Here is a 114,370-nt window from a genome sequence, read left to right on the forward strand (position 1 = left end):
ACAAGTAAGTCATGAAATTATCAAAAAGTACCAATAAATTACTTAACTGGTACATTGTGTGTACTGGGAAGGATTTTCATGCAGGTATGGTTAATTCTATTCTTCAGGATCAGTATGCATATGTTTTATTAAAGGATTAGTTCACTTAAAATGAAAATTAGCCCAAGCTTTACTCGTTCTCAAGCCATGCTAGGTGTATACAACTTTCTTCTTTCTGATGAACATAATCTGAGAAATATAAATAAATATCCTGACGCATCCGAGCTTTATAATGGCAGTGATAGGGATCAATGAGTATGAGCTGAAGAAAGTGCATCCTTCCACATCCATCCATCATGAAGCTTGGGCTAATTTTCATTTCAAAGTGAACTAATCCTTTAACTAATCCTTTAGTTCATGCATTCATGACCTCTAGACTAGATTACTGTAATGCATTACTAGCTGGTTGTCCTACATCTTCAATAAACAAACTACAATTAGTCCAAAATGCAGCTGCTAGAGTTCTTACCAGGTCAAGAAAATATGATCATATAACACCAATTTTATCATCTCTACACTGGTTGCCTTTTAAGTTCCGTATCAATTATAAAGTATTGCTACTGACCTATAAGGCCCTAAATGGTTTAGCTCCTGTGTATTTAACTAATCTTCTATCGCCCTACAATCCTTCACGCTCAGCTCAGGACTTCTGGTTGTATCTAGGATAACTAAGTCCACTAAAGGAGGGAGAGCATTTTCACATTTGGCTCTTAAACTCTGGAGTAGCCTTCCTGATAATGTTCGGGGCTCAGACTCAATCTCCTAGTTTAAATCTAGATTAAAGATGCATCTCTTTAGCCAAGCATTCACATAATGCATCTCATATCAAATCAACTGCACATGACTATTTTTGCTTAATGTTATGAACAACAGCTACGCTAATTATTCTCCATTTATTTTTCTGTTTTATCTTGGGACGCCCGTCCCGAGGTGCTTAGAGAGTACATCAGCTTCAGTTTGGATCCAGCTTCTTATGAAGACTTAAGATGATCACCACCTGTGAAGAGAAGACCCTAACCTCTGCGAGGACTTCAGATGACACAAACTTTGGATCAACATGCACCATTCCAAATTTTTCTATATATCCTAATCATTGTTAACATGTATTAATTACCTTATGAGCTTATTGTCTCTACCTTAAATTAATACATTGCTTAAATCAATACATTGTTTAAATTAATACATTGTCAGCTAACTGAGTGATTTGCATATGTACATTTCTGAAATTACATAATTTGGACACAGTCCCCCTTGATAACATATTACTCTAAATTGTTATGTTGATATGCATTTCCTGTAAAGCTGCTTTGAAACGATGTGTATCGTGAAAAGCGCTATACAAATAAATGTGAATTGAATAACAGTTCATGAACTGTGTATTTACCATGGTAACTATAGTTTCCATAACCTTAACCCGAAATACAATTTATTTTTATTTTGTGTTATTTTATTTTTGATTACTGTGGTTACTCATACCAACTACTAACACCAACTTACTAACTTTATTGTATTAACAAAAACTAGTTTCGGGCTGCTATTGAATAGCCTTACCTTATACTGTTTATTCATCAGTATTGGTGATATTCTTACAATTTATGTGTATGTTAAGTGGGGCGGTGCTTGTGTGTGTATGTGTCAACAATTGTTTAGAAATAAATCTGCTTCGGGTCATGGCTTAATGAACATGGAAAAATGTGGGTCCCATGGCCAAACCAGTTGAGAACCACTGACCTATGACACTCATGCATACATTGCAATAGCGATCGAGGTATGCATTTCATTAAGATTAAAGGGTTAGTTCTCCCAAAAATAAAATTATGTCATTAAGTACTCACCCTCATGTCGTTCCACACCCATAAGACCTTCGTTCATCTTCGGAACACAAAATAAGATATTTTTTGATAAAATCTGATGGCTCAGTGAGGCTTCCTTTGCCAGCAAGATAATTAACACTTTCAGATGCCCAGAAATCTACTAAAGACATATTTAAAACAGTTCATGTGACTACAGTGGTTCAACCTTAATGTTATGAAGCGGCGAGAATACTTTTTGTGCACCAAAAAAACAAAATAACAATTTTATTCAACACTATCTAGTGATGGGTGATTTCATAACACTGCTTCATGAAGACCTCTATAAATATGATTAAAAGATTAATATGAGGCAGAAGTACAGAATGTCATGTTTTATTATTGACTGTTTCAACACAAAATGTTTTACCAACTAAGAAGTACTACACTTTTAGAGTTTCATCCCTCTGCCTGATGCGAGTGTAAGTATTGGGATGGTTTAACTTTAAGTAAATGTAAAAGTGTAAAAGCTAATATTTAATTGTAAATCCCTTGCAAGCAATCATAGGAACGAGTCTGTGACCCATAGTCATCTTGGTTTCACACTTTGAAATGCTATTCCAAGCCTTTAATGCAGCCATTTTCAACGGTTGCTTGTTTGGGGAGTTTCTGCCTTTAGTCTCGTCTTCAGCTGGTGAAATGCATGTTAAATAGGATTTAAATCTGGAGATTGACTTGGAATGTCCAGTTTGGAATGTCCTGAAAAAGATAGATACCTCTGGCAAGCTTCAGCAACCGACAACAACCAGGTCAGCTGAGAAAATCAACAGCAGTTGATGAGTGTTTTAAAGGTGCCATAGAATTGAAAATTGAATTTACCTTGGCATAGCTAAATAATAAGAGTTCTGTACATGGAAATGACATACATTGAGTCTCAAACACCATTGTTTCCTCCTTCTTATGTAAATCTTGTTCGTGAAAAAAGACCACTGAAAAACAGGCGAATCTCAACATAACACCGACTGTGACGCAACAGTCGGGATCATTAATATGTACGCCCCCAACATTTGCATATGCCAGCCCATGTTCAAGGCAAGGCAGCATTAACGTCGTGGAGCTGCACAGCCGAATCATCAGACATTCTGCAGGTAGGCTATTGTGAAGCAAGCAAGGGCAATAGCGAAAATGGCAGATGGATCCATAATAACTGTTCATGATTCATGATATCATGACATATTTAGCGATATTTGTAAATTGTCTTTCTAAATGTTCCATTAGCATGTTGCTAATGTACTGTTAAATGTGGTTAAAGTTACCATTGTTTCTTACTGTATTCACGGAGACCAGAGCCATGTCATTATTTTCATTTTTAACCCAAAAACGCGTGTAGTCTGTATAATTCATAAATGCATCTTCATTCAATTTCTCTAACAGTGTGTAGCTTTAGCCACGTTAGCCGTGCAGCACTATCAAACTCATTCAGAATCAAATGTTAGCAAACATCCACAAAAAACATGCCATACTTACGTGATCTGATATGCTGCATCATGAACAGTTTGTAATGGTCCATTTTGAGAGTTATATTTGCTGTGTGAACTTATTGTATTGTTTATGCAATGTATTATGGAGTCGCGAGCTTGGGGGCGGGGAGCACGAGCATTTAAAGGTCTACACACACAAATCAGAGTATTTTTAATCCCACCCCAAAATAGGCAGTTAAAACATGGTATAATAAAAAATCTATGGGGTATTTTGAGCTGAAACTTCACAGACACATTCTGGGGACACCTTAGACTTGTATTACATCTTGTGAAATGGAGATTCTAGGGCACCTTTAAAAAAAAATGATACCAAACATGAAAGTGAAAAAAATACAGATTCAAAAGATACATCATACATAGTACATATGCATTCTTAGAGAACTTTCAGTGACTTGAGTCAGCGGGAAAGGAAGGGAGTGTGTGTGTGTGTGTGTGTGTGTGTGTGTGTGTGTGTCTATACTCCCTCCAGGAAGTGTGTGTGTGTGTCTATACTCCCTCCAGCCATGATAAGTCCAATCCAGTGGTCCATCAACGATCAAATCATCCAAGCCACACGCTCTGAACCCGCCAGGAGGTCCTGAGGGGCGTCTCTACGTACCATATACTCTTCGCCTGCCCCTCATGGACTCAGCTCATACGTCTCCGGGCTCTGGACACCCAGGTAGTCAATGTACCCTCTCGCTCCTCCGTCATCACTACGGCCCAGGACATTAAGGGATGGCCCAGGACATTAAGGGATGCTCAGTTTGCGCCCTCACCAACAAACCACGCAAGAAAAGTTATGACTGCGTATTTACACTTCACTGAACATTGGTCTGATTTAACTCAGCACAGCTAAATAAAACAGGCTGGGTGCAGATTAATATTTAACATTTCTGATATTATATATATATATATATATATATATATATAAAATGTTATATATATTTCTGTGTAATGGGTTAAGCTGCACAGAAGAAAGCCCAATCTAGGATCTGCCCTGTACAGTTTAAATAGCGGTAGCCTACTACTATAGCAGCAGAGCCAAAGGACTATTATTTTGTTGAGCAGACCCTATTATTTTGTTGAGTACTCCCCTTATTTTGAGGGTTGTTCTTTAGAGTACTTAGCTCCCTAAACCTGGTTAGTTGGATTGCCACCAGGGAGGCCAACCTGGCCAACAACCTATCTGTTTTACAGAGTCTCAAACAATGTTCTCCAGAGGAGATACTCAGTAAGATGGACTGCATCCTGGAGAACAGGACTCAGTCTAGCACTTTTTAACCCTTGCAATCGAGGGGAGTTACTCTGCTCCATCCTAGGATCTACTCAGTGCTTGTTTATCTATGCACTGAGGAGGCTGTGCACCCTAATTGGGACCTTGTGAGGGGAGTACACCGGTCTGACAAGGAGGCCTCAGAGAGGCCTTCAACCAACTAACCAGGTTTAGGGAGCTAAGTACTCTAAAGAACAACCCTCAAAATAAGGGGAGTACTAGGCTCAACCTAATAGGCAGACCGGACTATAAGCTAAAAACATGGAGGCTTACTTGTAGGGCCTGCAACATGAATTTAAACTGTTTAAACCACACAGCATGACACATAATAATGTGGAATCACTATCAAGGAGGCCTGCTAAGGCCAGCCACATGATAGCCAGCACTTATACTTACATCTGCATCTATTTTACTCACATATTATTGTAGCAGAGTTTGTGCTGAATACAGCAAAATTACATGTTGGCCAATAGTATTATATAAGTAGCTGAAATAAGCACAAATGTCAAGGCATGTCAAAACATCTCAGGGGCCTCAGAATCACTCAGACCCCTGGGGCTTAAATGTTTCCCTTATCCACCATTCCTGATTCAAATCAGGTTATTATTAATCAGCTTATTATTAGTCTATCAGACAAGAAAACAAAGGAATGACAAGCAAATGTATAGATTCAGTTGCTTAATCATTGTTCAATAACTGGTGTTTGAGATAAACAAAGAAAGTACAACAACAGTACTGAAGTAACCAAAACCATAAGTAACCATAACTTATTTTTCACATTACAAGACTAGAATTAAACTTGTATATTATAATGTAAACTTAAAAAAAAATGTGCAACTTTAAATTTAAACTATTTACAAATATCTTTTTAAGTGTTTAAAGTCTTCTCTCTCTCTCTCTCTCTCTCTCTTTTTTATTATGTAAACTTAAAAAAAATTTGCAACTTTAAATTTAAACTATTTACATATATCTTTTTAAGTGTTTAAAAACTTTTCTCTCTCTCTCTCTCTTTTTTTTTTTTTTTTTTTTTTTTTTTTTGGCAACAGATCTGGAGTTTTGGAAGCTGTTAAGACAGTAATCTTGTTGTATGTTGCATCCCTGATTACAAATAATCATGATCCAACAACTGTGGAGCCAGAGTGTCAGCAGCATCTGTCCCTCATGTGAGCTCCATTCCTTTCTTGCAGGCCCTCTCTGTCCTCTGGTAGAGTTGGTTCATCATCATCAGCATCAGTGGGATCGTCTTCTGGCTCCAGAATATCTCTGCTGGTGACACAGATGTTGTGCAGAAATGCACAAGCAAGCACAACATCTGTGCAGAAAGAGATCTTGACCTCCAGAGCTTTGAACGGGGTTGATATCCACCATGTTTTCATGATACCAAAAACACGCACAATGATTGAATGTGCCTTTAAATGATGACGGTTGAATCTTCTCTGAACTCTGCTATGTGGCATCCTGTATGGTGTGACTACTGTTATGGTGTTTCCAGACAGGGGTAGCCTCCATCATCTAAAAGAAAATACCCCTTAGGTGGGTATTCAGCATTTAAGTAGATTGGGCTGTTTTTAAAAATCCTTGTGTCATGCACAGATCCAGGATAACCAATGAAAACATTTATGAAACGTCCTGTATCATCACATATTGCCTGCATTTGGATTGAATGAAACTGTTTGTAATTAAAATAATCTTCCTTGTGTGTATTTGGTGGTTTTATACAAATGTGGCACCCATCAATGGCACCAACTGCTTTACTGAAGGCATCATGCTGTGCCAAATGGGCAAAGCCTTGACCAATGTTGTCAAGCTGATCTCTCTGTGGGTACCCTATGTTATGTTCATTGACGTCCGAGAAAGACGAAAATGTGAATGCATATCAGCATGTTCATCTAGATAGAGCTGAATAACAGGCATGGCAGTATTTATCACTGCATATCTTGGTGGTGTTGCCTAAATTCACAAAACACAAGACGCATTTATTAATTATTAACTGAAATTGTGATTTGCTGTTTACAAATTATACAGTTTTTGTCCATCTAAGAATAAAACAATTGTATCTATATAAATTAAATATTAATATAAATTTAAATATACATGTAATAAACATTTAAATTTTCCAACAGAGTGACGATTATTATTCTTAGACGAAAAAAAACTTAATAAACCTTCCTTGAAAATATATTTCACATACCTGAAATTCAGAAATAAAAAGTTAGCTCAGCTGTGTCATTATTATTGTGTCGATGTGTTCTGTGGTAAGTTCTTAAAAGAAAGAAAAAAAAAACAAAACAACGAGAACCGCTGCTGCTACCTGGACTAACATTTTTACACTCGCTAAGTCTGTCCCATCGGGTAAGAAATTCTACATGCACACTTGAGATCTTCATGCCCACTTGAACACTTGGGCCAAATACAGGAAATATGTCATGTAAGTAGACAAGTGCTCAAGTGCAAAGACCACAAGTGTGGGTATTTGGACAGGGCTTTCGAATTGGAACATGACCTTTGAGCTTTCAGATGGAACCTCATGAGAAACCATCATGCTACTTTGTTAAATACAGCCACATGTGCTCATGAGTACTTTGGAAAACGTCTCAGGTTACGTATGTAACCATGGTTCCCTGAGAACCAGGGAACGAGACTCTGCGTTTGAAACACTATGGGGGGAACGTCACACGTGACCCGATGTCTGAAAGCAAACTATCCAACAACTCCAATCCCTATTGGCCGGCAACAGCCTATGACGTAACATGGCGCGACCCGGAAGTATAAAAGGAGCGCCTGGAGAAATAGTCAGTATCTATCGTCTTGAGGGACTGTTCTGCAGGCCGGCAGCCCGAAGCATGGCAAGGAAACGCAGAGTCTCGTTCCCTGGTTCTCAGGGAACCATGGTTACATACGTAACCTGAGACGTTCCCTTTCAAAAGGGAACTCGCTCTGCGTTTGAAACACTATGGGGAATGATATACCCACGCCGCCATGCTTAAGGAGAGTGCATGCCAAATAATATGGCTGACAAATGTCGAGCAGTTTCGAAGGAAACGCTTAGCAACTCACCCTTGGGTCACACCAGGCTGTCAGTGACAGCATTTCCTACGGCCAACAGCCCAGGCTGAGCCTAAAAGAGGCCTTTTGTAGAAAGCCTACTAAGGCCGCTCAAGGCATCTGGGACCAATGTTTCCGAGAAAAAGAGGTCCCTTAAAGGGAATGTGGCCAGGGAACCAAAAGGAGCCCCGGCCAGTCACTAGAGGGGAACAAAGTCACCCCCCAATGTCACCAGGGAGGCCAACCTGGTCTGATGTAGGACAAACTTAGTCTTGGCCAACCCTGTCTGAATACAGAATCTCCAAAACGCATTCTTAGAAGAGAGCAGGTAAGAGCGACTGCAAGAAGGGCAGTAAGCAACTCAAACCCACGCGTAGAGACGGGCATCCTGGAGAGCAGAACTCAGCTGAGTGCTATGAACCCTCGTATTGAGGGGAGTATAATCCGCTCATCCTAGGATCTACTCAGCGCTTGATAATTTGCACTGAGGAGGCTGTGCGCTAGCAAACCCTGATAGAGGGGAGCACAATCCAGCCTGGGGCTGATCCTCAATGGGAGGCCTCATGGAAGCCTTCACCTAATGATCAGCTTAGGGAGCTAAGCACTATTACACAGACAACCCTAGCAGGGAAGTACAAAGCTCGACCTAACAGGTAGACGATACTGTGGGCTCATAACCATGGAGGCCAGAAAGGGCCTACATCATGATAGTGATTCTAGGTGGAGTAAGACTCACATAAGTACTTTGTCACAACAGTAGGACATTCAATGGCGGCCTGCGAAGTCCACCTTGAACACCTATCTTGCTGTAAGCAAGAAACATGACTTCAGTATACAGCAATGAGACTGAAGTGCCCACATAACAGTCCACCTAACACAATCCAACAAGCAGTGCACTTGGTAAAAGGAACCCTTTTTACTCTTTAAAGCAAGAGGAGTACAACATACGCCATCACGCACTAAGGAAGGCCCCAAAAGTAGGGCCTATGACCTCAGCAGACACGTGGCGTCAGCTCGTGGCAGTGTTTTAAGCACCAGGAAGGACAAATAACCGAACCATAAGGAGGTTAAATTATCACCTGGGGCCCTGGCCAACCAGAAATGTACTCAATAAAACACTTGTAACTCTCTCAGCGAGAGGAGTACACCATTACATACACCAGTATGTTCAAAGGTGGCCCAGAGGGCCTAATACCTGTAAAACATACAGCGTTAGTCTAGTGGCCACATAGAGATGGGCATCCTGGAGAGCAGAACTCAGCTGAGTGCTATAAACCCTCGCATTGAGGGGAGTATAATCCGCTCATCCTAGGACCTACTCAGCGCTTGATTATTTGTACTGAGGAGGCTGTGCGCTAGAAACCCTGATACAGGGGAGCACAATCCAGCCTAGGGCTGAACCTAAGGAGGAGGCCTCATGGAGGCCTACAACCCATGATCAGCTTAGGGAGCTAAGCACTATTACACGGACAACCCTAGCAGGGAAGTACAAAGCTCGACCTAACAGGTAGACCATACTGTGGGCATATATCCATGGAGGCCAGAAAGGGCCTACTCAAGATAGTAGTACTATGTGGAGTAGGACTCACATAAGCTAGAGTACTTCGTCATGACAGTAGGACATTCAATGGTGGGCTGCGAAAGCCACCTTAAACACCCATCTTGCTGGAAGCAAGAAACATGACTTCAGTATACAGCAAAATGAGACTGTGAAGTGCCCACATAACAGTCCACCTAACACAATCCAACAAGCAGTGCACTCGGTAAAAGGAACCCATTTTACTCTTTAAAGCAAGAGGAGTACGACATACGCCATCATGCACTAAGGAAGGCCCCAAAGACGGGCCTATGACCTCAGCAGACACGTGGCGTCAGCTCGTGGTAGTGTTTAATGCACCAGGAAGGACAACTAACCGTTAGGAGGTTAAATTATCACCTGGGGCCCTGGCCAACCAGAAATGTACTCAGTAAAATACTTGTAACTCTCACAGCGAGAGGAGTACACTATTACATACACCAGTATGTTCAAAAGGTGGCCCAGAGGGCCTAATACCTGTAAAACATACGGCATTAGTCTAGTGGCCACGTAGAGACTAGCATCCTGGAGAGCAGAACTCAGTATAACTCAGTGCTATAAATCCTCGTATTGAGGATACAAATGTAGGGCAAAAGGCTAGAACTCAAAGCAAAACACAATGCTTTGAAATACGTGCTATCCTATTTTTTTAGGATACACGTTTTCTCCAAACAGATTTGCAAATCTGTACTGAGCCCTAGAGGACGGAGGCTAAAAAGCTAGCGCTGTCAACTCAAACTTGAATGGAAAATCAAGTGGCTCAGAGGAAAAACATTTTTCATAGCATGAAAGGTTCTAGAAAGTGGGGCCTAGCATACACTGATAACTTATCTACGCAAAGGGCCTACCACCTGAGAAAAACAGCACCAGGGAGTCTAAAAACAGTCTACAACCTTAGCTGTTAACTCACCAATTGCACTTACATAAACAAGGGGACAATGGGTATACGGCCTAACAACTCCCTCAGGAGGAGGCCAGAACTAGGAACTATACCACCTGACAGGGGATAGTATAACATAACATTCACCTAACCTAGCTCTAGCCTAGCCGCTAAGCTATGGGCCTTCTTACAGGGCCACAAGCCTAGTGAAGCCTGGTCTTCACTTCCAAATCTCATGGATAAGAGAAAGAAAGCGAAGCTCACAAGCAAACAATGTCAGGTGGCCGATTAAGGCCAACCTAAACATACTAACTGAAGTGACGAGTGCTAACTCAAACTACTCTAGAAAACAGCAGATGAGAAGCTACTCTAAACAACAGGTGGCTAAGAGGCAGCCATTTTATGGCCTGCACAATATATCATTCTAGCCAGCTTATCAACTTCAGTCTGCCCAAAAACCCCTTACTTTGACTATATGCTCAGAAAAACTATACAGGAAAAACAAGGTCTTATTTTAAACATATAAAATATAGACCCTCCTGCGGCTCAAAGACCGAAGACTCCTTAATTTCACATGAAAGGATGGAATCTAGGGTTCTTTTAAGCCTAAAAGATCCTCTCATTATCAAACCGAAAAAGCGGGCCAACAGAAATAATCACTATGGGCCCAGCCATCAGTCTGACAATAAGAAGCATCTGAGCATGATATATGTCTATAAAATATATACATGCATATGTAAATATATATATATATGCACATATATACATATTTACACACACACATATATATAGGAGGTGAAAGATGACGAGGAGAGGGCAGATATAAAGTCGCCCTATATAGGTGGGGAATCGATTACAAACGCAACGGTGTTTACAAACGATCACCCATCTCACTCTCGCTAATTTGGATTTGTCTGTGCATGTTTTTTTTTATTAGATTTTGTTACCATTGACATGTATTATACGACTGACAGACTGCAATGGTTGGAGTTAAAAATCATCATTTGTGTTCTACTGAAGAAACAAAGTCACCTACATCTTGATGAAGCCGGATTAGCTGGCTAGCCAGTTAAGTTTCAGATTAGTTTGTGCCAATCCTGGGTTTTAGGTACCATGAAAGTGACTTGGCTTTTAGTGGTGTTCATCACCATAGTAACTTACGCTCCACAGCTAACCTGCTCCGGGGCAGGTTATGTTCTGGGTAAGAGATCTCAAACCGAAATTGGACCAATCAGATGTGAGCAAAGTGACACTGACACATCCAACGCAATAAAGTCCCTCCCCCAGTTTCTCTTCCTCCAAATTAAAGGTCACTATATAGTAAAAACAAATATTTAATGATGAAATTGTCTTGCTTTAATGATTTATATAATTATTTTATGATTTATATATGATTTATATAATTATTATATGATCTATATTATTATTAATCCATTTCACACAAGCAATTTTAGTTTAACAATTATTAAGCATTTTTTTAAAATAAATATTAATATATACAGATCATATGTGTTACAGTACAGACAGGTCGGAGACAGGAATACAGGAACCTGACGTGTCTGTGACAATATGTAAGCTGTAGAATCAACAGATAACTCTTTAAAAATGACTACATAACCTTACATGTTTGAGTCTCTATTGCTATATATAATCAACTATATAAACACTTGACAATTTTCACTTGCTCTGATAGAGCAAGATAATTTCTTTTATTTGTCCTTCATGGACAAGTTTCTTCTTGTGTAAATGCATTTAAATTCTTCAATTTCTTCAGCAAAAGAGTTTTGAATCACGCTGGCTCTCTCGCGAGAAGTAAATCACAGTTTCTTTCTGTTGCAAGGCATGTGATTGGCTGTTTGCCACTGAAGTCACGCATTCATGTGCACACGCTCCACAAACTCAGGATCAAAGCCTGAGTTGACAGAGAAAGTTGATGATCAGCATCATGGTACCAACAAAGCCGGATTGGAGTGGTTTGGTTTTGTCAACTTGAAACTAATCCTATAACCCTGAGTTTGTTCAACTACCATCATGGTACAGGCCCCTGGCTTTTATAGATAGAGATAATGAGAAAACAAAACACAGCTGAATGCAATCAGTGATAATGGAACCAGGCAGAGGATGATGGGAGATGAAGTCCTTGAGGGAGTAACAACAGTCTGTGATGGAGTGCCCTCTGGTGTTAATCACGGGCACTCTAGCTGGTGACTGTGACAAATTGACACTAGGCTTGAAGACCTGGGGCCTCATTTATAACTGTTGCGTATGCACAAAATGGGCATAACAATATGCGTACAGAATTTTCCATGCACATATCGGGATTTATAAAAAATGAACTTGCCGTAAATATGTGCGCACCGTACGGAAACTCTAGACCATGCATACAAACTCTTTTACTAGAGTAAGAAAAGTAATGAAGTAAACTGAACAATTTTAAACTCTGTTTTAATTTTGATATACACATTTACATTAATATTCCACTTTAATTAATGGCGATAAGCACTGAAATTACATAAAGTCATTATGCAGAAATTAAACAAAAAATATATGAATTTAGATAGTGGATGTGCTACTTTTGATCACTTTTCCCATGACACGCTGTTTTAATAACAGTGAGGAGTGCTAGGCGCACAATTAGTCCTCTTTATATTAAACTGCAGATCTCATGTTGGCAAAATATTTTTTAGCAAGAACGATGATCAGTGATGCACACTTACTTTGATATTATCGCAGACACTGCTGGATTTGGTGGTTGTCCAGTTTGAATAGGTCCAATGATAATAGCTTACTGTACAACTGCAGCTGCACCGCGGTGTTGATGTTATGTGAAGGCATCTTCAAACAATTATGAAAAATACCACTGTATTTGAAGGATACAACTTGAAGAAAACGGTAAGATTTGCATGTTTTTTTGTCAGTGACAAAGACAGACAATTGACAATTGTATTTACACTGCAATAAATAAGTAGGCCTATCTGTTTCCACTAAAGAAAAGCTTATAAACTTCCTAAACGATATGTTAACCTTATCAGTAAAACTGCATAAATTTGATTTGATTTGTTTAAATAAATTAATATATTATTTTAATTACAGTGGAAATGAATCAACTCTGTTCTAAAAACTTTATCTGAGAGGTATTGAATTCAATTTTTGTTTTTATGGATATTTTAATATTTATTCTAAAACATAACAAGGATATTGGATGATGTTTAGCAATATAATGTGTATGGCACAAATGGCATTATAGTCCGTATCTAATACTTTCCAATGTGTGTTAACCATGGTGTCACATGGATGGGAATATGCATGGAAATATGCAGATGAGGTGCATAATAAAACTAGGTGTTGTAAACTCCATATATGGTGATTTTGGGGAGGAGACAGTTTGGAAATGCACGTACGCACAATCTTCCGCTGACTTGGAATTATAGGATTTATAGGATTTAAGGGATTTTTGCACAGGTTCTGGTGTACGCATGGTTTTATAAATTTGAAAACTTTTGTGTGTATGCAGAATCTAGCCTCTTTTTTTCTTTTTTTTTTCTTTCTTTTTTTTAGCTTTTATGCATACATACATGTTTAGGATGAAATCTATGGAAAGTTTTATAAATAAGGCCTCTGAGCTGGTATGAGTCAGCCAGTAGTTCTATATAGCTTCTGTGTCTTCTTATGGACGGTATGTTACACAGAATATCATGTAGATGGCAGTCATCCATTGGGCACCATTTTGTACTTGTGGTTATCATAAGACCTTTGCGTACTCCCTATTCCCATCAGCTTCTTTCATCAGTGCTAATTAACAAAGAGCTGAAACACATACATATTTGTATTGACAAACAGCACCTTTGCTAACAATGCACAGTAGAATAAATAAAATAATATATGTATTATGTATTAATATTAATGTATTAATATGCATTATTAAATAACATATTAATAAGAAATAAGTGTCACCCTTGTTAATAGTTATTAGTTACATTCATATCATATTTGCGAATAACGTAATTTTAATTCAGATTGACAGAGAAAACCCAAACAAAATCATCTAATATTCAAACACGGCCAAAATAACTCAATAAATCTGTAAGGCATATGTTTGACACACCAAAAGGTAGAATTTGATATAAATTCCTAAATGTTAAATAAGTCTGAACAAGCAGGAGAGTGAGACATAGTACAGGATATTACAGTATGTAAAACTATTTCTTTTGGGTTGATCTTCCCATGATGGCTTTTTTAGTGTTTCTTTCTGGGTGTAAAATAATTATGTAGCACTTAGGGGCAAATATGGCCACCAGTAATCCAAAACTGGAAGCCAAGATGGCAAATATCTCCACAGCCACTGCATATTTCCCTGGTGAGCTCACATATGCTGGAACAAATGCAATCCACACAGCACAGAAGATCAACATGCTAAAAGTGATGAACTTTGCTTCATTAAAATTACCTGGAAGTTTCCTTGCCATGAAGGCCAACAGGAAGCTTACTGCTGCCAACAGTCCAATGTATCCCAGCAGCATAGAAAAACCAGCCACTGAGCCAATAGCACATTCATATACTATTTTAGAGCGGATATAAAGACTGTTTTTATGGGGTGTTGGGGATGCAGTGGATAACCAGACTGTACATATTGCTACTTGTGTAGAAATTAGGGCCAAAACGGTTCCTCTTTGCTGTGCTGAACCAAACCATTTCATCGCTCCTTTGCCCTCTGGTCGAGATGACTTGAACACAGCTATTACCACCATAGTCTTAACAAGGATACTTGAGATGCACAGGACAAAGCTTATTCCAAACACAGCATGTCTTAATTGACATGTCCACAACTGCGGCCGGCCAATGAACAGTAGTACACACAGGAAACACAGTTTTAGTGACAACAGCAGCAGGAAGCTGAGTTCTGAATTATTGGCGCGTACTATGGGAGTGTTACGGTGATGAGCAAAGATGACCATCACAACAGCACAGAAACTAGTGCCTAAAAGGGAAGCAGTGGTCAGAGAAATTCCCAGAGGATCTTCATAAGATAGAAATTCCACTTCTTTGGGAATACAATTGTCATTTTCAGGACTCGACCAAAACTCATCTGGACACGTGAAACATTCGGGTGAATCTGTGAAAGACGAAAGAAATACAGAGAACAAGAGGGAAAATTATATAATAATTACATTTACATACTCATTACTTATTTCATTTGACATGAATCTCCTCACCTGTTGCATTAGAAATCTCTCCATCTCCGCATGGCAGACAGTCAAAACAGCAGACGGGAAGTCCCTTCCTCCTGACCCGTCTGGTTCCTGGGGGGCAGCTCTCACTGCAAACAGACCGTGGGGGCTGCAGGGGTATTATCAGTATTTAAATCTATGGGTATTTGCATGTACTTAAGAAGTATATGTATGAATAGTGTATAGAGTTGACCCAGTAATCCAGCTAATGAAAACCATTAATTTACTAATTTATTGTTACTTATCATCCAATGAAATGTTACTGATTTTTGTTAATCGTTCAGACATCTTCATCAAGAATTAAAGTAACATGCTTTATGCTAATTGCCTTTTTTGTCTCAAAGTTCCAATATAATGCATCGTCATCCAGTCTGAGCACCTTCCCTGTTGTCGCCCCTTCATCTACCACACCAACCGTGCGGACAATGATCGACCCATCAGACCTCGGGTGCCAGTTCATCACATCATAGATGGCCAGAGCATCTCCATTCTCATCAAATGACACATGATCCCCAAAGCTTGTAGTGAAGTTCACTTTCTGTAGAAAGTGAACTAGCTATAGAGTTTGTATACAGGACAAGTGTTATATGAAATATATATATATATATATATATATATATATATATTAAACACACACACACACACACACACATACTCACAGTATGCACTATATATTTGAGTCTTACCTGCCAAGGTTTCAGGTTGGATATGTCAGCACAGCTGTTCTCACTGAATGGTCCTCTCCCTTCCTCACACTGCATCAGGTCATGAAGCGCATGTGCTAAAGCATAAACAGCCTTATACACATTATATGAGGCCCTCAGCTCTGATACATCAGTGAATGCTGTATCTGTGCTGCTCAAATCTTCTTGCCCTGAACATTTGTTTTCCCCTTGTTCTCGCTCTTCAGATATATTTTTGCCTCCTACCTCAAACTTGCACCCAAACATGTTCTCCCAGAAGATTTTTATTGTACTGTTTTTTGGATTATTGTCAGGGCGTAGATCTTTCAGAAAGTCATGAAGTCCCTGAATCTGTCCACGACGGATGGCGATGCCCAGCGTTCCCCCTAGTAGGGGCAAATATTGTGGAGTTTGTAGGACAGGTGTTGTTGTCCAAGCCTCACTTGCAATCCACTGCTTGCCTGTCACATTTTGCAACAACAACTCATTCATCAGGGATGACAGATCAGTTGAGAACGCTACAACTACCCTGGCTGTAGAGGTCTGAATAACCCCTACTATACGTTGAATATCCCTATGGTTGTTATCATAAGGCAGAATCTCAGAGAAGGCCACACAACCCCCAAACAGTTGCATTTCCTGATGGAAGGACTGAGCAGCATGGATGCCATAGTCATCATCACTGTAGAGGAGACCAACCCAGGTCCATCCAAAATGCCTCAAGATCTGAACCATAGCCTGCACTTGGAAGGCATCACTGGGGATTGTTCTGAAGAAAGAGGGGTACTTTTTCCTGTCACTCAAACAGGAGCAGGTGGCAAAGTAGCTAATCTAATACAAAGCAGGAGAAACAAAGACAAAAATCCGGCTTCTGAGGTAATTTTACACTGTGAATGAAATTCAGAAGAAGTAAGAAGCAAGGAAATGAGAACAATTTTTTAACACATAATTGTTTTTTACAAAAGTTATTTAGAAGCAAATATATTTTATTAAAAAAAACAAACATATATCTTACCATAGGAACTCGAAACAGTCCCAGGACACTGGAAATTGCTATAGATTGAGTTGAACCTGGATCCCCTACAATCCCAATCACCGGAGGAGGGCCAGTGCAGTTGAGGTTTGAGAAGGACTCCTCTGTACCACTAACCAGGGAAATGGCAGCCCGGAATGCCACTCCAAGCCTTAAGCAGTTGTCATAGATCTGATACCCAAGCGTGATGTTAGGCAGCAGGTTGTTATTATTATTAATCTCATTTATGGCAAAAACCATTGTCAGTGCCTGCTGGAAACTCGCCATATAGAATCTGGAAAAAGCAACACAAATTGTATGACTATGTAGCAATGTATGTAGTCTACTGTATATTTAAAACAAGAGATCAATAATATTATAAAAATTATATCATAAAATTACCAATACATTTCCATTTTTTTCCTTGTGCCTTTCTACTCACTATGTTAGATTGATATATAGTTATTGGTTTCGACATGTAACCGTAATGATGCAGTTTCTACCCTTTAACACTATATTAGTTAAGTGGAATAACTATTCAGAAGTCACAAGGAACAAATAATTTAAAAAAAACATTTTGTGAGCAGAAGTTACAGTAGCTGTGATCATTCTATTGTCATCCTTTTCTCTAAATCTCATTTTACTTTTCTTTTAAACTCTTTGTTCAGCATAGCTGTTCTCATGCTACCCAGTCCAAACTCACTCCTCACACTGGGGCAGTTCTGGCTGAGTTCTGAAAGTAAGTTCTGGGAAGACTTTGAGGTTCTGAACCTCAAACAGGCCTCCAATGATAAAGTCTCCATTCTGGTACATCCCATTCAATTGGAAGCGTTGCTGGAGCTGACAGGAATCTGAGATTAAAGCAGCAGAAATGTAAAAGGACAGGTACAGGCAGATGTTTAGAGTGATCCACATCTCTTCTTCTTTATGGCCAACTCAGCTACTGAATTCACTGCATGACCCAGTGTGGTATTCTTTTATAGAGAAGGATGTGTCACTTGAGAAATGAGGACATCCTTCTGGGTAACTCTACTGCATCATTTTTAAATAATTAATGGAGAGGGACAAGAGAGGGTGTGTTGTATAATACATACTGTATACACCATTTCACTGTTTGTATCACTCCGCTTGTGGTGACTGTCAAGGCAGTCGAGCAAATCCACCGTGTTTTATAAATACTACTGTAGCTATGTCAAAAAAGAGTTTTTTAGGCAAGAATGTAGTTATTTAGATCTTAAATATGTGACTCATATATAAACATAGCGCCTATTTTCATTTTGTTTTGACGCTTCCGCAGATGTGAGCTCCAAACTGTCAGCAGCCGTTCAGCGCTCATGTACCTGCAGAGAACAGCTCCATCTCAGCCAGTCCTTTGGGAATTTGCCACTGGCTCTTATGTAGATAGTGGTTAAACGAGATATAATTCCAGAGCTAAACGATTTGTGTTAAGGGGAAAAGTAAGTTTCATAATTTTATATTTAGACTATATTTAACTCATATGGTTAGTCCACCCAAAAATGAAAATTCTGTAATTAATTACTCACCCTCATGTCGTCCCACACCTGTAAGACCTTCGTTCATCTTCGGACCACAAATTAAGATATTTTTGATAAAAAACGATGGCTCAGTGAGGCCTCCATTGCCAGCAAGATAATTAACACTTTTAGATGCCCAGAAAGCTACTAAAGACATATTTAAAAGAGTTCATGTGACTACAGTGGTTCAACCTTGATGTTATGAAGCATGTGATGATGTTTTTGTGCGCAATTCTAGTGATGGGCGATTTCAAAACACTGCTTCATTAAGCTTCAAAGTTTTACAAATCTTTTGTTTCAAATCAGTGGTTTGGAGCTTGAACTAGGCTTTGTTACATCATAAATGTTTCGAAATTTCAATGGTTCACCACTAGGGGGCCTGACTTTGGCACTGAGCCATCGGTTTTTATCAATAATATCTTAATTTGTGTTCCGAAGATGAACGGAAGGTCTTATGGGTGTGGAACGACATGAGGGTGAGTAATTAATGACAGAATTTTTATTTGGGGGTGAACTAACCCTTTAAATACTGTACTAGATCACTACTTTTGTACGTTTGACTAAATTGTTTGTATTTATTATTTATTTGATTGTTTATTGTTTACTTGTGTTCATATCTTTTATATAATGGCTATTGTTGTCAATTTAAATATTGTTGTTCAATGAATATTATTTTATATAAATAATGTGCCATATTTAGTATTGAGAAAGTTACATTATTACGCCATTAGATGACGGAAAGACTCTCTTTATGAGTGAGTCATCACAAAGAAGTTGTTTTGGCACTGTGGGAAATCCCCTTAACCTTTAAAAGGACAAAGACAAAGATATCGCTAAACTCAGTGGACATTCAAACTGATTTTTTATAATGGATATAATATAATGGACATCGACCTGAAGAATGAATGCTATATCAGATGCAGGTAATACACTCTTTTAGTAGATCTCTTTCTCATAATACCATAATAATCTACAAAATACAATAAGCTTCAATGAAGCGACTCAACATTCCTTCGTTACTAGTTCTAAAGTAATATATTAGAATTTAGATTATATCAGCACGCTGTGATGTGATTACCTATGGTATATACACTATATTGCAAAAGTATTGGGACACCCCTCCAAATCATTGAATTCAGGTGTTCCAATCACTTCCATGGCCACAGGTGTATAAAATCATATTCTGCATATTCTGCATAATGCATATTCTGAGAGCGCTCCACCAGGCGTGATTATACCATCTGAATGCTCAAAATTGAATGGGAGAATGCACGTTTATATATACAGCATTTTGTACAGGTAAGTTAATCGCCGTTCTAAACTAATGCGTGCACTGTAACGCACACACATACAGTATAGCTCATAGACTCGTACATCACGCGCAGTTTGCGCGCACAGAATCATTCAGTAGCTCGGAAATGTATTGTCAACACTAACAGTATGTGATTTCGCAATAAATTAGCTAAAAACTGAAAAGTTCTAGCATATATTTCTTAGTGACTAAAACACACAGCTTAACTATTAGTAGAGAGATGCTGCAAGGTAGAATTAATTCACACACCAAATCGCTCTCTCACTAATACATTGATAAAAATGTAATCCTTACTGTGCTACTTTATCTGTATTTGATTTAGAACAAGCAAAAATCTGTGCAAAGTATAATGACCCAAAGATAAGAACTGATAAAAAAAAAAGAGCTGTTATGTAGGAGCAACAGTCATGTGAGCATTGCTGTGTCATATGCTATAGCTGTGCACAGGGCAACGCGTTAGAGTCAAGGTTTAGGCTTATTTGTTCATTTGTAGTGACGTCATCAGTGACTAGTCGACGTTGACTCGACTTTTATTACATGAAGTTCTTCAAATATGTCCTACGAACTAAGTAGTCTAAAGAAGAAGGTTTTAGGACAACTTTGTTGAAAGGTTTTGATCCACTTCAAATGTTGACTATATATATATATATATATATATATATATATGTATTTTTTTTTTTTTTTTTCCCTGATCTCCTGAATCTTCCTTTCCACCTGTTTATTTGACAGAATGGTATCCAGAGGAAAGGCTCACAGTCACACCTAGGAGGGTGAAGAATGCCTTCCAGACCCGAATTGTGAATTGTAGCCAGGGATCTGAAATTATGTCCTCCAGGAGGCCAAAATTACGGAATACGTGATTGAACATAAGTTCAGCAGGCTCCAAGGCAATGGGAAGTTTCTTGAGGGAAACCAGAAGGCAGGCTTTAGAAAATCTATCCACAATGGCGAGGATGAAGGTATAACCATCTGAGGAGGGCAGATCAGTAATGAAGTCCACTAGGTGTGAACAGAGACGGTGAGGAATGGACAATGGGAGGAATTTTTAGAGATGGCACATCCGATGACACAATGAACTTTCTCACGTCCTGAGCCATACCTGGCCACCATAAGCGATCTTGGAGCAGTGAGAGGGTTTAACTTTTTTTTTTCTTACCAGTGCGAAAGAGACGAGTTAAAATACTCAGTCAATTTTGGACATACAAATAAGAGTTATACATTATAAAAAACTGTGGTATGTCTTCTTTTATTTGTGTACCCTTGCAGTAAAAACAAAATGGTATGCTTTTTGCAAAATAAAAAAAATAAAAAATAAAAAAAACTAACATGATGCACGATCTGCAGTCTCTTTCTCAATGAAGTCCATTCTGATACTCGTTAGAAAATGAAGCAGGGCTCTACGCTAACATTTTTCTTTAGGAGCACTTGTGCTCCTAATAAAAAAATTTAGGAGCACAGTCAAAAATTTAGGAGCACTTTCTGATCAAGAACAGACATTAACTTTCCCATTACAGGGCAATATTTGCTCCTTAAAATGAATTTCCACAAGCATTTTTACCATTATAAGAGCATTTTTATTTTATATATCTTATTAAATGTATGCATCATATTTCGTCAATTTCTTAAATTAAAATAGAAAATTTGTTTTTAAATGTTAAACAATAATTTCAGTTAGAACAATACGACACAAGACTGTTACCTATCAAAATAAATCATTCAAAAAATGTTCATACAACATTATTTTAACATTGAGCTGCATTTTATATATATATATATATTAGAAATATGTAAAAAATTAAACTTCAAAAATTTGATATTTTAAGTAAAAACAGTCTATGTAAATAGTAAATATGAAAATAAATGTATTTACATTTGAAGTAAATCTTAATGTGCGAGTCATCATTCGTTCAGTCGTTCAAAACGCAGATTAATTCAGGAATCACTGTTGCTTGGAGATGTGCAATAGTTCTGGTGTGGCTTTGTTTTAAACTGTTTTCACGAAATAGAGCAAAAACAGACATTATTGTGTCTAATGTTAAATCACTTAAAATCAACTTGTTTATTGGACTTCAATAAGATCAGTAAGTATCACATTTGCAATCATGCCATTACTCGGAGAAACAGGAGTATACTCATGTTATATTACTTAACTAACATAGTTAACTTGCTGAGATCGACAGTGTTACCAGTGTTCAGCCACAACACCGGTTCCATCACTTCAACACTTCACTTGCCCAGGATGAAAAGTAAAGTGTTACCGAAAAATCACTTTAATTCAAATCAATTAGAGTATGGGTCAGATGGAATGATAAATAGCTAGACATTTTCTGAAAGCCACCTGAGCTTATTTGACTACAAACAGTTGCTAATTGTTCTTAAATTGCATCAAAGCTGTTTATTCAAGTTTCAATAAGCAGTACATATCATGTCATAGACTGGAGACTTTTAAAATTAGTTCTTTCAGGTTGCTCTTCCCATGAGGGCCTTTTTAGTGTTTCTTTCTGGGTGTAATATAATAATGTAGCACTTTGGAGCAAATATGGAGATCAGTAATCCAAAACTTGAAGCCAGGATGGCAAATATCTCCACAGCTACTGCATATTTCCCTGGAGAGCTCACATATGCTGGAACAAATGCTATCCACACAGCACAGAAGATTAGCATACTAAAAGTGATGAACTTTGCTTCATTAAAATTGTCTGGAAGGTTTCTTGCCAGGAAGGCTAACAGAAAACTTACTGCTGCTAAAAGGCCAATATAGCTGAGTAGCATGGAAAAACCAACCACTGAGCCAATAGTACATTCATATACTATTTTGGAATTGACATACTGGCTGTTTTTATGGGGTTTTGGAGATGCATTTGATAGCCAGACTGCACATATGACAACCTGGAGGGCTGTTAGGACCAGAACTGTGCATCTTTGTTGAGCTGCTCCAAACCATTTCATAGCACTTTTACCCTCTGGTCGAGATGACTTAAACACAGCTATTACCACCATAGTCTTGACCAGGATGCTGGAGATGCACAGGACAAAGCTTATGCCAAACACAGCATGTCTCAACTGACACGTCCACAACTGCGGCCGGCCAATGAAAAGCAGCACACACAAAAAACACAGTTTGAGTGACACCAGCAGCAAGAAGCTGAGCTCTGAATTGTTAGCTCGCACAACTGGAGTGTGGCGGTAATGTGCAAAGATGACAACCACTGCAGAACAGATGCAGGTGCCAAGCAAGGAGGCAGTGCTCAGGGAAATGCCAAGAGGTTCCTCATAGGATAGAAACTCCACTTCTTTGGGGACACACTGATTTTTATCTGTATTAGACCAGAACTCATCTGGACAAACTATGCACTCAATGGAATCTATGTGTATGAAAAAAGAGAGAGAAAATAAAGATAGTGGTATAATGTTAATAAAAGCTATGATTGAATAATAATACAGTTTCAGATGTTCTTATGATTACATGACTCTTTCCACCTGATATATTAGAAATCTCTCCATCTGCACATGGCAGGCAGTCAAAACAGCAGGCAGGAAGGCCCTTCCTTCTGGCTCGCCTGGTGCCCGGGGGGCAACTCTCACTGCACACAGACCGTGGGGACTGATGGATACACATAAAAACACATAAAAATAGTGTATGTCTGTATAATACTACAAAAAGTGTATTCTTTCAGTGACTATTACTCACGTAATAATACATATGATAGTTCTGTTTCAGTAGTTTAAAAGACTTAATAAAATGCAATATTAATTACTTTATTTGTCTCTAAGTTCCAGTATAATGCATCCTCATCCAGTGTGAGCACCTTCCCTGTTGCTGCCCCTTCATCTACCACACCAACTGTATGGACAACTATTGACCCATCAGGACTCGGCTGCCAATTCATCACATCATAGATGGCCAGAGCATCTCCATTCTTATCAAATGACACATGATCCCCAAAGCCTGTGGTGAAGTTCACTATCTGTAGATAGTGAACTAGCTGTACAGAACAGATATATCCTTATGTTTTGTTATATCCTTATGTTCATTTAACTATTCAATTCTATATTCTAATAAGCTGTGCTTCTGTCCACAGGAGTCTTACCTGCCAGGGTTTCAGGTTGGATATGTCGGCACAGCTGTTCCCACTGAATGGTCCTCTCCCTTCCTGACACTTTATAAGGCCATTAAGTGCATGTGCTATAGCATAAACTGCCTTATACACATTATATGAGGCCCTCAGCTCTGATACATCAGTGTATGCTGTGTTTGTGCTTCTCAGATCCTCCTGTCCTGTACATATTCTTTCTCCCTCTTTGCCTCCAGTGTCAAAACTGCATTCAAACATGTTTTCCCAGAAGATTCTCACCATATTATTTCTCATATTACTGTCAGGATGGAGGCGAAGCAGAAAGTCATGAAGTCCCTGGATTTCCCCCCGCCTGATGGCGATACCCAGTGTGCCCCCCAGGAAGGGCAAAAGACGCTGAGTGTGAAACACAGATGAAGTGGCCCAAGCTTCACTTGCAATCCACTGTCTGCCTGTTACATTCTGCAATACCACCTCGTCCATCAAAGGCAGCAGATAGGCTTCTGTGGAGAACACCACCACCACTCTTGCTGTAGAGGCCTGAATCACTTGTACAATGCGATGGATGTCTATGTGGTTGTTATCAAGAGGAAGGATTTCAGAAAAAGAAACACAACCTCCAAACAACTGCACTTCCTTTTGGAAGGAATAAGCAGCGTTGATACCATAGTCATCATCACTGTAGAGGAGACCAACCCAGGTCCATCCAAAATGTCTCAAGATCTGAACCATAGCTCGCACCTGGAAAGCATCACTGGGGATAGTTCTGAAGAAAGTGGGGTACTTTTTCCTGTCACTTAAACAGGAGCAGGTGGCATAGTAGCTAACCTTATAGGAGAGATCCCAATGACAAGAAAAACATCAATTACTCTTTTACATGAGCATACAAATTTAAGGTTACAGAAGTTTATATTCATCTCATCCTACCATAGGTATTCGAAATAGTCCCAACACACTGGAGATTGCAATACAGTGAGTAGATCCAGGATCCCCCACAATCCCAATTACCGGTGGTGGGCCAGTGCAGTTGAAATTGGAAAAGGTCTCCTCTGTCCCGCTAAGTAGGGCTGTTGCAGACCTGAAAGCCACTCCAAGCTTCACACAGTTGTCATACAGATGATAACCGAGGGTGACGTTAGGCAACAGGTTAGGATTGTTATTGATCTCATTAATGGCATATACCATAGTCTGTGCCTGCTGGAAACTTGCCATATAGAATCTAGAAAAGGCAGCATAAATGTTTATATTCAGTCACCCTAAAAAATAACACCATAAACATAAAAAAAGAAAAGTTAAATTCCATGATAAGATTATCACTTTTATGGATTTTAAGAGCATTTATGTCAGTACATTTAAACATTTCATTAGACAAACCACTCTAAATGAATAAGAAGACTATCAAATATAAGTCAGTAGAACAGAATTTGTTCTTCATGTTCTTCCTTCTATTGTCTTATTCTTCCATCTGTTTAGCCCAGGCTCACCGCTCACAATGCGACTGTTCCGGTTCTCTTTTAAAGTTCAGTTCTGGGAACACTGTAATGAGATGAAATGCAAACAGGCCTCCAATGATAAGATCTCCTTCTTGAAACATCCCATTTAACCTGAAGTGTCCCTGGAGTTGACAGGAGCCTGACCTAGTGATTGAAGCTGCAGAGATACAGGTAAAGGATAGATAAATACATAAATATAGAGAGCTCCACATCATTATTACTCTCTCTCTCACCCACTTGACTTGTTAATGTATGATAAAGATTATGTGCAGCACTGTTTTATAGAGCAGGTGGTGCCACATGGGCTTCTCAGAAACGACGTCAGTCCTGGTCTCACTGTTCCTTTATTTCAAGATTTGCACAGAATAAATGCAATTGTTACAATTTAAAACTATTATGTGGGATATTTGTTATTTTCTAGCAATAAACAATACAATTTGTTAGAAAACCTCAAGAAAAAAAAAATGTTTAAAATTGAAATTGGTACCATATTGTGCTAGCCACTTTTTATGCAAAGCTAATTTTAATAGTTTATTTAACAAATCTAAGGGGTTGTGCCTCGAAAGAAAGAAAGAAAGAATAGCACAAAGTGTTTCCATACCTGTGAAAAGTGCCAGATCACTCTCAGTGTTCTTTGTCATATCCAGTAGATGGCAGTCAGGTAATGACAAGCTGTATGCCGGTCATTTTACTTGTTTTTAAATTTATTATTATTCTAGAACAAGTAGGCTCAAAAGTGTTTAATTGGTCAAATATGGTCAGCAATTAGTGATGAATATTATTAATTACAATGCATTATTAATGAATCTTTATTATCATCACTCTAATTATTGCAAGGTACACAGTTTGCTTGCTGATCATCCTTTCCTGATCATTTTATATATTTGCTTCCTCCTGACTTCCTGCAGCTATCATTAAAGGGATAGTTCACCCAAAAATGTATGAATTTCTTTCTTCTGCTGAACACCAAAGATATATTGAAAAATGGTGCTATAACTAAACAGTTTTTCAAAAAAACAAAACAAAACAAAACAAAACAAAAAAAACAACAACAAAACAAGAATTCAACACGATTTTTTTGTTTTTCATTCAGGGATGAAAAAATGAAAAAACAGCTGGAATATTCTATCTCTACACGTGGGTGGGAATGAAACGCCCCTTTCCTCTGATTGGTCAGCCGACCTTGGTCACCGAGTAAGTTTTAAAAAATATTAAATTAAGACAAACACTAATACAAAAAGGAAAGAATTATGCATCGACTTGGGTATATAGGCCTTAACACAAGAATTCTGACTGTCTGTCATCCGGAGCACAACAGAGGTATTAAAACATAATACTATTCTGAGGTTTATAATGTAGGTATTGTGTTTTATTAAAATTAATTGATATCTCAAAAGGATGCGCTGCCTTATGCTTGGAGCGAATATGCTTACTCAATATACTTCCACAATGCTTGGAATAGCCTATACAGCACGAGTTGCATAGAATTATTTAATGACAGATTTGCATCCATTTGAAAAAAGTGAAAGTCAACATCACTGCCATTAAATGGGAATGCAAGCAGGACATTTTGTGTGTGTGTGTGTGTGTGTGTGTGTGTGTGTTTCTAAAAAAGAATGTAATAAGCCGTTAGAACAATATGAAGTTGAGTAGTTATCCTAGTTCACACAGTTCAAACAAATTGTGATGGGTTAATCTCTAAGCAGATAAACTCACCTATAGAGTGAAGTGCAGACCAGTAAGTGTAAATACGCAGCAGTTAGCCTATTTCTGAAATAAACTCCTATATACCTAATTCTCTGACATGAGTAGAGTCAGCCAGAGGTGAATTTATGTCTACACAGAAGAAAGCCCTGTCTAGGCTCTGCCCCGGTATGGTTTGTGTCAAGTTATTCATTAGTCTGGTTGTTTGGTGAGAAAAATATTAAATGTAGTTGCAACAAGCGTGTTAAGAGTCCGTACAACCGCAGCTGAGGAGGACTATCATTCCTGTTTGGTTACTGACATTCTCCAAAATATCTTCTTTGTGTTCAGCAGAACACAGAAATTAAATTTCAAAATTTTCATTTAAAAAATTTCAAAATCTTCATTTTTGGGTGAACTATCCTTTTAAGCCTTATGACAATTTTTAAAGGGATAGTTCACTCAAAAATGAAAATTCTGTCATCATTTACTCACTCTCAGTTTGTTCCAAACCTGTATAAATTTCCTTGTACTGCTGAACGCAAAGGAAGATATTTTGAAGAAAGTTTGTAACCAAGCTGCTTTGGGCCACCATTGACTTCCATAGTAGGAAAAAAAATACCATGGAAGTCAATGGTGGCCCAAATTTATACAGCTTTGGAACAACTTCAGTCAGTAAATGATGTTCACCCAAATTTTTGGGTGAACTATCCCTTTAATATAATCCACATAAAATAAGAATTCAAATGTAATGAGGAGTATTATTTCTTTTAAGCTTTCTGATTAAATTAAATATTCACAAAAAAAAAAAAGAAAAAAAAAAAGGTTGTTTATAACATCTGCAGAAAAATGTAAGCTGTTTTGTCTTTTTTCTGTACAAATTGTATTCACAATAAGATGTTGTTCAAGTTTTAGAAGGATCCCTAATACATTTCAAGGCACTTTGATCAGAAATACTGTTAAATCACATGACCTGGGTGACAACTCCACCCACAATGTATATCATTGGCCTGTCTCACCTGATGTTTCGTCATTGTGGCATCATTGTGATATATTTTATATAGCTGGGAATTCTAGACTTCCATACACTCTGGATGGGGTCCTCACTAGCTGTTTCCATGGTCGGATTTGAAAGATTCAGCAATGGCCAATAAGATGCCAGTGAGTGAACTGGCACCACTGGGTCTTTTGCTTCTGTTGTACTTATCAGTAATTCTCTGCACCTCAATGGACACGAGGTGCTGGACACTGGGTGATTTTAATTCACCAGTACTGGAACAGGATGGTGATATTGTAATTGGAGGGCTCTTTCCCCTGCACTATGTAGCTCCGCAAATGGACCATAATTACTCTCAACGACCACAGCATCAAGAGTGTAGCGGGTGTGTGAAAAGACATGCAGAGAATGGAGAACAGCAATGAAAAGATAAAATACCAGTTGGTTTAAAAGAATGAATATTTACCTTAAATGTAACATGAATGAGATCCATACTTTATTACTCATAACATATGCTGTATTATTATGCTAAAAAAAAAAAAAAAAGATGTTCGTCACTTTTGTGAACTGTTTTTTTTATCAGAATAAGCCTGTTTGTTACCTTTTCACTACTACTATAACCAGCTCTCTCCTTGTTATCTTTGTTCTCTGTCAATCTTCCCAACAGTTTTGATTTCCGTGCATTTCGCTGGGTCCAAACAATGGTGTTTGCCATTAAAGAAATCAACAATAATTCCAGTTTATTACCAGGAGTGACACTAGGTTATCGGATCTTGGATAGCTGTGATCATGTGCACACCAGCCTGCGGAGTCTGCTTTTCCTGGTGAATGGCACCTTTAGTCAAACACAGGCTGATGCTGCTGGCAGTGCCAAATGCATTTCCACTGCCCCGGTGCCAGCTGTCATCGGCCTGGCATCATCTTCACCTACACGGGCCGTGGCACAAACTTTGGGTCCATTTAGAATTCCACTGGTAAGAGTCTGAGTAAGAGGTGATACAGTGTGTAACTGTGAGCAAAATAATGTGTTGAGCATAACATATATATATATATATATATATATATATGTGTGTGTGTGTGTGAAGTGGGGATCAGCATCTATAACCTGATCAGTGCAACAAAATATATTTCTGTACACTGTTCTACTGTTGTTAATACAAGTTTATTTTATTTCCAAAATGTAAATTTTGCAATTACATATATCTAAGTCTGCCAAAAACAATAATTCAAGATCTTGGTTTCACCTTTAATATCTGCCCTTTTTCTGTTTTTCTTTCTTGCTCTTTCTCCACTGACCCCCCTTCAAGATAAGCTACTTTGCAACCTGCGCCTGCCTCACAGATAAGAAGGAATACCCTTCTTTCCTTCGTACTGTTCCCAGTGATGTATTTCAGGTGCAGGGACTGGTCCAGTTGGTTTCCCACTTCGGCTGGCGCTGGGTGGGCACGGTGGGTACAGATGATGACTACAGTCACTATGGTATCCAGGCCTTTACTGAACAGCTTGAAAGAACTGGTGGCTGCATAGCCTTTCACCACACTATACCAAAAGCACCTTCTCAGGCACAAATACATGCTATTGTTAATAGCCTGGAGGGTTCCACTGCACGAGTGATTATAGCATTTGCCACTGAAGGACAACTGCTGGAGCTCCTGGTTGAAGTGGCTCGTAGGAATCTGACAAGGTGGCAGTGGGTGGCCAGTGAAGCCTGGGTGACAGCCAAACTTCTCACTATCCCTGAGCTTCACCCTGTCCTGTCTGGAACAGTGGGCTTTTCCTTCAGGGGCACTACTATTCCAGGCTTGGCTGAGTTTCTTCTCGGGGTAAGGCCTTCACCTAGACCTGAATCTTTTTTTACTAACATGTTTTGGGAGGAACTGTTTAGATGCAGACTAGGTTATGCGGACAGCAGTGATTCTGAGTTGCCACTCTGCACTGGCTCAGAGGATCTGATGGAGACTGAGAATAGCTATACTGATGTATCAAGGGTGAGGATTTCATACAATGTCTACAAAGCAGTGTATGCTATTGCTCATGCTCTACACCAGCTGTTGGAATGTGGCTCTGAGGAACAAAGCTCAAACCACGTCTGTAAAACTGAATCAAAGTTTTTTCCATGGCAGGTAATATTCATGTGTTTGTCAGAACCTTCTTGTATATTAGCAATTTTAAAATGTGTAAAAAAAAAAATATATTATTATTTTGCTAAACAATTATATTCAAATGTATATTCCATAATGTAATTATATTTATATACATTTTATATTGCTTGCTTTAACTAATTAAAATAGCTTCTTCACTACCTGAAAAAAGTGAATTTTACAAACCAGTTCAAAGAGAAGGTGTATTTTGACAACAATGGAGAGCCTGTGCCCCTCTATGACATCATAAACTGGCAGAAAAATGGCAGAGGTAACATCCGGTTTCAAATGGTGGGCACTTATGATGGCTCTGCCCCACATGGACAGCAGCTTAAGATAGATGAGGGGTTAATTCAGTGGGCAGGGAGACACACTGAGGTGAGCCTGTGGCAAACAGTTGTAGAGCTCTAAGTTTGGAGAGAGTCTTGATTTTATAATGTTTTGTATGCAGGTTCCTGTTTCTTTATGTACCCCTCCTTGTCCCCCTGGAACACGCCAGGCCACTCGACCAGGACAGCCTGTCTGCTGCTTTGACTGTTTGCCCTGTGCTGAAGGGGAAATCAGCAATATCTCAGGTAAATATATAATAGCATAGATGATCTATCTATCTATCTATCTATCTATCTATCTAAGGGATAATGTACAGTCAGCAGCTAGACATTATCACCAAATAAACTCTGACAGGAGGGGTTTATTTTGCAATAATGACCTGCTGACAGTATATTATCCATAATTACATGGTTACTCACCAAATAAATAAATATATGGACTTAAAATAATGATTTGAGTATAAACGATTTTACAATTTTAACTGTTTATTAGCTCAAAGTCCCATGACCCTACATAGGACAAGCGATTTTGAGAATTTAGGAATGGAATTAACTTAAAGCTTCCACTAAGAAAATAGTCCATTGCAATGTAAAACAAAACAATAGCATTGAGACAAACACTGCAACAATATTACAGTAAATCCAATAATAAAGTTGGTCATTTTCACTGCATCAGTACTGATAATTGAGACACACGATGGTGCCATGATGGTTGCGTTTGTATGAAACAAGAGTGCAAGTCTGCAATGTGATACGAATGTAACAGCAGTTTCAGTTATACACATGATGAGTGTATAGGGAACATCTGACTGCTGAATGACCAAACAAAGTATTCTAGAGAGTTTTGTAATAATGTATGCTATATAGAAAATCTGGTTGACCCACAGTGTCTGTTTATGTCTACTAGGTGCTACTGAGTGTACCAAGTGTCCCCAGTACTACTGGCCAAACAAAGAAAGGGTTTTCTGTGTTGCTGGCATAGAGGAGTTCCTTTCATACCATGAAATCATGGGCATCATTCTCATTTCTTTGTCTCTCTTTGGAGTCGCTGTGGCAACTGTTATCACAGTGATTTTCTTCCTTTTTCGAAGCACACCCATTGTTAAAGCCAACAACTCTGAGATGAGTTTTCTATTGCTGTTGTCTCTCAAACTTTGCTTCCTTTGCACACTGGTGTTTGTGGGCCGGCCCTCGCCATGGACATGCCGTGCCCGACAAGCTGCGTTTGGGATCAGCTTTGTTCTATGTATCTCATGCATACTGGTGAAGACCATTGTGGTGCTTTTGGCGTTTCGTTCCACTATCCCTGGGTCCATTTCTCTAAAGTTATTTGGCATTCCACAGCAAAGGGTTTTCATTTTCTTCTGCACGACAGGCCAAATTATCCTGTGTGCTTGCTGGCTGGCACTAGCACCTCCTTACCCCTACAAAAACACATCCTATCAGGGTGGTAAGATTGTACTAGAATGTAAAGATGAGTGGCCACTAGGATTTTACCTGGTGTTGGGCTATATTGGGCTGCTCTCTTGTATGTGCTTTGCCCTCGCCTTCCTTGGAAGGAAACTTCCAGATACATTTAATGAAGCTAAGCTCATCACTTTTAGTATGCTCATATTTTTTGCTGTGTGGATCTCTTTTATACCAGCATACAACAGCTCACCAGGGAAATACACAGTGGCTGTTGAGATATTTGCCATTCTAGCTTCCACTTTCGGCCTTCTGTTTTGTATTTTTATACCTAAATGCTACGTAATTCTGTTAAGGCCTGACTTAAACACTAAGAAAGGAATGACTGGAAAAATGTCTAAATGAAATGTCATCAACATGACACTGACACCCTGTCCATCTGGTCAGCATTTCATTCCTGTTTATCATATTGTTTGGTTATGATTGCTGTATTTGTTGTAAATATATGAACCACGACTTCTGTCTGTAACTTTAAATGGAACAAATAACTCATTTTAGTTCATTTTCTGTATTTTATTGTCAGATGTGTAACTATAATTACTTGATGATGACATAAATAAAGCCATTTTACAGGTTTTTTTTTAAATGCTTTGGTGTAATTTTCACAAGCAATTGGTAAATTTTCAAAACTCTGAGAAAAGATAATCAAAAGTGCACTTTTTTTTCAAACAGTTCAGCATATTTTCACTTGTGTTAGTACAATACACAAACAAGTATCCTTTTCACTACACAAAATAAGTGTTTCATCTATATAAATGTTTCACATATGGCATCAAATACAGCATTTTATATTACAGTATGCCATGTGACACGGTAAACAGATTACTATGGTAGAGACTGCCACATCACTGTAACTCTAAAGGCCAACTACAGTGTAGATTCAGTCAAATGGTACAGTGAGAACATTTACTGTATTGGCAGCAAACTCTGTTCTGGCACAAAACCTCATGGCCATGTCATACCTTCATCAGATCTTTTACAGTTTTTTTTTCAATTGCTAACATACTTTTGTCCAATCTGTAGTCACGTTTTAAAAACTCTAAACACAATTAGCACAACATCCATGTTGTGGCCATACCATTAACACAATTCATGTTGTTTTCACACAAAATGCAGTCAATTAACACATTTCCAAAATAGGACTCTCTGAATCGGATTTGTTCAGTGTGAATGCAGAACAACACAGAGAGAAAGCAGAGGAGCAGAGAAAAAAAATGTCTGGGTGAGGGAGAGGAACAGATGAAGGAGCAGAGGAGTAGTTGGATCAGGACAAGGGAGAAGAAGAGGTATATGGGAGAGTAAGAATGTGTGCTGGAGTAATTTTTATCTCACTATTCTGACTTTTTTTCTCTCAATTCCTATAGTTTATATTTCACAATAAATCAGAATTGTGAAATGTAAACTCACAATTGCAATACATAAATAAATAAATAGAATAGTGAGATAAAAAGTCACAATTACCTTTTATGCTTTTTTTATTCTGTGGTGGAAAAAGAGCTTTCATAATAACCAAATGCCATGTATGTTGGATTTGTTGATCAATGTCAGCAATTTCATGTTTTCATTTCAGTAAAAGCTTCATACAACAACGATTTTACTACAATGATTCCACTACCACTGTTCCATATATGCAAAATATGTGGTCTGCACAGGGCACTAGCTACCAAGGGGACACCATCCCCCTCTATGGGGGCACCAACTGAATTATAAAAACTATGGATTTCATATTTTCTGCAGGTAGAACTGAAACATGACAAGTAATGCAGTTTTCATAATGCCATCAACTGTTAGTATTTTAACAGTCATTGCACTATGATTGACTATATGTTCATGTTGGATAGATACAGTAACTAGTGCTAGTGTTTTGACAGAGCGACTCGATTTTGAACCAGGTTTGCTGTGGTTTGATAGAGTTAGTATATGTTGAAAAAGGTTTTTAGCATTTTGAAATGTAGAGTTTGTGTTTATTTAACAAAATATGGTTTTGGGCAGAAAATTAACTATTTGGCCACTTGTGTGATTTATGTGTGTTGCTGTGTTAAGAGTTTAGAAAAAGTATTTTAAGTATTGATAAACGCTTGTTAGCAATTGTAAAAAAAAAAACAAAAAAAAAAAAAACTAATAAAATACTGAATAGATCCTATTACAAACATTATGGATTTTATGCCAATTATGTAATTTAGGTAATACAGTTTTTTTTTTTTTTTTTTTTTTTCGCTTTGGTACTATTTTCACATCTAAGGTGTACATTTTCAAAACTCTTAATACAAAACTCCAAACTTATCACACTTGTAACACAGCTAGTCATTCTTTCAAAACCTGATCTCATGCTTTCATTCTAGTTGTACATATTTTCATTCTGCATAATCACTGTTTCAAAACACAAGATCATTGTGATATGTAATGAGAACATTTGGTTTAATCACTGAAACACAACAGTATGTTCTTCTTTCAGTTTAGTACTTTTAACAATCAGTTAATTCAATAGCAAACAATACAAGATACATGTTTCAAATCACCCTTGTTGCTGAAATAATTACACAGGCTACAGATGGCACAATTAAAAAAAACACTGGCTAAATTACATAATTGACATAAAATCCATAATGTTTGTAATAGCATCTATTCAGTGTTATCAAAAGGTGTGAAGTATGACGTCATGATGTTCTGTGCTAGAACAGAGTTTGTTGTCAATACAGTAAATGTTCTCACTGTACCATATGACTGAATCTATACTGTAGTTGATCTGTACAGATGAAGGGTGAGTTACAGTAATGTGGCAGTCTCTATCATAGTAATCTGTTTACAGTATCACATGGCATACTATAATGTAAAACAATGCCATCTGTCTCCCTTCTTCTGATGCATTTCTGATCAATCTGAAGTTATACAGTCAATGACTGTTTCTTTTCCCTTACTCTGTCCTGCTCTGTGTTCACAAATTTCAAATCCCTCTGTATCTCTCTCTCTCTCTCTCTCTCTCTCTCTCTCACACACACACACACACACACGTTGGTTGTTTTAGATTTTCAAAAAAGATCATTCTGTATGATTTATAAGCTGTTTTCCTCATGGGGACCAAAATGTGCCAAAAATGTCCAAACAAGGTCTAAAATTACCATCCTTGTTGGGACATTTGGTTCACAACGCAGTGTTTACCAGGACCACACAGGCACACACACTGGGCCTCATTTATCAAACGAACGTACGACAGAAAATTGGGCGTACGCTCGTTTCCACGCAAAATTTGGCATTTATCAATCTCACGTCAGGTCTCGCAAGGTGTACGCAAGGTTTTGAGTCAGCGAGAACTTGCGTGCAGCATAGTAAATCTGGTGGAGAACTGTTATGAGAAAATTTAGATTATTTTCCTGACCGACAATCACTCACTAACCGATCAACCATTAACCGACACTATTAAAATGTCAAATTAAAATTAAATTAGCATAGATGAGTGTCTTAAAATAGCCTAGCCTACCACAAATGTTTTTTGTTTTTTTTGGTTTTTCTCAAGGAATTTCGCTTTGGATGCGCAAATGGCAACATCAACAGAACTAGGATTCACACATCATGCACCTGCAGCGCAGAGAAAAACAGAATAGGCTAATATTGGAATAAAATAATAGGACTACACGAAATATACTTCACTGAAATAATTAACAGATTAACAAAACAAAAGAGAAAAACTGTGCATTAAGTAGGGCTGGTACACGCACATTTGACGCGTTGTATTCGTTTTCTTTATTTTATTAAAATATTTATCTTTATTTTATTAAATCCAATTAATCGCGCGGGCGCCTCACTCACACACGCAGACCCAACATAGTATATTCTAGCGTTGCTAACTTTACATTTTTCAGCCATTTATCAGCAAACTAAAATGCAGACAACGTTACAGTTTAAATGGTCCGCTATCTATCTGTACCAGTCGGCGCGCGCAACGCCCAACCAAACACATTTTTGCGCATGTGAAGGAAGTTTTACGTGGACGTTACATCTCGAATATGGAAACGTTTGGATTGCTATGTGAGCCCAATTCAGTTTTGCTTTAAACAAATTCATTTCTGCTTTATAATGAATGCCACTATAGCCTAATTTGTGTTTCAATTAATATATAGCTAGGCCTACTTATTTTTCGTTATTGTTCTGTTCTGAATAAAATAAATTTAAAGGATTTAAAGAAATGAGGTAGCCTACTAAAATAAGTTTATATATAGCCTGTTTGTAAGTATTTAGTTTTATTTAGGCCTACCAGTATTTTTATTTAAATTAATTGTATTGTTTGCAATTGCGAGGTTGAGGGGTGTTTTTAGAGTAAGATAAATTTCTTTTATCATGCGATTACTTCCTCTTCATGCCCGGGTTACGTTTCTCTGTGTCGTAAACTATAGGGCAAGGCTTCTAAAATTTGGGGCGTGACATTTAAATGACGACAGTTTTCAGCCACCACATTTATCAACATCAAGCGGCAACCTCCCCCAGTTTCTCGTGAAGCCAATACGGAAGTGACTTAAACTGCAATTCATCGACTGGCCGCTAGGGACAAGCTCCAAAAGAGAGCAGAATCTCATTGACCCACATGTTAAAACGGCCAACTTTACAGCAGAAAAAAAAAACATGTTTACAGCTTGGTACAAATTGTGGTTTTGGTCCTATACTGCTAATTTTGCCCTTCATGACAACTCTGAGGGGGGTGAATTTTTTTATAACTCATCCGTTTAAAATATATTAAGCCTGCATAATGGCCTGCATAAAGTTCTGCATAATGGGCGTGGTCACTTGAGTGACAGGTAGATTGCCGCTGCTGTCTGTGAGCCATCATGTCACCTCAGCTAATTCCAGCCGCCTTATTTGTGCTTTTTTTTCTGAAATTATTTTATACAATTATAAAATAATATGGCTTGCTGCGTTAATGGTCGAGACTCGAGACAGATGTGTGTCTGTGTAGATGTGCATGCATGCGGAAGATAAACAGAACACACGTTGAATCGTGGCATTGGCTAAAAGTTTTGTTTGTGAGATTTACTACAATGACAATGGCGGGAGGATATACAATTCTGACAGCACTGCTTGGATATTATAACTAAAACTGCTGCATTTTGAAAAATTATACTTTGGACGCGGGCTCATTTGTTTGTGAGATACGATCATATACAGTTTTATAACATAACTCAGGTTGCATAATTTCTTGAAGAACGACGATGCGATGGAGAGCAGATCATTCAGAAGAAATGTGATACAAACAATGGATAATACATCAATATTTTATGGATTTAACGCTTTTGTGGACAAAAAGTCCTTTTTTTTTTTTGTTGCAATGGACACTCATGGACTTTTTTCCAAATTAAGTGCCACGGATTGTATTCATCTCACGATCACTATTTCATTATAAAGTATGGAGTCCCGTTTGATTTTGCATGTTGCACAAATTAATTACTGGTGTTGGAGCATCTATGTCTATAAAAGACACCGTAGATTGACAATACACCTTTTAGAAATTTCTAATGATATAACTTGTTATCTTTATTAATATTTTAGATGGATAGATAGCTCCTTTAACTGCTAACATGATCACATCGAGCCAGGCGGGCGTCGTTTCAGCAACCAGTCACCTTGGTTCCAACCACGTCCCGCCTCTTTGCCCCTTTTCAGTTATCCGGGAGTGACGTGCGGTGACGCGCTGCTAAGATGGCAGCGGCCTCATTTTCGCTTCAAAAATGCTCTTCAGAAATCAACGGGTGACGTCATGGACACTACGTCCATATTTTTTTTTACAGTCTATGATCAACATCCGTTCATTTTTGTGACGGAATTGGCCGCATACAAAAGTTTAATGAATCACACGTGAGTGTTGTCGTAAGCTGATTTTTTCGCTCAGATGTATGCTGGTGTGGCGAGGGGGGCGTGGTTCAGCGGAGTCTGCAGCGGGAGAGAGAGTCAGGAGACGAACGGTGAGTGAGTGGGTTAAGTGCAAATGACGAACACCTGTCTCTTGTTTCAGTAATTGGTGTGGAGAGAGTATATAACGCCAGGAGAAACAGGAGTGGGCGAGAGAGAGAAGGACTACTGACTGCTGCCCACGCTGGATGTGTCTTTTGTTGTGGAGAGAATTTGTGAATGATTTATGACCGCTTTGTGCCTGTCTGCACACCTTTTCTTTTTGTATGCTGAATTGGTAAAATAAAGCAGTCAGTAGTCAAGCCGACCCTGTCCTCTTCCTTCCTAAACCTTGAACCTTGCTACACTGGTGCCGAAATCCGGGAAGGAAGACGGAAGCCGCCGCCATGCAATCGTCCTCCGGATCGCCATTTGCGGAGATTATCACCTCCCTCGCGGTCATGCAACAGGAACAACACCAGGCCCTGCTGGACTTGAGACAGGATCAAGAGAGATGTTTTCAAGTCGTTGTCCAAGCCCAGCAGGAGGACCACGAGAGGTTCCGGAGCTGGATTGACCGGGAGGTTCGACTGGAAGCCCTGGAACCCCAAGCTGTGCCCGCCCACCTACCACTCAACAAAATGGGATCTGAGGACGACCCGGAGGTATTCATCGACCTGTTCCAAAAGACGGCCGAGCTGTCGGGCTGGCCGCGGGACCAGTGGCCGATGCGCCTGGTCCCGTTGCTCTCCGGGGAGTCCCAGATAGCGGCACAGCAGCTTCCGGTGCAGAATCTCCTGGTCTTCGACGACCTGAAAAGGGCCATCCTCCAGTGGGTCGACCGTTCGTGATGGCCCAACAGCTCCGGGACTCCTGCCGCAAATGGCTGTTGGCTGAGGGAAGCGACGTGGAGAAGATTGTCGATCGAGTGGTACTGGAGCAGTTCATTACTCGGCTCCCACGGAAGACAGCCGAGTGGGTCCAGTGCCACCGCCCCATGTCGCTGGACTCGGCCATCCACCTCGCGGAGGACCATATGGTGGCGTGCCCAGGGGTCGGCAAACCCCTCCCATCTGCTTCTCTCTCTCCTTCTTCCCCTTCTGTTCCTCTCTCTCGTCCTGTCCCTCTCCCCAGGTCCCGTCCACCTGGCCATCCTCGAGTCCCGCCCCGGGGGCCGGGCGGGTTTGACCAGAGCCAGTTTGGGGGTCCCAGAGCCCCGCCCAGGAGGGCGGGACTGACTTCCGCTGGACAGGACCCCGCTCCTGTTTCTCCGCTTTCTCCACGCCAATCATTTACCCCACTCCCTGCCACTGGGGCGGCGGGGAGGTCTGGGCCAGCCTGTTGGCGTTGCGGGGACCCGGAGCATTTCGTGGACAGGTTGATGGAGGTCGGGACAATGGTCCGGGTCCCGGACGCCCCGCAGGCTGCCCCCGGTCAAGCTGGCTGGTATCAAATACCTGTGAGTATCAAGGGGGGTACCTATCAGGCCTTGGTGGATTCAGGCTGTAACCAAACCTCGATCCATCAAAGCCTGATTTCATCCGGGGCATTAGATACAAGCCGCGTGGTTAAGGTGCGGTGTGTGCACGGGGATGTGGTGGTATATTCGGTAGTGCCGGTCATTATCCAATTCAGGGGCCAAAAGCATAGTGTTGAGGTGGCAGTTAATCCGCACCTCCGGCATCCGTTAATTTTGGGGACAAATTGGCCAGCATTTTCTGAATTATTGGGTTATTTATGCACGGATGCCTCTTGGGGAAAAAATGCGATGGTTGGGGATGCGCAAGTGCAGGCGGGAGAGACTGAACGGGGACCACTGAGTGCTGCTTCAGGGGAACAGAGTGAAATTGAGAGAATAATTCTCTCGGATCGCGATGACTTTCCCCTGGAGCAGTCTCAGGATGAGACACTAAAACGTGCATTTGAGCAGGTCCAAACCATCGACGGTCAGCCTCTCCAGCCTGGACGGGCGCTTACCTATCCATATTTTGCAGTTATAAAAAATCGGTTGTATCGGGTGACCCAAGACACCCAGACAAAAGAAGATACAACCCAGTTATTAGTTCCAAGGAGCCGCAGGGAAATGCTTTTCCAAGCGGCTCATTCTAATCCAATGGCTGGACACTTAGGGCAGGCAACGACCCATGACCCAATTCTTTTGGCCGGGCATTCACGAGAATGTGTGCAGGTGGTGTGCGTCTTGTCATGAATGTCAGTTGGTAAATCCACCGGCCACCCCAAAAGCGCCTTTGCGCCCCCTCCCATTAATGCAGGTCCCCTTCGAGAGAATTGGTATGGACCTCATCGGGCCATTAGAGCGATCAGCCAGGGGACATCGCTTTGCATTAGTCATTGTGGATTACGCAACACGATATCCTGAAGCAGTGGCCCTCCGCAGCATTTCCACGAAGAGTGTTGCGGACGCACTGTTTAGTTTAATCTCCCGGGTGGGGATTCCAAAAGAAATCCTCACCGATCAAGGCACGGCGTTTATGTCACGTACTTTACGCGAACTTTACGAATTATTGGGCATTAAAACGGTCCGTACCAGCGTCTTTCACCCACAAACTGACGGGCTGGTCGAACGTTTTAATCGCACGCTTAAAACCATGATTCGTAAATTCGTGCAAGAAGACGCCAAAAATTGGGATAAATGGTTGGAACCCCTGTTGTTCGCTGTGCGAGAAGTCCCGCAAGCCTCCACGGGGTTTTTCCCCTTCGAGCTTCTCTACGGATGCCAGCCCTGCGGGGTACTGGATGTCCTAAGAGAAACTTGGGAGGACGGACCATCTCAGAGTAAAAACGAAATTCAGTATGTAATGGACTTGAGAACAAAACTCCACACTTTGGGGCGGCTATCAACGGAGAATTTGTTACAAGCCCAGGACAGACAGAGCCGGCTGTACAACAGGGGAACTAACTTACGTAAATTCGCACCGGGAGAGAAAGTGCTTGTATTGCTTCCAACGTCAAGCTCTAAATTATTAGCAAAGTGGCAAGGACCATTTGAGGTCACACGGCAGATTGGAGATCTCGATTATGAGGTTATACGGTCTGATAGGAGAGGGGCACAAAAGATATATCACCTCAATCTCCTTAAAAAAATGAGGCAGAGGCAGTGATGTTGGCGATGGTAATTGGTGGAGAGGATGATCTCGGGCCAGAGGCGAATACCAAACCCCAATCTCTCGCACTGGCCCCCGGAGGAGATCACGCTGTTCGTGGCTCCGGCTACCTTTCAGCGTCTCATGGACAGGATTTTACGGCCCCATGCTGCTGCCTATTTAGATGACATAATTATATTTAGTCATGACTGGCAGCGGCATATGCAGCATTTGAGGGCTGTCTTGAGGTCGCTGAGAGGGGCTGGGCTCACGGCCAACCCGAAGAAGTGTGCAATTGGGCGGGTGGAAGTAAGATATCTGGGCTTCCACTTGGGACATGGGCAGGTGCGTCCCCAAATTGATAAGACGGCAGCAGTTGCGACCTGTCTGCGTCCTAAGACCAAAAAGGAGGTGAAACAGTTCCTAGGGCTGGCGGGATATTATAGAAGGTTTGTACCTAATTATTCGGACCTCACCAGCCCTTTGACTGATCTCACTAAAAAGGAGGCACCAGATACGGTCCAGTGGACGGAGCCGTGCCAGCAGGCCCAAGTGAAGGCTGCTTTATGTGGCGGGCCGTTGTTACACTCTCCTGACAGGGGGCTGGGTGCCGTCCTGTCCCAGGAGATAGAGGGGGAGGAATGGCCGGTGCTGTACATTAGTCGGAAGCTCTCGAAGAGAGAGACTAAGTACAGCACAATAGAAAAGGAGTGTCTTGCCATCAGGTGGGCCGTCCTCACCCTCCGCTATTATCTCCTGGGACGGGAATTCACCCTCTGTTCGGACCATGCCCCCCTGCAGTGGCTCCACCGCAAGAAGGATACCAACGCGCGGATCACTCGTTGGTATCTAGCTTTACAGCCTTTTAAGTTCAAAGTGGTCCACAGGCCGGGTGCTCAGATGGCTGTGGCCGACTTCCTCTCCAGAAATGGGGTGGGGGGTATGTGGCGGCCTGAGTCGGGCGGTGGGGGTATGTGGCGAGGGGGGCGTGGTTCAGCGGAGTCTGCAGCGGGAGAGAGAGTCAGGAGACGAACGGTGAGTGAGTGGGTTAAGTGCAAATGACGAACACCTGTCTCTTGTTTCAGTAATTGGTGTGGAGAGAGTATATAACGCCAGGAGAAACAGGAGTGGGCGAGAGAGAGAAGGACTACTGACTGCTGCCCACGCTGGATGTGTCTTTTGTTGTGGAGAGAATTTGTGAATGATTTATGACCGCTTTGTGCCTGTCTGCACACCTTTTCTTTTTGTATGCTGAATTGGTAAAATAAAGCAGTCAGTAGTCAAGCCGACCCTGTCCTCTTCCTTCCTAAACCTTGAACCTTGCTACAGATGGATTCTACGTTCGTTTGATAAATGAGGGCCTTTGAAAATTGTGGTCATCATCTCAGATAAATTGCTTATAATTCATTACATTTTGGTTATCCATATCAGAAATTGCAAATAAGTTCTATAGAAACTATGCCTATAGAATCAATATCTATAGAAATCTATAGGTGTACTGAATGATTCATTGATTAACCATTAAAGGAACACTCCACTTTTTTTGAAAATAGGCTCATTTTCCATCTCTCCTAGAGTTAAACAGTTGAGTTTTACCGTTTTCGAATCCATTCAGCCGATCTCCGGGTCTGGCGGTACCACTTTTAGCATAGCCTAGCATAGTTCATTGAATCTGATTAGACCGTTAGCATCTCCTTAAAAAATGACCAAAGAGTTTCAATATTTTTCCTATTTAAAACTTGACTCTTCTGTAGTTACATTCCTTGATTATTACGCCGGAATGAGAGTATAGTTCCTAGTCATATTGGCCTAGAAAATCACAACTTTTCATTTTCTGTCGGTCTTAGTACACGATGTAACTACAGAAGAGTCAAGTTTTAAATAGGAAAAATATCGAAACTCTTTGGTCATTTTTGAGCGAGATGCTAACGGTCTAATCAGATTCAATGATCTATGCTAAGCTATGCTAAAAGTGGTACCGCCAGACCCAGAGATCGGCTGAACGGATTCGAAAACGGTAAAACTCAACTGTTTAACTCTAGGGGAGTTGGAAAATGAGCCTATTTTCAAAAAAAGTGGAGTGTTCCTTTAAGATCAGTTAGATTAAATAATAAACAAATGTATTAAACTGAACGAAAAGAGATGCAAATCAAAAGTTTGATAGTAAGAGCATTATGAAATGCTGTTACTGTGAATGAAACTTTTATATAGATGAAACACTTATTTTGCGTAGTGAAAAGGATACTTTGTGATTTTGTGTATTGTACTAACACAATTGAAAATGTGCCGAAATGTTCGAAAAAAGTGCACTTTTGATGATCTGTTGTGACATTAGTACTAAGAGTTTTGAAAATTTACCAATTGCTTGTGAAAACTGCACCAAAGCAATTAAAAAAAATTGTGAGTGTATTTTCTAATGTGGCATCTAGCCTGTGTAACTGTAATTATTTCAGCAACAAGGGTGATTTGAAACGTCTATCTTGTATTGTTTGCTGCTAAATGAACTGATTGTTAAAAGTACTAAATTGAAAAAAGAACATACTGTTGTGTTTCAGTGATTGAACCAAATGTTGTCATTACATATCACAATGATCTTGTGTTTTGAAATAGTGATTATGTAGAATGAAAATATGTACAACTAGAATGAAAGCATGAGATCAGGTTTCGAAAGAATGACTAGCTGTGTTACAAGTGTGATCAGTTTGGAGTTTTGTACTAAGAGTTTTGAAAATGTACACCTTGTGAAAATAGTACCAACGCTAATTAAAAACAAACTGTAAATTAAAAAAAAAAAAAAAAAAAACTTTTGTCTTTTATTTTTATTGTCTTTTATTTTATCAAAAGTATGCAAGCTGACATGTGCAAACATAATTGTAAAGAGAATTTACAAAAAATTAAATTGACATACTTATCATTTCATTATATATGTTTCCATCTTCATATTTGCACATATTTGCAAAGAAGTATAACAGCTTATGCATTAAAAATCACAGAATATATCATTTGCAATATTAATTAGTATTTGTATGCACTGCGGTGATTGCACTGTGTGACTCAGAGAGCTTTTGATGGTACTTTACCCATTAGGTGTTTTTTGGTATTCTGCTCTGGTCTAAATACAATAATGAAGCACTTAGGAGCAAAAATACAGAGAATCAGACCAAAGCTTGAAGCTAAAATGGCAAATATCTCCACAGCTACAGTAAATTTCCCTGGAGAGCTGACATAAGCTGGAACAAATGTGATCCATACAGCACAGAATATAAGCATACTGAATGTGATGAATTTAGCCTCATTGAAATTATCAGGCAGTTTTCGGGCAAGAAAAGCTAAAACAAAGCAAAGGAAAGCTAGGAGGCCAATATAACCTAGTACAGCCCAGAAACCAATAGCTGATCCTAAACTGCATTCAAGAATGATCTTTTCTTTGTAGTGTTGCATATTATTGTAAGGAAATGGTGGGGATATTGTTAACCAAAGCACACATATAAGAACCTGTACAAGAGTGAAACCAAAAACACTGAGTCTCTGTTGATGAGGCCCAAACCATTTCATAACATTACTTCCTGGAAGTGTAGCCCTGAAAGCCATTAACACCACTATTGTTTTCAACAAAACACATGAGATACAGAGGACAAAAGTGATTCCAAATGATGTGTGACGCAACATACAGGACCACTCAGTAGGCCGACCAATGAAAGTAAGTGAACAGAGGAAACATAGAGTCAGTGAAAAGAGCAGCAGAAAGCTCAGCTCTGAGTTGTTGGCTCTTACTATTGGAGAGGCCCTGTTTTTGTAGAACACTAAAGCCATGCTCAAAGCCACTAAAGAGCCTGCGATAGAAAAAGCAGCCAGGATAATCCCAAGGATTTCATCCCAGGAGAGAAACTCCACTGGTTTAGGAAGACACTTGTCCTTCTTATTATTGGGCCAGTACTCAGGTAGGCATTTGTGACAATCTAAAGAATCTGGAAGATGGAAGAAATCAGTGCTTAACAGTCATTTATGAACCATAGGAAGAAAAGGGAGACAAACAGGTTATCAGACCTTTTAGAATGACCAACTCAGTAGAAAAAGCAGGGTCCATGATATGGTGTTCATTTTTGTCCTATAAAATACTGTCAAAACATACATTTTATCATAACAACATAACAAAATGACTGAGGGTACATTTACAGGACAAAGATATGCTTAAAATGGATAAGTTTTTCCTTTGAGTTTTCCGCGTACAGACGACACCATTGTCAAAACGATCCCCATTCATACGAATCTGTGAAAATGACTAAAAACACTGTATTCTGCTGGCAGACCATTAGATGGCGATGAAACCCTATAGACTGAACATGCAATGTGCATGATTCATGTTTTAAATGTTTACACAGAGACCGTCTACAAAAACGTGCATTCTGAAACATGTTTTCAAAAGTTTGCATTTTCAGGCCACCAAAATGCCGTTGTCGTGTAAATGAATGCCCAAAACACATAAAAAGTTTTGTTTTTAGTTGAAAACGGTGTCATGTAAATGGCCCCTGAATTTACACAAATTAACCTGTTTAACAGTTTAATACCTGGATGATCGATGACTGTTTTTATGCCTTGATTATTGATACTCTGTGTTACTACCTGGATGATCAATGACTGATTTTATGTTTTGTGATAGTTGTTCATGAGCGCCTTTTTTGTCTTCTTTTGTATAGAGAAATCCTCCAGGTCCTGCTCTCTTCAGCATCTTTTGCATATTTAATCTTGAGATTCATCCTTTCACACTCAGGACAATTGAAGAAACTATTACAAAAGGTGCAAAAATGTACTAATCCTCAAAAAGGCAAAAAAATATGGCAGCGGCTATTTGCACTAAGTGCAAATAGTGATAGATGCTATTTACACTAAGTGAAAATAGCATATTTTCTGAGCAATAGATGCTATTTACACTAAGTGAAAATAGCAATACATTCTATTTACACTGAGTGAAAATAGCAATATATTCTATTTACACTAGGTGAAAATAGCGATAGATTCTATTTATAGTATGTAAAAGTAGACTATCAGTTCTTTACTGTAATTTTTTCACTGTAATTTTTACTTCACTAGTTCAAAAACACCCATCTGTCCACAAATTCCCCTTTACCAAACAGAAACAAAAAAACTCTGATGTTCAACAATGATACAATGTCAATATTTTGACATTCACTATAATCATGTTAAAAAATCTGATAAATTAACCTCAAACCTATTTCGACAATCTCACAAATGTTGATATATGGGCCCTTCTACAGAATTGGTGCAAACTGCTGTCCAACAACCAAAAACAAATTTTAAAAAATTATTCAAATTTTAGATGTTTACTAAGATCCTTCTGTTATCTATTGAATCCAACAATAATATTTAAAATATCAGTAAGCTTAATATAAAATCATCATTTATTTGGTACTTTCAGTTGGGAGGTGGCTGTCCCAAACCCTAACCTCTAAATTTCAACTTGTGAAAATGTTTTTGAAATAATTTTAGATTTTTTTTCCATTGTGGAAGTTTAAAAACAATATTTATTTTATATTTTATTTTTAAATCATGAAATTTTATGTAAAAAAAAAAAAAAAAAAAACGTGTCCCGCATTTTCATGTCACTACCAAAACAGTATATGTTAAACAGTTAAATGTGTTCAAAAGTCTGAAAATCTGTGTGTAACTTTAGGGAACGTCACTACCAAACAACTTTTTTTGCAATTAAGCAAACTTTTTTGGGTGTTATTCCATAAAATTTAGTTTTAATGTGTGTACTGTTCAGAACTGTGCTAGGTAACCATGTACTGATTAGCATCTTTGAGCTAGGCTCAAAAGTATCTAAAATTGTCACTACCGAAACAGTCACAACTGAAACGTGAAGTTTCGGTTGTGACATCATTGTTTTTGGGGGATATTCGATAAGATTTAGTTTTTGTGTATGTACTGTGCAACTGTTCAGAACTGTGCTAGCTAACCATGTGGTGATTAGCATCTTTGAGCTAGGCTCAAAAGTATCTAAAATTGTCACAACCGAAACTTCACCACATGTTTCAGTTGTGACTGTTTTAGTGACATCATTGTTTTGGTAGTGACAAAAGGGAGCACATTATCATTTATTTGGGGTGAAATAAATTTTAGTACAGTTATGCAAATCATTAGTGTTTTAGCATGTGAGTTAAAATTCTGTAAAGTGATGTGGTCGCTAATAACACATTAATGCCACTAAATGCCACGAAAATGTACAGTCATGACCGAAACATGTGATGTTTTGTCAAAAATAATGTATATTGAATTATCAACTAAGATGTTATTATAGTGTTTAGTTCGATGCATATTCAAACTAATGAATCTAATAAATTTCAAATCAGTATGATAAACTTTATGCCTTTTATAAAGAAAGGTTTGATTCAAAATACAACAAATCTCATAAATTACACTTCAAATATTGTTAAAATTGTAATTGTTATTGATAAGGTACTGTAGATGTAAACAAAATCTTAATAGGTCAATGTAACCCTTCTTATTAAATTATTTATCATTGTGTTTCTGTAGCGACAAATTTGGGGAGAGGAAAAATATTCCAAAACTTTCTGAAAATACAATATGAGAATTAACTGCACAATTACTGGAAATGTGTACCTTGGATATTATACAATTTTCATACATACAACAAATCATGAAAAAAAGAAACTTTTTTTTTTTCAAGACATTTCCAACTCTGACTTTAAACCAATTCTGTAAAATGCCGCATATATAAAAAGTGGCAAAATTAAAAATAGGGTAGGCCATTCATTAGATGAGACGTTGTGTCATTTATGATCAGCAGAAAAAAAAGAAATCTTACCCCATCTTACCCTAGATTTGTAAGAACTTTGCACATGTTTTAAACTGTATTTAAACTATTTTTTTCTTTGCTTTATCATTAACTGTCTTACAGTATTTGTCATTGGCCCAGAACCACCTGTGATTTATCCAGCAGAATGTCCAAACAAATTACCTGTCTCATTGCTGATTTCTCCTTTTGCACAGTTAATGCAGTCATAACAGCAGACAGGTCTTCCTTTTTGCACAGCCTTCCTAGTACCTGGAGGACAGCTCTCACTGCACACAGACACAGGCACCTGCAGGTGACACAGAGCATCAGAGTTACAAATGAACTTTTTTCTTTCTTTTTTAATTAATAATACACTTAAATAAAATTAATTCATTCATTCATTATCCAAGGCTATCTAGTTATGTTTAGTAGTGTCATATTTATCTGTAAGGATGGCAAGTGGTATCTCACAACTCTCGTAAGTAGCCACAATCACATAGAATAGATCACAAGCTATACCTTTTCACTGCCATCATGCCAAATGATATCTCTGTTCAGACTGAATTCTTGGCCTTTACGCTGGGATGCATCATAATGACCCACTGTCACAAAATCAACTGAACTGTCCTCTTGAAGCTGCCAATTCACAAGTTCATATGTGGCCACAGGGTCTCCATTGGTATCAAATGAAACAGAATAATTATTTTTTGTAAAGTTCACTTGTTTGAGCTGATCAAAAACCTGCATGATGGACATGAAAAATTAAAACTGTGTTGTGATTAAAATTATTTGCTGATAATCAGTAGCTGAAATAGTGGGTGTTGTTGTATAAATATTTTATAATTCTACACAAAAAAGTAAAGGAATAATACTGTAGTATATAGAGAATTTTAAATTCACTTTTGTAAACATATTAAACAAACAAACAAAACAAACAAACAAACAAAAAAACAATAAGAAAACGTACCTGTCGGGGCTCAACTTTCATGTTTTTGTCACAATACTTTTCATTACAGACAATGCCATTGAGGGACATGAGCTATAGCATATGTGGCTTTGTACACCATGTTAGTGATCCGTAACTGGGACGTGTCTGTGTACGGGTTCTGTAATATGCGTAAGGCCTCTGTGCCATCACATGTTGGCATACCAGTAGAAGAACCTGTCTGCTGTTTTAGACTACAGCTAAATGAGCTTTCCCAGAATTCTGTCAGCAGGGGAAATTTCAGCACCTGCTCTGGAGACAGGTCAAATAGAAAGTTACGAAAACCTGGGATAACAGACCGCGGGATTGCAAAGCCCACAGTGCCGATACACAAATTAAACCGCAGTATTTCTGGGTCTGTAACCCACGCCTCACTGCCAATCCACTGCACTGGAGGAGGAGGCTGCTGACTCAGCTCTTCTAAGAGGATTCTCATGTCACCTGAGGCCATGAAGGCAACTATTACACGAGCTGTTGATCTGCGAATGACATCTGCGACTCTTTTCAGTTTACTGCGCGGCTGGGTCCTGTAATAGGCCTCAGAATACTCCACACAGATTCCCTCGTCCTCCGCAGCTTTCAGGAATGATGCCATGCCATTGTTCCCATAGTCTGAATCACTGCGCACAGCCCCGATCCACGTCCATCCAAAGTGCTTGACCATCCGTGCCAGTGCGGCTGCTTGATGGTGATCGCTGGGAATGGTCCTGAAGAAAGTAGGATGCTGCCGCTTGTCACTGAGACACGCGCATGTTGCATAATGACTCACCTATAATGCACCAAGAGGGAAAAAACATTTAAAATAAAATGTTTCCGAATGTATAAGGACTTTAAGTAAACCTTTTGGATCTTATTACAATAACATTCATTCTATGTCTTGTGACAAATGTTGACAGATGTTTCTTTTAACAAATATTTTCAAAGTTTTTCAATCTGTATTATGACAAAAATACAATGATTTTTTTTTTACAACAATAATTAAACAGAGTTTCTGGCACAGCGCCAACATTTTTATTTATTTTGGAAATCTTTTAGAGGACTAAAATATAGTTTTACTGAGCAAACACCTGTGGAATTCCAAAAGGACTGAAAAGTCTTGACATGCTTATAGATGGTGTGGAACCAGATTCTCCAACTAGTGCAAGAACTGCAGCAGATTTTGTACAGGAATCAGTGTCGTTAAATATGAGATCTAGTCCATTGGCAAGCTGAAATGATACTTTGATTGCCATTGGCACAGAGCCACAAGAGTCATATATATGATACCCTAATGTGATGCCCGGTAAGAGATCGGAGCTGTTGTTGATCTCTTGGATGGCGAACTGCAAGGCACGAGCAAAGCGCAGCTCTCTGAAGTCCATGCTGTTGAAGTACACACAAAAAACTAATTAGGTAAAATAAACCATTATAAAAATAAGCACATGAACAGTTTGATTATATGATTCTCATTGAATGAATATCGGAATATAATATGAATATAAATTTAGCACAATAGCAACCTACTCAAGACTGCTCTGTAAAAAAAAAAAAAAAAAACGGAATAAAATTTTACATCAAACTCTAACCTGCCACTGCACTCTAGCGTTTGTGGCCGTCTAGTAAAGGTGTGCTTCTCTGTCCTTAGATAGTAATGAATGCTGAAAACCCCTCCGATAACAAAGTCTCCATCCTTGAAAAGAGCAGGGGGCTGAGGGTTACCTTGGAGGATGCAATTGCCTAAATTAACCCCACACACAGCAGGACAAAGTCTGGTAATACACAGTATTGTCACTGTCAATAAAATATTAACATGCATTTCTCCTACTTGGCAAGCAATCACTCCAAATGTGAGGTGGGATTTAAGCCTTGTTTTATATACCCACCAGCCACTACTGTTGTACATCTCTGTAGTGAAAAATGTAAGAGGGTGTGGTTAATATTTCATACTAGTAAATCATAATGAGACAATGTGTCTCAAGTGAATAAAAGTTTCAAAACACCCAAACCAGGACCTTCTTTAAGGTAATCCCCACCCCCTGCCAACCGAAATTAGGTTAATGGAAAACATGTATATTTGCATTTAATCGCCTTTACTACTTATTTTGCAAACAATTTGTCAACTTCTTATGTTTCAGTGACACAACTGTAAAGCATTCTGCAATAAATGCAGTCATAATTACTATAGCCATAACTATTTAAAAAAAAATGAAAATAACCAAACCAAATCAAAAGTTAACTTACAGATGACTATAATATTTAACCTGTCTAATTATTACATTTGTAGACAGCACCATCACATGTCCTGGTAGAAATGTTGCTGCGAACCTGTAGTGGACAAGTGGCTTGGAGAATGGATGGATTATTGCATTTTTTTCTGTCATGAAAATGTAACAAAAGCATACTCATAACTAAGTTAAACCAAAGTTAAACAAAAGCAGATCGAGTAGTTGTCAAAATTAACTGTTTTAATTCGAAAGATTTGCACCCCAGGACCACGATGTGTCCATGATGTAATGCAGTGTTTGTCCAGATAACATATTCAGAAACTTAAAGGGAACCGCTGGTATTAAGACTTGTATGGCTTAATATAACATAAATGTTGTCTCTTACTGAAATGTGTAGTAGAAACCCCATGAAAAATTTACGTTATTTAAAAAATCCATGACATATTTGGACAACGGGCGGCGCCATTTTGTTTAGGTGCACAGTGCGTTCTATGTCGATGACGTCAAATGGTTGCACTCGGTGAGCTACTGACACTGCCCAGTTGTTATTTTTACCGCAACACAACTTGGAATATAATATACGATGCCACATTGTGCAGCTTTTGGTTGTAATTTCCAGTTGAAGGGCAACAAGAGAAGCAATGCAAGTCTTGGTTGACTACCTACTGTAGTTCTGGGTTTTTTAGCTTGTTTGATGTACACCTTGTCACATAGCAGTGTTTAGACATTGTTCTGTTCAGCCTCACGCAATATAAAGTCAATGGAGACGGTTGGATACTGAAGAAAGTAGGATACTGCCGCTTGTCACTGAGACACGCACACTGGAGTGGGTGTGGCCTAATTGCGCTCTGTCTCTATGATTGACTGATATAAAATAGTAATCCAGTATGGAGTTACAACAGTATATATTAATAGTTATATTACCGATTGCGTCGCAGTAGCGCAACAAAGGCTGTCCCAATTCAAAGGCTGCACCCTTAGAAGTCCGCTTTCGAAGGGTGATTGTGTCACCGTTAGGGCTGCACGATATATCGTTTTAGCATCAAAATCACGATGTGCGCATCCGCGATAGTCACATTGCAGGATATGTGATGTCGAGCATAGGGATTGTTAATCCATATGGACCAGACACCACCACGGTTCAAAAAGCAGGTGATTCTATGATTAATTGCAAAGTTTGACCATCATACAATGAAAGTTTATCATTTGAACATGTTTTAGGTCCTGACAGTTTAAACATTTAAGAGATTTTAAACCATTTGAGTGCACAAAGATGCGAAAGGGAACTAAATTCTGAAAGTGCGGCTGTTTTATGTGAGAACACACACAGAAGCATGTGAACACCGAATACTGTTCTCTTCCGCATCTATTTGTGCCTGAATGGACACATACATGCTAAAAAAAGGACAAAATGCACGTAAAAGATCAACTATTCTTGTAAACACAATTTATTATGGCTTAGGTGAACGAAGCAATTGAGAAAGAAAACCAGATGTGTAACAGTATTTTGGATCCATGCCGCGCATCCGGTCTTAAAGTGACAGCAGCCCCTGCTGCTTTCTGTGTCATGAATGTTAAGCAAACAACAAAAGACAAAGAGAAAAGTTATTTTTGTATTTTTTAACACAAATTAATCGTTTAATTTTTTACATTATTTTACATTTGATTATTGAATTTCTGTACCTGAATATGTTAGACTATATAAAGCACTATTTATTTCATTTGTATCTTTGTTCTATTATATTTATCTATGCATTCAATTTGTTCATTATTTTCTATGCATATTCACTTACCTACAAAATCACCCCAATCATCCTAGAATGATTAATTCTTTTCAAAAAGAACTATTCAAGTCATCTGGTGTTTTTTTTTTTTTTTTTTTTCACATCACAATATATATCACAGAAAAATAAAATATAGCAATGTCAGTTTTTTCCAAAATCGTGCAGCCCTAGTCACCATGGCACAACGAAGGCTATGCGCCCTCCAAATGCAATATTTGTTTCTTGGGCAATGAAGGATACAACAGATGTCCTCTTCCAGGCAGTTTTGTAACATCTTTAGTTCTATTTCACTGTTACAGACTGCCAGAGACGGTCGAACATAGTGGAAGGAGTCACATCTCGCGAGCCATATCGAGAATCCCGCATTAATTTGTCACCTGTGAGCTTGACCAGTGACGTGTTGGAAGCTATATCCATTCCGTTCACGTCACGGTCAGTCTGTTTGTCATTCTCGCGAAGAGATCTCGCTCGAGCGTGCACAGCTTTTTGGTGAGCAACTGCTCCCTGTTGCAGCTGTGTCTCGGGAGTTCATATTGAATTATACTGGATTATCGTATGTGCATTGGACTTATTCATCGGACCAGATACCCACTGGTTATCCAGGGTTTGACTGGAATCGATTACTACTTGCAGTGCTGAGGTGAGTGTTTCACGTGAACTCGGTGGTTAACCAAGGTTCTGTCAGACTGCGTGTAGTATTGTTTATCTTTAAATGACTACTTTATACGAATGCTCATTGGTGAACCAGAGCGATACTCATTTGACGAGGGTTACCGTAGCAATTGTAACACCTTATTCTTCAAATTTGCTGTTTTTCTCTGCCTCTAATTTTTGTTATAACCCCATTGGTTGACCAGGGGTTTTTAATTTACTGGTGTGGGAAGTTATGGCAGCTTCATGCTCTCTCTGCTTAAGTCCAATGGATCTTATGGATGCTCATATACAATGTCCCACTTGCTTAGGCATTGATCACCTCAGAGAGGCTTTAATATATCCTTGTCCTGAGTGTAGTTTAATGTCCTTGGAGACAGCATCGATTGGCTGGATTGGATCCTGAATTTAAAAATTGCATGTGGGTAGCAAGCATACGGCCAGTGGAATGTGATCCACACAGCGAATGCCTGTTCGTCACACAAATCCACTCCAACACAGGCAGGGACAGTCTTACAGGCCTGCACAGCAGGCTGCTTGACCTGGTCCTGACTCAAGAAGGGAGGCATCTCGTGCTCGCTTTAGACCACCTGCTCGTCCCGTGGCAACTCATCGTCACCCCCCCCCAGGGGTAACGAAACTGCTCCCTGTTGTCGCTGATGGTCCAGGGTCTGTGAAAGGACACTTTTCAGCCTCTCAACCACAGCTTTTGAGAGGGATTACTGACAAAAAATGGCTCCTCGACACTTTTGAGAAGAGCTACTGTCTTCGGTTCCATCACAGACCCCCATTATGCTCACATACTCGGCCCACAGTGGTTCGGGACCCTTGTCAAGCTCTCGAGATCCTGAAGCTACTGGAAAAGGGTGCGATAGAGTTAGTAAACCCCCAAATCCACCCGAGGGGATTTCATTAAAAATACTTACTCGCTCGAAAGAAAGATGGAAGTTTCAGGCCCATCTTGGATCTCAGGTGCCTGAACAGGAGTCTCAAACACCTTCCTTTCTGCATGCTGCATGTCATAGATGTCCTACAAGCAATCGAACCCGGCATGTGGTTTACCTCTGTGGATCTGAAGGATGCATATTTCCACATCCCCATTGCACCTCATCACAGAAGGTTTCTTCAATTCACGTTTCAGTGCAGGACATACCAATATTCAGTCCTACCGTTTGGCCTCTCCCTCTCACCGTGTATTCACACGATGTGTCCAAGTGGCGTTAGAACCTCTACAACGGGAGGGCATGTTGATTCTCCCATACCTGGACGACTGGTTGCTTTGTGCCAGATCACCGCAGCAAGCAGCCAACAATACACAGCGCCTACTAGAGCATGTCACTGCCTTAGGACTGAGGGTAAACCTACAGAAAAGCTGCCTCACTCCGTGTCAGTCATTATGCTTCCTGGGGTTACATCTAGACTCCAGAGTGATGAGGGCCACCCTCACAGTGTGCAGGAGGCAGGCTATAAGGGGAGCTATAGCGAAGTTCCAGGTTCGACGCAAGCTACCTTATCACAGCTTCCTACGGCTAGTGGGCCTTCTCACGGCAGCTTCATCAGCCATTCAATTAGGGCTTTTACACCTTCGCCTATTTCAGCGCTGGTTGATAGCCAGACGGTTGTCAGCAGTCCACAACCGACATACCCTGGTTTTGGTGACAACCAGTTGTTCTATCTCCCTGAGGCTTTGGACACAGGAACGATTTCTGCAAAGGGGCGTACCAATGGGACCGCCCCCGGCACGCAGGGAAGTGGTTACAACAGATGCATCCCTCACCGGATGGAGAGGACTGTGGCAACATCAGGGTGTATGAGGCAGCTGGACCCTGCAGCAGAGGTGGTGCTTTTAATCAACCACCAGGGGGGCACAAGTTCTCTATCTTGCCTTCGACTTTCACGAGTGCTGCTGTTGTGGGCGAACGAGCACTTTCTGTCGATCAGAGCGGCACACATTCCTCGGTCACTGCAACAGCGTGGTAGATTCACTCTCTCTCCGAGGCCAGGGGAGTGGTGCCTGCACAAAGCGGTCGTTCAGTCAATTTGAGGAATTTTTGGGACCGCAGCAGTGGACCTCTTTGCCAGCAGAGAGACAACACATTGCCCGCTGTGGTTCACAGTGCAGGAGGAGCAGGGATCACTAGGCCAGGATGCCCTGGCCCTCGACTGGCTGGATCTCTTTCTCTATGCCTTCCCTCCAATTCCACTTCTCTGGCCTGTCCTGAGGCGTGTGCAGGAGAGACCCCACAGGCTTATTCTAGTGTTGCCCTGCTGGCCAGCAAGACCGTGGTTCAGTCTGCTGTTGGCCCTTACGACTAGTCCCCCGCAACCATTGCCAGTTCGGAAGGACCTGTTATCGCAAATGAACGGGGCCCTTTGGCACCCCTCACTGAGCAAGTTGAGGTTGTGTGTATGGCCCCTGGGGTTGAGCAAATCAAATGTGGTCACCCTAGGGCACTATACTGTGTTAATCCGGGCTTGACTGGACAGTCCCCAGCGACTCTAAGAGTGTTCGTGGCAGGTTTATCAGCACGTCGGAACCCAGTGGGGGGATATCAATTGGTGCGGATAAATTGGTGGAGGCTTTTCTTAAGGGAGCAGTACATCTTAATCCACCGGCATGTGTAGTGCATACACAGTGGGATCTGCAGATGGTCCTTAACAGCCTACGTTCAGCACCTTATGAGCCACTTGAACAAACTGATATTAAAAGTCTTTCTATGAAGACTGCTTTTCTCTTGGCTATAACATCAACCAGGAGGGTAGGTGAGCTGCATGCCCTCTCGGTCAGCCCACAATATCTCAGATGGGGACCTCAGAACAATCAGGTTACACTCTGGCCAAATCCAGTGTTCCAGCCTAAAGTGTTGTCTGATAGGTTTGTGAACCAACCTATTAAGCTTGCTGCGTTTAATCCTGAAGAGACTTCCCATACTGCCTGTGTCTAGTGAGAGCATTGCGACAGTATGTGTTAAGGACTGCTTCGTGGCACACCACTGATCAGTTGTTTGTTCATTTTGGTGCCTGTCGGAAAGGTGCTCCCTTGTCAAAACAGAGGTTGGCTCATTGGGTGGTGGATACCATTGTACATGCATATGGTTCGGCTCAGGCGGTGGCTACTTCTTGGGCAGCACTACGTGGTGTGCCCCTCTCTGAGATATGTGCAGCAGCTACATGGGCATCACATTTTATAGAATCAATGTGGCCCCTATTCCTTTAGTCAGTTCTGCTGTATTGTCAGACAGTGTTTAGATGGGTGTAGTCCTCGTGACTTGGTTGTATTCATCTTCCACTATGTTCTACCGTCTCTGTAACAGTGAAATAGAACGCCGGTTACTGGTGTAACCTTGGTTCTATAAATAGTGGTAGACCGCCAGAGTCTCTGGTCACTTGGACTGAGAGAATGACTTCAGACGTGAATGGAATGGATATAGCTTCCGACACATCACTGGTTAAGGTCACAGGTGACAAATTAATGCGGGAGTCTTGATATGGCTCGCGAGACGTGACTCCTTCCACTATGTTCGACCGTCTCTGGTGGTCTTCTACTATTCATAGAACCAAAGTTACACCAGTAACCTCTGTTTTCAATGCTATATCTTTTTTCTTATAGCCATTTTGTATTTTGTGAAGCTCAAAAATCTTTTGCTGCACATCAGAACTATATTCTTTGGTTTTTCTCATTGTGATGAATGATTAAGGGATTTTGGCCTTTGTGTTTACTCATATTTGTACAGGAAGTCATGGCTGAACAATTTCATGCTCCTAGTAACCCTGGTGTGCTAAAACATGTAAATATGAATAGGAATATACTTCAGAGATATTTTACTCTTAAGAATTTGTAGGTGTGCCAATAATTGTGGCCAACATGTATTGGAGAAAAACATTTTTTCATAATGTGAGTTTGCCCCCCACTTTCAATTGTTTTACTTCGATGAAAGGTTACAATTTTGTGAATTTTTTTTAATGAAAGTTCAAAAGGATCAATGCACAATGCAGATTTATTTTCACAGCCACCTTTGCTCATATTTACTAAGGGTGCCAATATTTGTGGAGGGCACTGTATAATAAACTTCATAAAACATCAGTAAAGTTTTGGCCATCATTCGGACGGGGTCCACAATAACAGGCTTGTACTAATAAACTAAACTATACCTGTTCTGTCTTCATGCAGCATATATCCCCCAGCTCCTTGAGTTCAAGTTCAATAAATTCTTCACCTTTGAGCAATGTTCATTTCAGGTTTCCTATCTTCTATTAAAGTATGCTATAACTAAAGTAATGCTAATTTAATTAATTGCAACTAATAGTAAAACTAGTAATAAATAAAGTATGTAATTCACCTCTATTCAAAAGAAGAAGAAGAAGAAGAAAAAAAAAATCACTCCGAGATGTTAGTACATCAAAATAAAATGTATTAATAATCAAATAAACAAACAAAATAAATAAAATAATTACAAAAAAAAAAAAAGTTTCAGTTCACAAAATCACTGTAGAAATAAACTACAGTTCCACAGATTTGGGTATTAAATTTTTTAAATAATAGCATAGCATGTGTGATATCTAACAATGATTGATATCTAAAAGAGTTGTGTGTCTTAGTGGACTTTTGTTGATGCTTTACCCATTAAGTGTTGTTTGGTATTCTGATCTGGCCTAAATACAATAATGAAACACTTAGGAGCAAAAATACAGAGAATCAGACCAAAGCTTGAAGCTAAAATGGCAAATATCTCCACAGCTACAGTAAATTTCCCTGGAGAGCTGACATAAGCTGGAACAAATGTGATCCAAACAGCACAGAATATGAGCATACTGAATGTGATGAATTTAGCCTCATTAAAGTTATCAGGCAGTTTCCGGGCCAGAAAAGCTAAGATAAAGCAAAGGAAAGCTAGAAGGCCAATATAACCTAGTACAGCCCAGAAACCAATAGCTGATCCTAAACTGCATTCTAGAATGATCTTTTCTTTGTAGTGTTGCATATTATTGTAGGGAAAGGGTGGGGATATTGTTAACCACAGCACACATATAAGAACCTGTACAAGAGTGAAACTAAAAACACAGAGTCTCTGTTGATGAGGCCCAAACCATTTCATAACATTACTTCCTGGAAGTGTAGCTTTGAAGGCCATTAACACCACTATTGTTTTCCCCAGAACACAGGAGATACAGAGGACAAAAGTTATCCCGAACGCTGTGTGACGCAACATACAGGACCACTCAGTGGGCCGACCGATGAAAGTAAGTGAACAGAGGAAACACAGAGTCAATGAGAAGAGCAGCAGGAAGCTCAGCTCTGAGTTGTTGGCTCTTACTATTGGAGAAGCCCTGTTTTTGTATAACACCAAAGTAATACTCAAAGCCACTAAAGAGCCTGAAATAGAGGAAGCAGCCAGTATAATCCCAAGGATTTCATTCCAGGATAGAAACTCCACCGGTTTAGGAAGACACTTGTTCTTCTTATTATTAGGCCAGTACTCAGGTAGGCATTTGTGACAATCTAAAGAATCTGTAAAATAAAAAGAAATAAATAAATAAAAACAACAGTGCCCAACAGTCATTCATGAACCACAGAAATAAGAGATTCTAAAACAGTTTTGTCTGATAATCTGTATAGGCTGGCTATCAGACTACACTGTTTTGGAATAAACAACCCATAAGGTCATTTTGTCCTATAAATTATTTATAAAATACATTCAAATGTGATTCAAACATACAATGACTTGAATAAAACCCCCCTTTATGATGTGCATGTTCTTAAAATGATTACAAATTTTTAAAGGAGTCATGAATTGAAAAAAAAAATAAAATAAAAAAAATCCTCGATCTTTTGATATCCAGGAGGTCATTGTACTATATAAAAAAACATAAGTTTCAGATCTCACAACTTCATTGTTAGTCCAAAAACAACTTTTATTGAAATCAAGCTAACATTACCTTTCAAAGGATCCTAATGTAAGGAAAAGGGCTGTTTATTTTCAAATATGTGAATGTGGTTCCAAAAGGGGGTTTTCGCAGCAATAGCATAGAAGAACCATTTTCATTCCCCAAAGAACCTTTCAGTGAACAGTTCTTAAAAGAACCAATTTTTAGTGTGTAGAACATTTTGATAATAAATCCACCTTATTCCTGATGAGCCTACTGTGTTTATGAATTATGGGTGGAACTTCCAGTTTGGGGAACTTCCATTCAAAAAGACTGAAACGAATCATTTCAAATGATAAGGTTGCCCTACAAATAAAGCTTATCCATCAGTTTGACTAATTGAGCTGCCAATTTTTCTTTCATGTTTTATTTTCAGACATCATGAGAATAACGTAACGCTTGGTATTTTAACGTGGCACATTATAACGAATACTTTTCAGTTGCTGCTTTCTATCCTTGTGATTATTTTCTTTATTATTTTATTTTTCTGACGGAAATCACTTTGAAATAGTATAATGCAATGCTGAAGTTCATTAACATTTTTTATTAAGGCAACGTATATTACATAATACAGATATATTTCATTACAGTTATATTTAACCTGTCCGTTATTGCTGTGGAAAGAATCACGGTTTTTCATGGTCTATTGAAAGTACCTTGTTGATGCTTTTACACTTTTAAATGTCCTTTTAATTTTCGTTGGTTGAAGGGTGAGTAGAATATTGTCATCTCATTGTACCCAGATAAAAAATAAAAAAAACGCATTATTGCATTCATAGAGTGAGCCTTTCACTGACTGTTTACAGCTTAACGGAAGTTACACCCATAATTCACCCATAAGCGTCATGGGCCGTTGGAATAAGGTGGATAACATTTTTCCAATGCAGCAATGGAGCGGTTGCAAATGCAAATAAAGAACCTTTATTTTTAAGAGTGTATAGGATTATTTGTTTTGTATATTTCACTGTGGATTATTTGGTGTGATTGGCTACAATGCTCATTCCTGCAACCTTTTACGCAGTGAGAGTAGATCTAAATGTGATCCTGTATCAGCACTTTCACAATCAGTTAATCTGGATCTTTTGCACCTTTTGAGGTCCAGAAAGGTATTGAAGACATTGTTAGAATAGTCAACGTGACTACAGTGGTCAAACCTTAATGTTTGACCACTGTAGTCACGTTGACCATTTTAATGATGTCTTCAATACCTTTCTGGACCTCAAAAGGTGCAATGACGTTGCTGCCTATGTGTGCTTCAGAAACCCTTTCTCATCGCCACAAGTTAAATGCATAAACAACCTGCGTGACCATAGTAACCTGCAATTATCAGAAATGGATAGTACTATAATAACATTTATTTTTAATTAAGAAAAAGCGCAGAATTAAGAAATTATTATATTAACGTATTCCCTATTTTTTTATCAATATTAAAAGAATATGCAGTGTACATTTTTATCTATCCCAACCAACAGTCTTTTAAATCCATTCACTAATCGTTTATTTTTTATTTAATATTTTAATGTTTTTATATTATTATTATTATTATTATTATCATCATCATCATCATCATCTTACATTTTTATTTATTATGTATTCGCTTTATTTCATGTAGGCCTATCTTTTTACCTTTCTGTATAGGCTATTATGTAACTTAAAGTATATATTTTGTAAATAGGCTCCTGTAAACGCCCGATCATGTCAATAAAGTTTTGACTTTATCACTGTATTTCTGTAGACTACACCAGTAGCCTATGTGACGATAAATGAGTGTTTTCATTTGTAGGCCCTCATGCGAGCATTCGAATGAAGTTCGAATAATTTGTTATTATTAATAGGCTATATGTCAAAAGAAGGTGCACAGGAATGTTACGGGAGGTTCACTTTAGTGGAATTTAACATATTTCATTTTATTTAGGTTTAATAGGCATAATAATAATAACAATAATAATTCTAATAATGACTCGATCAGTGAATGGATTTAAACGGCTGTGAGATGGGATGGATAAAAATGTTTTCTTGTAGGCCTAAATTATTTTAGGTTACATATTATTTTATAATTTACTGATAATAAAAAAATTCATTTGAATACTGTCTATAGGCAACATTGTGTACAATACAATAGGATATAATATATTAAAATAATAATTTCTTAATTCTGCTCTTATTTTGTCATTCTTACTTAAAAATACATGTTTTATAGGCCTATCCATTTCTGATAATTCCAGGTTGCTATGGTCACGCAGGTTGTTTACACATTTAACTCGTGACTATAACAGATATTGTTCCCTTAACATGAAGTCATGACCACAAGAAAAATCGTAGAAAAAATATTATTAAATGCTACTAACATTATAAATAAATAAAAATGTATCAATAAAAATAAGTCTTAATGATGTTTATAAATTATTAATTCATTATATTAAAAAAAAAATGTTAAAAACACTACCTTGAGAAATATATTTTACGTTTGTGAAAATAAAGATTATTTACAACACATGTATTAAATCACATGTATGTAAGGTGTAAAGGAAATATAATTACTTTTTGATTGTTGTTTCATTATTTTTTCTCCATTTAAAATAAATAAAAATATTAAAATAAAAATGTTATGGTATAAAATTATTTGACAACACTATTTTTCAGTGTCTTTGTTATGCATGTTCTACTTACTGTAGAAATAATGGTAAAGTATGAATAATTATGAGCATATAATCCTAAACCAAATACTAACCTTTACTATAGTATGTATGTTGTTAATTAATATCACTTAGCTTATGATTGTATAAATACACTGTAACTAGGGCACAAATAATAAAGTGTAAGCAAATATTTCTAAGAACTTCGCACGTCTTTTAAGCTAGATCTTTAAAACATTTTTACAAGATCCTTTTCTTTATCTTAGACTCTCATATAGCATTTACCAAGTAGTATGTATGATTAATTCAAGAATGTCCAGTAAAAAGAACCTGTCTCATTGCTGATCTCTCCATCTGCACAGTTAATGCAGTCATAGCAGCAGACAGGTCTTCCCTTATTCACAGCCTTCCTAGTACCTGGAGGACAGCTCTCACTGCACACAGACACAGGCACCTACAGGTGACAGGAACACAGAGCATCAAGGTCAAAAATTAACCAAGGTTGGCTACTGCATATTATTTATAATTATTTATAAATATTTATAACGTAATTCAGGGATGGTAAACTTCAGTTAGATGGTCACTGTACTGCAGAGTTTAGCTGCAACACCAATAAAATCTCACCTGCCTATAGCTTTCTAGTAATCCTGAAGACATTAATTAGCTTCAGGTGTGTTTGATTAGGGTCGTATCTAAACTCTGCAGGACAGTGGCCCTTCAGGACCAAAGCTGCCCATCCCTGATGTAATTATAGACATCACATTGTAGCTATACCTTTTCACTGCCATCATACCAAATGATAGTTCTGCTTAGACTGAATTCTTGGCCTTTAGGCTGGGATGCATCATATTGACCCACTGTCACAAAATGAACTGAACCATCTCCCTGAAGCTGCCAATTCACAAGTTCATAGGTGGCCACGGGGTCTCCATTTGAATCAAATGAAACAGAATAATTATTTTTGGTGAAGTTCACTTGTTTGAGCTGATCAAAAACCTGCATGATGGGCATAAAAAACTCAGATTGTTGTAATTTGCTGAATAATCAGTAGGCCTACTAAAATATTGGGTGTGGTTATATAGATATTTTATAGCAGGCCTACATGTATTGTAATATTTAGTTCAGTTGTTCCAAGATGAGAAAACTTACCTTACGGGGCTCAATTTTGATGTTTTTGCTACATCGTTTTTCGTTACAGACAATGCCATTGAGGGCATGAGCTATAGCATATGTGGCTTTGTACACCATGTTAGTGATCCGCAACTGGGACGTGTCTGTGTACGGGTTGTGTAATACGCGCAGATCCTCTGTGCCATTACACGCAGGCATAGCAGTAGAAGAACCTGTCTGCTGTTTTAGACTACAGCTAAATGAGCTTTCCCAGAATTCTGTCAGCAATGGAGATTTCAGCACCTTCGCTGGAGAGAGGTCAAGTAGAAAGTTACGAAAACCTGGTATAACAGACCGCGGGATTGCAAAGCCCACTGCACCGATACACAAATTAAACCGCAGCATTTGTGGGTCTGTAACCCACGCCTCGCTGCCAAGCCACTGCATCGGAGGGGGAGGCTGCTGACTCAGCTCTTCTAGGAGAAATCTCATATCACCAACGGACATGAAGGAAACTATTACACGAGCTGTTGACCTACGAATGACATCAGCGACTCTTTTCAGTTTACTGCGCGGCTGGGTCCTGTAATAGGCCTCAGAATACTCTACACAGATTCCTTCCTCCTCCGCAGCCTTCAGGAATGATGCCATGCCATTGTTCCCGTAGTCTGAATCACTGCGCACAGCCCCAATCCACGTCCATCCGAAGCGCTTGACCATCCGTGCAAGTGCGGCTGCTTGATGGTGATCGCTGGGAATGGTCCTGAAGAAAGTAGGATGCTGCCGCTTGTCACTGAGACACGCACACGTTGCATAATGACTCACCTAGAGAGCACCGTTAAGAGGGAAAAAAAAAAAAGCTATTTTTTTCTTTAACATGAAAGGACATTTAAAATAATTTCATTACTCGAATCCCATACTTTACAATCACATTTACATGTGTACTATCTGCAGTGACACAAATGTCATATGTGTCCGATGTTACAAGTATTTTCACATTGTCACAGTGCCAACATTTCAAGAACAAGATCAAGAAATAGCAATATAGAGCACGCACCTGTGGAATTCCAAAAGAACCGAAAAGTCTTGAAGTGCTTATAGCCGCAGTGGAACCAGATTCTCCAACTAGTGCAAGAACTGCAGCAGATTTTGCACAGGAATCCGTGTCGTTAAATACCAGATCTAGCCCGTTGGCAAGTTGAAATGCTACTTTCATTACCATTGGCACAGAGGCACAAGAGTCATATATATGGTACCCTAATGTGATGCCCGGTAAGAGATCAGAGCTGTTGTTAATCTCTTGGATGGCGAACTGTAAGACACGAGCAAAGCGCAGCTCCCTGAAGTCCATGCTGTTGAAAAGCACAAATGAAAAACTCTATTATAATAAATTGTAATTAAATATAAGCACCTTAGTGAAAGTTCTGCTTGTATGATTCTCATTAACACAGTTTACATAAAGAAAAAAAGACAAATATGAACATGATTTCAGCACAATTAATTGAGCCCATTCAACCCTGTTGTTTTAAGGATTGTATTTAGTTTTGTCAAACTCTAACCTCCCAATGCACTCTAGTGGTTGTGGCCGTCTAGTATAGGTGTGCTTCTCTGTCCTCAGATAGTAATGAATGGTGAAAGCCCCTCCAATAATAAAGTCTCCATCCTTGAAGAGAGCAGGGGGTTGAGGGTCATCTTGGAGGATACAGGTGCCTAAATAAACCCCCCACACAGCAGAACAGAGCCTGGTAATACACACCACTGTCAATACAAGATTAACATGCATTTCTTCTGCTAGGCAAGCAGCCACTCCAAATGTGAGGTCAGCATTAAGCCATATTTTATATATCGACCAACCACTGCTGTACTCCATACAGGAAAGGGGGTGTGGTTACTATTTTATATCAGTTAATCATGGTGAGAGAATGTGTCTCATAAGTGTATCATTACATTTCAAAACACCAAAACCATGATGTTCCTTCTTTAAGGCCATCTGTCAACCCAAAACGAAATGTAATGAGGAAAATAAGTTTGTTTTAAATTTCATCTGACTTGCCATTTCCTTTGCTTTTAAGAGGTTTGTCTTGTCTATTTCAGACTCCATGTTTTAGTGACACAAAAATATGACTCTAAAGCTTTCTGTAAATGCAGCCATAAATCATATTGAGTAAATGTTGCAAAAAGTTGTTTAAACTCAAGCTTTTATTCTATAAATATTTTAAATAATACTAATACTAATAATACTACTACTAATAATAACAATATGTTCCTTGCTTATCACCCAAGTTGGTATGGGAAGATTTTCTTGTGATTAACACTTTTGAAAAGGCACTTATTTCCAGTATTTACTGTGAGCTTATTGATTAGGATTGCACTATTGCTAACATTAAAAGTGCCTGAGAACATGAGTTGGGTGAAGAGTTTGTGGACGACTGGTGGGTAAATTCTCTTAATAGAATTCACACAAGGTCAGTATGTGCATTGCTCTCTGCAATTTATAAGTAGCTTATACCAGAACAAGTTACTTCAGAGATTTAATTTAACTTTAGTGCCAGAGTTACTTTACTGACAATACCACGAACACATTATTGTGACCAAGGTTATTATAGTTTTGCATTTTTCATTAGTTTTTATTTTTATTTCGTTTTGACTTTTTGTTTTCAAATTCTGTTTAGTTTTAATTAGTTTTTAAAGTGGGTTTGCTAGTTTAGTTTAGTTTTTATTAGTTTTAGTGTTAGTTTTAGTCTTTTTTTGTAATTTGGGTTATTTGTCAGGGGCAAGATTCAAAAAGGTCAGAAAAAGTATTGTGTAATAATAACTCAACAAAAACATCATACAATTTTAGAAAATATTAATTCAAAAATAAAACCAGTACATAAAATGTACATATGGGCACAAATATGTAAACAGTCTCAACACTCCGCAGTAAGTGCAAAATGTGTAAGTGACCTGTGCCAGTAGACAGTTCTGTCAGATTGTCTAAATTTACCCTATACAACAACCTACTCATCTGGATTGAAGCAGCAAACATTCAGTGTAAGAGTAAACAAATGACATAACATTATTTAATATTTGAATCACAGCTTATAGTGTTTTGACATCGACAACTTAAGTGCATTTTACCTCAAACTTGCGAATAGTTAACTTTCTAAAGTAGCAATCGCTTCTCGGGTCGACATTAACACACTGACAAAATTATATTCAGAATTAAAAATATTTTATACCACTTTTTAATGTGTGATTGTGTAAAGGTGTTCACGAGATACCAACCTTTCGCGAACTTGCTTTCAACGTCGAACACTCGTTCCAATGGAGACGCGGTGTGCACGGAGGAGGGGCTCTGTGTGTGTGTGTGTGTGTGTGTGTGTGTGCGTGCGCGCGCGTATGTGAGAGACGCGTGAGTGAGAGACGCAGGGAAAGGAAATGCAGCTGAACGTTATTTGCTCTATGAAAGACATTGACAAAGACGAAAACTAAGGACATTTAATGTATAATTTTATTTTATTTTAGTTAGTTTTGCCAAACACACATTACAGTTTTGGTTAGTTATCGTTTTTTTGTAATGCCTCGTTTTTATTTTTATTTCAGTCAACGACAATGTTTTTTCCCACCTAGTTTTCGTTTTTTCGTTCGTTTTCGTTAACGATTATAACCTTGATTGTGACGCGAGAGATATCTCGCTCAGATATTTCGTGTGCATGCTCAAACTGTGTCCTGTGCGCTCGCGAATCTCTCCGTGCTCTTGCGGAAATTAATTTGCTTCTGGATTAAACGCTGTCAAAAGTTATCAACCAATCAGAAGAGACGACTGATCCATGAAAATGCTACGTGGAATCTTATTGGCTGAGAGTGAACTGCACATGGAATTCTGCACATGGGGGGGTATAATGCTATTTCATGTATTCTGACTTATTTACACTGTTAAAGAGTTGGATTCTCATGCTAAACATGGCCAAAGTTTCAAAACACGAGTTGGACGTATGACCGTCATTTCTGTGCCAAAAATACTCTTCCAAATCCTCATAAACTTCCTGGTCTTTTTTTCGAGTATGTGCCTGTGTGACATCAGAAAGGTCGGAATTCCTTGTACGGGCACTTCTTCCCGGAAGAGTGCGCGTGCACATGTCGACCAGAGCGAGAGAGCAAGAGCACGCCCATCAATGCGCGTTCGGGTTTACGGAAGTCGTCAGCAGCGCCGCACAGGTCACAGGACTTCATGAAATCAACAATGTCACCAAAGAAGTGTGTTTTTGGTTGTGAGGGAAAGATAACCTTGCTTCCCAAAGAACCCAGCGTTAAGTGGAGCTGAGAGTTTTGTGCTCACACATTACATCGATGCGCTCTCGATATTTGTTTTTAAAATAACCATAGAAACTGATAGTTGCAATCACTTTTTTATTGGTTAAAATGAATGGAGAATATCTTTTTTCCATAGCTGCTCGAGCCCTCAGGATCGGTGGTTATGGTTTTATAAACAAGGCCCAGTTCTACACTGGATTTACAGATCGTTTGAAACTGAAAGATGGAGTGGTCACAGCGATAATGATCCCGGTCATGAGTCGGAACTGCAGGTGGTGAGTAAAACTGCTTCAAATGTTTTGTTGGCAATAGGCACCTAAGTGCATATAATGTAAACAACATGAATGTAGTGAATTCATAAATTCATTATTCATTATTCATCATTCACTATACGCTATATTCATTATAGTGATTCAGAAGTTATCCAGGGATAATGTGATGGTGTATTGTGTGTGTTTAAATACAGTTGTTTAGCTGACCATTGATAGCTTGCAGACGATCGCTACGCAAAAGCTGCGCGTGCTCGTCACTCTTTAGCTCCGCTCACATGGCACGCCTCCAGGCGCTCGGCTGTTTTTGGAAAGACTCGGTACAGCATATCTATCTTTTATAAATATGATAAAACTTTTCGGAGATATGAAGGATGCACTACTTCTCTATAGGTACTCAAGATTAACATAATGGCAGAAACTGTGTTTGATACCCCCCTTTAAAATACACTTAAAGCTACTTTGTTCTCAAATTGATAATGTTAACAACATCAGCATTGCGTGACTGTGTGTATTTAGCATGTATTAGATTTACCTGTAGATTTAAATTTCTGTAGCCACTCTGCAGTCCAATGTCTTTTGCTTTTGACTATGTGTGAATCTCCACTTGTCACTGATGATTGTCATTTGGACCTTGCTGGATTACAATTCGCCATCAAAATGATAAGTATAATTATAGCAGCTGCTGTGAAAAAAGGCTATAAATGATCCGCTGTCTGTATCATCCTCCACATGCCATGTAGCTTACTAGCTGGTACTCCAATGACTGCGCCATTGACCTAAAGTCAATGGCGCAGTCTATTTCACTTGCCTCAAAATAGTAATGTGCCAACAATGGGCCTGAACACACCTCTTGTGTATTATTTGTTTTGTTATTTAAAGAGCATGTTAGTAATATGTGCCTACATGCGGGTGCACAACGTGCATACACTGTGCTCATTACACACACAGGAAATATAATTAAAGATATTAAAGATACAAGGATTGCAATGTAAAATATTATTATTGTGTACATAAAGATAAAAATGCTTGGTGGAATCCGGCTTTTCCCGTAGATTGTCTGCTCTCACGCTTTAACCTTGTGCATGAGCAGATCCATTTCTTCACTAGAGAAGCGTTCAGTTTTTCCGCTTGCAAATTCTGCCATGTAAATAGTGAATCTACCATGGAGCGAGAGCAACTGGCTTTTAAAGGGAATGGGAGATGAGACTCTGATTGGTTTATTGCACGTTACACCCAAAACACACCCATTACTCATTAAGAGAATAGGGAAAACCCTATTACGCCATGCACCTTGCGCGCCGAACATTTTCCCGTCCTTAAACTAGCAAAAGTGGATTCGGACATGCCCTAAGTGCACCTGTGCTGTGCGCTTTAGACTATGTGCTGACTATGCGCTTAGATCATTAAAATAGGGCCCCAGATGTGTGTTGTTTGTTTGGGAGCGCAGCACACTCAAGGAGCTCTCGAGGGGGCTGCTTGCGAGCATTGTGAGCATCTCCAGTTGAAAATGCTGCGCTCCCACTGAGCACTCTTTGAGGAGAATGCTTCGGCTCGCGTCCCTCGTGGCTCAGGTCCCACTGCTGCCAAGGCAGAGCGGCACCTGCTGTCGTGGGGTTCGCAAATGGATCTGACAGAGGGTTTAGAGATGGGCTCTGCCTTTTCTCTGCCTTCACCTGGCAGATCCAGTGTATCAATTCAGGGTCTGGAAGCATGCGCTGCAGTTTCTTCTGCCCCGATTGGGACAGCTTCACTACATTTATCCAGTTCTGAGGAATTGAATGTTGTTAGTGTTGCTACAGGAGAAACTGAAGATTCATCACTTGAGGAGATAGTGGAGGTTTTAACTTGTGCTGTGGCCAAATTAAACATCGATTGGCCGGCCGAGAAACGAGAGCTGCATAAGACAAGCAAATTAGACAAATGTTTTCTGCCATCTAGATCAGCTCAACCTCCACGTCGGGGCTTGCCGTTTTTTCCCGACCTCGACACCAAGGTGTCGAGTTTGTGGAAGAAGCCAGTTCCTTATCGTATTTTCACACCAGAACAACATCTGCTTTGGTGGGCAAAGCGTACTCGGCAGCAGGCCAGGTGGCATACTGTGTCTATTTTGCAGGCATACCAAGCATACCAAGCCTGCTAAAAGACCTGGGTGATAGCGAGGAAGTGTTGGCTGACGTCATTCATGAGTTGTGTCGGTCAGCTGATTTAGCTCTCTGCGCCACTAAGGAGATGGCCAAATCAGTAGGCCCGTCTATGGCAGCCCTGGTGGCCACGGAGAGACATCTTTGGCTCAACCCCACAGAAATAAAGGACCATGATAAGAGTTTTTTGCTGGATGCTCCGCTTCATCCTACTGGCCTTTTCGGTGATGCTATAACAACTGTCACTGAGAGGTTTCAGGAATCTAAAAGACTAGCGGCAGCACTCCAGCAATTTCTCCCTTGCCGAACCTAGGACTCTGCAGCTGCTGGGCGGGAGCAACCCAAACTGAGTACAGGTTCCTCATATAGGGCGCAGCAGAAGCAGAGCGTTGCTACCCATGCTCCCCCTCAGAGAAGCTGGGAGGCGAGTCAATGATCGCAGGCGAAGTCCACGAAGGGCAGGGCGGATCTGAGGACCGTCATTGTCACTAAGAGGGCTTCGTCAAAGAAATCCTGATGCCAAGAAAAGCAATTAAAAGCAAAGCAATGCCGGGGCGCAGAGGGAGGAGAGTTTCACTCCTCTCTGAGGAGAGTTTCACTGCAGTCAGGGCAGTTGTTCCCTGCCAGTGCGCCGCTTCAGGGCACTGTGCTGACTGCCCAAAGTATACCAGAGGCCAGTCTCAAGAGACTGGTACCCTTAGTAAATTTTATGGCAGAATGGAAATGTCCACCGAATACATCTCAGTGGGTCCTGCAGATAATAGAAAAAGGGGTATGCCATTCAATTCAGGACTTGTCCGCCCCGATTCAGCGGGGTCCTGGCCACAGTGGTGAGCCCCGAGCAGGCTCTGGTTATGGCACAAGAAGTAGAGACTCTTCTACGAAATGAGGCTATAGAAAGGGTTTCTTCTCTATCGCTGGAGCACAAGGAGGTATCAAAGTAGATCAGCTGGAGCACAGGGAAGCATCAAAGTAGATTGTTGGAGCACAGGGAAGCATCACAGGAGATCACTGGAGCACAGGGAAGCATCACAGGAGATTGTTGGAGCACAGGGAAGCATCACAGTTGGAGCACAGGGAAGCATTACAGGAGATCGCTGGAGCACAGGGAAGCATCACAGGAGATTCTGGAGAATGTAATTGTACTTTAGTTGTATTCTGTATTGCAGTATTACCGCAGCTGTATTGCATTATTATTTTAGTACTACTTCAGCTCACGTTCCCTATTAGTGGGTGAACAATCCAACTACTTCAGTGGTATTGCAGTAATACTGCAGTTGTATTGCAGCTTTAGTTTAGTAATACTTCAGCTGTACTGCAGTTGTACTCCAGTAAAACTTCAGACATACTGCAATATTGCAGTATTTTTGTGTCCAAAAACGTCTCAGGTTACGCATGTAACCATAGTTCCCTGAGAACAGGGAACGAGACTCTGCGTTGACCGCATATGGGGAACGTCACATGTGAACCGATGTCTGAAAGCCAAGGAATCAAACCACTCCAATCCTATTGGCCGGTGACAGCCTATGACATCATCATAGCGCGACCCAGAAGTATAAAAGGAGCGCCTAGAGAATCAGTCAGTATCTTATCGTCTTGAGGGACTGTTCAGCAGGCAGCCCCGAAGCATGGCAAAGCAACGCAGAGTCTCGTTCCCTGTTCTCAGGGAAGGGAACTCTACTCTGCGTTGACCGCATATGGGGAACGATATACTCACGCCACCATGCTTGAGGAGAGTGCATGCCAAAATGGCTAGACAAACGTCCAGCAGTTTCAAGAGAAACACCAGATAGCAACTCACCCTCGGATCACACAAAGGCTGTCAGTGACAGCATTCCCTACGGCCAACAGCCCAAGCTGAACCTCAAGAGGCCTTTCGTAGAAAGCCTACCATGGCTGCTTGGAGGCTCCTGGGACCAAATCTTCCGCAGAAAGCAGGTCCCTTTAAGGGAATGTGGCCAAGGAACCGAAGGGAACCCCGGCCAGTCACTAGAATGGGGACATAGTCACCCCAATGCCACCAGGGAGGCCGACCTAATCTGACATAGGACAAACTCAGTCTTGGCCAGCCCTGTCTGAATACAGAGTCTCAAAAACGCATTCTTCAGAGAAGACAGCAAGTAAGTAAAAGGCAGTAAGCAACTCAAACTAGGGATGCACCGATCCAATATTCAGATCGGGTATCGGCTCCGATACTGCCATTTTTGCCGGATCGGGTATCTGCCGGACGGGATTGATCCAAATCCGATACTGTGCGTATCAGTATATGGCTGTAATACATAGTCTGTGTTATTATTAGGCTCCACAAAAGGCACAAAAACATTAAAAAGCACCAGAAAGTTTCTGTGCACTATATTCCAAGTGTTCTGAAGCCATTCCATAGTTTAATTTGAGGTACAGATAAATATTTAAGTCGTTAAATTAAAGTTCATGTAAATGCCTCCCTCCGCTACGGCTGTCAGTCATTCTCAATTCAGCATTCAAACTGCGTGTCGCGTTCGGTTACAACAGTCAACACAATGAAACTCTCTCCAAGATGAAATAATGTTTCTATTATTATACTTCATCTGTAGATAACGATACCGGTAATACAATACGCATCAATATATCTTCACTTTGTGCTTTGAACTTTTCAATGCGAAGCACTGCCGCTGCGCGCTGTGACTCCATGATGCTTCAAGCGCATCATTCTGCACACGGGATGCGCATAGCACTTTGTGCCGCTCTATATGGGAGCCGTTCATATTATAATACTTTTGCACAATGAAAGATTGTTAATAGCATTTTTTTTGTTCTGTCCTATCTATCATATGTTGCTGCCTCATTAAAAAAAAACTCCGCTATAAATTTAAAAGAAATGTCTTTTAATTTTATAGTATAGCCTATGTTTATATATAAATAAATTTAGTTTATGTTACATGACTCAAACATTCATGAAAAACAAGCCATGAGTCATGGATGAAAGAATCAGCTGGACTCCTGTTTATTTTGAATGTCTACCGAGCTAGTGAAGCTATTGGTTTATTTACAGTTGTTACACTAGACTTTCGATATATTCGTCATAATTATTACCATGCATCATTTTCATTTTTATATTTTAATGATAAGACATTTAATAGCTTCTGATTTCGTCCACATTTTCATATTTATTCACAAACTTATAGGATAAACAAATTGGCTATGCATTTATTTATATTACGAAAAGAAAGTATTATGGAAAGAAAGGTAAAGACTGCGTCACTTTTCAGTTTTCATCTTGAACACTTTTTGAGGATCGTGAGTGAACGCGATCATCTCTTCCTCTTTACTACTTTACAGAAGGAATTAAACATGAATGAAAATCAAAAAATATGTTGAAAGTTGCAGTAGCTTACCGAAATCTGTATCACGTCAGTTCAATCAGTGTTGCAAACAATGTCACTTATATACCTCAGAAATTCGTTGACCATAAACTTAGTTAGCAAATAGTCAGCAGCAAGAAAAATAAAACGAACTATTTAAAACAAAACGAAATGGATTAGAAACTTAATTATGTAAGTATAAGTATTATAATATATTATAAAATGGACAAACTGGGTGCGTGTAATCAAACGCATTGTTTTCATTTTATTCTGGAGACTGAACTCGCGCTCTGCTGCCACACTGGAGCACACTCACCACCAACTGGACAGGGGTGGGAATTACAGTTAGCCTCAGTAATCTGTCAAAATGACGGACAGGCTGCAGTTTTTCTGTCACTGCTAAAAAAAAATTCCATCAATGACAGAAAATTTTCGGTTAACGCGACCTTTGAGATTATATATATATATATATATATATATATATATATATATATATAAACGTCACACTACCGCTGGTGACACTCCACGACCGCAGTGGTGCAGTTGTCATGCCGACTGTCACAGCCCTAAGTGAGGCATACAATTTATTAGGCAATTTAGCACTTTTTTTTATTATTACTTGAATATCAGATCGGTATCGGCCGATACTGAATTCCAGGTATCGGATCGGTATCGGAAGCAAAAAAAGCCGGATCGGTGCATCCCTAACTCAAACCCACGCATAGAGACGGGCATCCTGGAGAGCAGAACTCAGCTGAATGCTATGAACCCTCATATTGAGGGGAGTACAATCTGCTCAATCCTAGGATCTACTCAGCGCCTAATATTGCACTGAGGAGGCTGTGCGCTAAGAGACCCTGACAAAGGGGAGCACAAACCAGCCTGGGGGCTGATCCTCAACGGGAGGCCTCATGGAAGCCTTCACCAATGATCAGCTTAGGGAGCTAAGCACTATTACAAAACAATCCTAACAGAGGAGTACAAAGCTCAACCTAACAGATAGACCATACTGTAGGCACATAATCATGGAGGCCAAAGAGGGGCCTACAACATGACAAAGTTCCACATGAAGTAGAAACTACATAATTAGCAGATAAGACTGTAAAGTGCCCACATAACAGTCCACCTAACACAATCCAACAAGCAGTGTACTTGGTAAAAGAACCTTTTTACTCTTTAAAGCAAGAGGAGTACAACATACGCCATCATGAACTAAAGGAGGCCCAAAAACCGGGCCTACAACTTCAGTCAGACATGTGGCGTCAGCTCGTGGCAGTGTTTCAAGCTCCAGGAAGGACAAACAACCGAACTACAGGGAGGTTAATAAGTCACCTGGGGCCCTGGCCAACCAGCAGTGTACTCAGCAAAACACCTCTAACTCTCTCAGCGAGAGGAGTACACTATTACATACACCAGCATATTCTAAAAAGGAGGCCCTGAGGGCCTACTACTTGAAAACACGCGGCGTAAGTCTAGTGGCCACTTAAAGTTCTAGGAGCAAAATAGAACCAACGTATTTACGAGGTAGCTACTTAGCTCAACTAGAGATAAAGGATAAACATAAACCATGCTCAAGGAAGTAAATGTAGAAAACCGAACCACAGCAAGGTTAATTACAAAAACACACCCTCAGAGGTCAGCCACTCAGAAACGTACTCAGTAAAAACACTTTTTACTCTCAGAGTAAGAGGAGTACACAACCGAACTCCAACATGCTACACAGGAGGCCTAGAAGGCCTACAACTTGTAAACATGTGGCATCAGCCAGTGGCAGTCATGACCACATCAATGGTGATGGGTCATCCAAAACCCAAACAGAACTGTGCCAACATGTAATCTGAAAGAAGGCCTAAACAGGGCCTACAACTCCAGCCACACGTGGTGCCAGCTAGTGGTTAAAAAGGGGACCAAGCTCAAAAGGGGACCAGTTCTAACCCAGCAGACAGTTGTGGGTAACTAGCTTAACACAACCTAAGCTAAGTCTACACATTCCAACAGGCAATGTACCATAATAGGGGTACAATGAAATGCTATCACGGTCTAAGGGAGGCCTACAAGGTCTACTACCTCAAACAGACACAAGCATAAACCTGTGGCAGTGCTAAACTACGTGAGCAAAACTCATGACCATATACCAACAACACTTGTAAACACAAGCTGCAAACTAGAAGGAGGCTAAATACATTAGAGCCTACAACTCCACAGTTATATGCAATATAGTGGCAATGATCACCTAGCGGGAGCTAACAGAAACCAAACTGAAAATGAGGCTCTCTACACTCAACCTGAGTGTGCAATCCAACAGGTGATGCACTCAGTGAAGCACCAAACCCTAACCGGGGAGTGCAAAAGTCACCACGCTCTTAAATAGAGGCTAACACAAGCCTACTATTCTGAGAACAGGTGCTACCTGTGGCAGCACTAGAGTAAAGCTCACATACATGTAGGGCAAAACTAGAACTCAAAGCAGACAAATGCTTTGTAAATGCATGCCATTCTAAAGAGGATAAATGCTCTCACCAAACAGAACTACAGATCTGTACTGAACCCTAGAGGACGGAGGCTAAAAAGCTAGCACCGTAACTCAAACTTGAATGTTAATTCAAGGGGCTCAGGGGAAAGACAAATCATAGCATGAATGAAGTTCTAGAAAGTGGGGCCTAGCATACACTGCAAAAACTTATAGATAAAGATAAGAGCCTACCACCTGAGAAACAGCACCAGGGAGGCTAGTAACAGCCTGCTAACAGCCTGCTACCTTAGCTGTTAACCTCAGTTATTGCACTTATATAAAGTAAGGGGAAATGGGCATACGGCCTAACAACTCCCTAAGGAGGAGGCCAGAACTAGGAACTATACAACCTAACAAGGGATAGTAATTACAGAGGGTGATTTATAACAATAAACACCTAACCTAGCTCTAGCCTGGGCCGCTAAGCTGTGGGCCTACAGAGCCACACGCCTAGCAAAGCCTGGGCTTCACTCTAATCTTCATAGATAAGAGGAAAATAAAGCGAAGCTCAACAAGCCAAAAATGCCAGGCGGCCAATTAGGGCCGTCCTGGACATAAATAACTGAAGTGACGAGTGCTAACTCAAACCATTCTAGCAGACACTAGCTGAGAAGCTACTCTATACACAGGTGGCTAAACGGCGGCCATTTTGTGGCCTGCACAGAAATCGTTCTAGCCAGCCTAACAACTTCAGTCCCATAAATTTTTACGGCTACATGCTCACCCAGGTGAAAAAATTGCACTTCTATAATGTACTTAAAGTGCTCTATTTTCGTGCACTAATTTTGTACTTAATATACTAAAAATCATTCTTGAGTACTTCTTAAGATCATCTTAAGAACATCTAAGTGTACTCAACTGTGCTATTTTGAGACAGTATGAAATATTAACTAAAATGTGTTTTTAATATACTATCTCTGTATTAAAAAAATATATTTAGATACCACTTATAGTACATTTTAACCTATAGTGTACTACAAGTGGTAGCTAAATATATTTTTTAAATACAGAGATAGTATATTAAAAGCACATTTTAGTTCATATTTCATACTGTCTCAAAATAGTACAGTTGAGTACACTTAGATGTTCTTAAGATGATCTTAAGAAGTACTAAAGAATGATTTTTAGTATATTAAGTACAAAATTAGTGCACGAAAATAGAGCACTTTAAGTACATTATAGAAGTGCACTTTTTTTTCACCTGGGCAGGAAAAAACTATACAGGAAAAACAAGGTCAATATATTTAGAACATAAATATAGACCCAGCTTACCTTCCTGCGGCTTGAAGACCGAAGACTCCTCCTCCTCATTCTTTCCATAAAGAAGGATGGAATCTAAGGTTCTTTAAAGCCTAAAAGAACTTCTTCACTATCAAGCCAGAAGGTGGGCATTCAGAAAAATTCATCATGGGCCCAACCATCAGCCTAACTGTTAGAAGCGCCTGAGCATGTTAACAGTATCCAAAACAAAATCCCCGGGACTCGGAGGAAGAAGGGGCGAGGGCAGGTGTACAGTCGCCCACGCTAGAGAGGGGATCAATCACCGGCGCTGCTGGCACCTGTGTTCGATCACCTCCCTCAGATCCTGCTTCTTCCTCCTCGCGTCCCGCCGCTTCTGCGACTTGCTCCTAGGAGGCGTTCAAGCGGCGACACTGGACCTCTGACTCTGCCTCTGAGCCTCGACTCGAGACGGGCCAGGACCTCCCACGTGTCTGGGCCCAGATTCAGATCTGAGCGGGATGCAGGTTTTAAACGCTGCTGAGCGTGCCTTCGCCTCCCTGAACTTTCCAACCACCGCCTCGACGGAGGTACCGAAAAGTTCAGCGGGCGAAACCGGGGCATCGAGGAGAAAGCCCTTCTCTTTCTCCCTGATGTCCACCAGGTTTAGCCACAGATGTCTCTCTGTGGCCACCATTGCCCCCATCGATCTACCGATCGAAGCGGCAGTTTGTTTAGTGGCCTGGAAAGCGAGATCTGTGATGCGGCAGGACTGGAGCTTTTAGTGTCGGTGCGCTCCCCGTGACGAGATAGTTTGCGAACGTCTCGTCAATAGGGGGCATCGACACATATCCATGCTGGCTCAACCCTTCAACATCAGCGAAGTTCGCCCGATGATGAAGATGAATGCGAGCCGAGTATGGGTTCTTCCATGCCTTCTCGATCTCAACGTGTAGATCAGGAAGGAATGGAAGGCTCACTGGAGTTATCAGGTTATGGCCGGAAAGGAACCGCTCGTCAATTCATCCGCGTGCGGTTTTCCTAACACACTCCCAAGGCAGCTGCAGCCTGCCAGAAGCGTGTTCCATAACCTCCAGTAACTCAGCATACGCTGGGCAGGGTGGCCCTGTCTGTGCGTGCTCCTCGCCCAGACGCATAGGTTGTGTGTATCTTCCGGTGTCAGAAACCTCGGACATGGGTCAGCACACTTCCTAAAACGTTAGTCAGACATATTAGAAAAAATTCCTTACCGGATTTGAAAACAATGGCAAAGACACAACAGTTCCGAAAGACGAAAAGATACTGCCTGATTCTCTAGGAGCTCCTTTTATACTTCCGGGTCGCGCTATGAAGATGTTGTAGGCTGTCGCCGGCCAATAAGATTGGAGTGGTTTGATTCCTTGGCTTTCAGACATCGGTTCACATGTGACGTTCCCCATATGCGGTCAACGCAGAGTAGAGTTCCCTTCGAAAGGGAACTGCATTTTTCTATATGTAACAAAAACTGTAGTATTACTTCTAAAAAACTGCAGTAAACTTTTGTAAGAGGTCGCTCTGCTCAGGGTCTGTGGCAGGACCATCATCTCACTTGGCACATAAATTGCTTAGAGATGCTGTCAGTGTGCTGTCAGGCCATCAGATTCTCCTGTGAGCCCAAGGGAGACTGCATTCCATCAGGGCAGTTTACATCCCAGGGTGCCTGATTCAGGGAGCAGACATCCTGTTGAGACAGGGGCAGAGGCCCAGGGAATGAAGACTTCACCCTGAGGTGGTGGAGCTCCTATGGGAAAACTTCGGTCGAGCCGAAGCAGACCTGTTCACATCTCGAGAGATGACTCAGTGTCCACTATGGTTCTCAATGTCAAACCCAGCACCTCTTAGGCTGAAGGCCATTGTGCAGGCATGGCTGAGGCTACGTCTGTATGCATTTTCCCTGATTGCTCTGCTTCCGGGAGTTCTGGAGAGAGTTCGCCAGAATGGGGTCTGCCTGTTGCTAGTAGCGCCATTCTGGCTGGCCCAAGTATGGATTTCGGACCCAATGTCCCTTCTAGACGTCTTTCCTCTAGAAATTCTGATCAGAAGGGACCTTCTCTCTCAGGCGAACGGGTTGATCCTTCACCCCTGTCCAGAGTTGTGGAAACTGTGGGGCTGGCCTCTGATGGGGCCCAGCTCAAAAGCTCAGGTCTCTTAACTGAGGTTGTTGAGACCATTCTCCATGCCAGAGCTCCTCCCACAAGGCAACTTTATGCACTGAAGTGGAGATTATTCACTTCATGGTGCAGAAATCTCCAGTGGGACCCAGTTAACTGCCCGGCGAGTGCAGTGCTAAACTTTCTGCAGGAAAGGCTTTCTGCAGGGTTATTTATCCCCCTCCACAATAAAGATGTACATGGCGGCCTTAGCTGCTTACCATACTCCTTTGGGTGGTGTATCTTTGGGGAGACACCCTCTTACTACTTGTTTCCTACGTAGCACTTTGAGACTTAGACCTGCAGTCTGCATGGGGGTGCTGGCCCGGGATTCGGCCGTTGTTTTGCAAGGCCTCTCTGTGGCTCCTTTTGAAGAAGTTTCTGCGTCGCCATGCCATACTCCTGGCGTGACCGTGAGTGACTTTCTTCAGGTATATCAGAAGCTGAATGTGTATGTTCGGGTAGGCTTTGTAGTTTCCTGGTCAGTGACGTCACCCACCTATGACGTTCCATCATACCATTGGACTGATTTCATACATGCTTCGTGACGCAATCACGCAGAGGCGGTCCCACGGCATTTTGAAACAGCGTCTCGTTCCCTATTCAGAGAACTAAGGTTACATACATAACCGAGACGTTTTGTGCATTTTAGCAGGGCAGGTAAAATTCTGAATCAGCCTGACTGGGCCAAAAGAAAAAAAAAAACAGCATTGAGCCCTGATATATTAAAGGCACAGCTAAAAGTGAGATTTATTACAATGGGTTTATTTTAAGATTGTTTTAAGTTCACTTAAATTAAAGTAGTCTAGTTATATTTTTTAAAGCCCATTCAATGTTATAATTGATAGTTTTACTGAAAATTTGCTTGTGAACACTGAAAAAAATAATGCATGTCCTCATTTGACTCATAATTTAATTTTTAAAAAGTTTGTATTTACATTGTTTGTAAAAACTTCTTGTAAGTTAAGTATATTACACAACTAGAGGCCCGTTTACATTTCTGTAATAATTTATTGGCTAATATTTCAAATTAATACATGTTTAGGTTAATTAATATAACATTAATACAGTAATAATAATTTATTGTGATGATAACATTACAAATACTAGAATATTATAAAGCAATGTTTTATAAAACTTTTTATTTGTATATCAGTTGCCTATATTGTGACAGAAACACACTGAATGAAGTACATAAGATGTAATTATAAAACTATATCAATGCACATTTATCTTGAATTCCATTTTGATAAGTTTTCTGTTCAAAACTGTTTTTGAAACAATCGTACAGTATAGCACAAAAATGTAAAACAGTTATTTCAGTTGATGAGAAAGCTGACACATTAAAATCACATAACGTATCATATCTTATATTAAACAGTTGGCACGAGAGTTTTGTGTGTCTCAGAGGGCTTTTGATGGTACTTTACCCATTAAATGTTTTTTGGTATTCTGGTCTGGTCTAAAAACTATAATGAAACACTTAGGAGCAAAAATACAGAGAATCAGACCAAAGCTTGAAGCTAAAATTGCAAATATCTCCACAGCTACAGTAAATTTCCCTGGAGAGCTGACATAAGCTGGAACAAATGTGATCCAAACAGCACAGAATATGAGCATACTGAATGTGATGAATTTAGCCTCATTGAAATTATCAGGCAGTTTTCGGGCAAGAAAAGCTAAAACAAAGCAAAGGAAAGCTAAGAGGCCAATATAACCCAATACAGCCCAGAAACCAATAGCTGAGCCTAAATTGCACTCTAAAATGATCTTTTCTTTGTAGTGTTGCATATTGTTGTAAGGAAAAGGTGGGGATATTGTTAACCAAAGCACACAAATAAGGATCTGTACAAGAGTGAAACCAAAAACACTGAGTCTCTGTTGATGAGGCCCGAACCATTTCATAACATTACTTCCTGGAAGTGTAGCTTTGAAGGCCATTAACACCACTATTGTTTTCAACAGAACACAGGAGATACAGAGGACAAAAATGATCCCGAACGCTGTGTGACGCAACATACAGGACAACTCAGTGGGCCGACCAATGAAAGTAAGTGAACAGAGAAAACACAGAGTCAATGAGAAGAGCAGCAGGAAGCTCAGCTCTGAGTTGTTGGCTTTTACTATTGGAGATGCCCTGTTTTTGTAGAACACTAAAGCCATGCTCAAAGCCACTAAAGCCCCGGCTATAGAAAAAACTGTGAGGATCATACCAAGGATCTCATCCCAAGAGAGAAACTCCACTGGTTTAGGAAGACACTTGTCATTCTCTTTGTTGGGCCAGGAATCAGGAGGGCATGGATAACAATCTACAGAATCTGGAAAATGAATTAATGGTTAAATTACACACAGATGTGTTGTCCATGCGATGGACATGCACACAAAAGATAATAGAGAAAAATCAAAATACCACAATATACTGTGGGTTAGAATTACCGGCCATGAACAAAAAAAAAGAAAAAAAAAAGCAAGACATTTTCTTTTGGGGCTCATATGAGATGCAATACATAAGAATTATGGATGCTTTATTTAGCAGAATATGCTTGAACAAAATACCTGTCTCATTACTGATCTCTCCTTCAGCACAGTTAATGCAGTCATAACAGCAGACAGGTTTTCCTTTTTGCACAGCCTTCCTAGTGCCTGGAGGGCAACTCTTACTGCATACAGACACAGGCACCTGCAGGTGACAATTACACACAGCACTCACAGATATTCACAGCTATATTCACATATGAACAGAACAAAACAATGTATACCATTTTCTTGCCATCATTCCAAATGATAGCTCTGCTCAAACTGAATTCTTGGCCTTTAGGCTGTGATGCATCATATTGACCCACTGTCACAAAATCAATTGAACCATCTCCTTGAAGCTGCCAATTCACAAGTTCATAGGTGGCCACAGGGTCTCCATTGGTGTCAAATGAAACAAGATAATTATTTTTAGTGAAGTTCACTCGCTTGATCTGATCAAAAACCTGCAGGGTGGACATTCAAAATTCAGATGTATTTTGACATGGTGATTGAAATATGATTTGTTGAATAATCAGTGCAGAAATACTTGGTGAGATTATATATTGTGAAGTAATATATATTGTGATTATATATATATATTGATTATATATATATATATATAATATATATGTACACACACACACACTGTAAACTTTATAGTATACTAAAATTTCTAATAAATACTATATAGTATATTGTAGACAAACAAGCAGAAAGGGATGTTTACACAGGTTTGTTGTATTATTATTATTATTTTTTTTTTCCAAATTTAAAATCAATTTACTCCATGATGAGAAAACTTACCTGCCGGGGTTCAGCTTTTATGTTTTTGTCACAGTGCTTTTCCTTACATACAACGCCATGAAGGGCATGAGCTATAGCATATGTGGCTTTGTACACCATGTTAGTGATCCGCAACTGGGACGTGTCTGTGTACGGGTTCTGTAAAGTGTGCAGGGCCTCTGTGCCATTACATGCAGGCATTCCAGTATAAGAACCTGTCTGCTGTTTTAGACTACAGCTAAATGAGCTTTCCCAGAATTCTGTCAGCAGGGGAAATTTCAGCGCCTGTTCTGGAGACAGGTCAAGTAGAAAGTTACGAAAACCTGGGATAACAGACCGTGGGATTCCAAAGCCCACTGCACCGATACACAAATTAAACCGCAGCATTTCTGGGTCTGTAACCCACGCCTCACTGCCAATCCACTGCATCGGAGGAGGAGGCTGCTGACTCAGCTCTTCTAAGAGGATTCTCATGTCACCTGAGGCCAAGAAGGCAACTATTACACGAGCCGTCGATCTGCGAATGACATCTGTGACTCTTTTCAGTTTACTGCGCGGCTGGGTCCTGTAATAGGCCTCAGAATACTCCACACAGATTCCCTCCTCCTCCGCAGCTTTCAGGAATGATGCCATGCCATTGTTCCCATAGTCTGAATCACTGCGCACAGCCCCGATCCACGTCCATCCGAAGTGCTTGACCATCCGTGCCAGTGCGGCCGCTTGATGGTGATCGCTGGGAATGGTCCTGAAGAAAGTAGGATACTGCCGCTTGTCACTGAGACATGCGCATGTTGCGTAATGACTTACCTAGTGAAAAAGTAAGCAAAAAAAAAAAAAAAGAAAAAAAAAGTCATTTACTCTACATTCTTTGTAAATATAGAGTAAATTAACAATTTTGGAAACTTTTTTTTTTTTCTTCAAATGTTCATCAAGCCCTGTTGTAGCAAATACTATGCCTATGTCTGTTTTCAATTATATATATGGATATACCAATAATGTATATCCAAAACACATTTTAAATTTTACAAACACATTTATTCTAATTATTGTTAATATGTAATTCATTATTTCCAGGAGCTCATTGCTTCGACCTTCAATTAAACTGCTAACAGTGATTGTAAATTAAATTGCCTAAATTATTACATTTTTAGCTAACTGCATTCTCTAAATTGTAATGTTGACATGCATTCTCTGTAAAGCTGCTTTGAAACTATATGTATCGTGAAAAGCGCTATACAAATAAATGTAAATTTTCATTTACTTTTAAAATGACATGAAGTAATCATATTGAACCCACACCTGTGGAATTCCAAATGGACCGAGAAGTCTCGAAATGCTTATAGACGGCGTGGAGCCAGATTCTGCGACTACTGCTGTAACAGCTGCAGATTTTGCACAGCAATCAGTGTCATTAAATATGAGATCTAGTCCGTTGACAAGCTGAAAGGCTACTTTGATTGCCATTGGCACAGAAGCACAAGAGTCATATATATGATACCCTAAAGTTACGCCCGGTAAGAGATCGGAGCTGTTGTTGATCTCCTCAATGGCGAACTCAAAGGCACGAACAAAGCGCATCTCTCTGAAACCCACGCTGTTGAGATAAACACAATAAAAATACATAAATAAATAAAAAATAATATACCTTTACATGACAACAGTTGCACATATGATTTCTCATAATTTTATCACAGGATTACAAACATTAGATAATTATATTTTTATTAATATATTAACTATTAATTATTATTTTATTATTTATATAAACTAATAATTTAAGTATCAACATGTTATATTAAGGGTGATATCCCATACTACATATGCTAACCTCCCACTGCACTCTAGTGGTTGTGGCTTTCTAGTATAGGTGTGCTTCTCTGTCCTCAGATAATCATGAATAGAGAAAACCCCTCCAATAACAAAGTCTCCATCCTTGAAGAGGGCAGGTGGCTGAGGGTCACCTTGCAGGATGCAGATGCCTAAATTAACTCCACACACAGCAGGACAAAGCCTGCCAATGCAAAGTACTGTAACAATTAATAAAACATTCATTTCTCTTGTTAGGACAGTGAGCTCTCCAAATATCAGGTGAGCATTACACTATATTTAAATAGCCACTATTGTTCTTCTGTGGCATTGAATTTGCAAGAGGGAATGTAAGAAGGTGTGGTTAATATATTTTCATGCTTAGTCATAATGTCGTTATGTGCTGTGTGTTTTCTTAACTTCAGAAACAGGACCTGCCTTCTTCAGAGTCCCCAACCCCGTCAACCCCATGAGGAATATGTTACATTCAAAATTCATTATTATATTTGTTTCTCTCACCATCATACTTATTTTGACAAGTTTACTGTCTTATTTAACTAACATTTGGGTCACATTCTCAGTCTTTAGCCTGGACTTTTTGTATTTTAGTTATTATTATTATTATTATTATTATTATTATTATTATTCATAAAGGGTATGCATGGCTGTAGTATCCCTGTAGAAGTGTAGATTTAAGTTTGATTGTTCCTTGTAGTCTCTCCAAAGCACAGTATTCTGCAAGATATGAAGTTTGTTGTTTGTAGTGTCCAATAAATTCACATACAAATTCCCACTGTTGAACCATTGTGTGATAACTGTATGGTTGATTTACGTGCCTCAATGTGTACCCTTGTTAACAATAATGGATGGCAGTGATATGTATACAGTAAGATATTAATAAAGTAAGCAAAAATGATCAAATCAGTGTTTATTCACTTACTGTTAATTTGCTATTGTGGTTATTTCATATTATTACTATTTCATTCAATTTGTACTGGACTCAAAACATGATCAATTGTATTATTTGTCTTTTCCCATTAGATGTTGTTTGGTGTTTTTCTCAGGCTTTAGTAAAATTATATAAATCTTGGGGGTGAACAAGCAGAGGAGCAGGCCAAAACTGGATGCTAAAATGGCAAAAATTTCCACAGCAGTTGTAAATTTCCCAGGTGAACTGACATATGCAGGTACAAATGCCAGCCACACTGCACAAAATATAAGCATGCTGAAGGTGATGTACTTGGCCTCATTAAAATTTCCTGGCAACTTTCGCGCTAAAAATGCCAGAAAAAAACAAACACAAGCCAAAACACCAATATATCCAAGCACACACCAGAAGGCCAGATCAGAGCCTACACTGCAATCCAGGATGATCTTGGACTGTTGATATTTAGTGTTTCTATAGGGGAAAGGTGGGGATACTGTAAGCCAGGTGGTACATATGACCACCTGAACTAGAGTGCAGCAGAAGATTATGATTCTCTGCTGTGTTGGGCCCAACCATTTCATTATATTGTTTCCAGGTCGGGTAGCTGTAAAAGCTGCCAGCACCACTAAAGTCTTGCCCAGGATGCAGGATATGCAGAGGGAGAAGGTGATGCTGAAGGCAGTGTGTCGCAGCATGCAGGACCAGGATGTGGGTTCCCCAATAAACACCAAAGCGCATAAAAAGCATAGAGTCAGTGATAACAAGATGAAAAAACTGAGTTCTGAGTTATTTATGCGCACAACAGGAGTGTTTCTGTAATAAAGAAATACAGCAAACACAGCTAAAGTGAGGCAGGCCCCCACTACAGCTATTACTGTTAGGGTCAATCCCATTGCATCATAGGACAGGAATTCGACCACTTTTGGAATACACACTGTTCCATCAGCATTTGACCAGTAATCTTCAGAACAGGCCATACACTCTACTGAATCTAAAGAGAGGGAAACACTATAAAAATGAGGATAAAGGTCCACAGATTTTTGTTGAATTATTGAAGTTCTTCTCCAACCTGTCGTATTACTGATTTTGCCACTGTCACATGGTACACAGTCAAAGCAGCACAGAGGCTGGCCACGCCGGACAGCCTTCCTGAATCCCGGAGTGCAGCTGTTGCTGCACACAGACACCAACACCTGCTTAACCAACACAGTCACACATATATTAGTAATTTATATTAGTGTATAATAATAATGTTCCTGTAGGTCAATATCATTATTAATTACATGAAACTAATTAGCTAGTGTGAAACTAACCTTGATAAATAATGAGTATGGGACATACTAATTAAAAAAAAACAGGGATTATTCTGCCTTTTGCATTTCCTTCCAACAGGCAGATCTGCCATCTTCAGATGAACAGTTCTTTCATATTTCAAATGGATACTTACCTCCATTTGACCCTACAGAACTTCAGAACATGAAATCTCATGTACTGAAATACACTGTGAGAACGGCTTGCCTCAGTCTGATGGCCGGGCCACATGATGGCCTTCTCCTGGATAACCAGTTCTTGGCCAGATTCTTGCGCACCATCGAACCTGCCCACATTAACAAACTCAATATTTCCAGCTGAGCCCCTCTGCCAGTTTATGAGGTCATAAGATGGAATAGAATCGCCTTTCATATCAAAATTCACTGTCTCTCCTGAAATAGTGAATGACACCTCTTGGAGATACTGCTGTAACTGAGTTTAAGAGATAAAATCAAGACAGTTTAGTTAAAGTCATAACTGTGTACAGAGTTCATTTAGGCATTTAAGCACTCATTATTTTGAGTACCTGCCATGGGTAGACATTATGTATATTTGCACATGTGGAGTTACTGAATGGCCCTTTTCCAGGTGTACAGTGAAGAAGGTTGTGCAGGGAATGAGCAATGGCATACACTCCTTTATAAACATTATAGGAAATACGGGGGCTGGAAGTATTAAAGTAGGCAGAGTGCTGCACCCTAATAGTCTCCTGCCCTGTACAGGAGGGCAGATGATTATTCAAGCTGGAACTGGAGGGCGAACAGTCATATAAAGCCCCCCACAGCTCGTGAACCAGAGGATTTGAGGGGTACTTTTCTGGGTTCACTGTTGTGAGATACTCTCTTAACCCAGGAATTTGGCCCTGTCGTATGCCAAATCCTATGGTCCCTCCAAGGAAAGGGTAATATTCACTTCCTGTGAACACAGAGGCTGTAACCCATGCCTCACTAGCAATCCACTGTATTCCAGTGACATTCTGTTCCATGTAGTCTCTTAAGAAGGGTGTGAGCTCCCCTTCAGCTGAGAACACCACTACCACCCGAGCAGTGGAGTGACTCATGACTCGAATGATTTCCAGTGCCCTCTGATGTTCGTATAACAGAGGAATCATCTCTTGATAAGCAACACATATGCCTGTGCCCTCCAGCTCCTTCAGTAAGCCCTGAAGGGCAAAGCGACCATACTCGTGATCTCCTCGTACCACTCCCACCCAGGTCCAGTTAAAATGCAGCAGGAGTTTTGCAATGGCCTTTACTTGATAGGCATCACTAGGGATGACTCTGAAGAATGTAGGGAATTCTCTTCTATCACTAAGACAGGCACAGGATGAAAAATAACTGATCTGTCAAGAGAGAGAGAGAAAAAAAATTCAATAACAAGAATATTATTTGATCTTAGGTTGCACTGCATGGTTTCACTGTAAACATATAAGATTGTGTACATGGTTAACTCTCCATTACCGAAAAAAGGATATACTATAATTCTTTTCTCACAAAAAAAAAAAAAAAAGCATACACAAACCACAATGCACTTTTAAATTAAATTTAAATTAACACAAAAATAATTGAAAATGTTTCATATTAGACTCGCCATTGGTATCCCGAAAGGCTGCAAAATTCTTGAAACTACAATAGACTGAGCTGACCCAGATTCTCCTATGATAGCAAGCAGTGGACCAGCACCTGCACACATGGGGCTTTCTTGCTCATTTGGCCCATTTAGAACAGCTACTGCTGATCTCTGCCCAGTCAGAGGGTATGCACAAGAGTCAAAGATTTTGTAACCCAGAGTGTAGTTAGGTAGAAGATCGTCTCGCTTATTTATTTCCTCTGCAGCAAGTTTCATTGTAAGTGCCCAGCGGAAAGCTCTCGGATCAAATCTGCAGATTAATTAAACAGAGAGAAGGACATAAAAGGCATACAAACTATAGTACACAGGTTTAAATATTTCTATCAAAGCACCCATTCAAGATATTTATACCTTACAAATATAATATTCTCTAAGCAGTTAAAAAAAATACATTGTTACTCACCCATTACATTTGACTGGCCCCGGTCTGTAAGTACAGTTGAGGTCTGGCATTTCCTGATTGTAGTGCAAAGGAAAAATGCCACCTATTAAAAAATCTCCATTAGCCATGAGGCCTGGCTCAAAGTCACTTTGCAGGACACATGTGGAAGCATCTCCAGGAGTGAGTGCACTGAGATAGTAAACCAGAAGCCACGAGAGCAGGACAGTCATGCTCTCTAATGCCTGCATCCCTCAGCATGACTACAGTGGGCAGGACAGCCTGTTATATAAACCAGACACAGGTCTCCATGCATCTCATTATGTGTCATGGTTATATGTCATCAGTAGGATTCAAAATACTCATATTCATAAATATGCTTTATTAATATGCTTCCTTTCTACAACAGTAGCACAACCCATGACCATATACATTGTATTCTTTAGAAAGAGCATAAATGTGTTTTAGGACATGATAGTTTTGTGGTGTATAAAGTCTCATGTTATTTTAAGTATATACAAGTTTATGCAGTCTGTTTCCTATGTCCCTATATGAAGATATCACATTAGAATAAACATAACATATCATATTAGATGAGATATGTTGATTTATTGTAAAATTATATTTTAATTCAAATTCAACATTTTTTGGACACTTTTTCATGTTCAGCTTTCCATTACGTCATTTAATAACTTTTCCCATGAGATGTTGTTTGGTGTTCTTCTCAGGCTTCAGTAAAATAATGTAACATTTGGGGGCAAACAAGCAGAGGAGCAGGCCAAAACTAGAAGCTAAAATAGCAAAAATCTCCACAGCAGTTGTAAATTTACCTGGCTGGCTGACATATGCAGGTACAAATGCCAGCCACACTGCACAAAATATAAGCATGCTGAAGGTGATGTATTTGGCCTCATTAAAATTGCCTGGCAATTTCCGCGCTAAAAATGCCAGAAAAAAACAGACACAAGCCAAAACACCAATATATCCAAGTACACTCCAGAAGGCCAGATCAGAGCCCACACTGCAATCCAGGATAATCTTGGACTGTTGATATTTAGTGTTTTTATAGGGGAAAGGTGGGGATACTACAAGCCAGACAGTACATATGACCACCTGAACTAGAGTGCAGCAGAAGATTATGATTCTCTGCTGTGTTGGGCCCAACCATTTCATTATATTGTTTCCTGGTCGGGTAGCTGTAAAAGCTGCCAACACCACTAAAGTCTTGCCCAGGATGCAGGATATGCAGAGGGAAAAAGTGATGCTGAAAGCAGTGTGTCGCAGCATGCAGGACCAGGATGTGGGTTCCCCAATAAACACCAAAGCACATAGAAAACACAGAGTCAAAGACAGCAGGATGAAGAAACTGAGCTCTGAGTTATTCACACGGACTATAGGGGTTCCTCTGTTGTACAGAAATATCACCAGCACTGTGATTGTCAGAAAAGCTCCCACTATAGCTATTACAGTCAGGGTGATTCCCATTGCATCATGGGAGAGAAACTCAACTACTTTCGGGACACACACTGTTCCGTTTGCATTAGACCAGTAGTCTTCAGGGCATGACAGACAATCTACTGAATCTAAAAAAAAAAAAAAAAAAAAAAAAGATCAGATTCAAAAAAGATTAATTATAATAATAATAATAATCACAGTGCATGTGAGAGATTTAAACAATTCACTGATTCTTGAGATAAGGGACAAAACATGTTTTAGATGTTAAAAAAATAAAAACTAACACTACATTATTAAAAAATGCTATTTTTGTAGACAAAGGTTCCAGATAATGAACCATGTAAGGGAACAGGTTTTTATGACAATGTTTTTTTCTAAAAAATAATGTTTATTCACTTCATAACTTAATTTGTGTCAACTCCGTCAGACACATTAAAAAGCATGCCAATTTAATTAAATCCATCCAAAAACAGTGTAAAGACTTCAGTTATGTAATTTTGGTGTTCAGTAAAATAAATTCTCTGGTTTTTTTTTTGTTTTTTTTTTCTGTTTTCGCACTATTATGAACAATCCAGTTCCTAAATTCTCCTCCCTCCTTTTAATGTTAATCATATATCACCAATGTTCTTGGGTTAATAAATATATCATGTAGTTTCATTGATGTTCTAAACATTTTTTACACAATAAATTGAAAAATGGATAAGACATTTATTTCACAAATACGAGTTTACAAATACTGACGGTGTTGACAAAGGTCCAGCTGGGGCCAAATCTACAATATATGTAAATAGAATCATGAAACAACATTAGAAGAATTCCCCATATGCAAAAAAAAAAAAAAAAAAAAATCATGTTATATAGACTTTTTGAGAGTACTTGTCTACTATCAGACATAAAACCTGATGGAGTTGATGTCTGATGGAGTTGACAAAATTTAATTTTTTTCCACTTTAACCACATGTTGTACAGTGGAACAATTCTTCAATTGTAGAACAATTTTAATGGAAAATATAATAATTTTTAATAATAATAATTTATAATTTGTTGCATTTTTAAATACTTTGTTTGGCAGATTTACATTGTGACCTCATGCTGAGGACAAGGTAAATTACATGTGTTTCCAAGTATAGAGTGTGCTTTTAAAATAATACTAAAGAAATTATTTAAAAGTATAAGCAATGAATGCCCTGAGTATACAAATTTCTAGATGTAACTTTTTAAGTATGTTTATTTTGTTGATATTCTTACAGTTTAACATAAATAGGGCTTTTGTGTTTAGGACATGTTTTGTATATTTATATATAACCGGGATGTTACTCTGTGTTACTCTGTGTAAACTGTAAAGTTTTTTGCTTTCGATAGGAAACAAAGTGTCATCTTTCAAATTCTGTCCATTTTACCACGAAATTCAAACAATAATTGCCGTTTTGACGCTTTTTAATGTGGAATAACAGATTGCTGTATAGGCGCCTCAGTTCAAGCGGCAGCATGGAGCGTGAGTGAACGCGATCATCCCTTCCTCTTTACTACTAGTTACAGAATAAAGATGAATGAACATCTGGAGGTATGCTGAAAGATACAGTACAACTTACTGAAACGTATCATATCTCGTATAATCGCTCAATCAGTGTTTTAACAGCGGAAAGACGTCAATAAAACAGCTTGTAAACAACACAACTTGTCCACAACTTGTTAGTTCGCTAGAGAAATGAACTAAATATATGCACTAAATTAGCCTATATATTATTTATAATTTACTTATCCTGTTATCGATGTCTTAATTATTTGATGTATGTTTAAATAAATACGTCATGAAAACAAGTTATGACAGCCACTGTGCAAATGATTGTTAAACAACGAATTGCAGAAACATAATTTTATTATTAGATATAGAAGTTATAAATATTGCAAAATGCTAAATATTTATGTATGAATGTATGTATCACTCAACATGCAGCAGGGTGCGTCTACCTGTTTGATTACTGATCTTGCCACTCTCACATGGAACACAGTCAAAGCAGCACAGAGGTTGCCCACGACGGGCAGCTGTCCTAAATCCTGGGGCACAGCTATTACTACACACAGAGACAGGTACCTATGAAAAAAAGTACATATAATCACACATTTTAAATACGAGTAAATATATTTTAGTAACGTATAATTACATTTTCTCTATGTTTCCCTCAGTTATATACAGCATACATAGCAAATGTTTCTGATAGATACAGTATATAATATGCTAATTGGGGCTCAAGGACAACATAGTAAGTTATTTTAATAGAACAACAGATGGCAGTGCAGTGCACAGTCAACACCTTGCCTTGTTCTGTTGGTTAGACCACATAATGGCCTGCTCCTCAATCACCAGTTGTCTCCCAGAATGCTGAGCACCATCATAGAGGCCCACTTTCACAAACTGAATATCTCCACTTGAGTGTTTTTGCCAGTTTATCAAATCATAATATGGAACTGAGTCTCCTTTATCATCAAAGTTAACATTTTCACCAGATACTGAGAAGGAAACAGCCTCTAGATAATGCTGAAGCTTTTGAGTACATAAAAAAGAACAGAAAAGACCAAAGAAATTACATTTGCAATGAAAAAAGTAACCTAAATTGAAAATGTTCCAAGGATAAGATGAAATATAATTTAATTAATTTATAATCCACCAGTTCTAATCAGACCCTAAAACAGTTTTACCTGCCATGGAAACACGTTGTTAAGGTTTGCACATGAGAAATTCTCAAATGGTCCATTTCCAGGCCTACAGTGAATGAGATTATGTAGAGAATGAGCAAAGGCATACACTGCTTTATACACATTGTAGGTCACACGAGGGCTGGATGTATTCATGTAGGCAGAGTGCTCTTGTCTGAGAGTTTCTTTCCCTGTGCAGGAGGGCAAATGGCTGTTCAACCTGGATGTGGAGGGGGAACAACCATACAGAGCCTCCCACAACTCCTGAACTTGAGGGTTAGAAGGGTACCTTTCTGGGGTCACTGTTTTGAGGTAATCCTGAAGACCTGGGATGTGCCCTTGACGTATTGCAAACCCAATTGTGCCATCTAAGAATGGATATGTTTCTGCTAACACTGAAGCTGTTACCCAAGCCTCACTTGCAATCCACTGAATTCCTGTGATATTTTGAGTCACAAACTCTCTCAAAAAAGGGTAAAATTCCCCTTCTACTGAAAAAACAACAACTACCTTAGCTGTGGATTCCTTCATTACTTTAAGAATCTTTAGGACTTTTTCCTGTTTGTAGTCTTTAGGGATGATTTCATGATAGGCCAAACAAATGTTAGTATTTTCAATTTCTCGCTTTAAGCCTTGCAAAGCAAATTTGCCATAATCATTTTCTTCAATGACTACACCGATCCATGTCCAGCCAAACTTCTTTAATAGCTGTGCAATAGCTTTGACCTGGTAATCATCATTGGGAACCACTCTGAAAAATGTTGGGAACTGCTTCCGATCACTTAGGCAAGAGCAGGTTGAAAAATAGCTAATCTATAAAACAGAAAAAAAAAAAAAAAAAAAAAAAAACTTTATTAGCATAAAACACATAAAAAATAATATATACGTATTAAGCTTATGTCTCCAAGATACAGAACACATATAAAAAAATATATATATAAAAAAAAAAAAAAGAAGAAGAAGAAGAAGAAAGTTAAAAACACTTATTACCATGGGTATTTGGAAGGGTTGCACAGTTCTGGAGAGAACAATAGATTGTGAAGATCCAGATTCCCCTATTAATCCTAATAAAGGGCCAGCCCCAGAGCACATTGAACTCTGAACAACATCCTGTCCATTCAGTACTTCCAGGACTGCTTTCTGAGCCGTAACAGGAGTGGAGCAAGAGTCAAAAATCCTGTAAGCCAGTGTATGATTTGACAGGAGATCTTTTCTATTATTTATCTCCTCCACAGCAAGCTTCATAGAAAGAGCCCAGCGGAAAGCTCTTGGATCAAACCTGCATTTAAAGTCACAACAATAACTTTGTAACATTGCTTTTAGAACATCAGTTTGGCATCAAATAGGTTTTGGCAAATGGAATAAACATTAAACAGCAGATAAAATATTGAATTGCCCAGAAATGATTGAAAAATAACAAATATCCTTACCCTTTACACTGTGCTGCTAAGGGTCTTTTTATGTATGCTGTTGATGGAAGTTCTACTCTATAATGTAAAGGAAAAATCCCTCCTATTGTGAGGTCTCCATTATTCATGAACACTGGCAGATCAAAGTCATCCTGTGGAGAGCAGGTTGAAGTCAGAGCTGCACTGGAAAGGTGAAATACAGAGACAAAAATGTAAATCATCATTCTATCAAGCTCCAAAAACAAACAAACAAACAAAAAACTAAGAGAGCTAAGAGATGTTTCTGTTTCACAAGGTTTTATATTGTTAGCTACCTTGCATATCATTATGAATGACGTCTCTTTGGGTTACAGAATTTGCTAAATAAGGTGGAGTGTAATAGCACCCATGATGCAGCAAAAAAGAAATGAATATGTAAAACCTAATTTAAATATGATGCCTATCAAAGCTTAAAGCTACATTATGTAACTTTTTTTTTTTTTTGAGTAAAATTTAAATAGTGAGCAAGTACATCATAAAACCATCTTCCAAACCATGTTTTTGCCTTACCCTAAATCTCTATGAGCCTTATATTTTAGAGTTGTCAGGACAGATTTCGGTACATTGCATACTTTCATCATTTGTCTATGTGTATTTACGCCATAAGGTCAGGCTACTATATGAGGTGTAACTAGCTTAGCCACAACAAATGAACTCTGGACTGAAAAGGCTTCGCAAACAAAAAGGGAAAGGTACATACTCGTAGTAAATCACAAATCAACATAATTTGCATAGTATCACACTTGCTGTGCATTGAATTAAGTTCACAAAACAATGTTTATGTTGGTAAAAATGCCAATCCATAAACCAGTTACTACTTTGGTCTATTTGCTGTGGGATTACAAATTTAAGAATCTGTTTAAAATCTGCTGCTCCTACTTCCTGACATAACTTTACATGAAAAATTAAGGTGAACTACAATGTATTGGGCATTCAAGGTGAGCACAATGGTATCAGTTTACTGATTAGATAAATATAGTTTCCAGTGAGGGGGTTCTGCAAGTCTCTGATCTTCCTATTGAGAGCCAAACTATGTGTGAATGTTGACATAGTACCCACAAATAGTATAAACAGCACCTGGTCACGAGAACTAAGACTATTGTCTTCAGGGTCGGTGGTTATTTTCTATATTGTCTTTAGATGCTTTTGTTTTAGTGGTCACTTCAAAGGCTATGTGTAAGGACAACATACAATGTACAGCTCCCTTAGTCAGACTTGGTTACTACAGCGACCAACAGAACATTCTCAATAATGAATCCTGATGAAGATACACAGAGGCTCATGGTTTTGCTTCTCAGCCTTGCCAAGTTATAACATCTTTATACTGGATGTAAACAAGGCTTATAACTGTAGGTGAATTGTAGTGATTTAATCATATAAATCTTATAAACCTTATGTCAGTAGTCAGAAATCTGCGAAACTAGAAGTGATAATGACATACAGTTATGTCTGTATTCCCTAGCCTGAGGAGAAATGGCAGGCTTCTTTTTTTCATATGTCAAACACAGGTCTCTATGCTATTTGTCCACATTAAAAGTCCCAAATGAAATACATGACATATAGACAGGGTTTATTTGAATAAGATTTTGCAACAGCAGGATAGCAGTTTTGAATGTAGACTTTTAAATATATATATTCCACTGCATTACATAAAAATATTAAACCAAGTGTCATCTGCAAGCAAATCAAAGTGCTGGTCAAGTGACCAATTACTTTTGAATGCCTTATAATATTAAAGACAGAATGAAAATGTTTTTAAAGACATGTCTATACGTAGTTGTAAGTTGTAAATGTATGTATGTATGTATATATGTATATATGTATATATATATATATATATATATATATATATATATACACACACACACACACACACGTATATATATATATATATATATATATATATATATATATATATATATAATATTAACATTTAAAATATCATAAATGTATTGTCTTATTATATCTTTGTAAGATTAAAGTATTACAGATATAATTTGGTCATTTGGTTTTCACAGCACAGTTATTAATAGCTATAATTTCCTTAATATATCTTCTTAAAATCTGTTGTACAGTTATTTGTCATATTCATTTAGTCCCAAAAATTGTATCCATGCAATAACAAAAAAAAAAAAAAAAAAAAAAAGAAGAAAAAAAAAGAAGAAGTTTTTATTTTTTAAGTTTTCCCATTAAATGCTGCTTGGTGTTCTCTTCAGGCTTTAATAAAATAATGTAACATTTGGGGGCAAATAAGCAGAGGAGCAGGCCAAAACTAGAAGCTAAAATAGCAAAAATTTCCACAGCAGTTGTAAATTTCCCAGGTGAACTGACATATGCAGGTACAAATGCCAGCCACACTGCACAAAATATAAGCATGCTGAAGGTGATGTATTTGGCCTCATTAAAATTTCCTGGTAACTTCCGGGCCAGAAAAGCCAGAAAAAAGCAGACACAAGCCAAAAGACCTATGTATCCCAACACACTCCAGAAGGCCAGATCAGAGCCCACACTGCAATCCAGGATGATCTTGGACTGTTGATATTTAGTGTTTTTATAGGGGAAAGGTGGGGATGCTACAAGCCAGACAGTACATATGACCACCTGAACTAGAGTGCAGAAGAAGATTATGATTCTCTGCTGTGTTGGGCCCAACCATTTCATTATATTGTTTCCTGGTCGGGTAGCTGTAAAAGCTGCCAGCACCACTAAAGTCTTGCCCAGGATGCAGGATATGCAGAGGGAGAAAGTGATACTGAAGGCAGTGTGTCGCAGCATGCAGGACCAGGATGTGGGTTCCCCAATAAACACCAAAGCACATAGAAAACACAGAGTCAAGGACAACAAGATGAAGAAACTGAGCTCTGAGTTATTCACACGGACTATAGGGGTTCCTTTGTTGTACAGAAATATCACCAGCACTATGACAGTCAGAAAGGCTCCCACTATAGCTATCACAGTCAGGGTGATTCCCATTGCATCATGGGAGAGAAACTCGACTACCTTCGGGACACACATTGTTCCATTTTCATTGGACCAATAATCTTCAGGACATGAAAGACAATCTATTGAATCTATTAAAAAATGAAAGAAAGAAAGAAAGAATTACTGAAACAAATGATATAGGCTTTATATTTTCTCCTCAACAGGAAACATACAATAGATTACTCTCACCTGTCTCATTACTGATCTTGCCAATATCACATGGAACACAATCAAAGCAGCACAGAGGCTGCCCACGACGAACAGCCTTTCTGAATCCTGGAGTACAGCCATTACTGCATACAGACACAGGTACCTATTTTTTAAAAAAGTGCATTGACTCATTAAAATTGTAATGAAGCACGAACATGTGACAAATATTTTTCTTATTATACTCAATGTTTTTATACTAATAGGGGACCACATAGTGACCAACTCAAGGACCACATAGTGACAGTTATTTTAATAGAACAACAGATGGCAGTGCAGTGCACAGTTAACACCTTGCCTTGTTCTGTTGGTTAGACCACATAATGGCCTGCTCCTCAATCACCAGTTTTCTCCCAGAATGCTGAGCACCATCATAGAGGCCCACTTTGACAAACTGAATATCTCCACTAGAATGTCTTTGCCAGTTTATCAAATCATATGATGGGATTGAATCTCCCTTAATATCAAAGTTAACTTCTTCTCCAGAAACAGAAAAGGAGATTTCCTGTAAATAATGCTGAAGCTTTGGAGTAGAAAAAAGCAAGAAGAATGAAGGGGTAAGGAAGGGGAACATTTATGATTAAAATCTATATTTAGTATTAAGAAAGACTACATCTTGTGCAAAATATAATTGCTATTTTGTCTGAAAACCAGTTCTCATCAAACCCTAAGGAACTTTTACCTCCCATGGAAACACATTGTTGAGGTTTGCACATGAGGAATTCTCAAATGGTCCATTTCCAGGCCTACACTGAATTAGATTATGTAGAGAATGAGCAAAGGCATACACTGCTTTATACACATTGTAGGTCACACGAGGGCTGGACGTGTTCATGTAGGCAGCGTGTTCATGTCTGAGAGTTTCTTTCCCTGTGCAGGAGGGCAAATGGCTGTTCAACCTGGATGTGGAGGGGGAACAACCATACAGAGCCTCCCACAACTCCTGAACTTGAGGGTTAGAAGGGTACCTTTCTGGGGTCACTGTTTTGAGGTAATCCTGAAGACCTGGGATGTATCCTTGACGTATTGCAAACCCAATTGTTCCATCTAAGAATGGATATGTTTCTGCTAACACTGAAGCTGTAATCCAAGCCTCACTTGCAATCCACTGAATTCCTGTGATATTTTGAGTCACAAACTCTTTTAAGAAAGGGTAAAATTCACCCTCTCCTGAAAAAACAACAACTACATTAGCTGTGGAGTCCTTCATTACTTTAAGAATCTTCAGGACTTGTTCCTGGGTATAGTCTTTAGGGATCATTTCATGATAGGCAAGACAAATGTTAGTATTTTCAATTTCCCGCTTTAAGCCTTGTAAGGCAAACCTGCCATAGTCATGGTCTTCAGTGACCACGCCGATCCATGTCCAGCCAAACTTCTTTAAGAGCTGTGCAATAGCTTTGACTTGAAAATCATCACTAGGAACCACTCTGAAAAATGTTGGGAACTGCTTCCGATCACTTAGACAAGAGCAGGTTGAGAAATAACTTATCTATAAATTAAAAAAAAAAAAAAAGAAAAGAAAGAAAGAAAGAAAGAAAGAAGCAGAAAAAGCAACAATTGTTAGCCACCTTCATAAAAGTTAGGACTTACAAAATGTATAAGAATATATAGAATAACAAGAAAACAAAGTTTGAAAAACAAGGTGTGTTTTCCTTTTTTTTTTTTTTTTTTTTTTTTTACCATGGGTATTTTGAAAGGCTCCAGAGTTCTGGAGACAACAATGGATTGTGAGGATCCAGATTCTCCTATTAATCCTAATAAAGGACCAGCTCCAGAACATATAAAACTTTGAACAACATCCTGTCCATTTAGTACTGCCAGGACTGCTTTCTGAGCCGTTACAGGAGTGGCACAAGAGTCAAAGATACTATAAGCCAGAGTATGGTTTGGTAAAAGGTCTTTTCTGTTGTTAATTTCCTCCACAGCAAGCATCATAGTGAGAGCCCAGCGGAAAGCTCTTGGATCAAACCTGCATAAAAAAAATAATATATATATATATATATATATACACACACCTTTGTTGAAATTCTTGTAAAAATAATGGATTGGTTTTTCAAAATTATTTATTGGAAAAAGAATAATAATAAAAAAAACGTAAATAATAGATTAAAAAATACAAGTTAGGAAAGATAACAAAAACAAAACATATAAGACATGTCCTTACCCTCGACACTGTGCTGCTAAAGGTCTCTTTATGTAGTCTGTTGGTGGAAGCTCTACTCTATAATGCAAAGGAAAAATTCCTCCTATTGTGAAATCTCCACTAGTCATGAACACTGGCAGATTAAAGTCACCCTGTGGTTTGCAGCTTAAAGTTACAGCTGCATTGGAAAGGTGAAATACAGAGACAAAAATATGAATCATTATCCTGTTAACCTCCACATGAAAAAAGGCAGAGAGATGCTTCTCTTACCTTCGATTTTATATGTTAGTCATGCATATCATTATGCATGACGTCCTTCTGAGCTATATATTGTATCAGGGGCACTATGTTCTTTCCCATGATGCCTCAAACTGAAACTATTAGTGTCTGTGCTAGACATACTGTATTTAATTACAATATCAATAATGGTTTATTTAGTAGGCTTGTTATTCAAATTAATTACATATGCTGATTAGTTAATCAAAATCAGTTGCGTATATGAATATTTACTATATATATATATATATATACGCATAAACTCATAAAAATCAACTGCCAAATGCTTAACCTAGAAGTTTATATACATTTAATTCCATTATGTTGTCTTCACATAATTGATGGTATATTATTACTGTGCCATCTAAACGTACTAAATGTAAAATGATAAAAAAAATGATAAAATGAGGCAACACTTAAGTTAGGCCATCTCTGTTACAGGTCTGATCCACCAATTTTTTTAAACATATATTTACAGTGTTTACAGACCATAGTAAAATAAGCACCAGAATAGTTGAAATTAACAAACATAGAAAATAACACATTTAAAATTATTATGTGACCATTTTATTGAATCAGAATTCCATTAAAGATTACACATTGCAATCAAATATTGAACGTGTAGCAGGTGTGCATTATCATTGGTTAAAATAAGTGATTAAATTCACAAGGGCTTGGTACATTAAAGATTGACAGCAGGAGGGGCATATGCTTTTGGTTTGCTTGTTTCAGGTGAAAAGTTAAGGCCATCCCTCAATTGCAGATTATCTATATATGCTGTACCCATTAGATTAAGTTGTCTGTGTCAGTTATGGCACGGCTTTATGCAATGTTGCTTACATTTTGGCCTCTGTGTATTGGTTTACAGAGTCAGCATAAAAGCAAGGACAACTGTGTCTTTCAGGGAGATGAGGATACATCAAGCTTTTACCAGGGGGAGATGTGGTTTTGGGAGGGATTTTTCCTTTGCATTCCAGCCCTATATCGTCATTCTATTCTTTCAGGACCAAACCTAAGCCAACCAAGTATAAATTGTATGTCATGCATTCATCATCTGAAAGATGTTATGTAAAATAATATAAATGTTTAGAAATTGCATACATTTTCTTTGTTGTGTTGCAATTATGCAATTTATTTAATACAGGTCTGTGTGTGTGTGAAATCTGTTGCAGCTTTACCCCTCGAGCACTGAGGTGGATGCAGACAATGATCTTTGCTGTAAGAGAAATAAACCAGCGGCAAGACCTTTTGCCAAATCTTTCTCTGGGCTACCACATTAGGGACAGCGGTGATGACATACCTGTATCTGTAAAGAGGTCTCTTCTCCTGGTCAATGGACAGCCAGAGAGGGGCAGTGGACAAAGCTGTGAAGACACACAAAAGCAGCCGAGCCCTGTAATCGTTGGAGATGCTGCATCAGGAGTCTCCATGGCTGTTCTGAGAACTTTAGGCTCCTTCAAAATACCCTTGGTAAAGCATTTAACATTATTCATTGTTGCATTTCCTTCTTGGTAATGAAGGCTGTAATGTTGTATTAATTTAATGCTATAATATTGTTTGATTTTATTAATGATAGATATGTTAATCATACGTAATTCATCTTCAGTAAGATTAAAATTAGACTTTTAATCTTACTGAAATGTGTTTTTATATTTTAGGTGAGCTACTTTGCATCCTGTTCCTGTCTCAGTAACAAGAGAGAGTTTCCAGCATTCATGCGGACAATGCCAAGTGATCTATTTCAGATTAAAGCTTTAGTAAAACTTGTTTATTATTTTCAATGGACATGGGTCGGAGTGATCGGTGTGGATTCAGACTATGCTCGGTTTGCCATTCAGCTCTTCCTGAAAGAGTCAGAAAGATTTAATATTTGTCCTGCTTATGTCCACTTTTATCCTGTTGTACTGATGCAAGATGCAGTGGAGGAGCTTGTGAACATTTTAAAAGCCTCGTCTGCTACAGTCACAGTAAACTTCTCTGGGGAATCAGAACTACATAGTATACTAAAAGAGTGCAGACGGCAAAATGTTACTCATCTTCAGTGGATTGCCAGTGAGGCCTGGGCCACATCAAAAGTCCTCTGGGAGGATTTTGGTGATCTGTTAAAAGGAACATTAGGTTTTGCCATACGCAGAGCTGATATCCCACATCTTGGCAGTTACCTCAGAAGAGTAAGTGTTTCTGTTGCTCAGACATCCCATTTTCTCTCTGAGTTTTGGGAAGAGACTTTCCGTTGCCGGCTGAATGGGTCCTTAAATACTCATGCACATGGAGAAGCGGCACAGAACTGGCCACCCTGCAATGGCAATGAGAGTTTGGATGACGTGTACACCCCTTATTCAGATGTGTCACAACTCAGAGTGTCCTACAACGTTTACAAGGCTGTGTATCTCATAGCACATGCACTGCATGACATGAGCACTTGTGTCCCAGGAAAGGGCCCCTTTCAGAACGGGACATGTGGGAGTCTGTATCAAATTCTCCCATGGCAGGTGTGTGTTACTCACCATTTTACGTTCTCTGCATTTATAGCGCTGATAAGGAATTATCAAACAGTATACAAGTTTTAAAGCAATGGTTAAATATAACATCTATGTATAAGTATTTCCATCCATGCATTTGAATGTTTGCTTTGCATCATCCTTTCTCCCAAACTTCACCTAAGCTCCTGTACTACATGAAACAAACACATTTCACAACATTAGGGGAAGAGGTCAGATTTGATGACAACGGTGATCCTATTGCATCCTACGATCTGATGAACTGGCAAAGAGGGTCTGATGGCTCCCTTCAACTAGTGAGGGTGGGATTCTATGATGCCTCCCTCGAAGATGACACGGACCTAATAATAGATGAGCCAGCAATTATGTGGCACAGAGGAGAGAAGGTGTGTGTCATCCCACTCATCACCAGATACTGCTTACTATGTTTGTTTTGCCTTCAACTCTTCCCAATGCTTATGGCTGAATTAAATAAAATCCAGTTTTGTAACTTTAAATGGCAATGCACTATTGATTTCATTTTGTACTAAAACTTTATATATAAAATTTCGGACAAACTTTAGTTTAGGGCCCAATTCTCACTATTAACTAACTACGACGCTTTCCTCAGTAAACCCCCAATTACTGCTTATTAATAGTTAGTGAGGTAGCTGTTAAGTTTAGGTATTGGGTAGGATCAAGGGATGTAGAATATGGTCATGCAGAATAAAGCATTAATATGTGATTTATAAGTACTAATAAACAGCCAATATCCTAGTAATATGCATGCTAATAAGCAACCTGTTAATAGTTGGAATTGTACACTAAACTAAAGTGTTACCAATAATTGTTAAATGTGTGTTATTCTGTAGAGTATAATGTAAATGATCTGGCTACATTTTAGATTTTTAAGTTGCATATTTCTTTAAGCATTGGAATATATGGTGATATGCACTCCCACTGAGTTCAGACTACATTTGTACTGCTTGTTCTGCTGTGGTCATTAGGCACCAGAATCATTGTGCAGTCAAAGCTGTCTGCCAGGCTCCAGGAAGGCCAGGCAAAAAGGAAAGCCAGTCTGCTGCTTTGACTGCATACCATGTGCTGAAGGAGAGATCAGTAATCAAACAGGTGTGAATTTCTTCACAGCTCCTCAATTAATTAATAATTAATTAATAAGTAATTTTGAATAACAATGACAACAATAATAATAATACAAAATATAGAACTTAATCAATCAATCAATAAATTAATGTAAAAAAAATATATATATACATTTTATGCTCCCCCTTTTCACTAATTTTTCCACAGACTCAAATGATTGCCTGACATGTTCAAAGGAAACATGGCCAAACCAAGCCCGAGACCAGTGCATTCCAAAAACATTAGAATTTTTATCCTTTCAGGAGCCCTTGGGAATAATCCTATGGGCATTTTCAGCATTCGGGGCCTGTGCAGCATTAGCAGTGCTTGGTGTGTTTATAATGTACAGGAAAACACCAGTCATACGAGGAAACAATATGGAGTTAAGTTTCCTTCTCCTCCTGTTCCTCTGCACATGCTTTCTGATTGGCCTGACATTTATAGGGAAGCCCACTGACTGGTTATGCCGGATTCGCTATCCAGCCTTTGGAATCAGCTTTACTCTCTGTATTTCATGCATCTTGGCAAAAACTGTAGTAGTTTTAATGGCATTCAGGGCCACCCTCCCTGGCAGTAATGTCATGAAGTGGTTTGGCCCTGCTAAACAAAGATCAAGTGTAATCTTGTGCACTTGTGTGCAAGCACTTATTTGCATCATATGGTTAACAACTAAGCCTCCTGTTGCTGCATATAACACCAAGTTCATGAGTGCAACAATTATTGTTGAATGTGCTGTAGGATCTGAAATTGGATTTTGGTGTGTGTTAGGATACATTGGCCTCCTAGCTTGTTTGTGTTTCTTAATGGCATTTTTGGCCAGGAAACTACCAGATAACTTTAATGAGGCTAAATTTATCACATTTAGCATGCTTATATTTTTTGCTGTGTGGATAACCTTCATTCCAGTTTATGTGAGCTCTCGTGGAAAGTATATGGTTGCTGTCCATGTCTTTGCTATTCTAGCCTCTGCTTTTGGTCTCTTGCTGTGTATATTTGCTCCTAAATGTTATATTGTACTTCTGAAACCTGAGAAAAATGACAAAAAGCATATGATGAAAAAATAACTTTTAAAAAAGTGCATTTGTAATAATACAATACAGTAAAAAAAAAAAAAAAAATGCAGTAATAGCCGACATTTTTTTCCTCAGCAGAAAGGACCTTTAGCCTACAAGTTATCCAGTAAATAAAATTAACTTTTGTATATCCACTTTGTTGTTGGTATTATTTATATTTGACTTTCGACATTCACTTTCAGTTAAACTTGCCAATATCTTCACCAACAAATGCACACAACACAGACGGAAAAAAATTCAGAAATGTGAAAATTCAGATAAATAGTTTTTACAGTGTACATAAACACTGTAAATGTGGAAATTATGTGGTAATAAAAAAATGTCTTTGTATGTTATATCTTTGACACTGTAGCTATTATATACTTACAGTGTACGATTATATGTAAATTTCATATTCTAGCTTACTATATACAACTATGACTTAAAATCCCATAGTGCCTCTTACTTTCACAGAACAATAGATCACAGGGCAGTCTTTTCCTTGTTATGGTTACACTAGTGACATGGATAAACCTTTTCATAGGAATGGGCAGAAATATGAAAAAATGTCAACTAAATTAATCAAGCAATTTAAAATAGTGAGTAGTTACACCAACATATTATTTGCTAAAGCATTATTTCTCTAAATTTTGCTCTTTTATATTAGTTTACTGATGAACTGTTGTGACTGGATCAAGTACTAGATCAATGTACTGTTTGATCGAGAAAACAGCTAAGCCTGGATCATTGAGCTCTTTAAAAGAATACGTTGAATGCACTGTAAGGGTGCTTTCATACTAGAGCTTTTGGTGCAGTCCTGAGTCCGTTTGTGGTCAGAGTTTGGTTTATTTGCTTTCTTATTACATTTATTTAACATCAAACAAACAATATAATAGGGCTACTTGTTCACAGTAATAAAAAAAAAAAAAAAAAAAAAAGTGCATCAATTAAAAATGGCACAGTAGGGGTGGGCGATATGGTAGACATTATTAACTGGTAGAGATTTTGGAATATTGTCTCTATCGCCATTACACATTCACATGACGTTGCTGTGCTGCACCGTTATGAAAGCTTACCAACTGTATGCGCTTTTTAACCACTGCTGTTTAAAAACAAGTGATTTTAAACCGTTGAAGCGCAATAAGCAGTGAAACATGTCTGTGGGGCCTGTTTACACAACACTATTTTCAACTAAAAACGGAAAACTTTTTTTGCGTGTTCGTCGTTTATTTACATCACAATGGCATTTACAGGGCCTGAGAATGCAAAAATTCTAACAGGGGGCAATTGTAACATTTCAAATTACACCAATCAGAAATGAGACAGAACCATGAGAATCATTTTGCACGTGCTTTGTGGAGATCCCTGTTTGCATGCCAAAGGACAAGCTGCTGAGTCATACTTGGTAAAGTTTTTCTGCAAAGACTCATTTTTGATGTATAAAAGAAATTTGTTTCATCTACAGTATTTTCCTCATACTGTCTTAACCATTAATGTCTATGAATTTAAATCTGTCTTGTTTTGATGACCATTCTGTTGTCTAACATTTAATATCTTTGACAAACATTAGCTTTGTTGTTTTTAGCTAGCAGGGTAGCTTATCATGGGGTGGTACAGTCGGGGGGAATTGTAACACTGCATTACAATTGCCCCAGACACCATCAAAATACTGTCCAGCTTAGTAAGGACATCACAATAGATTTTTTTTTTTTTTTTCCCCAATAATTTAAGAAAAGTGTTTTGTGTTCAGTTTAAATATCTATGTACTCTAAATATTGTATTGTGGTAGCATAGTCCAGTGGTTAAATCTTTTGCCTCTCAATCTGTGGACCGCGATTCAAAGCCCATGCATTCATGCTTTCAAAATCTTCAATGTTTATGAATCAGAAGTTGTCTTAAATTTAAATACTGCCATACTGGTGTAAGATCAACATATTTATTAACATATTTACTAATATTTTTGGCTTGTAATAGTAGCATGGAAACTCAATATGGAAAATAATTTGTTATTATTTTTTTCTAATGTCATAATAAAAATGTAATAATGTGAAAAGTTTTTTGTGTTCAGTTTAAATATTTATGTATATGAATGAACTATAGCCTGGCTATACTATGTATACTGTGTTATCAATATATTTAGTGGCATAGTCCAGAGGTTAAAGTTTTTGTCTCTCAATCTGGGGATCCATTTTACTGAGTAGGCCCTGTACACTTTCTCTTCACAGCATGCCTAGGTTCAGACCAAGGAAAACCGCAGGGGGAGTTAATGAATTGTTCTGGATGATATTGATGTAATGGATATTAAATAGTTTTAACTATATCCATATTCTCTGGAGTTTATTGTGGTCCACATGTGGGGGCAGATGTAACGTTTGACTTCTAATGTTTCAATCAATATTGTGACTCTAACATTGCTTGTAAAAATATTTGGTGATTGTTAACAAGTAGAACACAGATACAAGTTACTGACATAAAAATTGTATCCAAATATTTCAAAAGGTTTTTGAATAATGACGACATGGCCAAAATTTGTTACAATTGCCCCCGGTCTCCCCTAATTATTGTGAACAGGGATCGTTGTTAATACAGTCATATAGTGTACGTTATACCAGTATACTGCTACAACCCTAGACCCAACCCGATTATAAAATATAAATTAAATATATTAAAATATATATATAAAATATATTAAAATCTGATCTAAATTACTGTATAAACAACACTAAATATATTGTATAAATATAAATGCTTATAAATAAAAATAAAATAAATATAATAATAAAAATTAGCAGCAAAAGCTGGGCAATTTTGTCACTAAAATGTTTTCACTCTGAACTGCTTTAATTTGGAGCAAGAGATACAGGCAGAGTGGCTTTATTGCATCAGATGTCACTTTCCCTTACAGCTGAGGTCCAGTTTAGGTTTGGGATCTCTTACCCAGAATAAAATATACTCCGGAGCATGTTAGTACAATTTTTAGCACAATTAAATTAAATTACAGTTCTTTCAATGTCTTCAATCTGCATTCTATGCATTTGATGTGGAGATAATGTTGACTGTCCTTCTACTAAAATGGAAATCTTAAAATTACAAATCTTTTAGAAAAAATAACAACAGGAACAAGAGTACTTTAATAACAAGGTTTAATAACTGTTCAACTTATATGGGTTATATTAATCTATTTGCTGAGGATCAATTGTGGACTAACCCTGTAAGTAAGAGCGTGGCTTGAGTGAATTTTGCACACATATGTTCAGCCTGTAAGCATTAATCCTGTAACATGATGAACTAGACTTGAAAAAAAAAAATCTATTTTTTCATCATATGCTTTTTGTCATTTCTCTCAGGTTTTAGAAGTACAATATAACACTTAGGAGCAAATATACACAGCAAGAGACCAAAGGCAGAGGCTAGAATAGCAAAGACATGGACAGCAACCATATACTTTCCACGAGAGCTCACATAAACTGGAATGAAGGTTATCCACACAGCAAAAAATATAAGCATGCTGAATGTGATGAATTTAGCCTCATTAAAGTTATCTGGTAGTTTTCTGGCCAAAAATGCTAATAAGAAACACAAAGAGGCTAGGAGGCCAATGTATCCTAGCACACACCAAAATCCAATTTCAGATCCTACAGCACATTCAACAGTTATTGTTGCACTCATGAACTTGGTATTATATGCAGCAACAGGAGGCTTAGTTGTTAACCATATGATGCAAATAAGTCCTTGCACAAAAGTACAGAGGATAACACTTGATCTTTGTTTAGCAGGGCCAAACCACTTCATGACATTACTGCCAGGGAGGGTGGCCCTGAATGCCATTAAAACTACTACAGTTTTTGCCAAGATGCATGAAATACAGAGAGTAAAGCTGATTCCAAAGGCTGGATACCGAGTCCGGCATAACCAGTCAGTGGGCTTCCCTATAAATGTCAGGCCAATCAGAAAGCATGCGCAGAGGAACAGGAGGAGAAGGAAACTTAACTCCATATTGTTTCCTCGTATGACTGGTGTTTTCCTGTACATTATAAACACACCAAGCACTGCTAATGCTGCACAGGCCCCGAATGCTGAAACTGACCATAGAATTATTCCCAAAGGCTCCTGAAAGGACAAAAACTCTAATGTTTTGGGAATGCACTGGTCTTGGGCTTGGTTTGGCCATGTTTCCTTTGAACATGTCAGGCAATCATTTGAGTCTGTGGAAACAATGGAGGGAAGGGCAGCATAAAACACTAATTTTCCCTTCTTCTCAGAATACCATTAAGTGAGGAACTGTGAAGAACTTCACACCTGTTTGATTACTGATCTCTCCTTCAGCACATGGTATGCAGTCAAAGCAGCAGACTGGCTTTCCTTTTTGCCTGGCCTTCCTGGAGCCTGGCAGACAGCTTTGACTGCACAATGACTCTGGTGCCTAATGACCACAGCAAAAGAAGCAGTAGAAAAACACTGCATTTCCTTAACTCTTTGCATAGGGAAATATCTGACCGATAATAATAATTTATGCATAATTTTGTGTGCACAATAATCTAAATAACTTAAAATGTAGCAGGATTATCTAAATCAGGGGTGTCAAATTCTGCTGCTGGAGGGTACCTTCCTGTGGAGTACAACTCCAACCTGCTCCAACAACCTGGAGGTTTCTAGTGAATCTGAAGACCTTGGTCCTTTCCCACTACTTGCTTTGCAGTTGAGCACTTGTCTACTTTCATTACTTATTTTCTGTATTTTCTATAAGTGTTTAAGTGGCATAAAGACCGCACTGTGCAGGACTTTTGATTACCCAAAGGGACACATTTATAGTGTTGCAAATAGTGTTTTTTTTTTTTTTTTTTCATTTGTGAATTTTGATTTTAAATACTTTGCACTTTAAAATAAACTTCTCTGTTTAGTATTCCCTGTGTATCAGACACAATTTAGTAACTGTTGTGTTTCTAATAAAGTGAAAAAAGTAGTTGCAAACATTTCCAAATGCATATTATCTTCTCTGCTCCAATAAAATGTGTAACACCTTACATTTTGCTACCAAATTACATGTAATATCTTTTTTTTTTTTTTTTCTCAACATCTCCAATTTTCAGAGCATGTAAATTCTTGAAAATGATAAACGACGGGATACGCTTAGCATCAAAGCGGTATTAGAGATATTGTTTATGTAGTGTGCAGCAAGGGCACTGATATTTGGCATTTATCAGACCTTAGACAGTCTTGCACACTTACTTCTTGTTGCGTACAAGCATTCTCAAGTGGCCAAAACTGCAAGTGTCGATAGTGGGACAGGTCCCTTGATTAGCTGGTTCAGGTGTGTTTAATTAGTTAAGGCTAAACTCTGAAGGACAGTGGTCCTCCAGGAGCAGGATTGAACACCCTTGATCTACATAACACAGTGAAAGTTTACACATGTATTCTATATTAAAATGTTTAGTACAACAACAACAACAAATCAACAGTGCACTTCCATTTAAAATTATGAAACTGGATTCTTCTTAGTTCAGCAATAAACATTAAGTAGAGCTGAAAGAAAAGCAAACATAGTAAACAATGTCTGGTGATGAGAGGGATGGCACACACCTTCTCTCCTCTGTGCCACATAATTACTGGCTCATCTATTACTAGGTCCTTGTCATCTTCGAGTGAGGCATCATAGAATCCCACCCTCATTAGCTGAAGGGAGCCATCAGACCCTTTTTGCCAGTTCATCAGGTCATAGGATGCAATAGGATCACCGTTGTCATCAAATCTGACCTCTTCCCCTAATGTTGTGAAATGTGTTCGTTTCATGTAATACAGGAGCTTAGGTGAAAGTTGGGAAAAAGGATAATGCAAAGTAATGAACACATTAAAATACATAAATGTACATTTCTCCCCCTATATTTTTGTTGTAAGCCATTGCTTTAATACTTGCACATTGTCTAAAAAAATCATTAGAAACATTATAGGCAGATAATGTAAAAAAGAAAATAACACACACACACACACACACACACACCTGCCATGGCAGAATTTGATATAGACTCCCACATGTCCCGTTCTGAAAGGGGCCCTTTCCTGGGACACATGTGCTCATGTCATGTAGTGCATGTGCTATGAGATACACAGCCTTGTAAACGTTGTAGGACACTCTGAGTTGTGACACATCAGAATAAGAGTGTACACATCATCCAGACTCTCACTGCCATTGCAGGGTGGCCAGTTCTGTACACCTTCTCCATGTACATGGGTGTTTAAGGACCCATTTAGCCGACAATGGAAAGTCTCTTCCCAAAACTCAGAGAGAAAATGGGATGTCTGAGCAACAGAAACATTTACTCTTCTGAGGTAACTGCCAAGATGTGGGATATCAGCTCTCCGTATGGCAAACCCCAATGTTCCCTTTAACAGATCACCAAAATCCTCCCAGAGGGCTTTTGACGTGGCCCAGGCCTCACTGGCAATCCACTGAAGATGAGTAACATTTTGCCGTCTGCACTCTTTTAGGATACCATGCAGATATGAGTCCACAGTGAAGCTTATTATGACTGTGGCAGAAGAAGATTTTAAAATCTTCACGAGTTCTTCCGCTGCATCTTGCGTCAGTGCAACAGGATAAAGATGGACATAAGCAGGACAAATATTAAATTTTTCTGACTCTTTCAGGAAGAGCTGAATGGCAAACCGAGCATAGTCTGTATCCACACCGATCACCCCGACCCATGTCCATTGAAAATAATGAACAAGTTTTACCAAAGCTTTTATTTGAAATAGATCACTTGGCATTGTCCGCATGAATGCTGGAAACTCTCTCTTGTTACTGAGACAGGAACAGGATGCAAAGTAGCTCACCTAAAATTTGAAAACAGTAAGATTAGCAGTGCAATAACAGTACAAGGAAACATCTATATATCACCATAATAATATTGTATATGGACCAAAATGATCAATATTTATGTATAATAAATGATAAAAAAAATGCAACTTTATGCATAAGTTCATCTAAATAATACAGCACCATCATGCATCAATACATCATCACAATATTCATTACCAAGGCAAATTATATTTTTGTTAATGAAATAATATTTATATATTTTGTTTTACTAAAGGTATTTTGAAGGAGCTTAGACTTCTCAGAACAGCCATGGATATTCCTGATGATGCCTCTCCCACAATTACAGGGCTCGGCTGCTTTTGTGTGTCTTCACAGCTTTGTCCACTGCCCCTCTCTGGCTGTCCATTGACCAGGAGAAGAGACCTCTTTACAGATACAGGTATGTCATCACCGCTGTCCCTGATGTGGTAGCCCAGAGATAGGTTTGGCAAAAGGTCTTGCTGCTGGTTAATTTCTCTCACCGCAAAGATCATCGTCTGCATCCACCTCAATGCTCGAGGGGTAAAGCTGCAACAGATTTCATAGACTTCACTTCATGAATTAAATAACTGCAATGCAGCAAACAAAAATGTATTTGCTTTTAGTTCAGAGAAATTAAGAACAATTTTTAACAATTAAATTTTTTTTCACACATCATCTATAAGAAGAAACATAAAACATAACACACAATTTATACTTAGTTGAATTAGGTTTAATCCTAAAAGAAGAAACCAATGATATAGGACTGAAATGCAAAGGAAAGAGCCCTCCCAAAACCACATCTCCCCCCTGGTAAAAGGTGTATGTATCCTCATCTCCCTGATAGATGCACTTATCCTTGTTTTTATACTGACTCTGCACACCAATACACAATAGAAACCAAAGTGTGAGGAGAGTTGCATAAACTAGTGCCATAACTGACACACATAATTCTGGTGTGTACAGAATTTATAAACAATCTGTGATTGAGGGATGGCCTTAATTCATGAGGAAACACAAGCCAATAGCATATGCAACTCCTACTGTCAATCTTTAATGTACCAAGGGACTGTGAATATAATCAGTTCTTTGAGCTAATGGAAATGCACACCTCCCCCACATTCTAACGTGATAAAAAGACACTAAAGCTTATTATATCTCCCATATGTTTTTATAATTAAATTAGTGAAGTTATTAAACATAATTTTCAGAGCAGTACGCTCATCTAATCTTCTAATTAATACCAATGTATAAAAACAGCCTCTTACCACTTCCCTTTGTTAATTCTTTTGGCAGTTAGAGCTCGAGTAGAAAATCCTCTCTGAGCCCCTCTATAGCAGACAGCAAGCCAAATCTTTTTAACACTGATGATATTATATGGGCACACAAACTTGTGAATCTTGATAATTATCTTGGCAATTAAATTAAATAATATCTCATATGTGTAACTTAGACACTAATAAGTTTTCCATTCACAATTCTTTTTGTTTGTTTGTTTGTTTGTTTGTTTCTCAACTCTCTAATGCAATGGTTTCTACAGACCACTACGCAAAATTTGACTTTGAGCTACCAGTATCAATAACAACTGAAACTTCATAATATGAGTTGTTGGGACATGACATTTATACTCCATTCAAATAACTGCAAATTGTTTGATTTGATCTAATATTGGACTCTCTATTAAAGTGTTAAACTCTTCCTAACATTCTACAAACAAATTAACTAAGATCCTGATAACATCAGTTGCTATCAACACTTCAGTGACCATCAGTAAATAAATGAAATGACATTAGATTAATACTCTGGAGCAAATATATGTGCCTGTACTTGTGGTTTTAAATGTTCATTGTAAACATCCACAATGAGGACTGGAACTGTTTAATCCATGAGATGTACTTCTCAGAGAGTAGTTTGCATTTGAAGCAATAGAGACCATTGCTAAATAGTGCTGAGGAATGTTGGGAAATGTCCTGGCAAGAGTTTTGTGGAAGTAAAGAAAAGAGTTGTTGCTCAAGCAGACATGCCATCTCAGTTGTACTCTTTTAAAAAGATACATCACACAAGGGTTGCTTGCAAGGCTTTCCTGTATAGTTGCTAGGCATTGGTAGTGTGTTATAGCTGGTTGTTAGGTCAGTTGCTTTTAGTGGCAGCTTTTCAGACAGGGTTCAATTAATACAGGAGTAGGCCTTAATCTAGAATAGTTAATCATGGCTTAAAAATGGCTTTCTGAAACCCAGATTGAGTACAGATTACGAACACCTGGACTGAGAAGTCCTGAACTAAAATAAACAAGATTAATTTAAAACCAACTGTGCTAATCTGAATTAGCACGACCAAAGTTGCCTACATGGAATGAACCAAGAAGTGCTTAAAATTGGTATGGAAAAAAATAATGAAACTGAGGAGCAAATCCAAGAAAAACTATGCCAGAAGAAAAAATTACTGCAATCAAAAAAATAAAAAAATAAACAAATAACTTTACCAAACAATAGAAGACGTCTCAGGTTACAACTGTAACCCTAGTGGAACAGGGAACGAGACACTGCGTCCTGAGATACTATGGGGAACGCCTCAGCATGACTGATGGCTGAAGCACTGCAAAATTAAAACAATTGTATTGGCCAGCGATGATGTCACTACTAGTGCGACCAGGAAGTATAAAAGGGGCGCCTAGAAAACATGTCATCTCTACATTCTTAATGACAAAATGACAAGTGACAAGCGTTTCAAGAAGTGTGCCAATCCATGTCCGAGGTTTCTGACACCTGATGACACACATGAATTGTGCGTTTTCTGTCTGGGTGTGGAGCATGCACACTCGGTCCTTGAGTGGTCCGTTTGTGTGCACTGTGAACGTTTTCCAGTGAGAATGCTCCGCTCTGATGTATTCCTCTTCTCGAGGGGAGAGGGACAGTCATCTGTGCCCCGCGGCTCAGGTCCTGCTCACACTAAGGCGGAGAGGAGACTCGTGAGATCGTGGGGATCTCAAATGGAGCTTGCTGAGGAGTTTGAGAGAGGTGTAAATCTCTTGCATCCCTCAGCAGCTGACGAGAGTGAGCTGCTGGAGGATGATGTGCTGTCTCTTACATCTTCTGATCCAGCAGCTAGTGCTCTGCTGGCATCAAACCAGGAAGGGGATGTACGAGTATGGC

General features: G+C 39.0%; 11 protein-coding genes and 1 pseudogene across 11 annotated transcripts; 2 read left to right on the plus strand and 10 right to left on the minus strand.

Moving 5' to 3' along the window:
• Window positions 1-14,325: 14,325 nt before the first annotated feature.
• LOC127499593 (extracellular calcium-sensing receptor-like) lies at window positions 14,326-17,865 on the minus strand. The gene is made up of 6 exons (XM_051869985.1): window positions 17,753-17,865; window positions 17,053-17,344; window positions 16,041-16,868; window positions 15,734-15,910; window positions 15,340-15,463; window positions 14,326-15,239 (listed from the first exon to the last, which is right to left on the minus strand). Exons 1-6 carry the CDS (start codon window positions 17,860-17,862, stop codon window positions 14,326-14,328), a joined length of 2,445 nt encoding a protein of 814 aa, XP_051725945.1. The 5' UTR covers window positions 17,863-17,865.
• Window positions 17,866-22,356: 4,491 nt separating this feature from the next.
• LOC127499594 (vomeronasal type-2 receptor 26-like) lies at window positions 22,357-28,182 on the minus strand. The gene is made up of 3 exons (XM_051869986.1): window positions 28,168-28,182; window positions 23,368-23,500; window positions 22,357-23,261 (listed from the first exon to the last, which is right to left on the minus strand). The coding sequence occupies exons 1-3, from the start codon at window positions 28,180-28,182 to the stop codon at window positions 22,357-22,359; spliced, it is 1,053 nt and encodes a 350-aa protein (XP_051725946.1).
• Window positions 28,183-28,846: 664 nt separating this feature from the next.
• On the plus strand, window positions 28,847-32,427 carry LOC127499595 (extracellular calcium-sensing receptor). Its single transcript, XM_051869987.1, has 4 exons — window positions 28,847-29,119; window positions 30,437-30,664; window positions 30,738-30,861; window positions 31,523-32,427. Exons 1-4 carry the CDS (start codon window positions 28,847-28,849, stop codon window positions 32,425-32,427), a joined length of 1,530 nt encoding a protein of 509 aa, XP_051725947.1.
• An 11,690-nt stretch (window positions 32,428-44,117) lies between these two features.
• Window positions 44,118-54,515, minus strand: LOC127499597 (extracellular calcium-sensing receptor-like; annotated as a pseudogene).
• Window positions 54,516-57,568: 3,053 nt separating this feature from the next.
• Window positions 57,569-60,315, minus strand: LOC127500334 (extracellular calcium-sensing receptor-like). The gene has a single exon (XM_051871441.1). The coding sequence runs from the start codon at window positions 59,063-59,065 to the stop codon at window positions 58,100-58,102; it is 966 nt and encodes a 321-aa protein (XP_051727401.1). The 5' UTR covers window positions 59,066-60,315; the 3' UTR covers window positions 57,569-58,099.
• LOC127499598 (extracellular calcium-sensing receptor-like) lies at window positions 58,995-66,515 on the minus strand (the record flags this gene model as incomplete). The annotated part of the gene is made up of 5 exons (XM_051869989.1): window positions 58,995-59,013; window positions 62,396-64,000; window positions 64,233-64,527; window positions 64,735-64,885; window positions 66,443-66,515. Coding segments are annotated over 4 exons (1,338 nt in total), but the record flags the coding sequence as incomplete, so codon positions are not given.
• Window positions 66,516-80,548: 14,033 nt separating this feature from the next.
• LOC127500298 (extracellular calcium-sensing receptor-like) lies at window positions 80,549-84,538 on the minus strand. The gene is made up of 6 exons (XM_051871389.1): window positions 84,273-84,538; window positions 83,744-84,038; window positions 82,466-83,251; window positions 81,904-82,125; window positions 81,701-81,824; window positions 80,549-81,462 (listed from the first exon to the last, which is right to left on the minus strand). Exons 1-6 carry the CDS (start codon window positions 84,494-84,496, stop codon window positions 80,549-80,551), a joined length of 2,565 nt encoding a protein of 854 aa, XP_051727349.1. The 5' UTR covers window positions 84,497-84,538.
• A 732-nt stretch (window positions 84,539-85,270) lies between these two features.
• On the minus strand, window positions 85,271-88,748 carry LOC127500295 (extracellular calcium-sensing receptor). Its single transcript, XM_051871383.1, has 6 exons — window positions 88,522-88,748; window positions 88,080-88,368; window positions 87,016-87,831; window positions 86,697-86,921; window positions 86,248-86,371; window positions 85,271-86,169 (listed from the first exon to the last, which is right to left on the minus strand). Exons 1-6 carry the CDS (start codon window positions 88,746-88,748, stop codon window positions 85,271-85,273), a joined length of 2,580 nt encoding a protein of 859 aa, XP_051727343.1.
• Window positions 88,749-89,178: 430 nt separating this feature from the next.
• On the minus strand, window positions 89,179-90,085 carry LOC127499599 (extracellular calcium-sensing receptor-like). Its single transcript, XM_051869990.1, has one exon. The coding sequence runs from the start codon at window positions 89,980-89,982 to the stop codon at window positions 89,179-89,181; it is 804 nt and encodes a 267-aa protein (XP_051725950.1). The 5' UTR covers window positions 89,983-90,085.
• A 6,110-nt stretch (window positions 90,086-96,195) lies between these two features.
• Window positions 96,196-99,380, minus strand: LOC127499600 (extracellular calcium-sensing receptor-like). Its single transcript, XM_051869991.1, has 5 exons — window positions 98,970-99,380; window positions 97,969-98,778; window positions 97,601-97,809; window positions 97,269-97,390; window positions 96,196-97,168 (listed from the first exon to the last, which is right to left on the minus strand). Exons 1-5 carry the CDS (start codon window positions 99,222-99,224, stop codon window positions 96,267-96,269), a joined length of 2,298 nt encoding a protein of 765 aa, XP_051725951.1. The 5' UTR covers window positions 99,225-99,380; the 3' UTR covers window positions 96,196-96,266.
• A 1,516-nt stretch (window positions 99,381-100,896) lies between these two features.
• On the plus strand, window positions 100,897-104,566 carry LOC127500319 (extracellular calcium-sensing receptor-like). Its single transcript, XM_051871422.1, has 5 exons — window positions 100,897-101,178; window positions 101,367-102,165; window positions 102,345-102,595; window positions 103,196-103,319; window positions 103,500-104,566. Exons 1-5 carry the CDS (start codon window positions 100,906-100,908, stop codon window positions 104,393-104,395), a joined length of 2,343 nt encoding a protein of 780 aa, XP_051727382.1. The 5' UTR covers window positions 100,897-100,905; the 3' UTR covers window positions 104,396-104,566.
• Window positions 104,567-107,692: 3,126 nt separating this feature from the next.
• LOC127499601 (extracellular calcium-sensing receptor-like) lies at window positions 107,693-110,173 on the minus strand. The gene is made up of 4 exons (XM_051869992.1): window positions 109,964-110,173; window positions 109,004-109,015; window positions 108,683-108,797; window positions 107,693-108,588 (listed from the first exon to the last, which is right to left on the minus strand). Exons 1-4 carry the CDS (start codon window positions 110,171-110,173, stop codon window positions 107,693-107,695), a joined length of 1,233 nt encoding a protein of 410 aa, XP_051725952.1.
• Between the last annotated feature and the right edge of the window lie 4,197 nt (window positions 110,174-114,370).

This window comes from Ctenopharyngodon idella, chromosome 18, assembly GCF_019924925.1.
Source record: "Ctenopharyngodon idella isolate HZGC_01 chromosome 18, HZGC01, whole genome shotgun sequence".
NCBI lineage: Eukaryota > Metazoa > Chordata > Actinopteri > Cypriniformes > Xenocyprididae > Ctenopharyngodon > Ctenopharyngodon idella.

Excerpts from the sequence above, each read along its gene's own strand:
- LOC127500298 (XM_051871389.1), bottom strand. The coding sequence starts at position 84,496 with ATGAATGTTTTATTAATTGTTACAGTACTTTGCATTGGCAGGCTTTGT. Across the intron at positions 83,252-83,743 it reads GTCCATTTGGAATTCCACAG|GTAAGTCATTACGCAACATG; the intron begins GTGTGGGTTCAA and ends CTTTTTCACTAG. Across the intron at positions 82,126-82,465 it reads TAAAAGCTGAACCCCGGCAG|GTTTTTGATCAGATCAAGCG; the intron begins GTAAGTTTTCTC and ends TCCACCCTGCAG.
- LOC127499601 (XM_051869992.1), bottom strand. The coding sequence starts at position 110,173 with ATGAAACGAACACATTTCACAACATTAGGGGAAGAGGTCAGATTTGAT. Across the intron at positions 108,589-108,682 it reads AGAGATCAGTAATCAAACAG|ACTCAAATGATTGCCTGACA; the intron begins GTGTGAAGTTCT and ends TTGTTTCCACAG.
- LOC127500319 (XM_051871422.1), top strand. The coding sequence starts at position 100,906 with ATGCAGACAATGATCTTTGCTGTAAGAGAAATAAACCAGCGGCAAGAC. Across the intron at positions 101,179-101,366 it reads GCTCCTTCAAAATACCCTTG|GTGAGCTACTTTGCATCCTG; the intron begins GTAAAGCATTTA and ends TTTATATTTTAG. Across the intron at positions 102,596-103,195 it reads TGTGGCACAGAGGAGAGAAG|GCACCAGAATCATTGTGCAG; the intron begins GTGTGTGTCATC and ends TGTGGTCATTAG.
- LOC127500295 (XM_051871383.1), bottom strand. The coding sequence starts at position 88,748 with ATGCAGGCATTAGAGAGCATGACTGTCCTGCTCTCGTGGCTTCTGGTT. Across the intron at positions 87,832-88,079 it reads AGCCTTTCGGGATACCAATG|ATCAGTTATTTTTCATCCTG; the intron begins GCGAGTCTAATA and ends CTCTCTTGACAG. Across the intron at positions 86,372-86,696 it reads GGCCCGGCCATCAGACTGAG|GTGTTGGTGTCTGTGTGCAG; the intron begins GCAAGCCGTTCT and ends TTGGTTAAGCAG.
- LOC127499594 (XM_051869986.1), bottom strand. Across the intron at positions 23,262-23,367 it reads TAATATATCAGGTGGAAAGA|ATTCCATTGAGTGCATAGTT; the intron begins GTCATGTAATCA and ends TCATACACATAG.
- LOC127499600 (XM_051869991.1), bottom strand. The coding sequence starts at position 99,224 with ATGATGCTTGCTGTGGAGGAAATTAACAACAGAAAAGACCTTTTACCA. Across the intron at positions 98,779-98,969 it reads AGCCTTTCAAAATACCCATG|ATAAGTTATTTCTCAACCTG; the intron begins GTAAAAAAAAAA and ends TTTAATTTATAG. Across the intron at positions 97,810-97,968 it reads ACAATGTGTTTCCATGGGAG|CTTCAGCATTATTTACAGGA; the intron begins GTAAAAGTTCCT and ends TCTACTCCAAAG.
- LOC127499599 (XM_051869990.1), bottom strand. The coding sequence starts at position 89,982 with ATGGGAATCACCCTGACTGTAATAGCTATAGTGGGAGCTTTTCTGACA.
- LOC127500334 (XM_051871441.1), bottom strand. The coding sequence starts at position 59,065 with ATGACTGTTGGGCACTGTTGTTTTTATTTATTTATTTCTTTTTATTTT.
- LOC127499593 (XM_051869985.1), bottom strand. The coding sequence starts at position 17,862 with ATGTACCAGAATGGAGACTTTATCATTGGAGGCCTGTTTGAGGTTCAG. Across the intron at positions 16,869-17,052 it reads GACTGTTTCGAGTTCCTATG|ATTAGCTACTTTGCCACCTG; the intron begins GTAAGATATATG and ends GCTTTGTATTAG. Across the intron at positions 15,464-15,733 it reads AAGGGGCGACAACAGGGAAG|CCCCCACGGTCTGTTTGCAG; the intron begins GTGCTCAGACTG and ends ATACCCCTGCAG.
- LOC127499595 (XM_051869987.1), top strand. The coding sequence starts at position 28,847 with ATGGTGTTTGCCATTAAAGAAATCAACAATAATTCCAGTTTATTACCA. Across the intron at positions 30,665-30,737 it reads GGGCAGGGAGACACACTGAG|GTTCCTGTTTCTTTATGTAC; the intron begins GTGAGCCTGTGG and ends TTTTGTATGCAG. Across the intron at positions 30,862-31,522 it reads GGAAATCAGCAATATCTCAG|GTGCTACTGAGTGTACCAAG; the intron begins GTAAATATATAA and ends TATGTCTACTAG.